Source organism: Gordionus sp. m RMFG-2023, chromosome 4, assembly GCF_954871325.1.
Source record: "Gordionus sp. m RMFG-2023 chromosome 4, tfGorSpeb1-WG-v2, whole genome shotgun sequence".
Lineage (NCBI taxonomy): Eukaryota > Metazoa > Nematomorpha > Gordioida > Chordodea > Parachordodidae > Gordionus > Gordionus sp. m RMFG-2023.
The window spans coordinates 23,154,310-23,298,488 of record NC_088778.1 but is presented as its reverse complement, the minus strand read 5'-3'; the positions used below and the strand labels follow the sequence as shown (position 1 = coordinate 23,298,488).

The window sequence follows — 144,179 nt, the reverse complement described above, 5'->3', positions numbered from 1 at the left end:
TAATCAAATATCTTCCCATTTTTTCCTTATAAATGACTGCACAATTTCTAGATTGCCCATGTTCATTCCACAATTGAGGAAATATTTGAGTGGGTCACAATTTTATATAGTATAGACTTAGTACCCTTAATTTTCTTTCTTGGTGTAAAAAATGATTCATAGAAGACAGGGCTAATTAAATCATCTTTATCTAAAGAAATATGTACAATTTACCTAATAATCTATATAAAAATATATAATACAGAATTTGAATATATATATATATTAACATATCTTGATTGATATGAATTAAATTAATCATCTTGACTGAAATTTTTACAATGAAAATTTAAAATAAAAATGAAGGAATTTGGTGGATGATCTGACTTGAGAAGGCTTAAATTATTTATAAAATTTAATAATTTTTTAATATAATAAAATATATTTTTTCCACATTTTTTAAGAAAATTTTTAAGTCAAAATCGCTTTACATGTCGCTTAAGTGCAAATATTTTCAAATCGCCAGTTTGTTAAAATCTAAATGACATAATGTTAAAATATATTTTTAAAATGCAAATCGGTTAATTGCGAAATATCTATTAAATGCGAAAAATTTAGTTCCATTTATACGTTAAATCTATATTCATCGGAAATTGCCAAGTTGTAATTTTTGAATTGGAGATTAACACTAAATAATTTAAAAAATCATTTTTGAATTTATCAATCCCTTAAATTCTTGAATCTTATGGGTCTTTCTTTTATTTGAGGCTAGGCGCTTAATTATCACGTATGAGGTAATTATTATTTTATGCTTTAATTGTTATTAGAAAGTTTAATTTACAGAATCGAAATTATCACCTTATTAATAAACCACCAACAATTAAAAAATTAGCTTACCGAAAACAGAAGCAGCATTATTAATTTGGCTTGCACAGATACGGAGCATGAATTGCAGCCTGAATGGCCTTGTCATGCTAGAAAAAGATATAATTTATAGCATAACATTTGATGAGGTGTTCTAAATTTTACAAATATCTACAATTTTTTATAATTATAAGTGGCTGCAGAGATTTGGAAATAGACAAAATATTAATTTCACACAATCTGCAACGAAAGAGGGAGCACCGATTTTGGGAATTTTTTTTTTTTTATAAATAATAAGATTTATTTAATTTTCTAGAAAAACATGATAGGGAAGAAAGGGATTACTTGAATGTTATAAAAAAAATACCCTTACCTGATTATTTACCTAACAAAGGCAAAGCTATGAATGGATATGACATCTTTATCCAGTATGCTTATGCTAACTTGAAGGACCAAGAATCATTAAGAGGATGTCCTTAATGAATAACATTAATATCAAACCTTCGAATGAAATATTATCTTTATTAAAAAAATTTTTATTAAAATCTAACAATTATTTATATTATCAATATACCATTGATTTTCAATTAATTTAATAATCTCTTTCAGATTTACATCATTGCTCGTTTCACTTATGACTTTACTGTGAATGAAAGATAAATTTCTATTAAATTAATTTTATATTCTCTGATTTCATCTTCAAATTTTTTTGTAACCTCATTGATTTTTTCTCTCTCTACCCCCAAACGGGACAGAGCGTCGGCATATTTGTTATGATTACCAGGTCTTATGTCATAGTCGTAATTTAATAGCTTCGTCGCCCATTGTATTGAACGTTTATTTGCTATTTTATTTTGGTCTCTTTTATCTAAGATATATATTAAAGGTTTGCGATCCGTAACCAAAATAAAATGTCTTCCATAAATATATTGATAGAAATTCTCGATGAAGCCTCCCGATGGAACGTATTCTTTTCAGCCGACTAAAGTGTCCTCAATGCGTGAGTAATCAGTTTCTACCCAGTAAGAAATTGGCGTGAAATAACAGCTCCTAGACCATCTTCGGAAGCGTCACAAAAAATCACGGCAGGAAAATTGGCTAAATAAGGAATTATTGCATCCTCTTTTGATAATATATTTTTAACTTTAATAAATATTTCATTTTCTTAAGCCAAAATCATCCAACATTTTTTACTCATTAGTTAGTGTAAAGCGCACAAATAGAATTTATAATTTGTGTATACGACTCATGGTAATTCACTATCCCAAGGAACGAACGTAATTTTACATCTGACAGTCTTTTACAATTTTTTATGGCAATAATTTTATAATAACATAGGTTTTGCATAAAGCGTTGGAATATTTTCGGGGAGCGCTAATCAACCTAAAAGGGATTCTTGGATATCTATAGAAATTACTAAAAGGTCCCTACATTCTGGACTAACTCCGAATTGTAAAAATGCATCTCTCAAATCTAACGTCAAAAATATTTTACCACCTGCGATCCTAGTCGTCAGGTCGATGTTGGTAGTAAATTGTTAGCTATCGCTAAATATTAGTTGATTTTTAAATGAAAATTTCCGCATATCCGCACGTCACCGGGTTTTTTTAAGATATTATCCTTTGGCGTAGCCCAATTGATTAGAGTAGTTGTTGTATCCACCTTTTCGTAAACGCCTTTGTCTAAAAGTCTGTCCAACTCAGCTTCAACGGTTCAACGCAACGGAAATGGAATACTTCTTGCTGTTAAAGCTATCGGTAATGCGTTCAGTTACGCGGATAACTGTTATTGGAGTTTTATTTCTCCAAATTTTTTAAAAAACTTGAGGATATTTCGATGCAATAGTATTCATTCATATTTATATTATTTATCCCAACCTCTTCTGAAAGCTTTATATCGAATTCCCTAAGAAAAGGCATTCCAAAAATAAGGGAATTCTCTCCTTTAACTAACCAAATAAAAATAGTTTATACGGAGGCGATAGTGATGTTTGCCTATGCGTCTCCAGGTAATTTCATCCCACACTGCACGCAGCACCGGATCGAATTCCATTGTAACCCGCAAACCATTTATTTTCGAATCAATGGTAGCTTTATTAGGAAATGACAGGAGATGTCTGTAGTAGAATCATTTGTATGGCACGAGCTACAATCTTTAGCTATTTGGTTTGCCTCGCCGCATCGAAAATATATGACTTTTTTTTGTATGAAATATGGTTTAAAATTAGAGTTATAATTAATAGGAATATAATATTATGATAGAATTTGCTTTTATTACCATTATTATAACTATTATTCCTTGTTTTTGGAACCTTGCGACAGCTTATGTTTAATGATCTTGTTAACGTTTACCTGGGTTTCCTTTTACAAGAAAGATAGCGCGATTGCTAAACTCAAGGTATCTTCAAAAGTGATAATGCTTTCGGCATTCATTTACCAAGGCACTTTATCCAACTCATTCTACTCCTAAGATAAAAATATCTCTTAAAAGTTCATCAACAGGGATTTAAAATTACATAGTGAGCAAATATTTTTAATTTGATCGAAAAAAATATTTACTCCACCTCTTTTTTATAAACATTATATTTCGATTCAGGAAAATTCTAGAGATATTCTTAAATATTTTCTCCAAACTATCAAGTAAAGTTATGTAATTCTTTCTAAATTAATTGGGTAATGAAAATGTTTCATTTTAATTAAATTGTTAAATTTGTGAGAAGTATCTTTTAATAATTTCATACTTTGGTTATAGATATAATAATCGTAAAGTCCGTCTCGATATAAATATATTTATTTGAATTAAGTATTTTTATTTAGTAAATATATGAATTACATTTTTCTGCTGCTCTAATATTCAGTGTGAATTAAAATATATAAATTACATTTTATCTGTCCCTTCTTATTTTTTATCGCACTTTATATATCATCAAAAATATTTTTAAAAAACACAATCATTTTACAATGTTAATCATTTTTAGTTAGTGTTAATAAAAAAAACTATTAAGTTAATGTTAATTATAATAATGCAAGAAGAAAGAAACGATAATAAAATTTGTCCGTAAATAATACGTTTTAAAGATTTTTTTATATTATTATTTATTTTCGTTTTTATCAAAAACGTGATACTTTAACATAAATTATTCGTACCAATGTATGCTAGTAACAAATCTTTTTTTAAAATTATTATCGACAATATTTTTTACTTTAAAGATAAGTTCTAAATTATATATATAGTCCTGAATATTCACTTTCGATTTGAAAAATTCTGAAAGATGGAATTGACTAAATGTTGATGCTTCTGAGTTTTTCTTCAGAACTATCTTCGAGTCTTCGATATAATAATTTAATACATCTCTTTAAACTCAATCGTCGCCAATGTGGTGTTTAAGATATAAAAGGTTTTAGAATTAAATATAATTTTATATTTATCAAAATGAAAAGATCAAAAAGATAATTTAACTTTATCAATAATATGTTAATATATTGATCGAAAGTATATTTGCAATAAACCATACATTGTATTTAAACAAAATACGCTTTATTTAGAATTAATACATTACAGTTATGATTATTTACAAGAATGAATTTAAGACTATTTATTAAGTTATATATTTATTAAAAGTTTTTCTAAGATTTTTAATTGTGTAAAATTTGGAAAGAAATTACCAGGGAAAAAAACCCCCAAGAAAAAAAAACCCCAGAATTTTTTTTTCCCATATTTATAAAATTTACTTAATACCTAATAATATAGGTATATTTTTATTTGGATTATAATGCGATATGGTAATACCTTATCACTGTATCCTCTGTCAAACGTCGGTCAACTCCAAAGGCCGACACTCTCTACATTGCAAGCGCTGTAGAGGCAGATTCATTAGGCATTTAAAATGCAATGATACCATTGTCAGGGCCTTAAAATCCGCCGGCATTCCATCAACCCTCGAACCTACTGGCCTTTACAATTCCGATGGTAAGCGGCCCGATGGTTCGACTATGATTTCTTGGAAGAGGGGGGAATTCCTAACTTGGGATTTCTCATGCATCGATCCTTTTGCTTCTTCTAATATAAATAGAGATGCCATACTAGATGCCGAGGCGAATAAACTAGCTAAATATTTGCCATCTCTTCCCGCCAATTATACATTCCTACCATTAATCGCCACTACTCTAACTTCGTTCGGCTCCCATACCCTAGACTTCTTTAAAGAGCTGGGAAAACGGATCTCTGCTAGGACCGAGGATCCCAGCGAGGGATTCTACCTACGCCAACGATTAGCCATAAACATAGTAAAATACAATTATCTCAGCTTTATTTTTTCAATATCCGAAACCCCGTAATTGAACATCCTATGCATTGTATAGACTTTGGCCATTTTGTTGCCTATTATAATGTTAGCGCTAAAGGGGAACTTGAATCTCAATCAATAAAAAAATAGCAAGAATTAGTGACTTTATATAATTGTGATTTACTAATATTATATTTTTTTACTATTATTATAACTTACCTTGATATAAATTGTCGATATAACGAAATTATAATATTATTAAATTAACACGTGCAAATTTTAATCAATAAATTTTAAAATTAGTATTTTAGAAAAAATATTATAAAAATATAATATATTAATAAGCTAAATTTTTTACTTTACACTAGTTATAATACATTTTTCGAAAATTACAAAGTTATTTAATGTGCGCTTTCTCTCCATCATTTGATAAAAAAGAAGTTTTTCTGAAAAATATATGTTAAAAATGTTGTTTCGTCAAATCCATATAAATAAAATATTTTCTTACACATGTTCTCTTGTAAAATTTGGAAATAAATATTAAAGAAATATTTATATATATTTTTTTAAATTATGTGATCATTTGAATGATTAGAAATTAAAAATAAAAAAAATTTAAATTATAAAAATAAAGACACCATTTAGCGATAATAATACCATTTTTTTAAAACTTTTACAAATAAAATAATTAGGATTTTTAAATATTTTATACAATTATTAAAGCTGAAATATCTTATAATTGATTTTAGTCATTTATTTTCATTATAAAAAATATTTCATTCACAATTAATATTATGAAAGTGAAAACCCACGAAAATATGTTTAGAAATATAATATATAAATACGAGTATTTTATTTTATATAAGTTTTAATATATTTTTTTAACATATTTCTAAATTATATGATTATTTGCAATAGAAAATAAAAAATAAAGACGCCATCTAGCTATAAAATATTATATTTTTAAAACTTTTATAAATCAAATAAATATGATTTTATAAAATATTTTATACAATTAATAAAGCTAAAATATCTTATTAATAATATTTTATACCCTTCAAGCTTATTTTAATTAATAAATATTCAAAACTATTATTATGAAAGTGAAAACCCACTAAGATATGTTTTTTATATTATATTTTAAATACATTGGTTCAAAAGTTAAGTTAGTAAATAATCTTGATTATAAATTTTCAAGATATTTTGAAATCTTGTAAATAAATAAATATTCAGATATCGCTAACGCAATTTTTATTTTACTTGTAAGCAATACTCTTGGTGTTCCCTAATAAATGGCGTTGGTATTGGAACTTATATTTCAAACAAGATATTGCGTTGGGTATATTCATCAAAGAAATTCAATTGCTATTCATTGTTCTATATAGCAATGCAGGTAAACCGTTGTTATTTTTGTTTAGATAATCGAATATATTTTTTTATTTAATATACATATCTGTTTTATTATAAATTATATTCAAATTTGTAAAAGTAATTATGGAAATATTGTTATTCACCGACTATCAGGAGAGTTTTATATTATTCTTATGTAAATGATATTTTCAAAGATTATATGATTGACTTTTGCTTTTTACATTTTTTTTAGTTGTTCACTTTTATTTATTTCACTTTTACCTTTTAACTCATAATATTATTTTTTTTTATTTTTTCCTGATCAAATAAATAAAGAAGGTATTATTTTACATATATTTATTTCTATTTAATTTTATTTATTACAATCTTAACTTCTTTCCCAAATACAAACCAAATCTTACAGTTATTATCTAATTTAATTGTTTTATTTATATATATATGTCTATATCTTTATAATCTTAATTTGTTTTTTTATGACTGTTTTAAATTCATTTTTAGTAAATAAATATTTTTAAAAAACTAATTTTTACTATATTTTTAAAATATGACGACATGAAATATAGAATAAGGAAATTAATGGTAATAGGAAAAAAAACCCCAGGAAAATAAACCCCCAGGAAAAAAACCCCCAGGAAAAAAAACCCTTTGGTATTATTTTTATACACACTCATATTTAAGTATAATCTAGCAATAATTTATATTGAATTGGTATTTAGACAATTGCAAGTTAATAATTTGTTAAAAATATTATTGTTCAGCAACTAGTTAAATGAACAGATATTAATATTGTGATCATTAAGTTTTAAAATGTATTTTTAATCAAAATAATAAAAATTGTTTATCAATTAAAAACGCTATAATTGGTATTTATTTATAAAATTATACAATAATAATTTGGATCTTTATGCCGTATATAAAGACAAAAAAAAATTTTAATTTACAAAAATATTTTATTCATAAAATTTATATTTTATAAAAAAAAATTTAATGGATCTTATTCATCCTGGAAAGCTCATATTTGAAGGTTATTCTTATACCATACATAAAAAATGCTCAAACAAGATTAGATGGCGCTGCTCAAAGTATTCTTCTTTTAAATGCCGAGCAATACTTTTTTCAACACTCGATAATCAAGACCCTGTTCTTGATACAGCTCATAATCATCCATCAAATATTGATGGACTAGTAGCAATGAAATCCATTGCTAACATGAAGAAGCGATGTATTGTGGCTCCCAGAACTCAAAACGATTTTTATTATTTGATAATGGCCCACAAGCTGAAGAACGCATAATAATGTTCGCAACAGATGATTCCTTGAATCTAATATCTAATAGGACAGAGTGGTATATGGATGGTAATTTTGTCATGTCCCCAAAAAAATTTCTACAATTATATGTGATTAGAATAGCAATAAACAATATTTTTATCACAGCGGTTTATTGTGTACTCCAGAAAAAAACTCAAAGTACTTATGAAATAATATTTCAAACAATAATGTCTAAATGTCAGGAAAGGGATTTATTTCCTGATCCATTATATATATACATGGATTTCGAAAAGTCTGCTATGACCGCGGTTAAGAGTATCATTGGTATGATTATTAATACGTTTAATACTTTATATTTATTTTTTCAATTAGGGGATCACATCGTAATTAGAGGATGTTTTTACCATTTGTGTCAAAGTACCCATGGAAAAATTCAGAAGCTGGGTCTGGAAAGCGAATACAGGACCGATGAAACTCTAAGTTTTTTTGTGGCATGATGGACGGCTTAGCATTTGTTCCGTTATGTGATATGGGCAATGCAATAACATTCCTGAGATCGGTCCGAGTGATAAGGTTATTCTTGATTATTTCGATAAAAATTATGTCAATGGAGTATCAAGGGAGGTCATAAGAAGCAATTCTCAATCCCAAACACGTCGAATTGAGCCTCGATTTCCTCCAGAAACCTGGAACGTGAATCAGAGCACTCTCTCAGATGAAGAACGAACAAATAATCAATGCGAAGGTTGGAATCATCGTTTTTCTAATCTGGTTGGGAATAAACACCCATCAATCTGGGTACTCATTAAAAAAATGAAATGCGAGGTGGCTGCCGATGAAACCAAACTTGAAAGATGGCGCGTAGGTAGTTGAACATCAAAAACAAAATAGCAGAGTTCTAACAACCAGATTAGGCTAAAGAAACTTTGCGAAGAATACCGTGATGGGGTGCGAAGCCTTCCAGATTTTATAAGAGCGATTTCCTTCAATATTCGATGTCGACCCATATAATTATTATTATAAAATTTGTATATACATAATCATGATTTACCAATAAAATAAACATTTCTTATTTCTAAGTTTTGTCAAATTTAGTCTATTTAATATCATATTTAAAGATGGTACTGTATTTTTACTATAGCAAAATTTTTTTACAATACATAGTTATTTTACTGAGGCATTTTTTCCCAGTACCAATTTAAACATCAGTTTTTCTTATTTAAGCATTTTTTATGGAGAGTAGGCCAAATAAAAATATACCTATATTATTAGGTCTTAAGTAAATTCTATAAAAATGAAAAAAAATCCGGGGGTTTATTTTCCGGGGGTTTTTTTCCTGAGGGTTTATTTTCCGGGATTCGAAATTAATACAAGAACACTTAAAAAAAATAAAGTTATATGATTATTAATTTTTTTTAAACAAAAATATGAAAAAAAGTTGCCAAGATTATGAAAATGTTTTCTTTGAAAATAAAATATCTTAAATGCAGCAGTATAAGTAGCATATTAAAAATGTCAAAAACTTTATTCAAGATACAAATGGATCTTGTATATTGGACACAAGTATTCGCAGTATTACTCACTTTTTTAGCCGAGCGATATTTAGTAATGATTATGTGCTTAGCAGAGCGTTACTAAGCATTAAGGCCGTATCCTGGGCATCAAATTTGTATCTTCATGAGAATTTTATCAGAATTCATATTTTTTCCTTCTTATGTTTTTAGATTTAAGATTCTGTGGTTAAAATATTTGAATTAGCGGACAATCTACACTATGTGCACTTAATTTTTTTTATTTGTGTAAAAAAGGTTTCATACCGAAGCCAGAGCAGTTAAATCACCTTCATCTAAAGAAATAAGTACTATTTACACAAGCCCAATTCTAGCTAAACTAAATAAGGGGGGGAGGGGCAGGTAAATTTTTTTTGGGGGAGGGGGGCAATTAAATAAATTTTTTTTAACACCATAGAAAGAATATTTAAATTATTTGAACACAAAATTAAAATATAAGATTTTATTTGAAAAATACCACATATAAAAATATATAATGATCAAATAAATTAGATGGAAGATGAGAATTGACTTTATATCTTGAAAGAAATAAGTTGATTTAATGATTTTACTAATATTATATAATAACGTTGATAGTTTAATTGCGCTTGCATAATACTTGTTAGGGAATCAATTATAAAATATATTTAATTTAGAAAAAAAAACTTATATTACTATTGGTTATGTCAATGATTGAGCAGTGCAAAACTAACAAAAATTAAATATTAACAATATATTTTGGTTGAGATATATTTTTAAATACCTTGAAAACATTTCCAAAATTAATCGGTTGTTTTTCCCATGTGCTAATAAAACCAAATTACCCTTTCTTTCACTACTAGTACGTTTATCTAATAATTCTCTTTAATGGTGAAATTGACTCACTTTATATGGATGATGAAAGTTGATATAAAATATTTGAAAACATTTATTGTTTTTGTATGATATAGAAATTTGACAAAATCTGATGTAACCAATCTTTATAATTTCTAAATTTTAACAAATAATTTTTTAACAATCTCAATTACTAATCCCTCTTCACAAATATTAGTTGCCAATAAAAATTTTAATTTTTTTTTATGTTTAGAAAATTAAAATGGCTATTTTTATTTAAATTTGCTAATTAGTTAATACAAAAAAATTGGAAAAATATTTTAGTCTTATGATCCTCTTCTTTTGTGTATTCTGCAATTATAATGTTTCTCAAGGCTTCTGTATACAACAACTTCCAGTTGATAAAACCCCTTCTAGCATAGATTTGATTCACCATTTTTTAAGTTATAGCTCTTTCAAGGAAATCAAAAAAATGCAACAGATAATTATTCAACCTATACGTATTTATAAAACTTTAAAGAAAATCATCTTTGATTATTATTAACAGTCTTTTACAAATATTGTTGTTTGTTCTCAAAAAGCCCGATAAGGGTTGAATTTTAAAAACGACCCGTAGCCAAAATAATATTATGTAAGCCTAGTCATTTGGCAAATAGATGTCCAAACCTTTCTGCCATCTATGAGCAAAATCTCCAAACAATATTATTTTGGTTATAATTTTGATCGGGCCGTTTTTTTAAATATACCCGAATCTGGCTTTTTACACCATTAAATGTTGGATTATTTGGTGATACCGTAAATCAGTTGTAAAATATTTCCAATAAGATTAACTTAAAAATCTAACTCATCCATTTTGTTTTTGCAAGTCGAGCTCATTTTCCTTATTCTGAATCTTGGCACCTTGATCATTATCATACTTTCATCAAATTAACTATATATACATTTTCTCCTTCACCAAATTAACTACATTTACATTTTCTCCTTCCTCATTAAAATCGGTGCGATAATGCTATTAAACCGATAGTGGTTTGAACAACCGTAATTTCTCTCCCATTACATTCTTATTATAAAAAAATTCATCAAAAAAATATAAAAAATATTAAGAACCAAGAAAAGAAAAAAAAGAATCTGTATTGACATATTCTTTATGAAATAAATTCTAAAATTAGATAATATAAATTAAGGTCAGTCTAGAATTGGAGTGCTCCATTTGCAAAATTGTTAAAACTAGGAAAACGAGTTTAAAGTTTAGATTCAAATATAAGAAAATCTTATAGAATAATATAAGTAAAAAATTGAGAGATAATTTATAATATTATTTCCAAGATAGCCTAAAAAAATTTTGTGAGTAAGCAAAACAAATATTCTATAAATTATATTTTTGTTCAAAATGCCCCATTTCAACTTTGAGAATTTATTAAATAAAAGCAAAATTAACAGTTAACTACTATAAATTTTCAAATTATATCAATCATATAATAGACACAATCTTCATTTAAATTCTATTTAATTCATAATAATAATTTAGCTGAATAAAAAAAGCCAATATTTAACCAATAATTTTTCCCATTAATATTTGATGGTAATTCTTTTTTATAAAATTCAAAAAAGATGCACAGCAGGTTATTATAAAATATAATATCATAGATAGTGCATTATATATAACAAAAATTATGAAAATTGCCCAAAATTGACAGTGTTCTAACTTGGCCAAAAATTAATATTTTTAAACCTAATTTTTTCTACTCCTAACTCAAAATATTAAAAATGTCATAAGGAGCACTCCAATTCTAGAATGACTTGACTGATACAATATTAATTAGATTAACAAGACTTTAAAAATTCAAAAAAAATATAATAAATAAAATTAAAGAACTTTGGTGGTTGATCTGAATTAAAAATTCGACATAAATTTTTTAATAAAATAAACATTTTTTACATATTTTTTAAGGAAAAATTTTAAGTAATGTTTCTGTTACCTTTACTTAAAAAAACCCGTTATACAAGTAACGAATGGCCTTCCTCATCTTCCTCAAAAAAGTAGCAATGCTATTACTTAGCACTAATTATAATATATTCTTTTTATTATATATAGGGGAAAATATTAATAAAAAGAAAATTTATATACAATGTATAGTATTTTATGTAACGTGTTCCTTTTTCCACAAGGTAGCGAGAATGTTGGGTAGTAGCTAAATGTCAGATAATTAGGCAATATCTTTAGCCATTTGCAGGAGAAAATTTTCTAACAATAAGGCGTTTTTTATATTAGCTTCTGACAAATTTATTTTAAGAAAAACTATAAGGCCAAAGTGATAGTTTTCAGCTAAAATCTTTGAATGTCTTAAATTGCTAAAAATATAGTAATTACCCAACTATAGTAACGAGTAACACATTACTTTTTTCAAACATAACAAGTTTCTTTTTTGATGTAATGTTTACAGCACTAATTTTTACTAATAATCTTAAAAATTTGATCAAATATAATAAAATTATTTGATGAATATAATATATTTCTCATATCTGTATTCAATAATTGAATAATTTGTTCTTGGTATACCCATAACTCTTATTTATCAGATGACAGTTAGTAAAAGTAAAGACTTTATAAATAAATTAGAACAAATATATAAAACTGCTAAAAAAGTAAATAAATTGAAATCAATTTTCTTCCATACCGAATACTGTAAATCTTTAATATTAATATCATTACAGGTTTTAATGGAAAAATTAGGTTAGTCAGAAATGACCTAATTAGCCACTCAGGCTCATTTTTTGGCCAAAAAATATTCTAATCCACCCTAATCAAATATTAAGTAAAATTAATTATAAAAAAGGTTAATATAAAAACAAAATAAGTAAAGGAATAGGATAAGATTTGTAAACTAAAAAAATTAAGAAGTTCTTTGGAAGGAGACTACATATGAAGCTTATAAGGTTGAACGTAATAATATTCTTAATCCTTTATTTCAAATATTATTCCTTCCTGAATAGACAGTTCTCTAACAAGCTATACCAGTTAGCATTACATAATATTTTTTTTATAGAAGATAGATAAACATAACAGAGCATATTATAATTAAGTTTGAATATAATATTTTACTCAATCAATTAACATGCATATGACCACTTGTTTCATAAATAATTTTAAAAATTTTATTTAAATACAAATCTTACATATTATTTAGAAAATATATTCAATGTTTAGGCCTAGATTGTGTGTTCTTTTGACCACCTCTAGGGGCATTATGACCCCCTCTTTGGGCATTAGGTGGGCCACCTCTTCCTATAAAATAATTATTTCATATAAGATCAAATTATAAAATAATTTACCTTTGTTTTTAAAGCCACCACCTCTAGCAAATGTTTTTGGTCCTGATCGTGTTAATTGTTTAGGGTTAGCACTGACTGTTTCCTCTTTAACCATGTCAATAACTTCATCAGGAATTCTCATATATTTTATATTAATGCCTTTAATGTAGCATTCAGACATCTTCCAAAATCTATCTCCTTCCTATTTTAAATATTTAAAATCATCCATTTTTGATCAAACCTTAGAAGTGCAAATAACTTCCCTTAAAATAATATTCATCCATGTATCACAGCTTACTAAATGTCCATTATATGTTTCGCCATTTTTTAATTCCACTAACTATATTCTATTATATAAAATATATAAATATTTTACCATAGGGTGGTTTTGAACAGCTTTAAGTAATGATAAAGGAAGCTAAAAAAAATAACATTTAGAAAATATATCAATTTGAAAATTACCATTTTAAAATGAATGAAGGTATAAAAATGAGCTTACCGCATGTGGCCTCTTATTCAATAAATTGGGAGAATTTCATTAACTGTGGTCTCTATAAATAAATATTACTTAATAAAATGGATTGCTAAAGATAAATATTACTTAGTTCTCCTTCCTTTTTGCAAACTAAAAATAATGGTTGAGGATTGTTTTTATACCATTCATTCATTGGACGCAGCGGGGGGGGGGGCAAATCCCCCCTAAAGCCAAAAAATGTAGGATATATTATTCAAAAATATTTTTGTTTATAATAATTTATATTTGTTAATATTTATTCCTATCTCATATATATATTTAATTACATTTATTTATCACATTCATCTACTAAGTTATTTTATCAATTAATTTCGATTTCAAGTTTTCCTTGGTATAATTTACCTATTATTTTTAAATTTTAGTGGCGTATTATTTACTAATTTTCTAGTCAAATAATAATTATTTCTGAAATTGTCCAACAGGGAGAAAGAGATTGCAACCTTGTCCAACGAGATAGAGTATCCGCCATCAAGCAGTAACAGCTTTTATTGAGTTAGAAGAGCCGATTATTTATTCTATTACTGAAATATCACAATGACCTGAAAGATATATTTCCTCAGAAGCAAGAAAATTATTCAATGCTTATTCCAAATTTTATTTCTCATTAGAATGCATTATTTAATTATACAACTATTTTAAGTATTACTTTTCAAAAACATGACATTGATTTGATTAAGAAGATGAGAATAGCTGAGAGCATTTCATCAGAACTCAAGGAGATTAGGGCTAAAGTTGATGAAGAATTTCATATTTTATTGTTGAGTCAAAAGCAGAGCTATACGTGTTTAATATTTGTCTCCCTCGACTTATAGCAAGGCAAGCTCATCGTTAAAACATTAATATAGGATCAGTAGAAGAGTATATCTTAAATACAGATACATATATAACCCAAATAAATGATTTTTAATTCAACATGCAGCACTTACTAATCTGCAAATATTACTTCCACAAAAGCCTATCCAACCTTTTTCAGATGGTGATGGAAAAAAAAATATTTGCTTGATTTTTATTATGAAGATGTTAAAGTATCTTATGATGCCTTACTAGCTAAATAACTATGTTTATAAGATTAACTATGGTTGATATAGTCCCAAAATGCTATGGATGCTCTGCATTATTTCAAACACATTTTAGATTAAATTCCCAATGTAATAAAAGGGTTTATAAACTCTTCCCATTGGTAAACTAATGAGAGAACATTTTCTTTTTTAAGAAGAATAACAGAGGTCTGCAGAAGTACCATTTGCAGGGCATGGCCCGGATTTTTTTTAAAGATTTTTTACGGCCTGGCCTGGGTTTTTTTTTATAAATTATCAGGCCCGGCCCTGCTTTTTTTAAATAAAATTTTCAGGCCCCGGATTTTTTTAAAATAAATTTTATTTATTTTTGATTTTTATAGCTAATAATAACGATTTCAAATATAGGCTGTTTTAAAAAATACAGCCCGGATTGAGTGTTTTTTTTAAATAATTCAGGCCCGGCTTGGGTGTTTTTTTAAAAATTTCGGGCCCAGCCTGGGTATATTTAAAAAAATTAAAATACTGTCCAGCCCGGGGGCCTGGCCTACAGGTCTCTGAAAAACATACCAAGAAGTACAACATCTGAAAGTAGATGGAAAGGTTTGGATCTTTTGAATATTCGTAGGCATTTGACGACAAGCAAGGATGAGATAATTGAAAAATTAGCTCAATCACAACTAAGATTGGATTTTACATTGTAAATATATTACATACAAAATGCAATTATTCCTAAGAAATTTTTTGTGTAAAGACTCAAAAAAATCAAATTTCTATTTATGGTCATTTAAGTGATTCTTTACATATAATTTTTTTATAATTCACATAAATTTAAAATTGTGTATTAGAAATAGTTATTAGTTCTAATAAATTTATGCTTGATATTTTTAAAAAACAATAATATTTCTTAAAAAAATTTATTACCCCCCCCCCCCCCCAGACCAAATTCCTGCGTACGCGCCTGCATTCATTAGGTCTAGAATACAGGATTTTTCTATTAGATGAACAGTTATATTAAAATATAAATATTTCTCTCTTCAAATTCTAAGTTTGGGACAGCACATCAAAGGCATGACAGTTTAAATCCATTCTGATACTTATTTAAAATTATAAATAGTTTTCGATTATTACGATTTACAAAGCCTATAGTTCCTTTATGTTCTTTTGATTTTTTTTTACAAGTTTCAAATTTTTTTAAATCATCATAGATATTATTTTTTTGACACCTAACATTCTAATAAAAAATGTTTTTAAAAAACCAAACAAAAATTAACAAAAATATTTTAAATTTCTCTATTTTATTATAAAACATGAACGAGAAATAACAAATTAGACAATATACTTTTAACCGAGTTTAAATGTACACGAATTTGTTTTTAAAACTTTTCAAAAATTTCTTAAAACAGTTACATTAGGAAATTATAACAGTATATTTCGGTTTTGCGGTTAAGTTCATTTCACCACTATGTTTTGGATCGAATAAATTAAATTTATCTAGCGCTATTTAGGTCTTTTAGACAGTTACATATGTATCTTACACATAATATTAAAAACATATTTAAAATAATCGTAAATTTCAGTGACGAAGGGTCCATAGAAGCAAGGGAAGCATTGCTTCCCTTGAAATTTTTTTTATAAAATTTTTAAATAAACTTAATATAATCTTTGTACTATGCTAAATAAACTAAATTGACTTCGTTAAAAAAATTAATATAATTTTTATAACGTAAAAAAGATTAATAAAATTTTTTTAACGTTAAAAAATTATTATCATTTTGCTATATTATATTAAGAAATACTATTATTTTTACTACGTTAAAAAAGTTACTATTATTTTTACTACGTTAAAAAATTAACCATTATTTTTACTACGTTAAAAAAAATATACCTGAGGGAAGCAAATTTAATATTGCTTATTTTTTTAATAAATAAAAAGAAAATCATGCCATGGTATTGTGTAATTTTACCATTAAAAAATAAGCATTGGGGAAGTAATTAAAAAAATGCTTATTTTTTTAATAATTAAAGAGAAATAAATTTTTTTATATAATATTTTTTTCCTTACTTTTTGAAAATAAAAAATTTTTCGTTTTTAAAATCCTTTATTAATGTTTAATAATTCTAATTGCATTATTGAAAATTTATTAACATTATCATTTAGCTCAAGAAATTTTGATGCTAAAAAATTGATTATTGAAAAAGGAAGACCAAAACCAATTTTACAAAACTTAAAAAAAGAAATAAAGACTTGCATAAGTAATTTTTCTATCGATAAATATAAATGGCTCACTGGCAGGGTTGCCAGGTCAAAATTTTCAAATTGAGGGAGAAATTTGGCATTTTTCTGGAGAAATATTAAAATTGCGGGAGAAATATGAAAATTTCGGTAGAAATAAAAAATTTGCTAAAAAAGGTCCGCAAAATCCCGGCCGGGCCATTGAATTGACTTAATTATCCGCCTATTATTTTTTATAATTTTTCAAAATAAAAAACATCTTGATTTATTAAAATATATTAATTTATAATAAAGAATGTAAACAAGATAAAATTTTATAAAAAAACAAACGATTTTAATTTTACAATGTAAAAATATATTTTATGCGAATGTCCCGCAAAACATCCGCAATTGGAAATGTACCTTGTGTGTGTGTATAAAATTATAGGTATAGGCGCTTAATTATCACTCACGTATCACGTTTAAATATATAATAAGGTAATCTTGTACTCATTTCAATGATAATTATTTTATTTATTATTGTTCAATCACATTATTATAATCATAGCAGGAGAGTGTATCTACATACATTGCAAAACAAAAATATTCTCCAAAAATAAGAAATAATACAGATGCAACTACGGTTGCAGCAATTGTAATCACTTATCTTGTAGTACAACATTCACAGAGCTACTTATCATTACAATGTAGATAGAATCTTTCCCCATAATATTTAACGACTCCAAGATAAATGAAAATTTTATTTGTAGAACAAAAATGACCAAGGATATCATCAATGTTTTAGAACCTGAATTCAGGGGGTCAATTCTTGATGATTTGAAAGAGGGGCATACATATGCAATTCTAACAGATGCATCTAAGGGAAATATTAAAATATTTTATTTGATCCTTCGCTATTTCAACAAAATTAAGGACTTTTCAAGATAACTATTAATATTTTTCCCCTCAAATAGTGAAAAATACAAAGACATAGCTAACCATATAATGGTAAATATAGCAGATTCGGGATTATCAATAAATTACATGTCAACTTTCTGATCTGATAATGCTTTAGTGAATTTGGGAAAAACCAGAGTGTATTTACAGAATTGAGTCAGCATTATGTTGGTTGCAATATGTTCCTAATATCCGCCATCTATAGAATTTTAAAATTTTATAAACCTTTAAATATTTCTTAAATAAAGATTATAAAAGCTGTCCTAACATTTTGAAAATTTTTTTCAGTAATGAATGGCAGAGGTATATTTAGGAATGATTTCACATGTAGGTAATCACTACATACTGTTAATGTGCAGTTGCAATCAGAAGAATCTTAAAAAAGATTCACAAAATTATGTTGCAGATGTGTTAATCTTTACAGTTAAAAATTGACAATAAATTTTATGGCGCCATTGCTAAAACTATTAAAATGTTTAAATATTTTAAAAATATCGATAGATATTGATGTCTTGTTTGAAGATATTGTAATGCTTTCTATTTTTGATTTACAATGTAAAAAATATATTTATTTTATGCGAATGTATAAATAAAAAAATATGAAAAATTAAATATAATGTTAATTATATATTATTTTAGATGTAAATAATGGAACTAAACGTTTACTGTCGTTATTGAGATATTAATAAAATTCCTGGATGACATATTATAAATTTGTTTAACCATTAGCTCGGCCTCTTATGTTGTTAAAGCAATCCTTAGGCATTCCTTAGGCATTCCTCAGCCAAAAATGCGTTCGGATTAGGCATTAGAATGAAATAAAGAAGACATACTCGCAATTTTTTTCCAAGCATGGGGATTGTTATTACGAAAATTTCTACCAGTTTCTCCTCTGCTTTTAGACAATCTAACTTTAAGTATTCTGGCGAATCATAAAAATAGAGAGAATTACAATCTCCTCAAACAAGACATCAATGTTCGGTATTTTCAATATATTTATTAAATTACAAAAACCTCAATTGATGGTTTCTGTTCCAAGGTCATAATATTTATACATTTGTAAATAGAGTTATTAAAATCAAATTTTGATTGTAAATATTTTAAAATTGTCTTAGTAAGAATATCTGCTTCATTTAAATGTGTATTAATAAGAGTATTATTTGAACATTTTAATATAATATTTTTAGCAATAGCGCCATAAAATTTATTATCAATTTTTAACTGTAGAGATGAACAGAGCTGTAGGATAATTTTGTGAGCCTTTATTAATAAAGAATATTTTGATTGCAACAGAATATTAACAGCATGAAGTAGATTTCCTACATGTGGAACTAATCCCAAATATGCTTCTGCCATACTCGAAAAAATTTTTCAAAATTTTTGGACAGCTTTTACAATTTTTATTTAAGAAGTATTTTTTTTAAAGGTTTGTAGAATTTTAAAATTCTATCGATGGCAGGTATTATGATAACTACTTGATAGGTACATATCGCAACAACTCACACCATTCCAAGTCAGACCACTCCACCAACTCTTTTAATTCATTAACTCTTTTAGTAGATGAATTAAATTCGCTAAAACATCTCATCATAATTATTTCAACATCCACATGCCGCCTCAATTCGGTAAATACACTTTGGTTTTTGCCAAAATTTACAGAGGCATTATCAGCGCATAAAGCTGACATGCAATTCATTGATAACCCTGAATCAGCTATATTTACATTATGTGGTTAGCTACATCTTTAGATTTTTCACTATCCGAGGGAAAAAAAATTAACAGTTTTATTGAAATGTTCTTATTCTTGTTGAAATAGCGAAAGATCAGCGGAAATATTTTAATATTTCCCTTAAGATGCATCTGTCAGATTTGCATATGGTTGTCCATCTTTCAAATCGTCCAGAATTGACCTATATGATTCAGGTACTAAAACACTTGTGATAGCCTTACTCATTTTTGTTCTACCACAAGTAAGGTTTGCACTTATATTGGAGTCGTTAAATATCATGGGAAAAAGATTCGACCCACATTGTGATGATATAGCTCTGTGAATGTTGAACTACATGATCGATATCTGCAACTGTTTGCATCTGTATTATTTATTATTTTGGAGAATATTTTTGCATTGCAATCGATGTTGATATACTCCCCTGTACTGATGAATGAAATGATGTTGATTTCTTATTGGATAAAAATAAAACAGGATAGAAAGAAATTTACAAACTAGACATGTTTTTCGAATAAATATTTAAAAACTATTTTAAAAATATAAAAATAATCAATTACTGTCTCTCAAAATTATTATTTATATATTAAAAACGTTAAAAACTTTTTTTTTTAAATGCGGGAGAAATTAAAAAATTGCGGTAAATTTTTGCGGGAGATTTCCAATTGCGGTAGTTTTGCGGGAAAGAGATGTCTACGTGTAAACTAAAAAATTGCGAGAGTCTCCTGCTGATGAGGAGAGACATGGCAACCCTGCTCACTGGATGTGAATTTTCTAATTCTCTATATTGTTGGTCATGCCTATTATTCCCAAAGGGAAAATATGTTTGGTATGATAAAAGATTTTCGGATATGAATAATTTTTCAAAGCAGTTAAATGGCATGAAGAATCAACCGCTCATTTGCAGTCGATGATTCAATTTAAAACATTTGGCAAAATCATATTGAAAATATGATAGATTCGATGCGTAAAATATCTATCGAACAGCGTAATTCTAAAGTCAAATTAAATAGAGAAATATTGAAAATATTGATCAAATCTATATGTTTTCTTGGAATCCAGGAGCTCGTATTCCGTGGTGATGATGAATCTTCTAATTCAGTAAATAAAGGAAATTATATTTTTAAACTATAAACTACACATTAGAATCTAAACAGTATCATAAACGATAATATAAACAGTACTATTAATAGGTAAACACATAACCAATAACTGAAATCTTCATAATCTCCTCCATTCTTTGTTCTTAACTAGCTGGCATCACGTGATCTCCATTCTCCCTTCTTCTATCAAGGAAAATTAATTGTTCATGTCAGAAAATGACTGACATTTAGTATATTATATTATATTAAATTTATTTCTTCTTTTTTCTAACTGCTATAACAATATTGAATTAATTTATTTGCTCGAGGAAGAAAATTTACTATTGATACATCATTTAGAAATAGTGCAGTTTTTATTGGACATCAAGCGATATTCAAAATGATTTAATTAATTCTATTTCATATGTCATACACCAAATATTAAATTCGTCGAATTGTTAGATATTAGTAAATTCCAAATAATCAAATTTCCCAAAACATTTATGAGATAATTTAAACGACACTTATTCTCATTTTTTCGACTTACACATGGAAACCTAATTAAAGGTAGTGTATCGGGATGTTGAATTTAGAAAGAAAAAGAATGTTAATGAAATACTTGAATTTTAGTATGCACCGATTTGATGAAAAGTTTTAAAGAGTTTTTTTAAATTATGCAAATTCATCTTAACTTTGGCTTCAACAACACAATTGTCAGTTTTCTATGTTATGTTATATATAAAAAAAAATCCAAAAAGTTCAAAAATAACGATTATGGCAATTGTCACTTTCCTGTGGCATATCTTCACTGAAATTTTAATTTAACATATTAACAATATCTATTTTTACCAATTTGCTTTAAAAAATTTAAAAAAGTTTAATAATAAAGATATGACAATTGTCATTTTCCTCATGTTAACAATAAATATTTTTATCCATTTGCCTTAAAAAAATTCTAAAAAGTACAAACATAACGATTATGACAATTGTCACTTTCCTGTGGTGCATCTTCACTGAAATTTTAATTTAACATGTTAACAATAAATATTTTTATCCATTCGCCTTAAAAAAATTCAAAAAAGTACAAAAATAACGATTATGACAATTGTCACTTTCATGTGATACATCCAGCGTCCACATGACAGGATTTTCACTGGATGCAAAGCCTCTTCAAAAACCTGTGCCTACCCCCTCTATTATTATTTTCACCTTTTTAATTTATTGATACACTTTCCAGAGAATTAATAAAGGATAACTTAAATTAATCTATCTCTAACCAACTATCGATATTTTGTAAATATAAAGAATTTATTTTTTAGATAATAAATTCAATTAAAACCTCCATTATTTACAATGAATTAATTATTATGGCATTATGAGCTTGCTAAAATATATAAACCTTTTAAATTACATTACAAAGGATAGCAGAAAGTTTTATTTGGAAAACAATGTGTGTGATTGTTTGCAATATACAGATTTGGTCGATGAATTGTATTATAATAATTATATAATAAAAGTATTAATTTTTACAGCAATAAATTTTGTCCTATTTGATCTCAAAATTTAAAAGATAACCCCCCAAAATTTTTATCATACCCCCATTAAAGCAGCCTACCCCCTCAAAAAAATAGGATGCAAACTGTTCCTACCCCTCCCGCTCATGTAGACATACATCTTCACTGAAATTTTAATTTAACATGTTAACAATATCTATTTTTACCCATTTGCTTTAAAAAAATTCAAAAAGGTTCAAAAATAACGATTATGACAATTGTCACTTTCCTGTAGTACATCTTCACTGAAATTTTAATTTAACATGTTAACAATATATATCCCATTTGCTTTAAAAATAATCAAAAATGTTCAAAAATAACGATTATGAAAATTGTAACTTTCCTGTAGCACATCTTCACTAAAATTTTAATTTAACGTGTTAACAAGATCTATTTTTACCCATTTGCTTTAAAAAAATTCAAAAAGGTTCAAAAATAACGATTATGACAATTGTCACTTTCCTGTGGTACATCTTCACTGAAATTTTAATTTAACATATTAACAATATCTATTTTTACCCATTTGCTTTAAAAAAATTAAAAAAGTTCAATAAAAACGATTATGACAATTGTCACTTTCCTGTGGATCATCTTCACTGAAATTTTAATTTAACATATTAACAATATCTATTTTTACCCATTTGCTTTAAAAAAATTTAAAAAAGTACAAAAATAACGATTATGACATGAAATTTTAATTTAACATGTTAACAATATATATCCCATTTGCTTTAAAAAAATTCAAAAATGTTCAAAAATAACGATTATGAAAATTGTCACTTTCCTGTAGCACATCTTCACTGAAATTTTAATTTAACGTGTTAACAAGATCTATTTTTACCCATTTGCTTTAAAAAAATTCAAAAAGGTTCAAAAATAACGATTATGACAATTGTCACTTTCCTGTGTACATCTTCACTGAAATTTTAATTTAACATATTAACAATATCTATTTTTACCCATTTGCTTTAAAAAAAATTAAAAAAGTTCAATAATACCGATTATGACAATTGTCACTTTCCTGTGGTTCATCTTCACTGAAATTTTAATTTAACATATTAACAATATCTATTTTTACCCATTTGCTTTAAAAAAATTCAAAAAAGTTCAATAATAACGATTATGACAATTGTCACTTTCCTGTGGTTCATCTTCACTGAAATTTTAATTTAACATATTAACAATATCTATTTTTACCCATTTATTTTAAAAATATTCAAAAAAGTACAAAAATAACGATTATGACAATTGTCACTTTCCTGTAGTACATCTCCACTGAAATTTTAATTTAACATGTTAACAATATTAATTTTTACCCATTTGCCTTAAAAAAAATCAAAAAAGTTCAAAAATAACGATTATGACAAATGTCACTTTCCTGTGCATCTTCACTTCAGCTTCATGCAAATTTGACGCAATATACATAGCCTCTGGTTTGCATGAGCATCAAAATGAAATCCATTTATTTAAAAAGCTTAGAACTCACCAGGTTCTAGAAGATATTGTTGCCGAAAATCCTCTAGAAACCAGGCATAATATTTACGAAAAAGCTCTAAACAAAAGATTCTTAGAAACTCCGAATATATATATGTATCCGGAGGTGATGCCCTCATATATTTCGATAAAAAGCAAAATAGATAGACTATTACAAAAAAATCGGCCTTCTTTGCCGCAATCAATCGATGAAATTGTTCTATCGCCCGAATATATCATCACAAATAGGGGGATATATTTTTAATTAATGATGATAATAATAATAATATATTGGTATTTGGTACATGTAGCATGCTAAAACCTATTGAAACATGTGATAATGATAGGATATATATGGATGGTACATTTTATGTTGTACCACGACTTTATTATCAGTTATATACGATTCATGTCTTATATCAGCAAACTATGCTACCTTTAGCATATGCACTCCTTCCTGATAAGTCCAGAGCCATGTATATAGAATTATTTCAAATAATTCTAAGATACTGTGGAGAATTTATTTAATCCCAGATACGGGCAGACTGATTATGAGGCCGCCGCAATATCTGCCCTAAGATTTGTTTTCCCTATCGTCATTAAAGGTTTATTTATTACATATATTTATTATAAGTTTTTATAAGCTGATTCTTCCATTTTTCCCAAGCCATATGGCGAATGTCAGGCTTTAGGGTTAACAACAGAATATAGAAAATCTACTGTTCACAAAGTAGTCAGACGTATGACTACTTTGCCCTTTTGTCATGAGGAAGATATCTCTCAAGTTAGAGCCTCGTGTCTTGCTATGTCGCAAGAAAATCCTTTGTTAATTAATTTTATGCAATATATGGATTTGACATGGCTTTCCGTTAATGCTTTATTTCCTTATAGCATATGGACTAGGTATTAAAAAGTGTAATGTATATATACTAAATATATTTATAATTTAGATATCAAGTTAATGGTCCTATAACGAATAATCATTTAGAGGGCTATCATTATAGCTAAAAACGATAAACACTTTGCGCGTATCCTAATATATACTCTTTAATAAATATTTTAAAAAGACATCAACATGCGAGTAAAATATATTCAAATTAATAGTGGGTTGAATGTAAATAGAAAAAATCGTAAATATATTCAACTTAATATTTTAATAGATAATTTATATTTCCTTTATGGATGTATTTCGTTTTTTAGATAATATATCTTATTTAATCAAATTTCAATCTTAACTCGCGTTTATTTACATTCATTCATTTTATAATTTTATAAATCTTTTATAATATATTGTATATTTTATTTGCATAACCTTTTGTTTTATATTATGTTATTATAAATAAATTTACAAATAATAGTTTTCGCGCATATTATATACTTCACTAATAAAGTAGTTGTTTCAATTGACCCAAAAATAATACACGTTAAAGTGGTTTATATATATTTTAAAATTAGGTAAAATTTTACTCTTAATAATTTATTTTACAATAGAAATAAATAAGTGATTTTATACATAACTAATGATATTCAATTTATTTTTCTATTTAATTTTAAATATAATTTTTTATATATTTTTGAGAAGTGAACATTGTATTAATTAGTTTTCTTTTTTAATAAATTATATTTTCTTTTTTATTAGCGTCTACATGAGAAAAAATACTCCCTACCTCTTATTAAAAATATTTTTTACTCCCTATCCCTAAAAGATATTTGAGATCATCCACGCTATAATATATTCGATGATCACGAAAAACAAAAATAAAGGATTTCTCAGAGAAAGGAATGCTATAAATATTAAAGAAATCTTTTTTTAATATTAATTTAATTTAAATAAGAGTTATAATAAATTTAAATAATAAATTATATAATAATTATAAAATATAATATAACATAAATTATAATATAATTTAAAATAAATTTTAATATTTATCAATTGAAATAATTTATGATATATTATAATAATTATTATAATGGTATGACCATTTCGCGATTTATTTTATTATTTTTACTTGTTTTATTTTTATAATAACATTAAAAGAATCAAATTCTTAAGTTTCAGTATAAATATATATTTATAATTATATAATTTAGAAGTAATTTAAATATTGTCGTGTGTCACTATGTGAAATACAAAGAACTGGAACTGAAATACAAAATACATAACACGGTCGTCGTAAAAATTTTCATTAACTTCAATATTCGCGAATTTTTAAGTTTTTCGAAAAAATTCAAAAAAAAAATATAATGATATTTATTAAGATAATTAATATTTTTTGAGAAAAAATAATTATTTTATTTACAAAATATAAACGACAAAAATATATATCAAAAACAAAAACAAAACTTTGAATATATATAAAAATTATATGTATTTTTTAATAAAATACAGTTACCTCATCTCTAAGGATAATTTACTAGCCCGGCCCCATTTTCTCCGTCATTATTTCTTAACGTTAACAACAATATTACTGTATAATATTATAGGTGAAAGAGATAAATTTTGTATGCTTAATATATATTTATCATTATATAATAGTAGTTTTATAATATTAAAATGATTTATATAGTAATAATTCACAAAACACTATAATATTAATATATAAATTATATGTGTTATATATATTGAAAATGATAGATTTATAATATAAAAAAATTTACATATTAATAATTTATAAAATCCTATAATATTAATATATAAAAATTATTTTACTTTGTTATTGTTTTAAAAAAAATTAATTAAAATGGGTAAAATATTAGATTAATTTTTAATATTTAATTATAATTTTATATAGGAAAATATTGTAGTTCAATTATTTTTCATTTTTCTAATAAATTATGTTTTGCTCCTTATCAGCGTCTATATGAGAGAAAAAATACGTCGTACCTCTCAATCCAAAATTATTACTTACTTACATGTAACTACTGCTTCCTCACCAAATATAATATGGAAATATTTTAAATAAAATTGTTATTTACATCTATATAAAGTAATAACTATAAAATTAATATATTAAAGTTATAGTTATAATTTATAAAAGATATAATAATATCAGATAGTATTATAATAAAATGATATATCTTCATAATTTATATATTATATTTTAGCCTTTTTAAGTTTTTCATTCATTTAATATCTCGCTATTTAGAGGTGGAACTTATATTAATCTTTGATGATTGATATATTGTAATTTAATAGTATTTAGCGCATTTATGGCATGCCCCTTAGGATGCCTTAATTATTTCCACTTGAAGACCTTATTCAAATTATCAAGATGCTATTTAAAAACTGTAGCTCTCAAAAGTCAATACACACAAGCAGAACGAGACATTTATAAACTAAGGAATATTGGTTTGATTATTCTTTATATATAAAATAAATTAGATATTTCCAAAAATAAATTATATTTCTTTAAAGAATTATATTGGATTGTAATATTAACCAATTTGATTTAAAATTTTAGGTATTTTAGCACATGTGGATGCTGGCAAGACTACCACGACAGAAAAAATCTTACATGTGGCTGGTATTGTAAATTCTATTGGTACAGTGGATGATGGAAATACAGTTTAATAATCATTTTTGAATAAAATTAAATATTTCTTGTTCACATGATCTAGGCCTATGTGTATTCAATTTGAAAATTATGAGATAAATTATTTATAATTCATGCTTATATAATTTGATTTAGTGTTTGTATGTTTAATTAAAAAATTTTTTTACAATCTAAAGCTAAAAATTTAATTATAGAATAAATATATATGTTATCATCCCAAAAAACATGCATAGCAAGGGTGAATAACAGGTAATTCCTAACTCCCTTTGCAAATTCCCAAGTTTCAGAATCATTTTAGATTAATAAAATTATCCTCCTTTCTCATTCTCATAAAAAATATTCTTTCTAAATGTCACCTGGCCAAAGGCCTAAAATTTGAGCTTAATTCCCTTATTTTTTTTTATGAGAACCCCCTATCCCCTTAGGTACTACATCCCTGAGGTTTGTTCCACTTTTCTGATATCAAGTTAATATCTGCTAACCAATTTTTAAGATATAGACAAAAGTGTCTTTTTAGAGAATAGAATAAAATATGGATGAAAAAAAAAACCGCATAAAACTAATTGAGTAAAAAAAGTGTTTATTGGACTAAATAGTCAATTTTTTTTATAAAACTGATTTTTTTTTATTAAAGTATCAAATCAAATTATAAATGATTAGTTTTAGAGGAATAAAGGGAACCTTAGAATTTAATATGAGGAAAATGATGTTCGGGATCTGGAACATTTACATTTTTAAAGAACCAGAAAAATACAATAAGATCTTATTATTTTCAAAAAAATTATCTATAAACTAAAACGCATTATGGAATCTAGCACTAATGAGCAATTTTTTAGTTATCAAATTTTTTTTTATTATATTTAAATAATATTCACCTGAAAAAAATAATATAGTAAATAGAGGTCTGCAATGGAGGTGTTTTTAGCTCACTTGCCCATGCCTGCCCATATAAGTAAGCAGATGGGTGGGGTGAAAATTTTTAAAGAATGGGCAGGCAAGTTAAAACAATTTGGTTAAAAAATTTTAAACAATGGCCAGATGGGTAATAAATTTAACTTTGATTTGTTATTTAAATTCATTTAAGTAAACTTAAAAAAAATATATGCTCCATAAAATTTAAACATTTTTAATACCAAAGTTCCAAAACTCAGGATATTGTTGTCAAAAGAAATTAATGAAGTAAAAAAATATATCGAAAACATTGGATTTGATTTGCATGAAAGAATATAACATCCTGGATGGAAATCAAATTTACCCGTTTTCATAAAATCAGAATTTAATTAAAGGGTATTAAATTATAATGCCATATTTGAAATAGATAACATCCATGAAACGATGGAATGTCCTTGATTCCTTGGTCAAGGGTTCAGCTCCTGGTTTGGGACTTCACCTTCATTGATCCAAATGCACCATAAACACAACATCGATGCCCTTGCCCTCACAGAATTCCGGAAAATTATCAAATAGAGTTCCATAGACCCTTTCTTTCTTATTTATACCCATCGCCTGCTCAATTCTCACCACCTACGGTAGCAAAGCTCAGTGTTTTTTTAAAGAATTAGGCAAAGGATTCATAAATCGGCCAACCTAAAGGATTTCTTTTCTTATGACAAAGACTTGCTATCTCTATTATTTGCTCTAACTATCTAAGTTCTCTTTCATCAAATAATCTTCCATATCTATTTTCTTTCTTCCCTTCTCTTTCCTAGTTTTCATTTTTTATTATCCCATATCCTTATCCTTTTCCTATTTCTTTTTTATATTTTTCACCTTTATTAATTTTATCTTAGAAAAAATTAATTATATGCTCTTACCTTTTGATAACATATTATATCTGTTACTATTCAAATAAAGTAACTAATTAAAAAAAATTTTAAAAAATTTGTATTATATATTGAAAGTTAGAGAATTATTACTTAAAAAACAGGGCAGGCAATCAACCTTACGTCAAAATTAAACTGAACATGATAAATTTACTGGAGTCATTTTACAATGAGTTATTTCTGAACAGATTATCTTAGTGAAATGGTGGTTTTCATATTTGAAGAAATACATAATTTGGAAAAATTAAATTGTCCTTATTTCATATACTAGCATAATATATAGTAAATATTAATACATCTCTCTAGATTTATTACTAAAAAAAATGTAGAAGTACCTGTAAAAATTACTAGTTAATTTATTTATCTTATTTAATTAACTGGATAGTTGTTTAATCTTATTAGTAACAGTGTTTGAAGCCAAATTCTGGAACTTTTGTAGGACAAATCAAAAAATCAGGACCTAGAACCCCCCTTTTAAAAAACTTCTAACAAAAGTGCAAGCATCTTATTGCTTTAACAGATTTGAAACCCTTGGTACTACAACAAATCTAAGAACCAGAATTTAGAACCCATTTTAAAAGGACCGGTTCTAGAAAAAGTGCAAGTATCTTATTGTTTTGACAGAGTTTGTAATTCTTGGAACGGCGACAAATCTAAGAACCAGAATTTATAATCTATTTTTTTAAAAAAATATTTAGAACCCTTTTTAGTCTAGGTTCCTAACTTTGATTAGCATCAATAATGTTTATTTATTCCTTATTTAATCAAATTAGTCATTTATATTATCGTCTGCCTCTTTATTTCATTTATTATATTTTAAAAATGTCATCGATATATTTAAAAATAATTATAATGTGATTGGAGAATAAAATAATAATTGCAAGAAAAAATAATCTTTAATGTCATTTCTAAATTATTCCATTTTTAAGAGATAAATTTTTATATTTTATTACTTTTTATGTAATATTTAATTTATAAAAAATAAAACAACTGGGAAAGAATTTTTAGTCCCTCTTATTATTCTACTGTTTAACAAAGTTTTATCGACTTGCAAAAAAAAGCCGGCGTGATTATGCGAGGAGGGTCCTTTCTTAATTCACGTGCATTCTATTCAGGACAGTCGTACGACATGCTGAATGAATTAGTCATTTCTTATTTGTATACACTTTGTAATTGTCTTATCTGGTTATTTTTTTGAGAATTTGTTTCCAGAACCGGTTCCTAAGTTTTACATTTATCCTAATTTATTTAATAGAATTTTAGGTATTAAAATTTTTATATTGAAAATAGCAAAAAAATACATTTATATCGGCCAATATTATTATATAAAAATAAAATGTATAAAATCGACTCGTTAAATTTTTATTTATTCTTTATTATAATTTATTTAAACATTTGCTTCATCAATAAGTTGATATTTTGAATACCATTTTAAAGTTTGACCTATCTTAGACCTTGCCTTTATTAGATAAATTTTGATTTCTTAAAATCAAATTCTCAAAACCGTTTCTAAAATGGGAGCCATTCATTTTACACGTTCATCATCGCGATTCCGTTCTGTAATGACTCTCAGCTGACGTTGTGCATAGTTTTAAGTCTTTTCAATATATATATCATTAAAACCTAAAAAATTTAAAAGAACATTTATGAATTTTTTTATATAGAAAAAAACAACAGAAATAGTTGTTCTTAGTAATCTCATCAGCAAAATTAATATCAATAAACTTTTAATAAATTTTAAGGTTACAGACTTTATGATCCAAGAGAGAGAACGTGGCATAACAATTGCAAGTGCTGTTGTCGCCTTCAATTGGCGAGGTCACACCATAAATCTTATAGACACACCCGGCCACGTAGATTTTTGTATCGAGGTCGAGAGGTGTTTGAGGGTCATTGATGGAGCCATTTTGATACTCGATGCTTCTGCTGGTAATCTTAGATTATTTAACACACTCATATGACGAATTACATGAATTAAGAATATTAAGCAAATGTGTCGTATTTAGAGGTGGGCGCTAACCCAATTTTTTATTCATGACTCATGTTGGCACTAAAAAAAATCACGCCCACAAATATTATTAATTCTTGCTTTCTTTTTTTTCACAATTCTACATATATAACAAAAACAACAACAAAATAGTCTAATTTTTGTAAGTATTCTAAGAATTCAGTAATATCACATTTATAAAATAAAAAATATTATTTTAAAAAAATGCAGATTTCCAATATTTTTTTTATATTTTAGCTGTGTTGGCCTTTCTCTAATAAACCATTATTGCCTATAGAAAATAATTTACTGACTAGAAAGAATAATGAAGTTTGACAAAATTTACTGGTTAATTTCCCGAAGAAAAAATAGGGATTTAAAATCGACGATATTTGATTTTTTCTAAAAATAAGAACATGTGTTCAAATCATATGTTTATGAAGCTTTAAAAAATTCTAATAATAGCTTATTCAAAAATTCTTGAAATTTGAATTTTAAAAAATCAAATTTTTTGTGATTTGTAAAATTTTTAAGGAGATGTTTAATTTTCATTTATATAACTTTTTCTAAAATGATTTAATTTTAAAATCAGGGTTGTGTATTTGACCGGTTAAATACATAGCGGTCAATTGACCGATATTTAACCGGTTAAATATGGTCAAATTCAAAAAATGTTTTTTAAGTCAATATACTATTTTTAATATAATAGTAAAATGAATATGAATATATAAAATTAATTTTATAATATTTTTTTTTTCATTGTCATTCAATAATTGATGTTTAGCTATATGGCAGAATCTTCTTCTAAATCATATTCAATATTATCATTTTCTTTAATATTTTTAATCAATTTTCCTATTGTCGAGATTTTCAATCGATTTCTATTTTAATAGGAGATTAATTCAAATCCAATTTCTTTCTGAAGAAGAAGTAGAAATAGGAATCATAAATAAAATGCCACTTTACTTAATGGGCATGGTGAGCAAAGCTCATTCCACTAACTTGAGTCCAGAGTCTGATGTTTCTTATAAAAGTTACTGCTTTCCATATAATTTGCTACATGTCGCTTTTACTTCTGAAATTTATAATATCATTAAGTATTTTGGCCATCACCACCTTGTAAAATTACTAATTATATTATATATATCACATACTTCAATAAATTCACTACTAGTAAGATGCTCCCTTGATATTGGGGACCCAATAAATAAGCAGCATTGTGATCAATTTATATCTGGTTTTCTTTTTTAAAACATATTTTTAATATTTTAGAGTATTTGACCAGGGCAAATACTTTTCCTGTCAATTGACTGAATTTGACCGTTGACCCTATATATTATAATTATGATATGAAAAGGCTATATTCCTAAAAATTAATTTTAATAATTAAATTATCCGTGATTCATGCAAAATTTTTCTTCGCTCAATCAACTCCCCCCCGGTGATTTTTTAAAACGCTCATTCACCGTCGATTTAAAATTCATTCACACACATAATCTGACTTATCGGGTGACGATTTTCACGGCCCGCTCCCACTTCTAATATTGCTTATCAATTTGAATCGAGTAATAATGGTCAATTATGATAATTAATCTTAGCTTTTGCGAGCAATCAGTAATGTTTGTACATTTAAATTTATCATTTTTTTTAAAAAAAATAAAGTTTTTATTATTACATTAATCAAACAATTAAGGCGTAGAGGCTCAAACTGTTAAATTATGGCATCAACTGCGTAGGTTTAAAATTCCGACTATATGCTACCTCAACAAGATGGATAAAGACACTAGCTCGATCAAATTATGCCTAAATTCTCTTGAGCATAGGCTAGGGGCTAAGCCCTTACTAATCCAATTTCCTATCTACCGTTACAATTTACCGACTGAGACTACGAATGTACCACCACTTACTAAGATAGACCTTAAAGGGTTGAATGGCCCAAGATTTTGTGGAGTTTTAGATTTGTTAGACAATGATGTAGAAAAGAATAAAAAGATCAGCGAAAATGATAAAGGTGAATTTCCGTTTTATCAGTACTACAAAATACATAAGGTCGGCACGAGCTGGTCTGAACCGGTCCTAGAAATTTGAAAAGGTTTTCCAGCCTGGCCTGTAAATTATTTTGCCCGAACCCGACCTCCATCTATATGTAATATTATTTTTTTTATTGTGAAGATAAAAATTTGAACACGTAATTTACATTTATTTTTTAAATTAAATTATGATTTTTGAGATTAAAAAGTATTTAATAACTCTAAACCTCAATTACACATTCATTACAATTTTCACAATGCACCCTCTCTCCCCCACTCTATCCCCTGCATATCATTTATCTTTTTCTAATAAACTACCAGCTCTATTTTCACTCAAAAGGTGTCAACTCATAGAAACTCTAGCAGACCTAGATAGCGATATCATGGACAGATTGCTCACATGTGAAGATCATAACTTAATTGCCAACTCTTCCCTACGTAATTCTATTCGTAGACTCACGTATAATAGTTCGATTCTCCCGATATTGTTAGGCTGTCGCTCTCAAGGGCAGGGTTATATCGAACACTTACTCGACGCCGTTACCTCATATTTGCCGAATCCTATGTTCGTTGGAAACGAAACGGTTGGTTTTGACGAGAAAACTAGTTAGAGTTTTAATATTTATACATTACTATACCTGATTTGATTTATAGCTTTTTTTAGTCACATGATGTTGTTTTTCAATACTAACTAAACTAGACTATGAATTCTTTTGAAAAGGGGCACATTATGATGAGTCTTTTCCTGCATATTTTTAATTTAGAGAGCACTATTTTAAATAGCAGGTGGATATTTCACATGTGTTTGGAATGCTGCTTTATGAGGTAAGATCCAGAAGTAAAATCGATCCAATATCAGCCGGTTCAGAATTATTTATGATTGTTTGGTTCACTCTTTTCATATTAGCCTAAACTATGCCTGCGCCGGGTCCAATATCCTATATATTCTGCGTCTTCATGAGCAGGAGGGGGTGGGGTCAGGGTTGCCATGTCTCCCCCCATCAGCAGGAGACTCCCGCAAATTTTTAGTTTACACGCAGACCTCTCTCTCCCGCAAAACTACCGCAATTAGAAATCTCTCGCAAAGATCTACCGCAATTATTTTTTTTAGTATTTTAACGTTTTTAATATATAAATAATAATTTTGAGACATTAATTGATTATTTTTATATTTTTTAAATAAATTTTAAATATTTATTCGAAAAACATGCCTAGTTTGTAAATTTCTTTCTATCCTGTTTTATTTTTATCCAATAATAATTCAACATCATTTCATTCATATAAGTCAGTACAGGGGAGTATATCAACATCGATTGCTATACAAAAATTTTCTCAAAAATAATAAATAATACAGATGCAACTACATTTGTGGAAATCGTATACATCTATCATGTAGTTCAACATTCACAGAGCTATATCATCACAATGTGGGTCGAATTTATTTCTCATGATATTTAACGACTCCAATATAAGTGCAAACCTTACTTGTGGCAGAATAAAAATGGCACCTGAAACCTGAAGTCAATTTTAGACGATTTGTTGGGCATCCATATGCAATTCTAACAGATGCAATAAGGGAATATTAAAACATTTCCCTCGATCCTTCGCTATTTCAACAAGAATAAGAACATTTCAATAAAACTGTTAAAATTTTTTCCTCGGATAGTGAAAAATCCAACAATGTAGCTAGCCACATAATGGTAAATATAGCTGATTCAGGGTTATCAATGATTTGCCTGTCAACTTTCTGCTCTGATAATGCCTCTGTAAATTAAACCAAAGTTACCGTGAGGCAGCACAATAATGAATTAATACCAATTGGCTGTATATGCCATATACTACATAATTCTTGCAAGAAGGCAATGAATGTACTATCTATGGATGTGGAAATAATTGTGATGAAATGTTTTAACGAATGTTCATCAACTAAAAGAGTTAATGAATTAAAAGAGTTGGTGAAGTAGTCTGACTTGGAAAGGTGTGAGTTGTTGCGATATATACCTATCAGGTGGTTGTCATTAATACCTGCCATCGATAGAATTATAAAATTTTACAAACCCTTAAAAAAATACTTCTTAAATAGAGATTTTAAAAGCTGTCCTAAAATTTTGAAAAATTTTTTCGAGTATGAAATGGCAGAAACTTATTTGGGATTCGTTTCACATGTAGGAAATCTACTACATGCAGTTAATATTTAGTTGCAATCAGAATATTCTTTATTAAAAAAGATTCACAAAATCATGCTATAGCTCTGTTCATCTCTACAGTTAAAAATTGATAATAAATTTTATGGCGCTATTGCTAAAAGTATTATATTAAAATGTTCAAATAATACTCTAATTAATACATTTTTAAATGAAGCAGTTATTTTTATTAAGACAATTTTAGAATATTTACAATGAAAATTTTATTTTAATAACTCTATTTACAAATGTATAAATATTATGACCTTGGAACAGAAACCATCAATTGATGGTTTTTATAATTTAATAAATATATTAAAAATCAGAGTTGTTAACGCTATTTTTTAAAAGCAGCTAGCTCCAGCTCCCGCTACTACATTTTTAAAAAGAGCTAGCTCCCGCTCCAAGTAATGGAGTGCCACTCCATAATCGCTCCTTTGATTTTCATTTTTTTAGAAGGTACACGAAACAAAATCATATTTTTTTTTCAAAAAGTTTTATTGATATTAAATGATCTCTCAAAATATTTATAATCTTTTACTAGCCTTTAAAAGTAATACATTTTTTAAATTAGAATCTTACAAACATCCACACCTCTCCCCTAAGAGATTTTTTGTAATACTAAATAAGCGCTCCACAGGAGCACTAGAGGGAAGCGGGGTTTTGTATTTTATAAAGATATTTTTAGTTCAGGTATAAAAAAGGAGGTCTAACAAGTAATGAGAAAATTAAAATAAATATTAAAAATATATTTAAAAAAGCATCATATCTAACAACCGCTCAACTATAATGAAATGCTCAAAAAAATAATTAACCATTTAAAAAAAAATTATTCCAAAATAAAAAAAAATATAGTTATCATTTCGTATTTAAAAGAAAGATTTTTTACTTTTAGATGCATTTATAGATTGGAGCTGCTCACTTTTAAAAATGAAATACTCTTAAACACAATTTATTTGATCATTTGGATCAACATCTTTTAGGAGTTCAAAATATTTTTTACATGATGGAAATGGAAATTCGATTTCTTCTTCTATGATCTCTAAATCCATAATACCGAAAACTATTTTTTATTATATATCTATAAAATAAATATTAATATGACTTAAAAGATTTTCCAAAAAATTTTCAATATAAAAATGAAAAACTTGATGTATAATATTTAGAATGTTTAGAAGAAAATAGAAATCTGCAAAAGTAGGCCCGGCCCGACCCGAGGGAGCTTCGAGTTGCTGGTCGGGTCTTAGAAATTTCTTAAAATATATCTAAATTTATCAATTTTATGTTGAATTTTTTATGTAAAATTAAAATAGCATATATCGTTTATTTTGAGTAATTATAAAAATTAATTTCTATATTTAAATAAATTCGGGCCTTGCCGGGTAGGCCCGATGCAGATCACTAGAAGAAAAACCAATATAAAACTCGGCTCAACATTTGATAATGGATAAATTTAAATAAAATAAATTTCATTTTTATCGAATTTTAATTAGTATCTCTGTGAATGTTGTATAACTAGATAAGTGATTACAATTGCCACAACTGTAGTTGCATCTGTATTATTTCTTATTTTGGAGTACCTTATTATGTATTTAAACGTGATACGTGATAATTAAGCGTCTATCCCTATAATGTTATACACACTAGAGACCTTCATGGGCCTAGATTTTAGGACCAAGCCCGGCCCAGGCCCATCGTAAAAAAAATTTTAAGCCCAGGCCCGGCCCGTTTTTAATATTTAAAAAAATTCCCAAGCCCGGCCCAAGCCCGCTATAATATTTAAAAATTTTCCTAAGCCCATAAAATTATTTTATGTATACTTAACTTATGCTGAAGTAATACTAATAGAAATATAATATTTTATTCAGTAATAATATATATATATAATATTAATAAATGATATAAACAAAATTTTAATTTATATTTTCAAATTATCATTTAAAAATAATATATTATCTACAATTTCGTTATTTAAATTTGTTGTTCTTTCTTCAATAACCTTTCCAATAGTACTGAAATTCCGTTCACTGGAAACATTAGATGCTGGAATTGCATGAATTTTTTTGAATTGGCAAGATTTTTTCATGCTTCTTCCACCAATCTAGGATGCAGTCATCATAGTTGATATCCTCTTCATTTAGCTGAATATCCATATATAAAAATCTCATCAGCATCCGTCTCATTATAAAGTATTGTATCATCCTCCCATGAAGACATATCCAATAATGAGGATGAAGCTAAAAATATTATATAGCTAAAAAGATTTATAAAGTATTGTATCATCCTCCCATGAAGACATATCCAATAATGAGGATGAAGCTAAAATATTATATAGCTAAAAAGATTTATAAAGAATAAATTACTCGTAGCTCTAGTAACCCTCGAAGTTTGGCCATCTTTGGGAACATTTTTGGGAATATTCCCTGATTTTCGCTGTTTCGTGCCCAGGCCGTTGTGCTAAGTTAAGTAAAATTATACCAATTTCCGATTTAAAAAATATATACTCTCCCAAGGTGTATAGGAAATTTGATAAATAACACTAATAAAATCAGAATGATTTGTTATATTTATCCTATTAAATATCCTTAAAATAAGCTAAATTTGAATTTAAAAATTTAGGCCCAAGCCCGGCCCAAGCCCTATTGCAAAAATTTTCAACGAACCCAAGCCCGGCCCAGCCCGCTAGAAAATTTATAATTAAGCCCAAGCCCGGCCCATGAAGGTCTCTAATACACACACGGTAGATTTCCAATTGCGGTCGTTTTGCGGGACATTCGCATAAAATATATTTTTAATTGTAAAATTAAAAGTTTTTTTCTATAAAATTTTATCTTGTTTACATTATTTTATATTTAAAAAAGATCGTTGGTTTTTTTTATAAATTAATATATTTTAATAAATCAAGATGTTATTTTTTTATGAATAATAGTTACCGACTTTGTATTTATAAACTAATTATAAAAAATAATAGGCGGATAATAAAGTCAATTCAAAACCCCGGCCCGGCCCGCAAAAATTTTTTTTTTAGCAATTTTTATATTTCTACTGCAATTTTCATATTTCTCCTGCATAATATCAAATTTCTCCCGCAATTTGAAAATTTTGACCTGGCAACCCTGGATGGGGTATGTGCAGTTTACTTCCAATTTTCTTTAAGGGGAGGCATTTCGAGGGTATGCTAGAGGCATGATAAATTTATTGGGGGATTATCTATTAAATTTTAGATGAAATAAGGCAAAATATATTGATGTAAAAATTTATTTAATACTTTTATTGTAGACCTATTATAATATACATATATTACTTTACATGACCAAATCTAAATATAATCATAGTTATAATTTTTCAAATAAAACTTAATATCTTGATAATTTTCTGCTATCTTTTTTAATATAATTTAAAAGCGTTACACCTTCTATCAGCAAACTCATTATTCACGCCAAACAATTTACTATAATAATGCTTTCATTATAATTGAGGGAATTTTTAAGTTAATTTATATTCTAATAAATAACTTTTACATTCACATTATTTGATAGTAGAATATTGATAATTTAATATTCTTTTTAAAATAATGATGGGATGGTGGTACGGCACGATTATAATTAAAAACGTGCAATTCATGACGTGGTAATATCGCCGCCTAGCTGTATATTTTTAAAGTGAGTAGGTGTAAGTTTTGGAGGAGGGGCGGATTTACTTTCAATGAATAACCTAAAAAAGAAACTAACAAATGAATATATATATATTTATTAACGCTGGGTACATCTCTAGTTAGATGTGTTTAAAAAAATTCTTCCCTCCAATAAATTATTTCTGTTTTTAACCCATAACCAGTTCCAATACAAATAATAAATTTAGCTTGTTAGCATTTTTAAATTATTTACATATTTATTAATATGAACTCTTTAGAAAGCCTTAAGAGCCACCTTAACTACAACAATAATGATAAATACTCCCGATTTAACGATACTAAAACCGATCTTTTTAGCTACGATGAGTCACTTATTATCAAGGAGAACTTGCCCTCTTCTATCGGGCGCGCAAATGATTTTGATGTATTTTTTTAACAATATTATTATTATTTGTTGAGTTTTTTTTAATATGCAGTTAGAAAAAATAGAGATAATTTCAGGTTTTTTTGAAGATTTTGATTCACTAATTCAGGTAGCTTAAATCGAAATCGCCAAGAATAGAAGTTGGAGCCCAACCGACCCTTAATTTTTTGAAACCGTCCCTTAATATTTTTGTATATGAAAGAAAATTTTCCTAATTTCAAGCCTTGAAAACTTGCAACGGCCCGGATATTAAAAATATTTTGCACAGGTGTGACTGCCCCCCCCCCCCCCTAACAAGTCAAAAAAGATTATTTAATTAAATTTCCTACTTTATCTTTATTGATTTTTTTTTAAAAAAATCCTAAATCAGAGCCGTTTATTTTTTGCTGATATCAAATTATTTAGCCCTCGAAAAATTATAATTAAATATTCCAGTTTTAAATAATTTATTCATTTTTTCGGAATATTATTTATTTTTTTTAATTACATTTTTTTCAACGAAAAATATTATATATTTTTCGTCTAAAAAAACTAATCACAATCCGAAGAGAAGAAATTTAAATCTCGAATTCTTAATTTATATTTTTGTCTCATTATTGGTTTCGTTCGTTACATTTTTGATAAAATATCCTTCTAATTTCTCTTTTTTAAAAATTAAAATAAGTTTTAAGAAATAATTTAAACCAATATTTCAAAATTTGTGAAAAAAAAAACCAATCAATATAATTATTAACGGGTCAGTATATATAAATTCTCAACTTTGGCACCATTGGCAAGATGATACTAATTAACGCCATTAACTATCACGATGTCGGAACAAATATTCAATGCGAGTTGCAACATTGATAGTAGAAGAAAATTTCTAGATAAATATTGAGAAACAAATTTTTTATTTTAAAAATATTCCGATTTTAAAATATGATATAATTACTGTTAAGGTTTTTTTCCAATATTTTTACATAAGTATTGGTTATATCTCTCCTATATCAAGCACTGGTATCCGCAGAAAATAATATCTTGACATATCTGCCATTATCTTGAATGCAGTAAAACGCTCCAGTTTTTTATTCAAACATTTAAAAAATAATTTTTTAAAGTGGTCCCATCCCGACATGACTTACCTAACGGTTTTCAAGCTAGTCAATCATCGAGAACACGGACTGTTAGCTTTGGTAAGACTCTACACTGGTTCCTTAACCAGGGGCCAATCGTTGGTTAGATTGGAAAATAATTGTAAAGTTCCTCCTTGCAATACATCATTGAATGGGGGGAAAGAATTTGATCACGGTCGAGATACGATGGTAAATAAAGCTGGAGATGAAACAATCGATTCAGATGATGCAGTAAACAGTTTTTCGCAAACAAATAGCACTAGCCAATATAACGATAATAATAATAACAACCTAAATGATTATATCAACCCCTCATCCTTACATGTCAATATCGATTTTAATGCAAGCTCCAAACCCTGTAAAATAGGCGACATATGGAATATCCAAGGCGAAAACCTAACGCTCGTATCCGGTTCTGTTTCGGCTGGACATTATACTGTAGTGCGCGGACTTGTAGCCAAAACTGGAGATACGTTTGTTGCGCCGCAATTATCTAAAAAGTTGGAGACAAGATTGGCAAAAATGTCTATCAATACTTCTGAATTTGGGGATGGCGCAAAAGAAAAACACATAATGGATGAGTACATAGGTTAGGGCTTGATAAATTATTTTTTTTACTCTACTTATAAAAAAATTATTGTTGATTATAGGTAGAAGGTTGTACAGCTATTATGCTCTAAAGCTTAAACCAGAGGCAGCAACTTATGAATTTTTTTTCTTAACATTTTAATTACGATCTCCTTATTATCTTCTGTTTATATCAGACTAAAAGCTTAATCTTGTTTTAACAAAATTTATAATTTTATCATTTGAATATCATTTTTTTACACCTCAATATATATTATAACTGTTTTGTTTGTAATATTTAGCCATTATCTGCGATTAAACTCAATCGAATCATTAACATTAAAATCGATAATTTAACCAATATAAATATTATCCATGAGATGGTACTTGAAATTGGACTAATTTTGCTTATTTAAAAACTGAAGGTCAATTTTGAACTAAGATAGTTTCTTTTAAAGAGGAATCTTTGGGAAAATTCATTTAAGATTCACTATATATAACCTTGTACTTTCAGAATGTTTATCCTATATTACATGGAAATTTGAAAGCTGGAAAATTTCATTTGATAACCTTCCTTTCTTTCGTCATTATTCGTTAACACATGATTAACAAATTTATTTTATGGAGTTATATTTTTAATAATTTCAATTGTGCTTGTCAATGCTTTCAATTATTTTTTCCGTTTTCCTTTCCCTCAGGATTGTGTGTCCTCATTATAGGTCAGCGTGATTTATTTTTTTTAAACAAACCATTTTGCAGCTCGTTAAATATTTCTTTAAGTTAGATCAAGAGAACTGAGTTTCGATAATATTAAATTAATTATTTTTGAACGTTTTTAATAATATCTATTTTTTCTGAAAAGTTCGAACTTCCTTAGCCCATAACACTTACAAGTCTCTCGAGGTGCCAGAACCCATGTTTTTCTGTACAGTCGAATCAGAAAATCCTAGAACTCAAAGATCTTTGGAGAATGCTCTGGAAATTCTTAGCATGGAAGATCCCACTCTTAGAATCCATACTTCAACGTCTATCTTTGGTGGAGGTTCGAAGAGATCTAAAAATGACCAATGCTCGGAAAGTTCAAAATTGGATGATGACATTAGAAAAAATAGTCATGGTAGAACTGTCATAAGTGGTTTGGGAGAGCTACATATTCAGGTGGTTAAGGATCGAATCCGAACAGAGTTCAGTGGACTTAAGGCTTACTTGGGGCCCCTCACGGTAAGTTTGCTGAATTTAATGAGTGTTTTCTTTGTCAAATTTTAACAATTGTATGAAAATTAATTTGGCTAACGTAATAAGATTTTTTTAAAAATAGTTATCATTTAAAGACATATATACTAAAAAAATTTACAGGTAGCTTATAAAGAAACTCTTAAAGAACAAATATATGTGTCAAAGCACTTGACTAAAATAATAAACGACAAAAAATTGACTTTAAGCTTGTCTCTGACTTTTGTTCCACTAAAGAGTCAGGAGGATCGGAGCACGGAATTTAAATCGTTAAAAATCCTTTATACTAAAGAGAATCAACTGACTCGCGTACATTTACTTGTTATATATTATTTATAGACATAAAATATTATATTTACCCAATTTTTAACAGTTATTCGCATAAAAGTTATTTTACGAATGATTCACGTTATTAATTATTTTACGCCAATAGCACATTATTGGTCGATACCCAAGGCGAGCTATAGGCTTGATCAATGACATAAAAAACACACACATATACTGACTATTAATTTATTGGAGTGGCACGCCATTTTAAATTTGGTTTTTAAACACTTGACCCAAAAATAAAAATATCCAGCCCTGTTTGGTTTTTTATTATGGATGATATCCTAAAACGAAATAAATTATAATATAAAGCGGTTATCAGTGATTATTATTGTATATTTAAAACTTAAATTATTTTAGGGTCGTCTCTTTATTCAAAAAAATTGGCAACTTTTCACTTTACATTTTTTTTATAAAAATAAAATTTGTTATACATTATAAGGAGAAAATGCAATCGAATAAGTTTAGATGATAATATAATTGACCTCCAAATTAATTAATCAGTAATTTTAGCTGATACCAACGATAATAATATTGTAAATAGTATAATTATTGAGGAAAAAATTCAATAGGAAAATAAAAATTAACAGCACTTTCTTTTTTTATCGATTTAAAATTTTATATTAGGCGAGGCGATAATTTTATGGGTTTTAGTATTACCTTTTTGTTATTTTTTCAACTTTAAATAATTTATTGAGCTCGTTTTTTTAATTTAAGCACTCTTATTTTATCGAAAATTACCTTTACTTTCTTTATAAATTTCAGGAAATTTTATAATGAACTTTTGATGAAATTACAAATTATATTAAAATTTAAGGGTAGGAATATTCTACCCATGTTGTAATACATTTCCATCATAATCAGATTTTTTTGAAAATATTATAACGTACTCCCAAATATAATTTAAAGTATGGAAATTAATTATCATTTTTGAGTATCGGATAAAATTTAAGTATCGATCGATATTTTTCATTCTTATCTAGCTCCCTAAACAGCTATTAACCGCACTGGATCATAGCTTAACCGTAGCATTATCTAACGCGGGTCCCCTCAAGGGCTCTCCTTTGGTAGGGATAGCGATTCATTTGCACAACATCTCTTGTTTGGCTCATTCGGATCATCAAGTACATGCTTGGATTATGGAAACATTAAAAAAACTTTCATTAATATCTTTTTGTCGATATGATATATAATTATTTACTATGCAAATTACGATGTTCTCTCATATATAGATCAATATATACACTTATGAAAATAAATAACAATCAACAGTTGTCATTTGATAAGCAGCAGGTGGTGGCTAAAAATGAGGAGGAAAATGGGTTATATAATGCAAGTCGAAATTACCTCACGCCTCAACTGATTCATTCTCGGCATTTTCGGGACTTAGTTTGCAGTCTGGTAGTACCGGGTTTGACCCAGCTTTGCGTATCTAGTGCTGTTAGTCCACTTTCGAATCAATATTTTTTGAATTCAATTGAAGAGGTAAAATTTCAGAAAATATAAAGGATTTTGTAAATATTATGAGATTTTAAAAAGTTGTGAGAGGTATTAAATCTCTTTAAACTTATTTTATCTATATAGGAATGTAAATAAAATTAGGTATAATAATAAAAATATATTAGTTATTACAATTATTTTTTTTACTAATCCACACCGTTATTATTTTTCATATTGTTTGCGTGAAACGATTACATTAAAATTGTAATTTAAGTAGCTGATTATGGATGTTATATTTAGCAATAAATGTTTACAATCATATTACCTAAGGACAAAAAATCATCAATCAATGCCATATTGTTAGAGCCAATTGTAGATGTAATTATAGATGGAGTTCCTTCACATCACCTTTCCATTTTAAAAAACGATTTAAACCGTAGAAGGGTTAGGAATATTGAAGTTTCACATTCGAAAAGTAAAGATCACATATAATTTTCTGATATTTGTTTAAGATCAATTTTCTCTTTTTAAATTTTACAAAATACTAAATAATCACTAATTTCACAAATAGATGAATCTAAATAAAAGTTATTCATAAATTTTAAAATATATTTATATAATCTCTTTATTTTTAGCCTTTGGAAATGCAACCGAAAATATCTCATACGACGTTAAGGCCTCTATTCCTCTGATAAACATGGCAGATTTCGCCGGAAAATTGCGAATGATAACATCTGGTGCTGCCTCTTTTCATATGTTTTTATCTTCATATGAACCAATCAATGAATATTAGCATTATTTATATTTCGATTATTACAATATCTCAATATTTAACAGTCTAAGATTCCATTATTAACTAAAAATATTACACATACATTGAAGCCTCCAAAAATAGCTATTCAAGATCAAGCAAAAATACTTATAAATCAGCTAAATTAATTATATAAAAAATATCTACAATGTATGCTTACCCACGTTACCCTGAATAAAAGTCATAAAACACCCTCTTTGTTTATTTAAATTTATATAAAGACCTGCAGACCTAGCCAGAACCCGATACGAAACGAACCGAAAGTTTGGGCTAGGTTTAAATATTTATATCAGTAGGAAAATGATGGAAAAATCCTATAATAGAGCAGTTAATATTCATTTACTACTTATTTTTTCGATTTTCATATAATATAATTTGCAAATACAGCCAAATTTTTATAAAATTGCAAATTTGGACCTGACTAAAAATTTTTAATGAATTCTGGGCCGGGCCTAAAATGTTGACTCTGATTTATGTAATATGTATAATTTTTTATTGCAATTCATTTCTATTCTAAGTTTATAAAAATTGTCAAAAAGGCATGATTTACACTATTTTGTTTAGTGGGGAGGGGGGCAAAAACTTTTCGAAGGCTGGGCCCGCCCCTCCCGATAGTTGCTGTACTAGGTATTAATAATGCCGTTTGATAATTTCCCATCTGCTAGGAAAGGATTTAGCATCGATGGAAATCCAGCTCTACATCTGCCAGGGCATGGTAAATTATTTGCCAATGAGAGAGAGAATTTTATGGAAGTTATGACCAACAGTGTTTACATGAATAGGGGGGAGGGGGTATTGTATACTAGAGGATAGTAAGCCTCTAATGGGGCAAGAATTACAAATATTAGGTGAAAGGGGAGGGGGGAGGGGTAAATTCAAGTGGTGACCTGAGATTATTACAAACTCATATAGATGCTGGTGTTGAATATACAAGTATCTAGAATGTTTCCTACCTGCCTAATATGTTATCATTATAGATGTATCCTGGATGGTAAAAATTTTAAATAAAAACTAAAATATTTAAAAACTAACCTAAACAGATAATTATATTGCTAGATATAACAGCATTTAGACTATAATATAAATACAAGTGCAATCAGAATGTTAGGATTGGTTATGATTATGACCTTTCTCAAACCAATCATGGTCACATTTTATAAACGACTTGGAGTTTTCTATCAATTAAACAAACGGATAACTTGACTGCTATAATTTTGATCCAATCTCATACCGCCCAAAGTGTTATTTAAAAAGTTAGTGTATAAAATTATCTTTTCGGTATCGCCTTTTTAAACCATTTTCACTAAATTTTTGGCAGACAATTTTTTTATATTAGAATTTTTTAATATCAAATTATTTAATTACAATTGCGATATATGTAATATAGTAAGAAACAAAAATTTATATTAATCATTAATAATTTCCCCTCTTCTACTTTTTGGAATATAAGTTTCCATATTTTTAAAATAATTTTTTGCATTCTCGTATATTCCTCTCTCCTCTAGAATTAATTCTTTGTTACTAGGATTTTGATTTCTGACGAAATTCTTCCGTTGAAAAAACACATTTTCAATGGGATTAATATAAAGACTGTAAGTATTTCAATATATGCCCTCTTCTCTCTCGATTCCTTAATTGTATGATTATTGAAATGAAACATTATTCATCACAAAAATCATACATCAGTCACCTTCAATATGATTTAAATTTCATTTACAAAGTTGCTAAAGTATATAGCGCTGCAGAGGCCATCAAGAACTTAAATCTGAATATTCTTGCAAGTGAGAGCAGCAATGATAATATAATTCATTGTCTTTATCCCTTGAAAATTTTTAATAGCAATTTTATTTATTTGTGAATATCAATATAACCACCTCATTGATATTGAAACCCCGCTCTCATTGATAAATATAAATTTTTCTCACATATAAGCTGCATCTACACAATTCGCGTATTCTTTGCGAATCTCGATATTTGATTCGGTATTTTCTCTAACTGAACGTAGTGATACTCTTAAAGCTATACCTAAATCCTGAGAGTAATCTTGATACCGTATTTTTTGATATTCCACACCATATCTTTCTTTAATCATTTCACATAACCTTTTTAAGGATAAAGTGCAATCCAAATTTATACAATTTAATATATATTCTTCCAGTTCTTGATTTAATTTCTTGTGTGTACATGAACCTCCTTTGGGAAAACTATATTTTATTCCATTTTTGAGATGGGAATATTTAAAATTTGCCACTGTCTTATAGCTTGCTCTAAAACAGGATGCTATATTTTTGATTCTATTCTTTTTTAACGCGTTAATAGAGCCTTTGTTTCACTATTAATATTTTTCCCCCGTGTTACCATATCTTTTTATTTTTTACAAAACAAAAATTACATACGTGATATATAGCACTTTTGCCCTCTAGCTTTGAAGGTTCAACAGAGCTACGCTATTCTCATTTCATTTGGAACTAAATTAATTTGGGTATAAAAGTAAAAATATTAAGAGCCCTCTACACGTTTGTGGGCAAGCCGCACGTACTTGTAGGCGCAACATCCCGAAAAATATTGCTTAAACCTATTAAAGAGGAGTGGGGCAAAAAAAGAGCCTATACCCGTGAACTACCGCATAATTTAATTACTTTAAGGTTGGGTGGTGGCTGATTTTAAGTTTCAATTCTTTAGTGTAAGTTTTAATGATTACTATCAATATTAAGATTTAATGTTCATAGAATTTTGTAAATAAATATATGATTAAATAAAAAATTTGCCTGATCAATTTGATATAGTATTATTTTTTATAAATGATTCATCTCATACAATACAGTACTATAACTTATTCTTCCAAAATTTTCCAATTTGGCAAATAAAAACAATTTCTATTAACTTGAATGATGAAATTTATACATCAATCTTTAACAAAAACATTGCAAATGCTTTATAAAAAAATTGAATGATGACTATACATAACAAGAGAAAAATATTAAAATATATACAATTTTAAATAATAATAGTAATATATATTATATAAAAGAAAAAAAACCATGAATCACTGGCGCCTGAAAAATAAAATGTAAAACAATTAAACAATGGAAAAAAAATTTTCCATAATTTTTCTTTTTAAAATATTTAGTTAATAAAGAAGGAATAATAAAAAAGACTAAAATCCTTTAGATTATAACATTTACCTCATTTTACGCTTAATTATTCATAAAGAATATAGTTTTATAAATAAAATATTAACTTGTTCAAAAATATTGAATGCATCTTGCATAAATATAACAATTTTAAAAAATTTAAAAATGATTATATTTTTAAGATATCAGTTCAAACTTATTTAATTTTAAAAAGGTACATTATAAACAAACGATTAATTTAATTTAGCCATTGTAATTAAATTATTTGATATGTAAAAAATTCGAATATAAAAAAATTTCCTACTGAAAATTTAGTGAAAATTAAATATAATTTCTAAAAAGAATTATCAAAAATGAGAAGAAAGAAAATTGAGAAAAGATCAAAAAAATAAAGATTAAAAATGACTTAAAGAGATTGAAAAGGTTAGAAATGTATGTAAAACAATATAAGGAGAAAAAAATCATAAAAATGTATGATGAAAAAAAGTAAAGAATTGTTAAAAAAAATGGCTCAGAGAAGTGAAGAAAAATAACGAAAAATTATAAATTATTTTTAAAAAGACAAAAGAATTATTAAAAATGAATTTAGAAAAGATATAGTAAGAAAAATAAAATAAAGAAATCGCTACAAGTTAGGAATTAAATAAGTAGGAATAATAAGATTTAAGAAAATTAACATGAAATAATATTATGATTTTCATTTTTTAAATGTGAATTTTTCTTTTCTGTATTACATTTTTCCTTTTTTCATTGAAATCTTTTTTTTTTTGATGGGACCATTTCCTTTTTGGATTGGACTTTTCCTTTTTTAATTGAACCTTTTCTTTTGTTTGACATATATCCTTTTTTGATGGATACTTTTCCTTTTTTTTGAATGGGGAACCCTGTAAGTTGATTTGTAATACCAAACGATATGTAAATTAATAAAAATTTAATCATTTTTAAAATCTTATTTTTAATATTTATGCAAGAAGCATTCATAATTTTTAAGAAAGTAAATAATGTAATTATTTTTAAAACTATATTATTTGATTTATGAATAATTAAACCTAACATGAGGTAAATGTTATAATCTAAAGGATTTTAGTCTTTTTTCTCATTCCTTCCATTTGTTGAGTATATATTTTAAATATGTTTTAAAAATAAAATTATGAAGATATGGTAAAAACAAGGGGAAAGAACATTAATACTGAAACAAACGCTCTAATAATTGACGAGTTAAAAAAGGATAGTATCAAATAGTATTATGTTTAAAGTAAGCTATAAGACAGTGAAAAATATTAAATACCCTATCTCAAAATAGAATAAAACATAGTTTGCCCACACAAGGTTCACGTGCAAGCAAGATAAATCAGAATATATATTAAATTGTATAAATTAGATCGGAATTGAAACCAATTTAATTTTGGTTTATCCTAGAAGTTAGGATTGTTTATTTAGTTTAACCTATAGATTTTAACACTTTTTCTTATTTAAACCCTGAAATAGGTTAATATTTAATTAGCATCTAGATTAAAGCATTTTTTATTAATTTTTAGTTTAACCTCGGGCTTGAAGTTAATTTATTATATATTTTAAAAATCTCTTACATCTTTGATTCCTTTTTTTTTATCTATCCATTTTTTCTTCTCCTTCTTTGCTCTCCTATATTCCACCTTCACATGGCGAGGAACGTACAGCAATGCTGACTAACGGGAGCCCTGGTGTTCAGATAAGGTTATAGTTAGGCATTTAAAAACGCATATCACGACAAAAGAATACAAGAAACAGCTGATTTATACAAAATGTTTATAATTGTACATTTAAAAACAATCTGCGAGCAACATTTATACAGAGCCCTAAATTATCTACCTTAATTTTCTTAATGGTAATACAGCTTGAAATAACAATAAAAATATACTTACCATAGGCCTCATTAATTCTATCTTTATCCAAAAAATTTATTACGTTAATCTATTATTTTTTTAAAAAATGACTGATACAGGTAGATAATTGCTCTCATTACTGAGGTTTAAAGGAATAGACATCTGGGTTTTATATAAATCTATATCTAATAATATTTAATGAATTATCTTCAATATCAAAAAATAAATATTATAAAATTACAATATCTTATTTAAATTTACATTTAGTAGCTTTACATAAAAAAAGGGACATATATATATAATAAAACTTTATTTTATATTTAAATTGAGATTTAAAAGTAAATTGAATAACTGATAATCTACAATAATAAAATTTAAGATATATTTGTTTAATAAAAATAAATAAATTAAAAAGATTAAGTCGATACTTACAAATAAAATGAAAACAATTTAAGTTAAATTATGTTTCTGAAGTATCTCCTAGAATAATTGTTAACGTTCAAATAATTAAACGATGATTAGAAAACAATTAAATTTTAATAAATCCCGATCATTAAAAAAAGTTCCTCTTTATATACATATGGGATTTTAAAATAAGATGAGATAATAAAAATTAATATTAAAAATAAGTTATGCAAAAATAAAATGTTAATTTTTTGATTGGTAAAAAGTAACACATTAAAAAAAATAATATTAAGGTAAAATACAAAAAATAATAATTTTGCCCTAAATATTAAATTAATGAGTTTATCTTGAGTTTATGTCCAAGGTATAAGATATCTGCAGTAAAATTTGATTCCATTGAAATGCCTTATTAATATAAACCAAATTTTAATCTCATTATTATAATAATTTATTAATTTTTAAATTAACATATGTAAACTTGAAAGTAACAGGTGTTACTCACATAAGAGTATGATGATTTTGGTAAAATTGAATAGTTAACAAATCATGTCGTGATGATATGAAAAGTTACATATATATTTTTGCTTAATTTTCATCTAATTATAGTTGAGGTTATATTTATGCCTGTTGGTGATGCCCCTATTATGAAGAAAAAGAAATGGTCAGTCGATACAGACAAAACAATGGCCTGGGTGTTAAATTTTCTAAAAAATTATCTTAGTTGTAAACCAGATGAAACTATGGTAAATAAACATTATAATGCAGCTTATATAAGTTTAGTTTATTTACGTTGCTCAAGCCTTTTGTCCTTCATTAGATCAAAAGATTGAAAATGTTTATCATGTAAAAAAATATTTATTATTACCATTACTACAAGACCAGTAAATTTTTTTTAAATGTTCAAGAGAAACACATTTTTTTTGAAATAAATTCTATTTTAATATTAAAATTTTATGTTATAAAAGAAATGTGTTTCTAATAATTATTATGAAGTTTTTCTTGGTCTTCTGAGTGTGCCTCTATTTTTTTGATAAAATGTGGTTTTGATTGATCTTTATACCCTAATGTGAATTTTATTTTTAATTAGTATAATTCAATGGATCCGATGCAACATAATTTTATAGCTGATCAATCTTAAAAACTTTCTATGAGATCAATTTTTTTATTAATACTATTTTTAATTCTCTTCATAATAATGATCTAAGAATTAATTATTTTCATTATAATTTACATTCTTGGCAGATGAATTATAAACCTATATTGATTTTAACTTAAAAAAATTATTATTAATGTAAATAAATGATTATATTATTTTAGGAAATAACATTTTTAGATATTTTGTTAAATAGTTTAAAAATTTATTTAAATTTTGCAGACATTTGGCAATGATGGAAAGCTAATTTTACATTATTGTAAAACACAAGCCTGGGGTTAATGGATAGACCAAGGATGGAAATTATATTGTTTTTTTAATTTGTATAGTACTTACATATCACATGAGCATTTTATAATATTTATTAATAAATTTTCATTAAAGGTATAGTCATGTTAAAATTATAATTCTCACTTAATTTAATTTAAGATTATTTTGAAAAATCTACATTAACTCATTTAAGATGCAGTATATTGGTATCATCTACTAATTTGACTCTTTTGATTATGGCAGTGCTAATATAAAACCACCTTTATATTTTTTAAAGGAGTTCGTCATATAAAATGAAGGTACCGTAAATATATATTAAAATATTTTCATATGTGTGTTGATATTTTTTAATTTTTTTCATACATTTTTTAATGTTGAATTTAAAATTCAGATTTTAATTATAAGTATGTATATTATCAAATATTTAAAAAATATATATTCTAGAAAAGTGGCAATGGTTATTGTAATATACCACATTAAAAAGTTCAAAATAATATAGAAATATTATTTATTTGAGCAAAAATAAATCTTAGGAAGATAAATAAAATAGTTATGAAAATATTTTTTTAAATATTTGATAAATTTTGTCAACTTATTTCACAATAATTTTAATATTATATATGTAAAATATATATAGATCATTATCTGGATATTCCATCTGAAGGTTCTTATTAGACAACTAATTCAGAAGACGACATGAACCCAACACACATTACAAAATCAAAAGTAATGATTATGAATCAGATATTATGAAATTGAAAATGATGATTATGAATAAGAAAAATATGATCAAATTGAAAGTGATGACAATGATAGCTTAGAACAAGATGTTTTTGATATGCTACAAACCATAATAATCTTATCTGATCCAAAAAATATTCTTTACCAACAATTAGAATTAAATCTTGGATCAAATATCATCTTTTAACACTAGCCCATTATATCTCAGATTTATTAAAAAATATATTATGTTCTCAAATAAATACATTTACATTCAATATCAATTTATAAGCCCAATAAAAAAAATCTTAAATATTAACCAACAATTCCTATATAAGTAAGAAAATTTTTATGTCTTCATATACTTTTTTAGAATTAAATTATGTTGAATTATATCCAGAATTCCATGACAATTTCACTTCATCCATAATGAAAGTAAAACGTTTTTGACTTATAAGCCACATCCAATCACAATATCTTAAAGGGAAATGATAAAAATTATGATAAATTATACAAAATAAGGCTTTTATGATAATATCCTTTTTTACTTGTAATACCTTCAGCCTCATCGTGGCGGGGGAGTGGCAACGTCTTTTGGCGGCAAATGGAGGTCTAAAAGGTTCCCTGTGATCTGGGTCTAGAATAGGATCACCGTCTCCTCGACGGGGTGTAAAAACCACTTATAGAGCTTGATGTCAGGAAGGGCATCCGATTGTAAAAACCATGCTACAAAAATTTCCCTATGGTTACAACAAAGCATGGGCGGGGTACAGCCCATAGTACCCCGTGGGCCTCCTCATCCGCCTACGACAAAAAGAAGGATGGGAAACCTGGTGGAACCACTATTCATGAAAATGAAACCTATGACGGCCATAAACGACCTAATAAAAAGTGGAGAAACCAGTTTACGGGTGATCGAGTTAGGGTCGCGACATGGAATGTTGGGAGTATGACGGGAAGAGCGGGAGAAGTCGTCGATGTATTGCACAGAAGACATATAGATGTGTGCTGCATACAGGAGACTAGATGGAAAGGAAATGGGACCAGAATGATTGGCAAGACTAGCGAAAAGTATAAATTCTTTTGGCAAGGAGGTAATGATGGTAAGGCTGGAGTTGGGGTATTGGTTGCGGAGAAATTGGTAGACAAAGTAGTCGAAGTGAGAAGGCTAGACAACCAGATAATGGTTATCAAGATGATTATTGGTAGAAAGCTATATAATATGATCTCGGCATATGTTCCTCAGGTTGGAAGAAGTGAAGAAGAGAAAGATGTATTTTGGGACAGTTTATTGGGGGTGATATCGAGACTGGCAAATGAAGAGGGGATTATCCTGGCTGGCGATCTGAATGGACATGTGGGAGCGAGTAGTGAGGGTTATGAAGGAGTACATGGAGGGTTCAGTTACGGCATGAGAAATTTGGAAGGAGAGAGGATTTTAGAATTTAGTGATGCTATGGATATGATTGTTTGTAATACAATGTTTAAGAAAGAATCAGAGAAGCTGGTGACTTATAAGTCGGGTAGTACCAAAAGTGTTGTGGATTACTTGTTATTAAGGAGATGTGATCGATGTATAATAAAAAATGTGAAAGTGATACCGGGAGAGGAATGTATAAATCAGCATCGACTAGTTGTAGGAGATCTCACTCTTAAAGGTGCCAGGATCACTAAAAGAAAGTTTGTCCCAAGGCTGAAGGTTTGAAAATTGAAGGAGGAGAATGCTAGACGTCAATTCAATATGGCATTGGCGATTAGGGAGGCGGAGGTGGCACAAGCATCTGGGGTGAATGACAAGTGGGAAGCCATGAAGAAAGCTTGGGTAATGACAACTGAGGAGGTATGTGGATGGACAAAAGGGCCGCCTAGACATAAGGAGACTTGATGGTGGAGCCCAGAGGTAGCGAAAGCCGTGGATGAGAAACGGAGGTGTTTCAAAGTATGGTATAATAGCAAAGAAAATAGTGATAATGATATTTACAAGATGGCTAAAAGAAATGCTAAGAAATTAATAGCGAAGGCTCAAGAAGAAAAAAGACACGAGTTTGCTAAAGAAATGAAATGCGCTGATGGAATTGGAAATATGGTTAGAATGGCAAAACAGATGTCAAAAAAGAGGCAGGATGTGATAGGTGTAAAGTGTTTGAAAAATATGGAAGGAAAAATGACGATTGATAGTAGTGGTATTAAGAACACCTGTAAGATTTACATGAAAGGACTTGTGAATGAAGAAAATGAATGGAATAATAATATTAGTTGTGCAAAGGTAGAAGGTCCAGGGTGTAAATTTGGCAAGGACGAGATAAGGAGAGCAGTGAAAAAGATGAAGAAAGGAAAGGCATCAGGTTTAACGATGGTGGTATCAGAGATGTTTAAAGGTTCTGATGATTTAGGGATTGAATGGTTAATGAATTTAGCAAATCAGATTGTCACAGAAGGTACTATTCCCGAGGACTGGCGAAGAAGTATAATTATCCCAGTATACAAGGGGAAAGGTGATCCTTTAGATTGTGGGTCTTACAGAGCTATTAAACTCTTGGAACATGCAATGAAAGTATTTGAGAGAGTGTTAGAAAAGCGGATAAGGGAACAAATCAAAATTGATGAAATGCAGTTTGGTTTTACATCGGGAAAAGGCACGACAGATGCAATTTTTGTGGTGAGACAAATTCAGGAGAAGTATCTTGCGAAGGAAAAGAAACTCTATTATGCGTTTGTTGATTTGGAGAAAGCATTTGATAGGGTGCCGCGTGAGATTACAAGATGGGCCTTGAGAAAATCCGGTGTGGAGGAATGGTTAGTTACCGCAGTGATGGCAATGTATGTTGGAGCACAAACAGCAGTACGGACGGATCATGGTGATAGTGACAGCTTTGAGGTGAAGGTAGGACTTCATCAAGGATCCGTGCTGAGTCCATTATTATTTATCTTAGTAATGGATGTGGTGGCTAGAGAAATGCGTGAAGGACTTCCCTGGGAGATATTATATGCAGATGACCTTGTATTAATGGCAAACAGTGAGGGAGAATTGAGGGATAAAGTTAGTAAATGGAAGATGACTATGGAAGCAAAGGGCCTGAAAATGAATGCATCAAAAACAAAGGTGATGATTGGTGGGGAAAATCTAAAGATAGAAGAATCAGGTAAGTGGCCTTGTGGTGTATGTGGGAAAGGAGTTGCTAGAAATTCTATCCAATGCACCAGATGCCAGAAATGGGTACATAAAAGATGTAGTGGGAAAAAAGGCAGTTTGATGTTAGAAAGAATGACATTTATTTGTAAAACATGCATGAAAGGGATACATAATAATGATAACCTAAAAAATGGTGGTCTGGATATTGGCAATGGGTTAACCCTAGAAAAAGTGGATAAGTTTTGTTATTTAGGTGATATGCTAAACGCAGATGGTGGTGTAGATTCTGCTGTTGTTGCAAGGATCAGACAAGCTTGGAAGAAGTTCAGAGAGATGTCATCTATTCTTACAAATAAAAAAGTTTCTCTGAAGTTAAAGGGGAAAGTTTACGTAAGCTGCGTGAGGAGTTGTTTAGTTTATGGCGGTGAAACATGGGCAATGAAAGCAATTCACGAAGCCAAATTAGAAAGAACAGAGATGAGGATGGTTAGATGGATGTGTATGGTATCTCTGAGGGAGAGAAAAACTAGCAAGGAATTGCGAGCAAGATTAGGTATAGAAATGATTGGTATGGTAATGCGACGAAATAGACTAAGATGGTTTGGGCATGTGGAACGTATGACAAGAGATGACTGGGTAAAGAGATGCACAATGATGGAAGTAGGAGGATCAAGACCTAGAGGAAGACCCAAGATGACGTGGACAAATGTGATAGCGGCGGATATGAGAAGCTTGAATCTTACAAGTATTGATGCTCAGGACCGTCAAAAATGGAAAAGAAAAATCAGAGGGAAAACTGGCCTACCCGGGTAAACCTGGAAATCGCCATAAAACGGAGAAGAAGAAAATACAAAATAAGGCTTTTATGATAATATCCTTTTTTACTTGTAATATTTTCTTCCCTCGTAATAGCAAGCAATTGACTGATTAGGTACATAAGCCATATAGGTTTTAGACAATACATGCTTAATAAATTCACTAAATTCTGTTTCAAGGTAATGTAGGATTTAGTGTTGTTAAACAGCTGATTTTGAGCCTATTTTTAGAAACGGCTAACTCAATATTTCATTCAGAAAAATATTACACAAGACTGAAGATTTTGCTCATAGATGGAACAAAGGTTTGGAAATCTGTTGGAGAAAATCTTGAGGTTTAGGCAATATTTATCTGGCTAAAATATTGAATTAGCCGTTTAAAAAATCGTCTCAAAACGAGCCGTTTAAGTTTAACAACACTAGTAGGATTTTGCCATTATTATTTTTTTTATTAAAATGTTTTTAGATTTGGATGAAATGCGATGAGTCCTACCCCCACTTCCTGACCCCCAAAAATGTTTACTTATATCTTAAACAATAATTTGAAAGAAAGAATGTAAAAGTTGATATTTTTTTAAACTAAAACGATTTCATAATTTATACATTTTTGGAAAAAAGCATTTGTATATAAAAAAAGTGGACCAAAAATGTTTTTTAAGAAATGGAATATAATCCAAAGATAAGTAAGACAAAAGTGAAATGTATTATAATTATTAATAATATACAAGAACTGTGCGCCGCCGGTATTTTTATTCACGCCGGAAAAGCCGCCGATTTTTATTATGGTGGCGGCACGGCGTGTATAATTTTTAGAAAGCATATTAATTATAATCATATATTCAATTATTACTATTTTAATTTGAATACTAACATTAATAAAATTAAAATATGTATTGTATTCTATTGCTATATATAATAGATTAGTGTATATCATTTACATACATCATATTTTATTTCCATAAACAATTCATATTAATTATTTTTATGGATTTACACGTTTTAAACCACCCTATATACAATTATATAAATAACAACTCTCTACTAATCATAAATCAAATTATGCCAGGAGGTATTTTGGAAATCTTATTTTGAAGAATGAAAATAAGAAAAGCACAATAATGCCTGATTATATTTATTGTGAACCTTGCTGGCGAAAAAAGATGAGGAAGATTCGAATAAACATAATTCATTTTCACGGTAATTTATTTTTATTTTAGACTTATATTTTTATATATTTTATATTTTAGTTATGAAATAAAATGTTTTAGTAAAAATATAAGTACAAGTAATCTATCTCGGCATTTAATTAATTATCACAAACTAACAGAAAAAATGAATAATAATAAATCCATTCAAAGTCTAAAAATGTTTTAAAGCCAACACCAAAATGTAGCAACAATATATAAGATAAAAAATGGCTCTTTGGTTAGTAATATTGTTTATTATTATTCATTTAAAATTTTTAACTGGTTTGTTAAATTAATTTTATTAAGCCTTATTTTGAAAGTTCAAAACAACTAAATTTTTAGTTTATTTATTGCCACTTTTTGAGATCATTTTAATATATAAACTTTATATATAATTTATTAAATTAATTATATAAAACTTTTATATATATATTTAATTAATGCATAATAATAAACAAAAAAAAATAATTTTTTCTAATTTAAAAATAGCCATTTTTTTATAATATATCACAAGAATGAATGCGCAAAAAAATCAAAAAATATTAATCACAAATAAAAATTAAAAGAATGAATGCGCAAACAAAATCAAAAAATATATTAATCACAGAATAAAAAAATGACTCCACGATACACATAACACGCCCCCCACTAATTGATAATTCAACTTCACCTTTCATCTCACCCGGCATATTTATCGTCCCTTTATGGTGTTTTCACGAATTTATACGGCGGTTAGTTTCTTAAGTTTCCTCCCTTTATATGTCGCTATTGTCGATTTCCCGTAGAAATTATCTTAGTTCGACCTGGCTTCATTTATCATTTGTACCATCCATTAACTATTTTGCACCATCAACCATGGTTGATTCCCTTATTATTATCAATCACCCCGCTATTTTTATTATTATTATCAATCACCTTAGTACTGAGCTACCACACCTCTGGTTTCACTGTCCCCTTTAATTTTTCCCGGATATATTGCACACCATACTAAATGAATATTTTTCCACCCTGAATTTTTGATCAAGTATATCCCCCTATTCATACTCCGGATCGTAACCAGGTTCCACTCCCCTCTTCAATTGATCCCGATACCGTACTCCCTCTCTTCCGTCTGTGAATTTCACTCGATTTAATTTTCGTACAGTCAAAACCGTTTAATTGCATATCGCTTAAGTGCAAAAACTTTTAAATGCGAAAAAACCCCGCGATTTTGATAATAATTACTATGGTATAATGTTAAATTACATTTATAATTGCGAATCGGTTAATTTCGAAATATCGGATAATTGCAAAATTTTTCAGGTCCCATTTATATAACAATAACGTTAATTTAATCGGATAAGTGAAAAAATAAAAAAAATTTATCGAAAAAAATTATTCATCATTTTTTTATTTAACCTTTTTCCATTCATTCATTCATTCATTACCACGCCAGAAATTAATATAAAAATGGTAAAAAAATCATTCCAAACATTAACCCTGAAGCATAAAAAAGAAATAATTAATAAATTAAACACTACATCAAAAACACAATTAGCATCAAATTACAATTGCCACGTCTCGACAATCTACCGTTTAATAGCGAATAAAGAAAATCTATGCTCACAATTTCTAAGGAATAAACCTCCTACAACTAAAGGAGTTAGAATGAGTTGTTACCCAAAGACAGAAGCAGCTTTATTGGTTTGGTTTACCCAAATGCGAAGTATAAATTGCAGTCTAAATGGGCCAGTGATGTTAGAAAAAGCTATGTTTTTTAGCCAAACATTCAATGAAGGTAATTATAAGTTTTTATAATATATATATATATAAATTATAGGCATTCCTACTAGCAGCTGGTTGCAGAGATTTAGGAAAAGACAGAATATAAATTTTCATAATGTTTGCAATGAAAAGGGGAGTGCAGATATTATTAATGCAAATGAATGGAGCAGAAATACACTCCCATCTCTGATTAAAGATTATCAAAGGAGTCATATTTACAATTGTGATGAGACAGGACTATACTACCTAGCATTACCAAAGGGCACAATGGAATTTAGTGGAACTCAACCACTGGGCTTCAAACCAGACAAGAAAAAGGTCACAGTTCTATTTATCATAAATGGGGATGGATCTGATAAAAAGTTATATGTTGTAGGGAAATTTAAAAACCCTAGGTGCTTTAAAAATAAAAAATTACCAGTTAAATACTACTCCAATAAAAGCAGCTGGATGACAACCTCAACTTTTGAAGATATTCTTAAAGAATGAGATTCCTCATTAAAGAAGAAAATTTTATTGTTTTGTGACAATGCTTCTTGTCACAAAACAAAATTAACATTTAACAATATAAAATTAATTTTTTTACCAGCAAATACAACATCATTAATTCAACCTTTGGACATGGGTGCAATTAGATCCTTTAAATGTCATTATAGAAAGGGTATCATGAGAAAAATGATAACATTGATGGAAGGAAATGACACCACCTCTTTTTATAAAAGATTTACACTTTATGATAGCCTCTATCTTATAAAATTTGCATGGGGTGAGGTGACAAGTACCACAATCATAAAGTGTTTTATTGAAGCTAAATTTTTTGATAAGTCTATGGCATTTGATTGGGAATCGGAGGATGATATAGCATTAACTGACAACAAAGAAGATGAATTTGATCCCATATTTGAAGAATATGCGTTACACGATGATGATGCTAGCTGCCATGGAATTTTAGATGATCAGGATATTTGTAATCAGATAAGATTAGAGTTGGAAGGTTTAATTACTTAAAATTTTAATTAATCTTATTTTTTATAGAAGGTTATGAAAGCTCCGAGAATGATGAAGGGAACCTAGAGATATCTGATCATTTAATTACAAAAAATCAGGCTCTTAATGGTTATTATACTTTTCTTGAATATGCTCATGAACATCTAAGGGTTCAAGATTCACTAAGAAAGCTAGAGAATATAGTGGAAAAAGAATTATTTACTCCAGAGTCTAGCCAAACTCTTATCACAAAATATTTTTATTAAATCTTATATTACTTTATAATAATTGTGATACATGTATAATAAAATTAGTTCAAATAAAATCTTATGTTATAAAGCATTAATAAACTTTCATTCCAGCATGGTCTGTTAATACATTTACATTTATAATATTAGAATTTATAAGATTTGAATAGGCATAGGATTTTATATCAAATATCATGTGAATGAAAACAAAACACTTAATAAACTTAAATTCTTTTATATTAATCTTATTGTTTCCAGTTTTTTAGGCAAAATATTTTAAAATTTGGCTTTAATAATAAATTAGAATTTAAAAAGTGATAATATATTTGTGTAAAATTATATTTCAGTAAATTTAATGAAGGTAAAATGACAAAAGTAGTTAAAATTAATGGAAATAAATATAAGGGTATTGTAAAGGAAAAAATGTTATTATCTTTCACAAAAGCTTTTTTTGCTTTAATTCTTACATATCTTAAATAAAAAATGAGATAAAATCAAGTAAACAAATTTAATTATAATTTTATTCAATAAAAAATAATTTATCAACAACGCTAATACATAAATAATTACAATCTTTTTATAATTAAGTCTTGTTTTCTTTGTTCCTTTCTGTCTATAATCATGTCTAGATCTAGAGAAAATATAAATATATATATCAAAATATATCACATTACTTTCAAGTGCTTCAGATATTTTAATATTATTTGATTGATCTAAATTAATTGAATACTTTTTTAAAATAATAACTTGATGAATTGACGATAAAAATATAGGATTATTGGTGGGAAGAAAAAAAAGCTATGATCATATGTTTCAACAAATAAGATAAATTTTTAAAATTTAGTTTTTGTATTCGTTACATAACTTATTCAAATTAAAATAAATAGTTGGTTACATTAATTAAAAATTGTATTTATTGCAAAGTTTGATGGCTTATATGATTAAAATATATATAGATGATAAATATCTTTATAAAAAACACAAACTGATTTTTAATAAATAAATTGTTGAATTTTAATCGTATAATTGCGAAAAATCGGATAATTGCGAAATTTTTAAATATTTTGGTCCCAAGCTTTCGCAATTAAACGGTTTTGACTGTACCATGTTCTCCACGATCACTCCGGATTCCCATTACTTATTACTTCCAAATATCCTAGCCCATACTATCTGCCCTACCTTAAATTCCGCTTCATTCCCGGCCTCAGACAGCTTCTTTTCCTGTCTTGTCGGTTTCAACGAATCCAACCAAATTCTAGTTCTCCATCCTAAAAACCTCTCCGCCGCGATGGCTCCTCTCCTTTTCTACTGTTGTTATAATACGCCACTGCCACCCACATCTCTCCACTCCCATCCTTTGACTTTCTCAACCAATTCTTGAGCACACCTACCATCCTTTCTGCTTGTCCGTTAGAACTCGGATGATAAGGAGGCGCCAAAATATGTTTCGCTCCCGTTTCTACGCAAGAGGCTCTGAACTGCTTACTAATAAAAGCAGGACCCCCATCCGAGACTACAGTCATCGCGACTCCAAATTTGGCCCATAGATTTTTCAACACTTTAATCACAATTTGAGTAGTTAATCTTTTCACTTCCTCATACTCTACCCATTTCGAAAAAGCATCTACCACCAATATATATATTTTATTCTCGAAGTCAAAGAAATTCAAATGGATGTGCTCCCAGGGCTGCGTTGCCTTCTGCCATTCACTTTCATTATCTTTTCGAGTCATCGGGGCCCAAGTAATTACATCTAACACATGCTCGACTAATATTTTCAATGTCTTTGTTCATTCCTGGCCACCAAACATACTCTCGCCCCCATTTCATTCTTTCCATTCCTTGATGTCCCGCATGAATCATGGCCATTACTGCTTCCCTTAATCTTTCAGGTATAACACTTCTATTTCCTCGCACCAAACATTCATCAATTATGGCCAATTCCTTTTGTATATATTTATAGGTCTTATCCCCTCTTGCCACATTTTATGTCCCTTAAGACACTCTTTGATCCGCCTCAATTCTCGATCTTTTAAAGTCACCCTTTTAATTTCCTCCTACGTTACCGGCCCGCCTCTAGATATTCCAACCATATTCCTAATCAATCCTTGCTCCCTTTTTTCTTCCTTTCCTCCCACTCTTTTTCCTCTAAATCTTCCCCCGCTCCGCATCTGGATAAAACATCTGGAAAATAATTTTCTCTCCCTCTGCGATATTTCACTTGGACATCAAAACTTCCCACTAGCAGTAACCATCTTTGTAATCGGGGGGATAGCATTAATTCTTTATTGTCCTTTTTGAAAAGATGTACTAGCGGTTTATGGTCCGTGTAAATAACAAATCTGCGTCTAATTAAATACTCACGACACTTAGTTAGGCCGAAAATAACGGCCAATGCTTCTTGCTCAATCACTGAATATCTCGTCTCTGCTTCCCTAAATATCCTCGAGAAAAATAACACAGGCCTTTTAACTTCATCACATAATGCAACAATGCTCTCCCTACACCTTTATTAGAAGCATCCACCGCTAATATGACTTCCAATTCATTATTAAAACATACCAATACAGGTTATTTTCATATTCTACACTTCAATTCTTTGAATGACTCCTCTTGTTCACCCATCCACCCAAATTTTTTCCCTTTCTTTAACAAGTGATATAACGGCGCTGCATTTGGGCAAAGCCTTCCACGAACCTATGATAAATAATTTATCATTCCCAAAAAGGCCTGTACCTCAGATTTATTACTAGGTCTTATCATATTATTAATTCCTGTCATATATCGGTCCAAAGGCCGTACCTCCTTTCCCGTGATCTTATGCCCCAAATATGTTACTTCAGTAACCCCCAATACACTTTTCTCCGCGCTTGCTCTCAATCCTTTCTCTTTGATTCGACTAAATACTTCATCCAATCTCCTCTCATGTTGTTCGGGCGTCTTACCCGTCACCAACACATCATTCATATAATAAAACAGCCCGTCCATTCCCTAGAACACGGCAGCCATGGTACGCTGAAAAATAGGAGCCGAAACACCAAGTCCAAATGGTAATCTACAGAATGCGAACAATCCCTTAAGCGTGGTAATAGTTAATAATTTTTTAATCTCCGGTCTTACACGTAATTGTAGATAAACATTCGAAAAATCGACCTTTGAAAAATAAACGCTTCCCTTTAAATTGGCTAATATTTCTTCAATCCTTGGCAACGGATATTTCACCTCCACAACCCATGGATTTAACCTGACTCGAAAATCTGCTCATAAACTAAGTTTTACATTGGCTTTCTTCACAGGCACCAGTGAAGTTGCCCACTCACTGTATTCCACAGGACAAACAATTCCTCTTTGTACCCATTGATCCAATTCCAGTTCCACGTCCTTTCTCCACTCAAACGGTATTCGTCGTAAACGCACAAAACTTTAGAATACAACCATTCTTTAACTTAATGTCTATTATAATCTCTGAGGCATCCTAAGTTTTAGTAAAAAATTTCCTATTTTGCACTAATCTCCGAACTCCTTCTTGCACTTGGATCATAGCCAATTTTCTTCCCTCCTCCCCATTAGTTATCAAGTCTTCTTCACTGGGCCGTGCCCTGTCCTCCATTACTTTCCGATTTTATGACATCTTCGCAGGCACCACTCTCTGCTTTTCTTGCTGCCATCCTACCTACCCTTTCCCAATATCTCCTTCTTCCTCCCTTCTCTAATATCATGACCCTCCTTAACAGGTCCAATTTGCCCTGTTTCGCTCCTAGAATTGTTTCTTCTTATTTCGCTCCTCAATTTATCGCTCCTTGAATTATGTCGATTTATTTAGCTCCCTAAATTATCGCTCCTTACATTATCACTCCTTGTTTCGCTCCTTAAATTATCGTTCCTGGTATTATCACTCCTCGTTTCGCTCCTAAAGTTATTCCTTCTTATCCCGCTCCTTGGATTATTTTGATCTGTTTCGCTCCTGGAATTGATTTTCATTATTTCTTGAATTATTTCCTCTAGTTCCCACATTAAACATGGTCTCAATTCCCGGCGATATATTCTCTCTCAACGTCACAACAGCGTATTCCTCACTCGTTATTAGTACAAATATACCCCACATTGAAAATACTCCCCAAAAACTATACCATGGACCAATTCTAGTTATCCAATTCCATCCTAAAACCGCTTCTATATTCCGATTGATAATCCATAAATCTTATATTTCAACCCTTCCCTCCAATGTTGCGACAATCTCTACTCTACCCATCGCCGCCAACAAGGTCCCATCGAATTGTCTTATCCTCAACCCCTCATTCTCTATCGCTTCACCTGGCCAAATACTTGATATTCGTTATATCCAATTATTGAAATAGCTGCTCAAATATCGAACAACATGGGAACCATTCTCCCTCCTAAATTTATTTTCACTCTTGGACATGGATCATGTACTAGACCCTCTTGTAACATATTTACACATCCCTCCTTCTCCTTCGTTTCTTTCGACCCTCTCGCCTCGACCTGACTCGGAGATTTTTTGCTATAATATAGTTATAAATTTTTACAGTACATCGCCAAATGTCCTTCTTCACGACATCGAAAACATTCCACCCTTCTCTCCCCTCCTTTTTGAATATTTACGGTTAGAACTCCTTCCCCTTTCTCTCATTCAATAGTCCTTACATTCGAAGCATTCATACCCATTTCTCCTCTATTTGTGTACTAAATCGCTCGAATTTGCTCTGATGCAAACCTGCCCTTATGGCCTTTGATTAATCCTGGAATTTGCTCTGATGTAAACCTGCCCTTCTGGCCTTTGATTAATCCTGGAATTTGCGCTAATGCAAACCTGCCCTTACGGCCTTTGATTAATCCTGGAATTTACTCTAATGCAAACCTGCCCTTACGGCCTTTGATTAATCCCTGGAATTTGCTCTAATGCAAACCTGCCCTTACGGCTTTGATTAATCCTGGAATTTGCTCTAATGCAAACCTGCCCTTACGGCTTTGATTAATCCTGGAATTTACTCTAATGCAAACCTGCCCTTACGGCCTTTGATAAATCCCTGGAATTTGCTCTAATGCAAACCTGCCCTTACGGCTTTGACTAATCCTGAAATTTGCTCTAATGCAAACCTGCCCTTACGGCCTTTGATTATTCCTGGAATTTGCTCTAATGCAAACCTGCCCTTACGGTCTTTGATTATTCCTGTTAGCTCTAATGCAAACCTGCCCTTACGGCCTTTGATTAATTTTGGAATTTTCTCTAATGCAAACCTGCCCTTACGGCTTTGATTAATCCTGGAATTTGCTCTAATGCAAACCTGCCCTTACGGCCTTTGATTATTCCTGGAATTCGCTCTAATGCAAACCTGCCCTTACGGCCTTTGATTATTCCTGGAATTAGCTCTAATGCAAACCTGCCCTTACGGCCTTTGATTAATCCTGGAATTTTCTTTAATGCAAACCTGCCCTTACGGCCTTTGATTAATCCTGGAATTTACTCTAATGCAAACCTGCCCTTACGGCCTTTGATTAATTCCTGGAATTCGCTCTAATGCAAACCTGCCCTTACGGCCTTTGATTATTCCTGGAATTAGCTCTAATGCAAACCTGCCCTTACGGCCTTTGATTAATCCTGGAATTTTCTTTAATGCAAACCTGCCCTTACGGCCTTTGATTAATCCTGGAATTTACTCTAATGCAAACCTGCCCTTACGGCCTTTGATTAATCCCTGGAATTTGCTCTAATGCAAACCTGCCCTTACGGCCTTTGATTAATCCCTGGAATTTGCTCTAATGCAAACCTGCCCTTACGGCTTTGATTAATCCTGAAATTAGCTCTAATGCAAACCTGCCCTTACGGCCTTTGATTAATTTTGGAATTTTCTCTAATGCAAACCTGCCCTTACGGCTTTGATTAATCCTGGAATTTGCTCTAATGCAAACCTGCCCTTACGGCCTATGATTATTCCTGGAATTCGCTCTAATGCAAACCTGCCCTTACGGCCTTTGATTATTCCTGGAATTAGCTCTAATGCAAACCTGCCCTTACGGCCTTTGATTAATCCTGGAATTTTCTCTAATGCAAACCTGCCCTTACGGCCTTTGATTAATCCCTGGAACAAAAACCTGATATATCGCGAGCTGCTGATAACAGTCCGAAGGTTGCAAATGTCGAGTAATTGTTTTATGCCACCAACTAACAAGTTTATCCTTGTATTTTTAATTTTCCTTTAACTTATATTTTTTCTTTATTTCAAAATCAAGTTTCTTTTTTTTTCTTTTATTTTATATATATCATAAGAATAATATTAAACGCAAATAATAATTTTTATTTCTTTTTTTTTCTTAAAAATATAAAATCGTAATAATAATTTTCATTTCTTTTAAAACAATATTTTTTGATTTTTCTTTTTCTTTAAAAAATTATTTAAAACGCAATAATCATTTTTTTTATTTCTTACTATATATAAGATATCTATTTAATTAATGCATAATAATAAACAAAAAAATATTAATTTTTTCTAATTTAAAAATAGCAATTTTTTTTATTATATATCACAAGAATGAATCCGAAAAAAAAATCAAAAAATATTAATCACAAATAAAAATTAAAAGAATGAATGCGCAAACAAAATCAAAAAAAATATTAATCACAGAATAAAATGCTTATTATACAAAATGACTCCATCTAACACGATACACATAACAAAACTCAAATCGTAACAAAAAGTAAATTAATTATTGATATAAAAAAAGTAAATTATCAATTAAAACAGTTTATATGAAGGTCAATTGGTATGTAACAAAGTTACCCTTTTCTTGTTAAAAAAAATATATAAATATAATATCCGAAAAGCTTTATTTTAAATATAATAAAAGAAAATATAAACAACATGCATCGGTTTGAATGAAATAAAACGCAAAAATAATTACTAGACTATTTCCAGACAGAGATATTTTCAAAGCGGTTTTTGGGTAATGTTCTCAGCAATTTTTTTAAATATTTATTTCCAAAAAAAGGATACTAACGGCAAATTAATTTTCTTATATAATATAATATTTAAAAAAAAAATCCAGATTCCCATTTTCTTAATCGTAAATAGAAAGCAAACTTGTTTGATTTAATTAACGATTAAATGGCGTCTTGAAATGGGGATCCGGAGTTATATATTAAAATATAATATTATATATAAAAAATTGTCAAGTTAGTATCCTTTTTTTGGAAATAAAAAAAAAGATTGCTGGAAACATTACTCAAAAACCGCTTTGAAAAAACGTTACATGAAAATGGTCTTAAAGTTGAAAATATGATGAGATTCATAATTGTAAGCAGTGGAATATTGAGATTTATAAAGATTACATTACTATAACAATAAATAATATACTAATAATTCGAAAAGGGGAGGGCAGTAGAGTCTATATAGTTTTCCAGCTTTCTTTAATTTTTAAAACTATAAATTACAATATATGGGGCTTATTAAATTTATAATTGTAATAATAATTCACAATAATATATTAACTTAAAAAATTACATTACAACTGGACATATTAATCTATAATCTCCTATAAAAGATTAAAATTATATATTATATTTTAATAATTTTGATTATATTGTTATATTTATTGTAAAAATTACAAAAAAAATCAAAAGCACGAATTTTTGAATGGAAAATAACTGATTTAGATTATAATAAGATCTCTTTTTATACAAAAGTAAATTAATTATTGATATATAAAAAGTCAATTATAGATATAAAATAATTAATAAGTTTTAATGTTGATATGAAATTAAATTGATATATAACAAAGTTATTCTTTACTTGTTAAATAAATATTATAGCTACAATATCTGATAGGCTAAATTTTAAATATGATATATGAAAATCATTGATATATTTATTTTCATAATTTTTATATGAATTTTTTGGTCGCCGCTCCTTCTGCTTTATTTAAAGTATAGAGTGAGTTTCACAAACAACAAGTAGGGGTGATAAATAACTCCATAAAACAGGGTTTGAGTCAACTCTCTAAATCAAATTTTTAACCCTTCAATATTCTGGTGGGGTATATGAAACCCCAGGCACGCTAGAAATGATATTACATAAAAACGGTTAAATATTATGATCTGGATTCTTCAGTAGATTTATCAAATATATCTTAGAATCTATATTCCAAATTTCATATATTTCGGTTGAGTAGTTTTTAAGATATAAGCATTTTGTGACTGATTGGGGTTTGTGAGATCCCACTAGAGTAAATTTGTATGTTCTATATTTTTTTTATATTTGAATATATTAGTGTAATTTTTTTTATATTGAAGAATAAAGATCCATATTATGAATTATTATGATTATATGATGGATAAGTTATTTTTTTAATTTTATATTTGAAATCTAAAAAAATAAGCTTTTTTAAAAAAAATTTGGCACAAATTATAATTCTCCTCATCATCTTTAATCCAGGCTTAAGAAATTTAAATATTTTATCAAGCTTAATGTTAGATCTATCTTATATCCAAATATCAAATGAAAATAATGAATATTACTGGAGATGTATACATTTGAAATTGGGGTCTATTAAACCCCACACGAGTACTAACGTCATTTTTTTCACCGGAGTATTGAAGAGTTAAGCATAAACTATCATTTTAGTATATATCGAGGTTTAAATTTAAAGGATGGCTTAATCTTAAAAAAAATTAACTTGTACCTACTTAGCAAATTTTTACGGGTGTTAGGATTAAATTAATTTACCAACACTATAGGCAAAAATATTCCAATTTTAACAATTATTTTTTAAATTTTTAGATAGGAATTTGATATTTCAAATAGGTAAGTTTACTTTGAAAGAAATAATAAATCTAAATATTTTTTTTAATTGATTGATGGATATCTAAAAAAATTAAATCATCAAGATATTCCTTTTATAAGTTTAAAATAATCCTTACCTCTGTATATACTATATCCTTTATACTACAATGCCATCGGGTGTAAAATGGGCGTTCATCTTATGAATTTGATTATGGTAAATAATCGAGTGTATTTAAGAGTAAATAATTTGCCAACTTTAATATATTAATAGTCCTTTGTTATCAGGGTTGATTCTAAATCCATATATTGAAAAAAGAAAAAGGTGTTATCACAGGGCAATTTTAATCCTTAAAATAATACAACTAAAAATAATTGAAGGATGCACGGAAAATTTTCTGACTAAAATATAATAGCACCCACTCTACCTCCTCCATCTCCAGCCAAATTTTTACAATACACCACTATTAATAATATATTTAAAATTTAACTGTATATAAATTGTAAATCTATTCATATATTTTATTTATAAATAAGATATAAACTATTTTAAAAATAACTTAAAAGAAACATAATTATTAAAAAAGAGGAATATAAAAAAATTAAAATACTTAGGCGTTTTTGATATCAGATGAAATTAGACATTTCTATTTGATATAAGCTTTAAAGATATATTTCTATATTAATAATCCATAAATGCAAAAAAAAGGCATTCGGGAAATTGCTACAACACATTTTTGTTGTGAGAGTGGTGAGTTGTGATGTTATCTCTCCCTATTGACAGCTGTTATGAAATACTATATTTTATTCAATTCGCCGATTTTGAACTAAAATCATGGTGATAAAATTGAAAGATACATTTTCATCTGAGTTCATTTTTGAAGATGTTGATTATGATTATAGTAACAAAACCTTGACTAGTCATAAAGTAAATATTATAGTATATCAATTATCTAATTTTTTTCATAGCCAACTTTAAATAATGCAGAAAGCTTAAATAGAGAAAAAACAAAAATTCCGGATATTTTTAAAGTTTTAAATTATATAATGCATTTTATCAATTTAATTCAGGCAATTGATGTACCAAAACCAGTTCAAAAGGAATTGCTGAAACAAAATGTTTTGAAAAAGAAATCTTTATCATTTCTAGATCTTAATTTATCAAGACCCTTATTAAAAGTATTTAAAATGTTTTATAACTACAATATGTGTTAATCATGTTCTAAGGCTATAGCTACTTTGAATTATAAAAAACCTACTCCTATACAATCATCAGCAATTCCAATTGCTCTGAAGGGAAATGATATATGTGCTTGTGCATCAACAGGAACTGGCAAAACAGCTGCATTTATTTTGCCAATTCTTGAGAGATTAATGTTTAAACCAAAATATGCCCTTAACATGACAAGAGTTCTTATTTTGGTTCCAACTAGGGAATTAGGTCTTCAAGTTTACCAAGTAATGTATTATTTTTGTCATTATTAAATATTATTTTATATTAATTAAATTAAGTATTTTTTGATGCGTCATCTTTAGTGTTTGCAACGGTCCGGTCCGGTCCAGTCCGGTCTTATTAGACTTTTCGGTCCTATGGGACGGTCCCGTCCAACAACACGGTCCCACGGTCCGGTCCGGTCCGACCGAAGACCGATTAAAGAATATAAAAGTTTACTATAAATTGCTTTATAGTTAATGTGTATGTACATGAACATATAAAATATGATTATTTAATGCCTAACACTATATAATATCTAATTCATCGTTTACTTTTTATATTCTTCCGTTTCATTAAATTCAATATTCATAGTTTACTTTTTATATTCTTCTTTGATTAGGCATTTGTGTATAATATAATAAAAATGAATTGATGATATAATTGAAATATTAATAGGGTAATTTAACTATTCATTTTTAATAAATTTAAATGCAGAATAAAACTTTTGTAGCTTTATAAAAAAATTTTTTTTAGGTGGGACCGGACCGCCTGGACCGGACCGACGGTCCCACGGTCCGGTCTCATTTGACTTAACGGTCCATCGGTCCGGTCCCATTTTAGAAAAAAAAGACCGGACCGGACCGGACCATTGCAAACACTAGTCATCTTCAAACATTTTATTTACCTTGGAAGTAGCTAAGCTACACTATGCTGGGAGCTTGTTGTATTTTGATATTCAACAACATATATTTGGTTTGGGCCTTGTATTTTTAAAAAAAATTAAATACCAGATGACATTATTAAAAATTATAACTGAGCTGGGCCAGGTGACATTAATTAAATTCCTACCCAGGCTAGGCCTGAAAATTTCCATTTTAAGACCGGTGTAAATAAACATGTGCTAATACACATTCTCCACTACCTACCAGTGATATGTCACATAAAAATGTTGGCATTCATTACACCACTTTCAATGTAAAAATTAAGTGGCATGGTGATGTGATAAAAAAGGATATTTTTATTTGTTATAAATGGGATATATTTTGTTCTTCTAATGAGTCATTTAGAAACTATGGTTTTATTTTAATTGTTTCATGGCATAATAACTGAAAATTATAAAGCAATATATTGAGTTATATTTTTTTCAAATATATACTTAAAAGCAATTCAACATTAACTTGTTAATTATGTTTCCACTTAAAAAAATATCCTTCCGATACATTTTTGTATTTCATTTCCTATCCTATAATTAGATTCATACCACCTTAGAGGTAGGTGTGGGCTGTATAATTATGCATGACATGGTGGATCATGGTTAGTTTTGTTAAATAGCTTCATTTGAGCCGATTTTTAAAAATGACTAACTCAATATTAAATCCAGATGAATATTACGCAAGTCTGAAGATTTTTCTCATAGATGGCCCGAAAGTCTAAACATCTAATAGCCAAATCTTGAAACTTAGGCAATATTTTTATGGCTAAATTATTGAGTTAGTTGTTTATAAAAATTGGCTCAAAATGAGCTGTTTATAGCATGAGTATAAATAAATTTTAAATTATTTGGCATGACAGGTCTCAAAATTTTTGCCAGGCGTGATTGTGTGAACATAAATTTCCCATGAATCACAGAATTTTTTTAAATAAATTTGCAATTTTATATTTCTAATTTATTTAGTTCTTTTTGAAAAATGAACAATTTTTGTCACATTTTATTAATAACATTTTCCCCTAAAATTTCAATTGAATGAAAAATAATAAATCTCTCAATTCATTCAGATGAAAATTTGGTAATTTTTATTTTCATTTATCTTTACTAAAAAAATTATTAATATTTAAAGAATGCTTGGATAATCTGAACACAGATTTTCATCTCACAATATTTGAAATTAATCTATGAAAACAAAAATTATTAATGTAAAAAGGTCATACAATAATAATTTTCTTTTAAAGGAAATATTTATTATGCAGCCACTACATAAGGTAGGCTTCATTTTAGATCCTAATTTCAAAAGTCTTAAGTTTTTAATAAAAAAAGAAAATGATATATATAAAATAACCTTAAAAATGAAAAGTGATAAGCTAACTAACATTTATTACTTTTCTAATTCATTCTACACACATAAAAAACTGTATATTCTAAATAAAACATAGAGAATTTCTAGATAATTTGAATTAAGCATCAGCATCTACCAATGAAAGTTAACTGAATGAACTTAAAGGATTCATCACTCATAAGAAACATTGACAATATTTTGAAGTTGAGGAAGCAGGAAAATTTTTTTCCTTTTTTGAGAAAATTAGCTAGTGAAATTTTGTCAACCTGCAAGTTTAGTTTCTAGTGGAAGGTTATTTTCTATAGCCAATTGCTTATTAGAGGAAAGGCAAATGAACATTCTTCTGTTTCTAAATAAAATTGATATATAAATTGTAATTATTTTGTGTTATTAATATGGGATTAGAGAAATAAAAACTAAAAGTGTAAAAGTACAGCAATAAGGTTTTGAAAAATTTTAAAACACCCTGAATCTTTGGGCATGACAGAAATAATTAAAATATTGTCCTTGAGTGAGCAGGTTGGGTCAAAATTTTGTTGGTAGTAAACCTAAAAGGGCATGAATTTTTTTATTGCCACTGTGAGCAGGCAAGTTGTAAATAGGCCCGCATCCACCTCTAATAGCAATAAATAAGATGTTTAGATCACATTAAAGAAATATTTTCTTAATATAATTGATATAAAAATAGTTTTATCCAAATTACAAAGCCATAGCCATGTTTTTAAACTTAGAAAAACTGGATATAAATTATTTAACTCTAAAATATATTTGATGGAAGAACTTATAAATTTTCTTAAGACCTTCCAGAAGACCTTTTAATTTATATCCATTTAAACCTGGTATACTGTAGATGTATTCATATTATTTCAAAATAAAATTAATCATTTGATATTAGAAGGAAATTATAATTCAGCAATATATATTTATGCAATAGTAAAAAGAAACTAAAATTTTTTTTTATTAGACACTTTTTTCAGGTTTTTTGAAAAAATAAATACAATAACAAATGATTCGGCTAACACAATATAATAATAAAAAATATAATGTGAATAATAAAATATGGCGGGCCAAGCAGGACACTACTATTTAAAAAAACAAAATATATTTAGGACATCTGAATATGACATAGTTGACTAGAATTCTTAAAAGACTTTATTTATGAAAAATGGCTAACCCAATATTTTAGCTAAAAAATTTTATGCAAGCCTGGAGATTTTGCTCATATTATAGATTGCAGAAGTGTTTAGACATCAAATAACAAAATCTAGAGACTTGTGTAATATTGTTTTGGCTAAAATCTTAATTTTTAATCTTTTAAATCGATTCCTTTAACAACACTATAGTTGACTTATGATAAAATATTCTTAAGATTATATAATTATTATTAAAAACCAAAAGAGACATCATTTTATATATATTTTTTAAACAAATAAAATCATAAAATTGAAATCACCCAAATATTGCTATTTTTATACATAGTATCCTATATCCAAAAGGCAAAAGAATATGTTGTATAGTAATATAATAAGATGATTATATTATAAATATATACAAGAAATCAAAAAATTACTTAATTTGCATATTACAATAAAGCTGATATGTCAAAATATAAAATGATAAATGAATATTTATTTTTATTATATAAAGATAGGCAAGAAAAAAAAAATTAATGAAAGATTCCGGGAAAAAAAATGTTGTATCTTAGATTCAGATACTCAAAAATAAATTATAACATACCAAAATTATTACCTCTCCAAAGTAAATACTTAATTGAGAAACATTTAAAAGATGCAAAATATATTTCTTAGAACGATTAATCGCTGTATAGCCCAATTTTGACATAAAATAAAAAAAATGGTATAGGTAAGAAAAAAACGGGAACATGGTCTGCTAAAATTGTAAAGGTCAACCAGAACCGATGCCCTCAAAATTATTTTAAAAAAAGGGGTCAACTGCATTAAAATCGATTATGGAAACAAAATGAAATCCTGTTATTTTATCAGCCAAAATTCATATCTACAACTCCTAGTTGACCGCCATTAGTGTGGAATACCATTTATTTTACCACGCCCTATTTTAATATTTTTTTACAAAAATGCATCAGGTCACTAAAGATTTATCCCAATTCATCACCTCTCATACTCCTGATAAGGATAAATTAAGTAGTCAAGACATCTCTCTCCAATTTACAAATGGAATATCCATTGCTCTTTGTGTAGGAGGTCTCGATATTAAAAATCAAGAGGCAGCAATTAGAAGAAGGCCAGATATAATAATTGCTACACCTGGGAGACTTATAGATCACTTACAAAATGCGCCTTCCTTTGATCTACAAAGTGTCGAAATACTGGTTCTTGATGAGGCTGATAGGTAGAATTTAATATTTTTTAAATTTATTTGTTAAATTTAACTCTTTTTAAAAATTTTTGAAATTATTTATAAATTGAAAAATATATGAAAAACATTTTTATAAAATATAACAAATATTTAATTGCTAGTTCTAATCCTGGAGAAATTATAATAATTTAAGCAATTAATTTTTTTCCTCTAAAATTGGGGTATTTTTATTTACTTCCTTTTTGTCCTCAACATTTATCAAAGATTCGATTATTAATATTTTATTTTTAAAAGAAAGATTTTTGGAGTTAAGCAATATATATAGGCTCAAGGCCGTAGTTTAAGGAAAGGTACTAACTAAATGCTATTAAATTATTATTAGTTATTACATATAATCTATTTTCATAATTTTTGATTATATTCCTAACTCATTAACATATTTTCAAAAGAATGTTAGACGAATTTTTTGCTCAACAAATGACAGAGATCATATCAAACTGTTCGGCCAAACGCCAAACCATGTTATTTTCCGCCACCATGACGGAAAAGGTTAAAGATTTAGCCCGTGTTAGTCTAAATAATCCATCCAAATTGTTTGTAGACTCCAACCTTTCCGTCCCTAAAAATTTGAGACAAGAATTTGTCAGAATCAGGGAGCAAAGGGAAAGTGATCGAGAAGCTATACTTGCCGGTATAAACTATTAATATATATCAGAGACTTACCGGCCCTGCTCTAACTTGGAGCTTGAAATCAAGACTGGGCCGATTTTAATTGTATCAATTACCATTGGGAAATCATAATGGAGTGTTTAATATTTATTTGCTATTCATGTTTTCAATTTCCTTTTGAAACAATTTTCAAAATAACGGAATTTTAAGAATCCCGTGGCTGGGCCGAAAGATTATCCAAAAATAAAAATTTTGGTTAAATTTTTTTTAAAAAAAATCCCTAGCTTTTCAAATTCGGGCTGGGTTCAAAATTTAGACTTCTGCAATTTACTTGTTACATACAACTAACTTTCGTTTATAAAAAATTTTGTAATTCTCTTTCAGATTTTTTTAGTAAAATTTTATAGATTTATTCTAATTATTGCTAGAAGTATTTCTATAATTCTTTTCAAATTTATTGTTCAAGCACTACTCGCTAGATCATTTCATTACGGAGTTATAGTGTTTGTTCAGACAAAGCTGCAAACTCACAGACTCAGTGTCCAGCTTAATTTATTGGGGTTGAAAGTTGGCGAACTTCACGGAAATTTGAATCAAAATGAGGTTTTTTAGATTTACTTTTACCTTCATACATATATATATATACACTATAGCCCTTAAAAGTTAAAGGGTTGGGTTTGATATTTAACTCCGCATTTACTAATGCTTAAGGATGACCTATATTGTGAAGTAGCATGGTGGACGTTATTCAATTTGTTGCATTCCTAATATAAACGAAAAATATAAAAATAAATTTTTTTTTTATCTAACAGAGAATAGAATCCTTGAAAAAGTTTAAAGAAGGTCAGATCGGAATCCTAATATGTACGGACCTCGCGTCACGTGGTTTAGATATCGAGGGTGTAAAAACAATTATAAATTTTACTCTGCCTAATAGCTATCAACATTACGTACATAGAGTTGGTAGGACTGCTAGAGCCGGAAACAAAGGAAGGTTTTAAAAATAATTATACATTTTTTGACTTTCAGGGTTGATGCTTTTTTAATAATTTATAATTCTCGGTATAATTATAAATTATTTTTAAGTATTTTTTTTTAACCAAATTTCTAAAAAATCAGGGTTGATAACTCGAACCCTTGAAATTTTAATGAATCGGAACTCAAACCCTTTTTTAAAATGTAGTTTTCAAGAATAGTTCTTTTATTTATTCTTTCTATGATGATATTTTAGTGGTATGATAATTTGCTTAAATGAAATTTATACAAATATATTAGTTTTTTAAAATCCTATTGTATTATTATAATTATAATATACTATTTTTATCGTGAATGTTAAATATAATAAAATAAATTATAAAAAACTGATGTTTCTGTTATTTTAGCTAAAAAAAATTCTGGACTCCGAATTATACCTACAAAAAATAAGAATCAAATATCTATTATTCCTATTTTTGCATTGAATATTTGTATTATTCTATTCACATTGAGTTATTCTTGTTTCATACAAACGATAAAATCGATAATAATAGCGAAAACAAATTATAAAAATTTTTGATGGGAAAATTTTCAAATTCACTTCGAGAATATCATTCTTCAAAGGATCTTGATATATATTTTTGTTTATTAATACCTTATTTTGCAAAATGATTTGGTTTTACTATACATAATGTGGTTGTAGACATAGAGATGAAAACCTTATTTGGAGGTTAACATCAAATAAAGAGCACCGCCATTCTACCAATTTATCAGATTTTTATATTCAAAATTTTGCAAAAGAATAAAATTAAAATTTGATCTATAGAAAGTGCACGAAAACACTTGTTGTATTCGAAGAAATTGGATATTGACAGTATTTAGAAAAATGCATAAAATGTCATGTATATTTTCCTTTAAAGTTATCCAATCGCACCAATTAAATTTTCATCCTTTTTAAATTGATAAATTATAACTTTACTTATGTAGTATTTGAAAATATAAATGCAACAGGCGATTATTAACTATGATTTAGATCTAGAATCTGGATCTGGAAAATAGATATATACAATCAGTGCAAACAAAATTGCAGAACGAAAAGATGCAAATGCAAGGCATCTAACATGTCATGCAATTCTGATTGACACCCAATAAATAATAATTGTCAAAATGAATGATAATTTTATTATTATATATTTATTTTGAATTATTATTTTTTTTAGTTACAAGTTTTTTATATTGTCAAAAGATAAAATCTTACAAGATCTTATAGGGAAGGTTAAATAGTTCTAATTTTAATTGTTCGACATAAATAATAATATGTAATTCTATTCTTAATATATAAATGAAATGGACATAATGTCTATTAATTGCTTTTTAAAAGAACTAATTCGAATTTCTGCAACTCAAAATTTTGCTACCAGACTTTCTGTTTGTAATATGGCGTGAAATGTAAATTACTTAAACATAAATTTATAGCCACAAAATGAATTAGTATATATTTTCTAGGGTACAATTAGGAGGATAAGTAGAAATCCCCACCTCTTTTACCAAATTTGCTTGGTTTGGTAAATATTATTACAAATTCCCCTAATAAATTACTAAAAATGCGTATATGATGTGCCAGTGCCATAGCTCCATTCAAAAAATTTTTTGGCCTTCAAACCTGGCCCCCTGAAAAAATTTTTGCCCAATAAAATGGCCGCCATAATTTTTCCGGCCCCTAATTTAAAAAAATATAATATAAATATTGGTAAAAAAAATAAATATAATTTTTCCAGTTTTCTTGAAAAATCATAATTTTTCCTCAATCCGATATTTTTTTATCTTTCAAACATATTAACTAAGAGATCGGATCATACCCAATTTTTTTTTAAAAATAGATCCGATGCAAGGCTCTAATTTATACTGTATTATATTTGTTGTTTAATTTGTTAAATATTTTATCATCAATCGCATTACCCCATATTTAATATTTTTATTACATAAGAGCTATATCATTAGTCGGTGACCAAGAAAGGAACGTCTTTAGAGAAATTATCAAGAACGCAGTAACATTCAGTCTTGCAGCCACCCCCAATTCTAAAGAAGAAGGCAAAGTTCTTTACAGAAAAATAGACCCTCTCGTTATAACTGACTTCAAGTTGAAATTGGAGCAACTCGAAACTAAGCTTCAAGAAAATTTGAAGGATGAGAAGATGAATAAAGACATAAGGGTTGCTCAATTGAGGGTTTTCAAGGCCGAAAAGTTAATAGAACACAGGGAAGAAATCATGTCTAGACCTAAAAGGATTTGGTTTCAGACGCACGGCGAGAGAATGAGAGACCAAAGTTTATATTATTCTTTTGAAATTATCTTTAATAACTTTTTTTTATGTTCCGAGTCGGTATTTTAAAAGAGTAAAATCATATATATCGTATTCTAGATATTTAATGAATAAGTATATTTTTTGAAGTATTATCATCATATTAATGTATCTATTATTCCAGAGTATGCAACATGGGCCTTCCTATTCTTAAATTTGACATGGGGAGTTTCATGTTCTAAACTCTCTTAAGGCAATCAAAATTTTTTTAATAAATTACTCGTACTTTCGTTATAACTGGTTTCTATAGTTATTTAAAAGTATTTTAAAAGAATCTCTCAGGTTAGATCCTACCGAAAGAAAGAAAAGGGTCGCTATAAAATCTAACAGGTCCGACGATGACGAGGTTAATGCAAAACCAACGAATAACAAAAAGAAATGGGGGAAGAATAAGTTGGAAAAGATTAAAGCGAAAGATATGTCGACCGAGGAAAGAATAAATCATGAAATAACCAAAGCTAAACAATATGCTTTAAAATGCTTGGAGCTTTCTGACGTTTCCCGAAATGATAATAAGGGTCATCGATCAACTAATGGTAATTATGATCCCTATTTTTCAGAGTTTGAAATGTTCTTAAAAGCAGATTTTATTTTTGACCAAATTTTACATAAATTTTATAAAAAAAATTATTTTTAAAATAAATCTTTTATAATTTTTAGGCATAAGAAATCTTACATGATTAAAATCGCAATTTTTTTAAAAAAAGATACCACATTTGTTATTAAAAATAAATAAAAATTAGGTTAGAAAAATAATACACAAAAAATAAAAATTTAGTGATCCATTCATTCATAATATTTTTACTGTAGATAAAATTGCAATCGTATTGTTTTTTCTATAATTTTTATCTTTATTCATTTTAAGATAAGTCTACTAAAGGTACCAAAAGAAAATCGTTTACCAAACAATTAACCGATACCGATAAAAAACGCAAGTATATACTTAAAAACGAAAACGAAGGATTCAAAAATAAGCGCAATCGTAATAATGTTACACGGAAAAAATAAATAAACGATATTTATTTGAAAAAAATGTAATATATGTTTATAGATAATAAAAAAAATAAGATTTAGTCAATTTTTATTTGAAATCATCTTCACCTTTTAGCTTAGATGGATAGGAGAAATTCTATCTCATTGTAATTTGGTTTGAATCCTAGTTGGTATAAATTAGGATTACATTGGTGTATAAATATATTTTATATCATTTTATATACAGTATCTTATATTGTAGATAATAAAATATCAATATATTATAAATTTTACAATAAAATGAATATGCAGAATTCAAAATATGAATTTTTTTTGCTATATTTAAATATTATAAGGTTTAGTATAAAAAAAATATAATATCTATGATTAGTTTTTTTTAAATTGCTAATTATTTTCTTTAAAGCTATTATATATATATATATATGTATATTATAAATTAAAGTATAAGATTTGAAAAAGCTATTTACTCGGGAAGTTGTTAATCAATTTTTCTTTTTAAATAAAAATTGATTTAAATCAATCATGATAAACAAAATTTCAATAGTAAAATAAGTAGTAGCTTTTTAAAATAATTTAATAATCTCTGAAATTTATAATATACTTTTATATGATGAACACCGTATAAAATGATTATTTAAAAAAATATAATTTAATAATATATAGTAATTAATTATCTTATAGATTTCACAATTATTGAATTACATGGCAAAAGAGTCTCTTATACAATAATTTTTTTTATAAAAAAATTAAAGCCTTCTATACCAATATTTTAATTTAAGGAGGTGTAGATTACAGTTTCAATATGTTTAAAGTAACTTTAAAAAATTATAATATAAAATGAAGTGTTTGTCTGCAAAAATATTGACAAAAAAACAAGATCCATATTTTTAAAAAAAAATTAATTGAGAATTATAAATTTTTTTATAATAAATTTTAGAGATTTGAGAATGTGAGAAATTTACCATAATTGTATATCACATTTAATAATCTGCAAATTAATCGGAATATATTTCAAAAACAATAATTTTATCGCGCTAGAGTAACTATCAAATCGGCGCACATTTCGAAAAATTCTAAAATTTGATGATTTTTAGGCTTTTGAGTGACGCTATAAACATTCATGTTAATCTCTTTTTCGGCAAAGGCGGAAGAATCGTCAGCGTCTAAGCTGTCATTTTTCTAAAATAAAAAGTTAAAGGTTTTTTATTAATAAATTATTAGTTTAATGAGATATTTAAAAATTTCGAATCAAAAAATTACATATATTCTATTTCTAATACTTTGTGGTTTATTTCTTATTTTTCACTATAAATTACAATGGATTGACAAATTTTTTTTAAATAATATCACCTGGAAAAAGTTATTAATTGAATATATTATATATATTTTATTATATCAAAACATTAATTTTTCCTATAGATATATAAGCAATATAGTATTAACTTAAATACTATAATCATATATAATTATCAATATTTAATTTTTTTTTTACTAATTTTATTAACCTAAATATATAGTTGATAATTTAAAAAAAAATTATAATGTAATATATTAAAATGATTTTTAAAATTAAAAATCTGTGTTTTTCGTAAAATTCATTCGAAATTAGGGAGTAGCTTTTCATATTAGTATTTAAGGGAAGAGTTGATTCTATGTTACATCTCTATATGTAAATCAAATTTAGTCAAAAGAGGATATGTTATTTGGATTCAGATAAATTTGTTCTTAAGAACAGTTTTGGTTTTATTATTCAAATATTTTGCAAGATAGTTTTTTTTATGAAGAAATAATTTTTTGTCCAATTTTTGTTGTCAAAATAATTATTATTATGTAAATAGTTTGCCAAATAGTTTTTTAAATATTATTTTATAAGTTTAAAAAGTCAGACAAGAAGTTTAATTTTTTATTATAATTTTAAAAGTATTATGTAAATGATATAAAAAGAAATTGTTATAAAAGGAGATAAAAAGTTATATCATTTTTTAATGTTTAAAATTTAATAAAGTATTGAAATCTATATAAGGTTGCTTAATTTTTGAAAAATTATAATCTTAAATCATTTTGCAAAAAAAATTCAAAATTTTCCTTAAAATTATTTTATAACTAAAAATAAAATTTAAGCTTTCCAAAGTGAGATATTCATAAGTAATCATTGATTTTAATCATTAACCTATATCAACATACGAATACTAAAAATAAAACCTTAAAAAGAGATATTTAATTTTCTTATTACGATTGTCTATTTATATTCCTTACTTTCTCGTGAAGTGATAAAAAAAAATTAAAATACAAACTTTAGGAAAATCATCTTCCCCTTCACTCTCCAAATCAGTTAAAGAATATATCTTATTATCGTCTTCAGCTTGTACAAAAACATGGTCATCAAGCTGAGATTCTTTTTTTTTCTGAATATTATTATAAGTAAATATTGCAAATTTCTGGTATTGGAATAATTACAAATCATTTTTATAACTTACCCATACAAATTTCATCTTAGTTGTGAACAACCGAACCTAGTTCAGACCGCTACGAGCCCGAATAAATCGGCCAAACCTTAAGTCATTTTAAATAAAGTCACTAGATTTGGGTTATATACTGACTACTTTCTAGGGAATTTTTTTCAGCTTGTAAAGGTTTGAACGGGTTTAATTGACCTTTAACTAAGTTGTAGTAAATACTAAGTTATAGCACAAAATCGATTATTTTTTAAAAGTCAGAAATGGTGATTCCCAAAACCACTTAAATTAATTTTAAAATATTCTTCAAATATCAGTGAGGATGATACGCGTATATATATTTGCCTTAAAAAATTACCTCGTTCGGGCCCTTCTCGTCGACGTCAGCATTTTTTTCATCATTCTTAATTTCATCTTTGTTTGCTATAGAATCACTTTCAGCACTATTTTCATCCTTTTTGAGCGATTTTAAATCCCCCGAAATCAAACTAGCGGAATTATTAAGAACATTATCGGCAGATTTACTTCTTTGGAGGTCTTTTTCTGAAAAAAACACAAGTTAATATGCATTTTAAAATTTTTTGATTAGAGCAAAATGCTTTATGTCTAAATGATAAAGACTAAAAAGCTTCCAAATGTTACTGAATTCTAATATTAATCACCTGGCTTCTTACACGTTAACAAAGTAGGATAGTAATTTGTCAAATTAATTTTTTTTTCTAAAAAACTCGTATGACACTCAGTTACTCATAAAAATTAGCCACCATTAAATAGATGGTAAAAATCAAAATCTTGTTAAAGAATAGCAATAAGGATGGCAAATTTATATTATATTCAACAAATTGTCCTTTGGTTTAGAAATTTAAAAAAAAATTGCTGAGAATGAGAAGACACTAATTTTTTTATTTTAACTAGTTGTTGATAAACTGCTCATTTTGAGTCGATTTTTTAAAATGGCTAACTCAATATTATAGCCAGAATAATATTGCATAGCCTTGAGATTTCGCTAATAGATGTCTAGACCTTTGTGCCATCTATGAGCAAAATCTTTAGACTTTAATATTTTTTTGAACAAAAATTGAGTTAAGCGTTTTTTAAAAATCGACTCACCTCGAGCCGTTTAACAACACTAATTTTTTTACATAGGTAAATAAGTATTGATAGACTGGTTCATTTTACTAGACATTTTCATTGATTATTCAAAGTTTTGCCAGCTTATTTATTAATATCCCCCCATCCCGTGATGTTTTTAAAAAGAATCGAAAAATAGTTTTTAAGATATCTGTAAAAATTAAAAGTATGCCAATAAGGATCTATGATCTATTTTATGCTCCCTGCATCTAATCTATTGTTCAGGTCCAGTTGGACCGATAAAATATTAGCATAACTGATCGGATTTCCAAATAGTCTAAGTCGGACCAGTATAACATTTATAGGTAAATCTATTTTAGAATGTATCGCAATCATTTTAACATTGATAACTCAATGTAGAAATGAATTTTATATTAATATATATAAAATCAAAAGATAAATGTGAGTAAACTGCAAATTATTATCGATTATAACGTTTCCTCTCTAACCTCTTGATCTTACCTGCCAAGCTATGTATTTTAAAATAAATCTATTTTAGAATGGCTGAGATTCATTCAAAAATAGCCCAAACTAATATTTTAATGTCTGGCACAATTTTCTTTGGTAAAGAAATTATTAAAATATCCGCGACCGCCAAAAGAAAATGATTTTCAGGTAGGAGATAGATAGGCTTCATATTTTTTTAATATATATTTAAAATTACTATTTTCGACAAGGATAGTTTGATTTGGATTCAAACTCTTGAAATCTAATAAAAAACATTTTTGATCGACTTGGTAAAGTTGAAGACATAGGTATATCTATAATTTTAAAAATAAATTTTTTTAAAAAATATTTTAAAAAAATGGCTAAAATTTTTTAATAAGAAATGATTTTTAAAAAAATAATTTTTTTTAATATTAATGGGGGCAAGGAGAGAAAAATTATAAGGCTCCTATTTAATGGCTCAGAAAGAAATACTGAATGCTCATAATCATTTCTTAATGCTATGATATTAAAAAATTTAATAACCCAGAAAAAATATTAATCACTCAAATATATATGAAACGCTCAAAAAATCGTCTTAGATTTTAGGAAAAATAACTGTAAAATTAGGTAAAAATTCTATGCAATTATAATTAGTAGAATGATTATTAGGTTTTAAAAAAAAATTATACAATTTTTTAAAATATCAAAACTAAACCCAATTTCCATCGTGTTTATTCTTCCGACGGACGTAAAGGTGAAATGGATTGACGATCTTCCATTCCTTAAAATAACGAAATATAAAAATTATGTTATAAATAATTTTTTTGGGCTAACTTAAATTATTAAAAGCAGAATAATCGCAAAATTTTAAAGATATGATTGTGGTATAGAAAGAAAAAATATTGATCAGGAATTTAATCGGAAAATTTGGCATGCCCGAAAATTTAATATCGTTTATTTTGATATTTATCGGAGGGCCGGACGATGATATTTTTTTTTATCGAACCCTGCTAGAATTATTTTTGGCACCGATTTTTAATCATTTTGATTGTATTTTGTAAATTGTTTCAAATACGCTCCAAATAATATTCCAACTCTGAAAAAAAAAATTTCTTAGGTCCAGTCCGAGCTATTTTTAAAATTTACATCCCGGTCATAAACCCGTTACGAGTTTGGATACGGGCCTTAATTTTGAGATATTAATAATTCTGCGGGGGGGGGGGGGGGTGATAGCAACCATTCATATAATCATAAACGTAATAGCGGTGGCAGCTAATTAATTATAAATCACTTTTTAAAAAACAATACAAGATTTTTCATATACTACTTATCAACACCCTTTTAAAGCTTAAAATAACACATTATTTAGATATTTTCATAAATGTATAAATTTATTTCATATGGGAAGTTATATTTATTTTTAGGTAAGTTAAATTTTGTCAAAATTAAACAAATATAAAGTTTTAAATTTACAAAATCCAAGCTTTTCATGGCCTTGAACACCTCGTTCATAATATCGTGTGGCTTGCTTTGAGACCGTATACCTAGGTGCCATTTGGCCCTCCTGACTTCTCGCATGGTATTCGTTTTACGAGGAGCTTTTTTCAAATATGTAAAATGATTAAATATCATTTTATTATTTTACAGCCATTTGGATGTATTTATTCGACAAATTTTTATGAGAAGCGAACAATTTATCAAAAAAATATCTATTGGCAAAATCATAATATGCTTGACCTTTTTCCGCCACGATAAAAAAAAGTGGAATCCAGAAAATTAAATTTAAATTCGTATAACATATATTTTTCAAATATAAGCGAATTCATAATAGTTAATCGATAATATCGAATTAAACGGATCCGAAAATTTATAAAAAAAACGAATAGGGTCATTTCTATATTTGTAGCCGTTTTTTGAAAATATACAGCTCAACTCTGAAGAAAGCAAAAATAAATTAACTAGCCCCTTTGGCATGTGTCTATAGAGATTAAGTCAAAATAGCCGATTTTTAGCCATTACCCAACTAAATCTAAAAGCAAGGCCCCCTGCAATGCATATTTGAAGCATGATATTGGAAGGGATTAATATGCATGTCGACATAAGGGGAACGCCATATCTTTTAGTTTAACTTTTCATAATTCGTGTGACCAGTACTTGATTTGGTTCACTTTGGTCTAACGAAACTTCGGTTCGAAATCATTTTTAAAAATAATAATCCATTATAAACCGATTTTTAATATTTTATGAAAATTTTTCAAGATAAATTGTAAATTTAAATGACACAAATTTGGGAAAAAAAATATTTTAAAATGATGCAATTTTTTTTTACAAGGTTTGTCATTTTTATCTGTAATGACGGATGGACTGTGATTTTTATCTTCTGGATTTTCGTCAGAGTTGTTGATGGAATGAGATTTATTGGGAATCAATTCCTTGAGGGCTTAAAATTTTTTTAAGAGGTAGGTTTAAAAAAAATAGCCTATAATCTCTTAAAATATAGGAATAATAACAAAAAAACCAAATCTTTTTATAAGATTTGCAAAATATATAATATTAGTAAGTAGAGATAAGACGATGTTGTTCTCAATTCGATCTCATTTTTCCGATATCTAGGTATATATCGGCCAAATGCGGAAATTGGCGGATTCAAATAGCACCAATATAATTTTATTTTAAGTGAATATTTTTTAACACTATAATTATATCTATCTACTTTAAAGTTAGTTAAGTGATACAAATCATTTTAAATCTAGCCGTTTAACAACACAATAATCACCAATATAGTTTGCCTCAATTGATCCAAAATCATTCAAAATTGCTAACAAAGCTTCCTATTTTTATTGGCTTTTAAAAAACTTTATAAATAAATAATTCAACCCAATAGAAATAGGAAATTTCTTCGGTCTCATTTGATGCTATATTATATACGATAACCGATTTTATTTTTATCTTTAAAAAGGGAATAAGTTTTAAACAATACTTAAAGAGAGAAAATTTATAAAATTGTATATTTAAATTACGAGGCATTCGTTCGGGGTGAATTTTTGAGGATTGAGAAGGACCACCCTAAATTTTGATAAAATAATAAATATTCTAATTAATAGGTTCGAAAACATAACAAAATAAAATTTATGGAATAATTTATATCAAACCCTTGAGAAATAGAATTTTTTTTTAAAAAAAGGTTAAATTAATTACAAAACACAAAAAAGTTTCTATAATTAGATGGTTAAATAAAACTACGAAATAACCATAATTATTGCGAATTAAAAATCGAATAAATTTTATTTAACTATTAGTATAAATAAATCTTTTCAACATGAATTATATATATATATTTTTTAAAAAACCATCCAGTCTCCAAAATACGTTTATATCTTAAATTATTATTCAATAAAAATGCATAAAAATTTACACAAATAAGGTTTATGGAATAGAAAGCTAAAACAAGGTAAAAACATTTAAGTCTCTGAGGGTGGGGGAACTAAAGTGGATTCCACTTACATCTCGAGGGTTAATATAGTAAAAATTTTAAATATATATATTTTCCATCTTTTTTTTTACTAAAAAAAAATATGTAAAACGGGTAGCTCACATAAGACATGGAACTGGATGGGCACGTGTTGGAAGCCACGAAAAAGTCTTGTATGCTATCTTTCCCGGCGGCGTCATCGGCGATCCGCTTGTTGTCGACAGCAAGATTGTAAGCTATGAGCAAATTGTCCGTGGGATCGTTACAAAGTATCGCTTTATGAACCGCTCCCGGATTTACCTTGAATTTCTATTTAACAATAAATTAACGGTAAAACTATGAAATCTATCCTAATTTATATAATCCCTCTTTCTTTTTATTTTATTTCAGTGTCCATTTTTTGTGAAGGAGATGAATGTGAAATTTGTTGTTCTCGTTGAGATAACCCTTGTTGTATCAGACCTTCCACATTTCCCATTCTTTGCACCTCACCAATGGTCCCCTTCCCATCGGCCTTGAAATTGTCATAATCCTTCTTGAAGGACCACCGGACTGCCATTATACTTGACTATTTGAGGCCTACATTTGGGAACCAAGACCATTAGAAATCTTATTTTGCGGAATAATTTGAGTACCATAACGATTAGAAAACCAATGTTGCGGAATACTTGCACCATTTGGGTACATTGGCTCAGAGATGGGACCGTTGGAATATGACACCCATTCTCTGGCTATTTCTCCGTCTTGCTGCTGTTCGTGCCACTTATCAGCCAATTGATTCTCATATTTATTGAGTTAATTTGTATCATGCTGTTAGATGACTTGATATAGAATGTCTCCATTGACCACAATTATGATTCAAGGCCGATGGGAAGGGGGGGCCTTGATGAGGTACAGAGAAGTGGAAATGGTGAAAGGGCTGATAAAACAAGGGTTGTCTCAACAAGAACAACATAATCCACGACAAGAACAGTAATATTTACAACAGGGAAGAAAATCTCCGGAGTGGAGGCAACAATACCGAGGACAACAATCCGAGCAACAAACGTCAACGAGAACAACAAATCCCACGATAGGAATGACAATCTCTACAACAGGGATGACAATCTCTGGAGCGGGGGCAACAATACAGAAGATCAGGGGTGACCAGTTTGGCACCTGGTGGGATGATGGGCATAAACGATGGGAATTTGCCAGTAACGGGGGAGATACAAAGCCAAATACAGAACCACATGGAAGAAATGTTGTTGAGCATTTTTTTGTGTCATATTTTAATCCAGTGGTAGTTTTTACTATAGTTGCCACATTAAAATTGTAGTTTTTCTATATTAATGGAAATTAAACTGTAAAGGAAGTCTCAGGGAAAGGGGAAGCTGTTATAGTGGGATATACATATATTGGTGTTTTGTAATTATGTATTGATTTTTTGGGGATCAATTTATAGTATAATAATGTATTTATTATTTTATAAAAAAGAAGGATATTTTCTCTTAGATTTTAAAAAATTGTTATATTTCTTAAAAAAATTATTTATTGGAAATACAATAAAAAAAATTAAGAAAAAAAACCAGTGTCCTGTGTCTTATTTAGCTATTATATGAGTAAGGTATAAATAATTTTTTATCACAATTTTTTAAAATTTAAGAGAAAAAAAAACAATAATGAATCTCACTTTTTTTATCTTTCTTTTTTATTAAAATAATCCCCTAAAAAATCAATACATAATTAAAAAACACCAATATATGTATATTATATCCCACTAAAACAATGGGTATTTTGCAAAAGTAGGAAAATTGTGATCTATCTTAAAATGTATAAAAATATAATTTATACCATTTAGCACAAAAAAATTAAGTTTGGTCGGAGTCTTTATATGTAGATGGGAGTATGATAGATGGCAAAAAATACAAGGAAATCTAAACTAGAGTAGAAATATTTGACCGAAATGAGAATTAACGGATAAATTAAAATGATTAAACAGAGTGTATGATGGAGGATGGATATAATTAACTAAAGTGAGGTATTGAAAGAGACAATAGAAAAATATGCGTTCATACATAAAAAAAATTGAACCTTTTTTTTACTCGATATTATTCGAAATTCTTTACCAATTCTCGTTTTTTCTTATTATAATTTCAAATATGACGTACCCTTAGCTTATAAAAAAATCATTAATTGGTCGGTGGAATAGAGGTACACAAAATAGGTCAGAATTTTTTTAATTTTTACAAAGATTAAACAGATTTGTTTTTGTCATTTAAAATATTATATCCCCATCGTCTACATCACAGAAAATTCATTGATAGGGGGGGGGGGGCAAATTTTTCTGCAAAATTTACCCCTACTTCCCTGAAAAAAATTTCGCGGCCGTCACTCATTATATACTATAACAATGAGCAACCTTTTTATAACCTTACCTTCTTAATATAATTCTAACTAAGATTCTTCTCCTCATGCTTTAGGCTAGGAGTAACAAATAAACATTTGTTGGTGTTTTAACTAGTTATTATTAAACGTATTCTAAATATTAGCCATGAGCGTGTATAAATTCAAACTGTACTATAATGTTATCAGTGAATGGATATTTAAAATTTAATTAACCATTAAAATCGAAATATAAATATAATTAATAAATTCGAAATTCTTTTTTATCAGTTATTTTAATCATTGTGTTTATTTTTAGTTTACCTTTACCCCCTACCCCCATTCGAAAAAATGGAGGCAAATTGCTCCTACCCACCCCCCTTCATGTAGATGCTGTCTATATCTTTAAGTTACACAGTTTATATGATCTTTTATTGGTCTCCCAAAAATCAATACAATTTGTTAATAAATTCAAAAAATTTTAAAAAAGTATTTAAAAAATTTTCAAAGTAATTTTATTAGGACTCTCTATAAATGAAAATAAGGAAAAAAACATTCAGAATTTTTTTAAGATTTTCTGGATTGATATCAGATCCTGTAAAGTTTTAAAATTTGTGAAACATAACCTAGCAAAGAAAAAAAAATAATTTGTGTAAAAAAGATAACTTCGCAAATTTCGTTTACAGCCTCCTTATCGATCAAACATGATTCTTGGTCACTAGCGGGAGGGAATAAATAGGCGGGTAAATCTTTTTTGAACCATGTGTGCTGTCTATATTTTTGTTATAATATATAAAATAAATATGGTGTTGATAAAAACCCTGATTTAGCCGATTTAAAAGGCCTAAACCGAAAAATAAACTAAATTAAGGTTTTTTTGTCCTCTTTTTCCTCAAGGTTTAGCAGCAAAAATTTTGAGTTGAGCAATTTTCGGATGGCTCAAAATTTGCTAAATTTTTAACAAATCATCGTCAACACTGTTTAGTTGTTAGCAAAATCTTTTCTTTATAGTGTTTACCACAACTTTACATATAAAGAAAGAAGTAAAATATGCTAGACTCTGTGAAAAACCATTTTAAAAAAATTCGCAATTTAAAAATTTTAATGAGATAGTATGTTAAATTTTTGAAATTTATAAAAAATTCATAGAATTTTGCACATGTTTTCATTTTTATATTAAAAATAGCTTATTTATTTATTTATTTTCATAATAGTTTCGAAAATTTGTTAATTTAATTTTTTGATGTTTTTGACACAGCCTTATGGAATTAAAACGATATTATTATAAAGTTAACCAGGTTGATTTATTTTCCTTATAATCGCTATCCTGTATAAGAAGAAAGAAAGTTAGAACTCTATAATTGGCAATAAAATACTTTGCATATAATAACTATCAAATAAAAAATAATAAAGTCAATCCCATATAAAATAATTTTGATAAATTTTTAATTCCTTCTATTAATTTAATTTTACTAAATGTCTTCTCCTCAAGATTTGGTTTGACTAATATAAAAGATTCAAGTTTATTATTCAATATTCTTGATTATAATATATTTCAACACTCGATACATTTTTATCCTAGTTAGTTTTTCTTTTAGGTTAGATATATTCTTCTTCTTTTAATTTATGTTTGACATCCTTTTTCTTGATTTATATTTCAACCCCCCTTTATTAATTTAATTAGAGATCTCAATTTGCAGATTAATATCTTTTGTATTTTTTTCCTTTTTATATAACAAAATATCTAAATCCGTCAGGGTTCACGCAACATTTTCCAAGTATCATCATCTGTTCATCTGTCTCTGCTATGCCTGGCAACCGCTCTTGAGAGCCTCTGGTATTAACGATTGGCACCGGATTCCCAACCCTGGGTCCCGGGTTCTCCAATTAAAATATTCGGCGATACTGTAAATTTTGTAATTATTTACTTTACACTCATCATTTGAATGTCCATATCGCTCACATCATGTGCACCTCTTTTATTCTCCTCTTTTATTCTCACTCCGACAAAACGAGCTCTTGGCCGAGCTATCCGCATTATATACATTTGTCTTAACATTCTCGGTTATGTGACCCTGTCAAGTTTATAACACTTTATCTCTCTTCCCCCTTAGAGAACTAAAATTGCCATGACGGACCCGCCCAATAGAGATACCAAGCTATAGTACCCCGATCGTCATCCCGGGAGAAATTGAAGAGGCGGAGCATAGCAGATTTGGTGTGGGCTCTAATTTGAATTATAAATTTCTGATGCCGTTTAAATAGGCTGAAAAGAGACATTTTTAGATCGCTTCATTTTCATTTCCAAAAAAATAACGATAGAAAATAAAAAATTTTATATTAAAAAAATGACTTGATATCTTCGATAGTGGCTCTTTTGATAGGATCGATCCTTAACATCACACTAATCAAGTCCCTCACTTCAAAACTAGGGTACAATGGATTGGGGTAATGGTATATGCCAGCTTATATTATATTAAAGTTTTTTTTAAAAAAAAATGTATTTACACAATAATTTCACTTGTAAATATAAATTTGATTTTTATAATTTTTAGTTTATAAAATATAAACTATATAACTCAAAATACATTTAAATTATTATTATAAATTTGTTATTAGCGTTAAAAAAAATCCAGAAATTATATAAAATAATATATTAGAACGAAGAATATATAAAATTAAAATTACATTTGATTTTACGGAAAAGTGTTGGAACGTGTTCATCGTCGAACGGAAGCTAGGTTTTTACAAAATTAATAAAAATATATTTAATGAAATGACAACTAATTCATTATTTTGATCTGGAAAATGTGCTATTTTTCAACTTTAAATCATTTTTTGAGTACGTTTTTTTAATTTTAAAAATCTGATTTTACCGGAAATACATTCCAGCAGGTTTATAACACCAATTTTATCAATTGTAGGCAATTTTTCCGTATAACTTTGAGTCATTTTAAATTTATATTAAAAAAGATATGTAAAAATGAATATAAATTATATTAAGTTCAAAATAACATAGCAAAATTATCTAAAATTTATAGGTTAGGTATTTCAAACATGATGGATATATTTTAGGTAAAATCAGATTTTAAATTAAAAAAAATGCTCTGCTGGGAAAAACACATTGACGCTAACATTGATATCAATTTTTATAAAAACTAGATCTCAAAGCCACCCAAATAATTGATTATGGATTTAAATCCTCGATTATGGTATCATCAGTAAATCGTGTTTTCTTTATACTTTCAAAACTATGGCGATGGTGAAACGAATAATAAATATTAGATGGTGTAAATTCTTTGAGGATACAATTTTGAGTTTAATTGAAATTGCGACTAAAGGTAGAGTTAGAACCAGGCTCGGTTGGTAAATTCCAAAATTAAAAGGTTTTGATAAGAAGGTTTTCAAATATTAAAATCGGGAAGTAAGGGAAATTAATATGATAATTCTTAAAAGAATTTGAACGAATACCAAAAATAGGCAAACTAAACGTTTTTTTAATTTTTAAAAGAACTGTAAAAGAGCAGAACAGAAGAGAGGAGAAAATGTTCATTGTTTCAGGCCAGTGGTTAGACAGAACCACTAATCAAGTGCTGAATTATTTAAATATTTACCGAACCGCATAACAAGGCGTAAAGGATAACTCCGCAACTCCATATATCGACCTCTGCTCCGGCGTATAATCTATAAATAAATACATTTAAAGGATATAAGATATAGGGAAATTTTTTTTATTTTAGATATGTTTCAAAAAATATAAAAATTTTCTTATCTTTTTTTTTAAAAAAATAAATATTATTGACTTTTTAAAAAATTGTATTTCTAAGATTCCTATTTTAATTTTTCCGGTTTGACTTAGTACTTCTTTTTTCTTTTCTTTTCTTTCTTTCCTTCTTTCTTTCTTTTTAAAAATGATTTCAATAGAGTGAGAAATAATTTTCAGATTTTTTTCTAATCCATCTAAACGAATGAATACTTAACATAAAAATTAAAAGGATTAAGCAAGAAATTATTTCCATTCAATATAATGTATAACCAGCTTATTATTTTTTTTAAATAATTACTTTCCAGAAATAACCTCTGGCGCGGCATAATTAGGAGAACCACAACTGGTCCTTAGAAATTCCCCATCCATCATCATATTCGACAAACCTTTTAATTTTTTTTTTATAAACAATTTCAAAATTATTTTTTGTCATAAGTGTTTAATCATTGTCAGAATAAGGATAATAAAACTTAATTTTGAAGATAAGTAAATAATTTAAAAAAAATATAATTATACGCAATTTGTATTAATCACAAAATAAATACAATTATTTATTAATATAACATCTACCTCTAAAATCCTTATATATACAACCCTGTTTTTTGATCCAAAAATAACTAATATAATTATAAATTTATTAATAATATAAAAAGTAAATATTTATGTAAAATTTAGTGTGCATATAACCGAAGTCAGCTATTTTAACGTTGAGATTAGCGTCGAGCAACAAATTTTCGGGCTTTAAATCCCTATGCACCACCATGTGTCTATGGCAATAGTCTAACCCGGATAATATCTGTTGAAAGAAACGCCTGGCTTCACTTTCTTTCAGCTATATAAAAGGAGTTTTAAATGATTGGCATAAAAAAATTATAAATTTCCTTTTTTTCCTCTCCTTCTTTATTATTCAAAGAGTTCTATTGTTTTATTTACTCTTTCTTTTCTTTCTTGTGCTAAATCTGTAAAAAGAATTATATATAACAACGGAGAAAACCTTTCCATGCTTAACGATGTAATCGAAAAGTTCTCCGCCAGGAACGTATTCCATAACCATGAATATGTCGGTAGGCGTGCTAATGACTTGATATCTTATTTTACAAAAATAAAATTAGAATAGTTAAATTTAGGTCTATCAATATTACTAGAAACAAAAAAATACAAATGTAATTTCTAAAGGGAGAGGAATTGATGTTTGAATAAATTAAATAAAAAGACAAAAATATTTTTAAAAAAACTATAACTAATGACTAAATAATTGTTCTGACCCTCTTATTTTTGAAATTTATTATGGTTAAGAACCACTCTATTCAGATTTTAAATTAGGACACACCATTCCGTTTTGCGTTAACTGTGTACCAAATATACAATAGCCCCATTTCTATTTATTCTGTTTAGGGGAACTATTTTATTAATAAAACAAGTCAAGACATGGCCTGTATTTTTGGATCACTATACCATCTAAATGCATTAAGTTATAATTCACTAGTGTTGTAAAGGGCTCGTTATGAGCCTTTTAAAAAAAGCTAAAATATTTTAGCCAAAAAAAGTATAGCCTAAGCCTCGAGATTTCGCTAACAGATATATAGACCTTTGTGCTATCTATCAAAATCTTCAGGTTGGCGTTATATTTTTCTGAATAAAATATTGAGTTCGTCATTTTTAAAATCGGCTCAAATCGAACTGTTTAACACTAGTTCATTCCATAAAATCAACTTCGTAAATTAAAAATAACATTTAAATTATTTTATATTTTTACAATTTGATGATGTGAGGATGTCTAAAGTTTTTGAGGTTTTGTATTTCTCTACGAATCTTTCCCACCACGTCCAAAGATTTTATCTTGTTACGATTGAGTATTTTGATAGCGACCCGGTGGCCTGTCAGATCATGCTTGCCGACTTAATTTCAAAGTGAAAATAAACATTGAATGGAATTAGTTATATGTTTTATTTTCTTTCTTCCTTTCTTTCTTTCATTCATTCTATCTTTCTTCTCCTTCCAAAGATTTTTTTAATAAAATATAAAAAAGAAAAATGGCAAGTGATCTTAGTTGTAGCTTTACTAAGAATCTATATAAAATATTTTCTTTTCGCTTTAAAAAGAAAAAAATTTATATATCAAAACTCTAACTTATCCATGAATGTAGGAGAGGGAAGTGGATGGGGCTCGGGACATTTTTTTTTGAAAATTTGTTTTTTCTATACAAAATTTCAGACTAACAATGCGAGACTACTTGAGATTAAATCTTTGCCCGAAACGGATTTATCAAGCCTAATTCAAATTATAAAATTTTGGTTGTAGTAAATTTTTTAAAGAAAAATTTAAAAATATAAACATAATTGCTACTAGATTTTATTTCACAATTTTAAATAAAAATGGCGTCATCGGATGTTTTGAATGCCAGGGATGTATTGACAGGAAGGGGGAGGGGGTGTAACCTAAATTTAGCCAAAAGAAATCATGCTGATCAGCATCAAATATTCACGTTAAACATAATCTTAGCACTATTGGAAGGGTTACTGAAAAGCAAAGGACAAATTTAAACAGCAAAATTGTTGATAATATATTTTTTAAATGATAATTTTAAAATTATAGAATAAAATTTTGTTTATATCATAATTAATATTAAAATAATTATTAAATAAAATATTATATTTACATTATAATTATTTTAACATGATTATATATAAAATGATTGGACTTGAGCAGATTTTTTGAAAACTTATTGAGGGCAGCTTGGGAAACATTTTTTTAAATATTGAATGAGGGCCTGGCCAACAAATTTTTTTTACTGCGGGCCTCCAGGCTGAATTAAAAATCGCGCCTCATGAAGATCTCAGGTCCATTAACCACACGAACATCTGATGATCAAACACCCCTACTAACTCTTCCAAGGTACGTTTAAATTCTAAAATGGACAGTTATCCCTCTTTTTTTAAAAAAAGTGCCTTTTATCCTTTTTATTTAGATATTCTCAAAAGGAGTATGATTTTGAAAAATGGTGCTAAACTATATATGAGTTCTTATGTGACTCCTTTCCAGAGTTTTAAAAAATATGATTTTTTTTTGACCAAATTTTACCTAAAAATGCCAAAATCTATTATAAGTAAATCCTTTGTAATTCTATTACATTTAAAATCTTTAAAGATAAAATCGAAAATTTATTTTTTTTCAAACTCTGATTCCCTCTATTGAATGATCTTTTTCCCCAAATCTCCCCCCCCCCCCACACACTTACCCAAAAAACAACTTTCTAATCGATATTGAACGATATTCTAATATATAGTATACAGTTGAATTTTCGATATTTGTTGTTTCAATTTTATTCTTGCAAATAATTGTATAAAATGTCGTTTGTTTTGTCAAAAAAAAAATAGAGAGAAAAAAAAGGAGGGAAGAAATATATTATATATTTTTTTTAAAAGAAATCAATATTCAAGTTTAAATTAGATTATTTTTATGATAAAATTTTGCATATGAGATTGTAAAAATTTTGCATTTGAGATTGTAAAAATTTTGTATAATATGAAAGAATAGGCGACATTTTCTTTTATTATTTAATTTTTAGGGGGGAGCAAAGTGTAATATTTTATTTATATAAAAAAAAATAAAAAGTAAAACATATTTTATATTAAAAAAATTTAACCCAAGACATTGAGCACACGCTTATGAAATACATATTTTGACCAGCGATACCAGAATTGAAGGTCACATAAAAGAATACATTTTTTATTAAAAACTGGTTTTTGTTCAAATGTAAGAAATAGGGAGAAAACAAAACAAATTAATTTTTACAAAATCTCTAAGGGATAATAAAAATATTTCAATAAAATATTGGTAGGTTTATTTAAGATGTTTGTGAGCGGTGGTGATAATGAAAAATTTGTAATAAAATATTGTTAGATTATATTTTCCATAAGGATTATTTTAATTAGTACCAATCAGTGCTCTAAACATTTCCAAAAAAATCACGTTGGCGTTCAAAGTACATTGACAAAAAAAATAGAACGCGTTCACGTTCAACTTCAAAAAAGAAACACGTTCACATTCATGAACGCGCTCGCGTTCGTTCAAAACTTTACGAATAAATTTGTTTTTTAAATTAAATTTAATATAAATACCCTATATTTTTTAACACATATACATGTTAAAAATAAAAGTTTTAATAATTTAATATATTTTATTTTCAAATAATTAAAAATAAGAAAATTTTCTAAATTTGAACGAATGCCTTCGTCAAAAAAAAGAATGTTCACGTTCAAAGTTTGTCAAAAATAAAAGGAAGCGTTGTTCATCATTTTTTTCAAAAAAAACTTCGTTTACAATATCACTACCAAAAAATAATTAAATATTTCCATCTTTATAATAGATATCTTTGATTATTGAGGAGGATTTGTTAATGTTGAGGCTGCTGGAAAAAAATTATGATCTTGGAACTTTTTAATATGAAAACGAAAATGTAGATTTCGATTTCTCGTTAAACCGTTACCAAAAAATAGGGTGTTAGTTTCATAAGGAAATAATTTTAATTATCGATTTACTTCTTATATTTCGTATTTTAGAGAATTTTTTATTTTTTAAAATGTTGGCATAAATTTATAAAATATTAAGAATGTAAATTTAATATTATATTTTTCTAAATAAGTAATATTTATTTTAATTAAATGCTGTGCGTAATGCTATGATTTTAAAAAAAAGTTTACAAACCGAGGCGGGAAAAAAATAAAATAACCAATCGTGTGACGGGACAAGAACATGACTACCCAGCTAATTCGAGATGTTTGGTCACTTTTTTTAAAGAAACGAATTTACCTTTCAAAAATAATTAAAATAATATTTTTTTTTTAATATTTAAAAAACAATAAATTAATTTAAAAATAGATATTATTGGCAAGGAGTAGGATTATTTGTAAATCATCTTATCTTTATTTTCTTTCATTAAAAATGGCATGTCTTAGGAAAAAAATAAATAAAATAAAAATAATCACTCAAATTCAATTGTTATTTATTCCTGTTAAACTAGAAGTGAAGGAGAATAATAAGTTTAAATTAAAATGTTATAAAGAAAAGCAAATTAACAAAGGTATATATACATTATATTTCATATAATTTTGTTCCTTTTTTCTTTTTAGAAATAGAAGTCTGAATAGAATGTGATTTTCACATTTAAAAAAAAAAATAAGAATACGTACACTCCTATTGTTAAAATGTTCAAAACTAGCGACTCCATGCTCGAGCAAGGTCGTATAAACTCGACTACTTGACAATATCACAAACTACTTACAATATTAAACCTAATCCAAAATATAGAGTTTACTCGGTGGGGTTTGATAGTTAGTCGTCTGGACTGTTCAGTATAGATCGATGCATCAAAATTGTACAAGATATCTTATGGGCCGGGTCCAAATTTTTTGAAAATGCTTTTTTGTCATAACCAATTATTATGAGTTTTCCGGGCTGGATCGATTAAAATAATTGTAAAAACCTGATAAACCAGAACCAGGTTTTCTGCTAAATTTACCCTTTTGAAGCATTTCAACAAGACTATAATGTACGCCTTTAAGCATATATTATAAAAGTATCCATCACCTAATGAAAAATTTTACAATACATATTAAGAACAAAAATTAAGACGAATTAGTAAGGACACAGCCTCACACTTGGCGATAAAAGCAATAAAAAATGTTAGAAATAAATGCAGATACGTTTTTATAGATTACACTAAACGAGTCAAAAAAAATATATTCAAGAAAATTTTTTTTAGAGAAATCTGCAATACAAAAATCAGGCTTTAAAAAAATGGCAAACCCGGACTAGTTTTTATTTTAAAAATCACAAAGCCAGAATCAATGCCTGGCTAGTATATTGACTTCCGGTAGGCCCATTAAAGAAAATAAATAGACAAATTAAAATTTATGAAAAAAACTGTTTGTGGTGTGATCAAGGCCTCGTTTATAGTAAACGCGGATCTCTGGGTATTATTTTTTAAGCAAACAAATTATAATTCATATTTAAAATAACTGAGCGATGCGATGAATATGGATTTATTTGCTTACTTTTTAAAAATATCCAGTAATGTGGACTTACTATAAACGATACTTAATTCTGCATTCACAGTTAGCGCGAATTCGCGGCGAAGTATACAAAGATAAATGTAAAATTATTATATTTATATCATAATTTTGTATATTTAGCCGCAAATTCACACTAATTGTGAACGCAGAATAAGTTGTTGGTCAAAAAGTTTTTTTAAAAAAATCATGGGTAAAATTGAAATATATGTGTATTGTTCCTTTTTAAATTAGTGGAGTGCTCTTATTTTTTTTTTAAATTATCAGCTGATTTACTTTTCGTAAGAAATAATGAATTAAGATATAACTGAACAACAACAAAAAAACTTGGTAGAAGTTGCAACATCTTAATTACATTATTGCTTAAACAAACTTTTGACAATTTTATTAACGATTAAATGTTGCCTGAGAACACCGTCACGTACGTTTATTTAAAAATATTATATTATAAAACAAAACTAATTCGGCAAACTCTTATTGGTAATAAAAAAAAATACTGGAAACATGCTTAGGAAACCTTTTGAAAAACGTCCTGCCTGGAATAGTCTTAGATGTAAAGTTTAAAATACAGTATAATCTACTTATATAAATATTTATAATTTTAAAGTAGTAGAGTATAAATAATGTCTATATAAAAACAAAAATTGTGTATCTTCAACTGTCTGATTCAATTATTTAACTGATTGCTACTTTGTTTATCCATTTTCCTTCCTTGCATAAATCTATTGAATGATTTACAAAATTGATTGTCATTTTAAGAGTATGTTAAATCTGGAATATTTTAAAATGCAAAGTTCTTTATAAAATATTTAATGGGACATGCTGGGGATTTTAAAAAAATATAATGAGCTGGGCAGGAAGTATATTAAAATAAGTTATTGGTTTCAGATGGGCTAGAAAAACCTTTAATAATGGATTAGACTAGACAAATAGTGCAAAAAATCTTAAGGGGTGGAGGACTGGGCCTAGCAGATTTCTGCTTTAACATTACAACAAAAATAATGTTTAATTGTCAACTAAGAAATATATAAAACCATACTATGTGACATTGGTGTTACTGAGGACAGGCTAGAGAGTGTATGGCAGATCATAATTTTATAATAGCATACTTAAAATTCAGAAAGCTTTTTCAAACATGTTGACATTTTAGGGTGTATGATTGAGCTAGTAACACAGATAAAGAAGATTGAATAGAGCTTTTAATTATTAAACATGAAAGAAAATTTTTTTGCCAACACTTATTTTTATAAACTATATTTAAAGGATATATTTATTTTATGCATGGACATGATTTTATAGGAAAATAATAATGGATAGGATGAATAAAGGGTAGAAAGAGGAGACATATTTATAAAAAAATTATTATTTTAGTTTTAAACCCTAGCTTAATCAATACTTATTAAATATAAAATAGGGATTTTTAAAAAAAATATTTAAATATAAACCAATTTAGGCATTGTTCGTTTCATGATTAAATTTAAATGTGAAAATAATTAAAATAATATAAATAACCTTGAGCCATTTTTAAACAAAAAATAATAATTTATTAGGTTATACAAAGAAATTAACGCTTCAAACGAAATCTATTATATTATTAATTACAAGTTTACTAAACTAATAATCTAGTGTTATATCATTATATAACATGTAACTTTTAATATTAATGTAAAATTCAACAAAATTAATAAATAATTTTACTATATTTATATTATAAATATCAAAAAAATTAAGTGCAAATTATTTGAAAATATATAAGTATACTTCTAACTGCTAGCAGATATAAATAAGAGTTTATAGGATCATTAAGATTGATAAACATTCTCATTGCATACTAAAGAGTAGCAATATAATATAAAAAAACTGTATAAGATATTTATATACTTATAAAAAACTTGGAAAAATAAAAAAATTTAATTTAATGATACTATAATCCTATTTTTTAAATAATGATTCATTAAATTTAATTATAATATAAGATCCTATTTTTTAAATAATGACTCATTAAGTTTAATCATAATATAAGTGAATGATAACTATAATCAATATACTAATCTATTCCAGAATTTTATTCAATTATATATAATTATTAAGGAAACTATTTTTAAAAATAAGATTTTGTAATTATTTACTTTTAACTTTTCCAAAAGTTCCTACTCCCAAAGTAGGACCCAATATATAATGGCCAATTTTAATTTTATTATGATTTTTGCTATCTAACATTTTAGAAAAATTGCTCAGCTGTAAAATGACAAAATTTTATATCCTCGAAATACATTTTATTGATAAATTATAGTAAATTGTTTCTTAAATTTAAAGATATTTTAAATATATCCTTATTATTATATATTAAAGGAGCTTAATAATAATTTAAATGTTGATATGGTTTTAATATATGCAATAATTACTTACCTTTTTCTTTTAAAAGTGAAAATCTTCAAACAAATTCAAAAAGCTATGAACTCACAATTACTTCAAATGAATTAATTTAAAGTACTATACATTCCTTTCTTTCTATTCCTATTTCATCATATATTGATAAAAAAAACAAAATAGCACAAGGTACAATAAAATGAACTATTACGGACATTATGTATTATGAATTATAGGTCCTAGCATTATGTGGCCATTTGGATTCAGGAAGCTTGAATTTTGATAATTATAATAAAAATAATTTTTAAGGAGGTCTTGTAAAATTTTAAGCACTTGAGGATTCTGCATTAATTCAGACCCTTAATAGCAGCAATAAAAATGCGACATATATTAGCCGCATTATTCATAATAAATTAATTGACCTCCAAAAATTCAAAGTATTAATTAATTTCCAGATAAATTACTTATTTGATAGTTGATTATAAATTTGATACGTTGGCAAGAGTAAAATGGAGCTCCTGCAATGAATGGCAATGGGTAATTCAATAGGCTTCAGGTATTTATAAAGAGAAATTCAACACTATATATGTCTACTATGCTGAATTGCCAACTTGGCAATTTTAATTTATTTTCTTTACAATTGATATCAAATTGCTAAAGTATAATTTTATTTATTTTCGATTAAATTTTTTTATTTTTATAGGGCTTAATATCTAGTATCAATTATATGTTTAGATATCCCAAGCGACATAATATTTTGAACAAAATTGTCTGAAAGTCTTTGTCCAGCAAAGAGAATGGAATAAAAAGTGTGTCCAACAAGATGGAGCCTTAGCCATACCAGCTTTTATGGAGTTAAAACTTAGAAGAACCTATTATTAATGCTCCAATTGAAATATTATAATGGCCTAAAAGAAATATTTCCTTAGAAGCAAGAAAAATACCGATTTTTTTATTTTGTAATACTTTTCAAAAACATGACATTGTGATTGAGACAATGAGAATATTGGAGAGCATTGTATTAGAACTCAAGGAAATTAGGATGTAAATTTCATATTCTATATATTATTGTTGAGTCAAAAGTAGATCTTTAAGAGTTTCTTGCAATAAGGCAAGACATTAATATAGGGTCAGTAGAAAAGTATTATAAAATAAATGTCCTTATCCCTCTTAGATTCATTTATAACCCAAATGAATAAAAATTCATCAGACAGCACTTAGCAATCTGCAGATATTACTTTCACAAATGCCTTCTGATTTCAGAACTTGATAGGATAAAAATTAATATTTGGCAGATTTTTATCATGAGGATGTTAAAGTATCCCATGATACTTTATTAGACGAATGCCAACTATGGTATAGAAGTAATTATGGTTGATATAGTCCCAAAAAATGTTATAAATGCTTTACATTATTGCAAGCATGTGTTAAACTATTTTCCCAATGTATTAAAATTATAGCTATTCGCTACTCTTCTCATTAGTAAATGAGAGAACATTCTTTTCTATAAGAATAAAACATATACAAAATAAAAAGTAGATTGAATGGTTTTACCCTTTTGAATATACATAGGAATTTGACGCCAAGCACGGGTAAGTTAAATGAAAAATTAACTCAATCCCAACGGTATATTACAAATTTTTAAAATGTTTCTTAATCATATTTTCTATCCATTTTATTTTTAATGCATTATATATTTTTTTTTATCAATTATTAATTTATATTTCCAGCATTTAAAATCTTTAAATATATATCAAAAAATTTTAAATCTCTATTTTGGATCATTTATATTATAGTGATTCATATACTGGTTATTTATTTAATATTTTATAACATTTATTTCGTTTTTCATATGCCGCCAGTTATAACGGTTTGACATTTTATATTCGCATTTATTTATAATTTTTCATGTTTAATTTATATAATTCACATTAGTTTTAAATTGTGTATTAGAAAATTATCATTGGTTCTAATAAATGAAACTTAAATTAGTTTTGAGAAGTAAACTGAAGTGGTTCGGGCATATCAAGCCAAATATGATTGGGTGAAGAGATGTACGTTGATGGATGTATACGGACCAAGGCCTCGAGGAAGACCCAAGACCTGGATAAAAATTATAAGGGATGATATGAAAAAAATGAATTCAACAAATAGTAATAAGTAGTGATCTGCATCTGACCTAATTTTTCAAGCCCAACCCGTCCCTAAAGCCCGACCAGAAATAAAAATAGAAATTTGTCCGCCCGGTCCGAATTTATTTAAAAAAATAATATCACCTTGTTTCTTGCAAGAAGATTAAAATATATCGATTTGTTTTACAAAATTTAATATCTTATTTAAAATTTTAAGTCTAACTAATCCCGATTTTTCTTAAAATATATTAGGCCCGACCCAGCTCGAATCGAAATTATTTTTTAGATAGTGGCCGTGATTTAACATTATCTAATGCTCAGTGTTATATATATCGTTTTTTTATGTAAAGTGTAGTCATTTTTATGATAAATTGCAAAGTCTTTTTTTGTTTGTGAAAAATTTTTTTTTTAAATTTATTTTGCGCAGTCATTCTTTTAATATATTATTAAAAAGGATTTATATAAAAATTGCTATATTTAGATTAATTATATTATTAATCAATTTATATTTATTTTGCAGTAGATATGTATATATAGATAAAAAAAACTAAATAAAAGTCAGTTGACATTTTTTCCATAGTTTCTTTATCATTTGAATATTGTTGTCTTCCATATTTTAGAAATTTATTTTGGTTGCGTTCAGAAGAGGAGAAAAATATATTTTTGTTCTAAAGAAAAGAAGAAGAAAAAAAAATTATTACAAGTAAGAAAAAATTATTATATTTATTTCGTTAAAAAATAAAGTGTCCCAAAAGGGGAGTAACCGATTCCCATTTTCCTCACTACCGATACCTGGTATAAACATTAAAGTGATGGCCAAGACAGTTTGAATAAGCAATTTACCCGTGGGGCAGAAGTTTAATTGGAATAATTAATTACCTGTGGAGCGGACGTTTACGGTGATATATTTGTCAAGTTGAGGCTTTGGCTTACCGGGTGATCGGAAGTTTTAATTAAAGTATCAGTTACATGGAAGTGCCCAAACTTTTCCGAATATAAACCTGATATAAATTCGCTCTTTTTATAAATAAGCCAGTTACGCGGAAGTGCTGCCCAAATTTTTGTAATTATAAACTTGTTACAAAAATCTTTTATACAGATTTTGTATAATTTTAAACTAATAAGTGTGAATGTATATGTGCATCATTGGCTTATTTACGTTACTTATAATATCTTACTTGTTGGCACCTTAAATAACCAAGATTTTTATTTTGAAATTGATCGTAAATTTTTTCTAACGCATGAAAAGTTTAAAATTTGTTTAATACCGGGAGGTTCAGTATAATATTTTTGGAGCGGTGGTTATACTATTTGGACATGAGTTTAGTTTGGGGCAGGAGAATAAAAAGGAGTCGCAGCGTAAGAATTAAAGGACAAACTTTGACCATTGGGGGGCATAATGGAGAGGAGGATATGATGGGTAGAGTTACTTGGTTACCGGTTCAGGAGTTAATTAAAGGGTAGACGGATAGCGATATAAACAGTAATATATATAGCTCTGATAAACAAAATATTGGAAATAATATAGAGAGCCCAGAGAAAACTCTCGGGGAAGGAGAGTAGAAATTAGACAAAATTTTGAATTTCGGGGAAGAGGTATAATGAGTTGTTATAATTGCGGTAAGCCAGGTCATATGCTCAGAGATTGCCGGGATGCGAAGTGTTTCGGTTGTGGAAAACTAGGACATATAGCCCCTTATTGTCCGGGAAAACAAGAGAGGTTAAGATGTGCTGGTTGTGGTAGATTTGGGCATAATAAGGAGGAATGTAATATGAACAATTACAATAACAAAAGTGGTTTTCTACAGATAGGGATGAGTCCTAATGCTTTAAATGTGAGGACTATTGAGCGGGAGAGAATGGAAGAGGGGCGAGCAGTTAATGTCAGAGAGTTAGAGGAGAAAAATATGGAATGTTTTCGATGCCGAAAGAGTGGGCATGTGGCGAGGGATTGTGAGAATTTGTGACTATATGATAGGGACGGAAAAAGGATTTAATCAGCGAAAAACGAATAAAGAGGGATGCGTAAATATGTTACAAGAGGGGATAGTAAATATGCTACAAGAGGGGATAGTCCATGATCCTTGTCCTAGAGTCATGATAAATTTGGGGGGAAGAATGGTTCCTATGGTATTTGATACAGGAGCTGTCATTTCTATAATTGGTAAAATGGATATCAAAGTATTTGGCCTGGGGAAATGATAGAGAATGAAGGGTTAAGAATAAGACAATTCAATGGGACCCTGTTGGCTGCGATGGGTAGGGTGGAGATTGTAGCAACATTGGAGGAAAGAATTGAAATATTAGATTTATGGGTTATCAATCGGAATATATAAGCGGTGTTGGGATGGGATTGGATAACTAGGATTGGTCCATGGTACAGTTTTTGGGGAGTATTTTCCTGGTGGGGTATATTCGCAGCGTCTACATGGCAGAAAATTTGATGGAGGCAACCCCCATCCCAAATCTACCCCTACCCCCCTAAAAAAATTTCGCGGCCTTCGGCCGCGATATTTGCCTTAATCAAGAAAATCTTATATTAAGTCACTATTTATACCCTTACAAACATTCAGACCTGCTTTGGAAAAAAAAATTTACAAACTGATAACTATTGTTACTATCCGTTTTCAATTAACTTATATTTAAGTAGGTAGTGCAATCTTTTCATAATTTGATTGATAATCACAATTTATTTTCATAAAAATTAATATAATAGTATTAAATGAGATAACATATTTACATTACTATAAAAAAATATCAAAAATTTAGTAAAAAAATATAAGATGAGTAATTTTAAAGAGGTATAGCTTGATTCTATAATTACTAATACCTTTATATTAAGTAAAAAAAAACAAAATGAGTAATTTTAAAGAGGTATAGCTTGATTCTATAAATACTAATGCCTTTATATTAATTAAAAACATTCATATAGATATAACTATTATATAAAAAAAATTTTTATGTAAATATAACTTTTATATAAAATATTAGAATAAAGAATATAGTATATTTTGCACAAGAATTATAAAAACATTTATGTAAATATAACTATTATATAAAATATAAAATGAATAGAGTATATTTTGCACTGGAAATATAAATTTTTTTATGTAAATATAACTTTTATATAAAATATGAGAAAAAAATGAATATAGTTGCACTGGAATTATAAAAACATCTATGTAAATATAAGTTTTATATAAAAATATTAAAATAAAATGAATATAATATATTTTGCACTGGAATTATAAAAACATTTATGTAAATATAACTATTATAAAATATTTAAATAAAATGAATATAGTATTATATTATGCACCGGACTAGAATGATATAAAAAACTATTAAATTAAATTTACATTATTAAAAAGGCGTATATAATTAGCTGTGAAAAAGATATAACTTATTTTATTAATAATTTAGTTAATCTTTTAGACGTAGATGCAAATCGCGTTATAATGTCGTCTATTTTAAATCTTTCAAAAACATCAATTTCGCTGGATATTAGAAGTAAATTTTCTAAAAAGGGGTCAGAAATTTTATTCCGCATTCTAGTTTTATTTATTTTGACTTTGCTCATCACTCTTTCGGCTGAACAAGAAGTAGTTGGTAGAGTCAATAAATATTTATATAATAAATATAAATTAGAATAAGAATTTAATTTATTTAAAAGACGATATGGTAGTATAAATGAATATTTTATCCATTTTTTTGTATTAATTATGATGTTATCGTTATTGATATCTTCCTCGGTTTCATCGTTTACAATACCTTTAATTATATATAATTTTAAATAAAATATCAATAAATTACTTTCATCAATATATAACCCATCATTCTTTTTTATTTTCAAAAGATCCTTGCAATAAATGATTGCTTGTGAATCCAAATATAAAGATCGAAAATCATTATATTCACGAGCAATATCTTGAGCATTTAATTGGTAAGTATGACAAATTTGAGATATTTGCCACCCTTCTATTCTATCATTGGCTATAATTCCAGCTGGTGTAAAAAGAGATATTTGAGATAAAAAATTTAAACAATCATAATTAAATCTTTCATTTAAATCATTAATGATTGTATCAAGCACAGGGAAAAATATTTCCCTTTTATATCTATAATGCTAAATAATAATTTTAAATCTTTTTTTATTCAACTTGTTTTTTTTTTGTTTAACATAATTATTGAATGCTGTTTGATCAAATTTGAATATTGATTTTATATTATGCAATTCCGTTGTAAACATTATTCTTTTTCAAATAACTGTTAGATAAGGAATGCAATTTTAAAAAAATATTATCCCCATTAGCTACATTTTAAAATTATTTATAGAAATCGTAACTAATTTTAACCTCTTAGTCTTTGTAATTTATTTTTTGTGTGTTGTATTAATTTAGTTACCATAGCCAAATCATTACCAACTGCCTGCATTTCAATACAAGCCTCATGTGTGCATTTCAATATTTCTTTCAAAATAAATAGACTTAATATGAAATCTTCATCCTTAATTCTTGTTAATAATCCATCGGCAATAGAAGAGGTGCTTGGGTCATTAGAATCTTTTAATTCATTTAATGATGCTATAATATGTTCATAAACATCTAAAAAAATTTCTACAGCTTTATAAGATGATGACCAATTTCTAAAAAAAGATAAGTTACATTAAAAATATTATATTTACCTTGTTGTATTTTTTATTCTTTTAAGAGATTTTTTAGACTTTGTCATTTGATATTTAACAAACACTCCTTGACGTCTTACCCCCCCATTCATGAAATTATATAACTCATCCAATATTCCCATTACCTTTTTCATTTCTATTTTGCATCCACAAACATGAGCAACTACTAAATTGAGCCTATGTGCATGGCACCAAATATATATGGCTTTTGGAGCCTCTTTCAATATTAAAGCCTGCATTCCTTTGTATACTCCTCTCATATTCCCTGCACCATCCATACTTTGCCCAACCATATAATCAAGAGGAAGACCAAGATCTTTGAACTTAGAAAAAACATGTTTCTTTATATTTTCCCCGGTGGTTTCTGATGTTGTAAAAACATGGATGATCCTTTCTACAGGATGTGGATGCGGATCATCTTCTATATATCTTACAAGTAAAGCAATGCATTCTTTTTTAGACACATCATATGTTCCATCTAATATGATGCTATAGGCACAATTCTCTTTAATTTTTTGAATAATACATTTTATTATTTTTATCTTAATGACTTCAATAATTTTTTTCACATGGCCATATGACAATAAATTTATATAAGGTCTTGTGAAATTTTATCTGATTTTTTTCTCCTCAATTTTTCGTTGTTATCAATGTATGCCCGTAAAGTTGGAACCGTTTTTGCCATTAATTTTATGAGGCACATAAAATTACCTTCATTCGAATTAGTGCCCCAAAAGGCTATGTTACATTTTATAAGGTATATAATGGCATCAATAATATTATGAACTATATTACGATTTTCCATTATTATATCAAGCCTATTTGATAGAAAATGATCTTGAATACGCTTATTTGCAAGCCAAGTCATGTTGGTGTATTCACAATCCTTATGAATAGAAGATGACTCATGTCTCTCTAAGTCACGCTTAAAATTTTTCCAATTATTTACTCCAAGTTGAGTCCAAAAAGTATTGGATTTAGGGCCACCAAACATAAGACAATAAAGACAAAAGACTTTGTCTAAAGTGGTGCTATAGGATAACCAATTTCTTGGTTTGAGGGAACCATCAATATTAACCTTTTTATAATAGGATATATTCATGCTCCTATTTAAAAGTAGAAATAATGGATGCGTAAAAATTAATAAAAATTAAATTTTTTAAAAACCTTTTGTGAGTAACAGGATATTGAAATATATTTGAACATGGCTGACATGGGCCTATGGAAATTATGAAATTAATCAAGATATTTGTCATTCTAAAGAATATGAAATGAAAAGGGTCATTAGGCTCCTTTTTTTTATATAATTGAATAATATTTGGGCCTTTAATGTTTGAAATATTTTGGCTTGCATTGGGATTGATAATTGGATGAAAAAAAGATATAATTGGGGAATTTTCAATAACTTTGTGTGTTTGCTAATTATTATTAAAGAGTGTATAGTTTTATTTAAATTAAATACCTCATCATTCAAAATCAGCAGATCACTGGAACTGGGCATTGTATGAGAAGATAATATAATTTGGGAATCTTCAGTAAAAGATTTGTGCTAATTATTAAATAAAGAATAATTAAAATTTGTTTATTCATGAAAATATCTGAATATCCTCATTTATTCCCTTCAAAATTATAAAAGAAATCTTTCTTATTTAAATTAAGTACCTCATTATTCAAAATCAGCAGATCACTGGAACTGGGCATTGTATGAGAAGATAATATAATTTGGGAATCTTCAATAAAAGATTCATGCTAATTATTAAATAAAGAGTGGTTAAAATTTGTTTACTTATGAAAATCTTAATTTTAATAAAAATTTTATTCTTAATTAAGATATAGAAAAGTGGAAAATATTTCATAATTTATTCACTTCAGAATTATCAAACAAATCTTATTTAAATTAAGTACCTCATCATTCAAAATCACCAGATCACTGGAACTGGGCATTGTATGAGATAATATAATTTGGGAATCTTCAGTAAAAGATTTGTGCTACTTATTAAATAAAGAATAATTAAAATTTGTTTATTCATGAAAATATCTGAATATCCTCATTTATTCCCTTCAAAATTATAAAAGAAATCTTATTTAAATTAAGTACCTCATTATTCAAAATCAGCAGATCACTGGAACTGGGCATTGTATGAGAAGATAATATAATTTGGGAAATCTTCAATAAAAGATTCATGCTAATTATTAAATAAAGAGTGGTTAAAATTTGTTTACTTATGAAAATCTTAATTTTAATAAAAATTTTATTCTTAATTAAGATATAGAAAAGTGGAAAATATTTCATAATTTATTCACTTCAGAATTATCAAACAAATCTTATTTAAATTAAGTACCTCATCATTCAAAATCACCAGATCACTGGAACTGGGCATTGTATGAGATAATATAATTTGGGAATCTTCAATAAAAGATTTGTGCTAATTATTAAATAAAGAGTAGTGAAAATTTTAGGCAAATGACTTATTTTATTCTTAATTATAATATATAAATTTTTTTTTAACAAAAGTTGAAATATTTAAATATTCTTATAATTTATTTCCTTCAAAATTGATAAAGGGCATAATAAAAATGTACCTATATATTAAAAATCTTATCTTTAATAAAAATTAAAAGTATTATGCTCAAATTATAGATGAAGAATTGGTTTCTACTAATTCACAAAATTTAAGGTTATTTTTTACTTATATTTATTGTCATGAATTAAAATAATATATATAAAAAATTACTTTTTGGAAGTAAGATGTTATTGATTTTTTTTGTAACTTGGTTTCAACCCCATTTGTGATATTGAATGGAATATCTTTATTTAAGGATACCCAATTATTATCCTTTTTGATAGCTATCTTTGTAAATTTGATATCAGATAACTTGACATGAGGATGTTTATGTTTATAATGGTTATTTATTTTGTCACTTCTTATTTTAGAAGTTTTACAATTAATATAGTCACATTTGACTTTATATATTGTTTTGTTACTTGGCATCTAGAATAAAAATGAAATAAATATTTAGATAATATTTTTTTACTCACTGATGGCCATCAAGAATGATGGAGAATCATAATTTTATCCTTTATTTGACGGTGGATGGCTGAATCTTAAAATTCTCCTATCTTATGAGGTGTGATTCAGAAATTAAATTTATATTTGTTTAAATGAGGGTGTAATTTTAAAATTTTCCAGTGGTTTTACAAAAAATATATTAAAGAAATATATATTTAGATATTTTAATATATGTGCACAATAAATTTTTATTCATTTGTATTATATTTTTAATCTAAAAAATATATTAAAATCTTTTAAAATAAATTCTTATTCATTTGTATTTGTAATTTATAATCAAAAAAATATATTCTAGACCCTTATTGTTTTTAAATTAAAATTCATAAATATACACTCTATTAACATATTTTATAAAAATAATGAAAAATTTACTGATTCAATCATCATCATATAAAGGAAATTTATTATGCACCCATCATTGAATAAAGAAGAAAATTCTGATTACCAGTCATTCATAATGGACTATCAGCTATTAACTTATATTTTTGATAATGTTTTCTTAAAAGATTCCTATTATATTATATGTAAGCTTAATGCATGGTCACAAAAAATATAATATTTTTTGTTATTTATGCCAAAACAATCATGGATCAATATTTCCTCCATTATACACTTCACAATTGATTTCTTTATTTCTTAGTGTCCAACAATTTTTTTAGAAATGTATGATGCTTTGAAATCATAGTTTCTTTAAATTAACAATCCTAATAAATTTTGCAAATAATTGAAAACAGGCATATTTGTGATTTGCCCATTCATTTATCTTCAAATAAAGTCTGAGAAATGATATATTTTAATCATTGAAATTAGAGACCTTCACTGGCATTGATTTCTTCATCCAGCCTAGGTCATAAGTAAAAATAATTTTCAGGCCCAGTTCATGTTTAATGGAAATCCAAACCCAAACCACATCATAGGTTTCAAAGATTATTCCCAAGCCATATCCAAAAATTTAATTTATTGTTAACAAAAATAAACAATATTTCAGTATATGGAATCACTTTGTCAATTCATTTAATTGAAATCTTTTCTTAAATCAATAATCAAATGAGAGGAATAGATTATCTGTTCATTCTCCCAAGATTTCTATAAATATTTAGAAAAAAGGCCAAATATATTATGGAAAATTTGATGTTATATAAAATTTATCTAATAATGAAATAAAAAATTTTATCAATTCTTTTAACAAATTTTTTATCACACAATGGTTTTCACCTCTCACTTATAATTTTGTATATAATTTACACTTACCTCAAAGAATCATTTATCATAAATAGAAATCAATTATGGGTCCAACCTGATTGCCTCACAAAAATGTGGTAATATTTACCCCATTGAAAATGATTATTTAAAAAATTATTAGCAAAAATAATTGCCATGGTTCAAAACCCAGATAACTTATTAAGTATACATATTAAGATTAAATAAAAATAGCTTCATTCTTTATTATATTTATTTATCTATCATCAAATTAAGGAAAATGCAATTATATGCTTAAAAAATTACCTTTTTAAAATCCAAAAATGTTTCTTTATATTGTTAATTGAGTAGGATTATCTTATCATAAAAGGGATTCTTTATTCAAAAGGTCCTTATTATAAAAAAATATATATTGATAATTTAAAATTGATACTGTGAAAATCTAAATCCCATTATGTAAATGAATTTTCTAAAAATTTAAAAAAATAAATATATAGTGTATAATATTTATAAATTGACAGATATCTTTTCTTTAATTGACATTTTTCAGAAAATCAACGATAATCATATCGATTATTGGATTTAAAAATATCATAATACAAGTCAAAAATTACCCTCCAAAAATCAATACCTACCCCCCAAAAACAAATGCCTACCCCCCAAAAATCAATATCTACCCCCCAAAATTAATACCTACCCCCCAAAATGCCAATATTTTTTGGAGGCATTTGTCTCCTACCCCCCCCCGGCCATGTAGACACTGTATATTCGTACCAATAACGAGTGAGGAATATGCTGTTATGACATTGAGAGAGAATGTGTTGCCGGGAATTGAGACCATGTTTAATGAGGGAACCAGAGAAGATAATTCAAGGAGCGAAATAGGGAAAAACAATTATAGGAGCGAAACCAATCAAAATAATGCAAGGAGCGATAATGTAAGTAGCGAAACAAATCAAGATAATTCAAGGAGTGATAATTTAAGGGAGATAATTCGAGAAATCAAACGGAGAGAAGCAATTATAGGAAGGAAGTAGGGGAAAGGAATTCTAGAAGAGAAATAAAGGAGAATAAAGGTAAAGAGAAAATAGACAAAAATTACCCGGGGCACGTTGGATCTGTTAAGGAGGGTTATGATATTAAGAGAAAGGAGGAGGTGAGAGGTGGGAAAAGGGAGGTAAACGGCAACAAGAAAATCAAAAAGTGATGAATGCGAAGACGTCAGAAAATTGGGAAGTAATGAAGGACAGGACACTGCCCAGTGAAGAAGAGTTGATAACTGAGGAGAAAGAGGGAAGAAAATTGGCTATGACTCAAGTGCAAGAAAGAGTTCGGAGATTGGTACAAAGTTATCAGGAAATTTTCAACTAAGACGTAGGATGCCTCAGAGATTATGAAGTAGATATTAAGTTAAAGGATGGTTGTGTTCCAAAATTCTGTGCGTTACGACGGATACCGTTTGAATGGAGGAAGGAAGTGGAACCGGAGTTGGATCAATGGGTACAAAGAAGAATTGTGTGTCCTGTGGAATACAGTGAGTGGGCAACTCCGCTAGTGCCTGTGAAGATAGCCAATGGAAAACTCCGTTTATGTGCCGATTTTCGAGTCACGTTAAATCCATGGGTTGTGGAGGTCAAATATCCGTTGCCAAGGATTGAAGAAATACTGGCTAGTTTAAAAGGAAGCGTTTATTTTTCAAAAGTGGATTTCTCTAATGCATATCTGCAACTACGGGTAAGACCGGAGGTAAAGAAGTTATTAACTATTACTACGCATAAGGGATTGTTCGCGTTTTGTAGATTACAGTTCGGGATTAGGGTATCCGCTCCTATTTTTCAACTTACAATGGCTACTGTTTTCCAGGGGATGGAGGTAGTTTTCTACTATATGAATGATGTGTTGGTGACTGGAAGAACTCCCGAACAACATGAGCGGAGAGGAAGTGTTTCGAAGAATCAAAGAAAAAGGGTTGAGCCAGCGCGGAGAAGAGTGTATTGGAATTATCGGAGGTGGTGTATCTAGATCACAAGATTAATGGGAGAGAGGTGAGACCGCTGGATAAAAATATGGCCGGAATAACTATTATGGTGAGACCGAATAATAAAGTGGAAGTGCAGGCTTTTATAGGGATGATGAATTATTATCATCGGTTTGTGGAAGGTTTTGCTCAGATAGCGGCGCCATTGCATAAATTACTGAAAAAGGGAGAGCGATTTGAATGGGAAAGGGAACAGGAAGTAGCGTTTGAAGAACTAAAATGTCGAATTGGAAAGAACCCATTCTAGTATGCTTTAATAACGATTTGGAGGTAATTTTAGCCGTGGATGCTTCTAATAAAGGTGTGGGAGGAGCATTACATTTTATAGACGGTCTGGAGAGACCTGTTTTGTTTTTCTCAAGAATTTTTAGGACGGCGGAACCTAGATATTCGGTTATCGAGCAAGAAGCTTTGGCCGTTATTTTTAGATTGACAAAATGTCGGGTGTACTTAATAGAGGGTAGATTCATGGTATATACAGACCACAAACCACTGGTGCATCTTTTTAAGAAGGATAATAAAAAGTTAATGTTATCGCCTATACAGAGATGGCTATTACTGGTGGGCAGTTTTGACGTACAATTAAAATATAGGCGGGGGAAGAGAGAATTATTTACCGGATATTCTTTCTAGATGTAGAGCGGGAGAGAATGTTGAAGATAGTGGGTCGAAGGATATGGAGGAGGAGGATGAACATGGATTGATTAGGGCTATGGCAGGAATATCTAAAGGAGGACCGGTAACGTGGGAACAATTCAAAAAGGCCACATTAAAAGATCGCGAATTAACACGTATCAAGACATGCATAAAGGGGCGGAAGACATGGCGAGATGAAGATAAAACTTACAAATATATAGAAAAAGATTTGGCCATAGTAGATGAATGGGTACGAGGGAATAGAGGTGTAGTGCCGCTCAAATTAAGGGATGCTGTGTTGACAATGATCCATGCGGGGCATCAAGGAGTGTATAAGATGAAACAAGGGGGCAGAGAATATGTATGGTGGCCGGGAATGAATGAAGATATAGAAAATATTAGTAGAAGTTGTTTGATGTGTAATACGTGGGCCAAAATGCCCCATAAGAACAGGAAGAGTGTTTGGCCAAAAGTGACTCAGCCGTGGGAGAGTATACAAGTTGACTTCTTTGACTTTGAAAATAAGATTTATATACTCGTGGTAGATGCTTACTCAAAGTGGGTGGAGTACGAGGAAGTAATGGGGCTAACGACGCAAGTGGTAGTGAAAACGTTGAAAAATCTATGGGCTAGGTTTCGAATGATAGTAGTATCTGACGGAGGTCCAGCTTTCATCAGTGAACTGTTTAAGATGTGTTGCCTAGAAACCGGGGTATTTTAGCGTCGCCATATCATCCCAGTTCAAATAATCAGGCGGAGAGGATGGTGTCGATTGTCAAGAACTGGTTAAGAAAATCAAAGTATGGAGGTGGGGAAATTTGGATAGCGGTGGCATATTACAACAATAGTCGAAAGGGAGAAGAACAGTCTTTAGCGGAGAAGTTTTTAGGGCGGCGAACCAGGATATTATTGGATTTATTAAAGCCGAAACCACATCAAGAGGTGGAGAGGGAGATAGCGGAGAAACCTGAGTTTGTAGTAGGACAAACCGTGTGGGCAAGAATATATGGAGGTACAAGAAGGTGGGAATCTGGGGTGATGATGGAAAACATGGGCAAATTAAATCGAGTGATATTCATCGACGAAAAAGAGGGAGTACGGCATCGAGATCAATTGAAAAGGGGCGTGGAACCTGGGAGGTTACGATCGGGAACGTATGAATGGTAAGATATACTTGATCGAAAATTCATGGTTGATAAATATTCATATTAGTACGGTGCGCAAAATATCCGAGGAAATTTAAAGGGGGTAGTTAAACCATAGGTATGCTAACTCATTACCGGGGTGATTGATAATAATAATAAAAAGAGAGTTAGACATATAGTGGTTAAGGGGACAAAATAGTTAATGGAAGGTGCAAATGATTAAGACGTGATTTCTACAAGGAATCGACAATAACGGCACACAAAGGGAGGAGACTCGATGAGCTAACCACCGTTTAAATTCGTCAAAATACCATAAAGGGACGATACATTTGATTATTATTGTTATCTTCCATATTTTCGAAATTTATTTTGGTTGCGTTCAGAAGAGGAGAAAAATATATTTTTGTTCAAAAGAAAAGAAGAAAAAAAAATTATTACAAGAAAAAATTATTATATTTATTTCGTTAAAAAATATAGTGTCACAAAAGGGGAGTAACCGATTCCCATTTTCCTCACTACCGATACCTGGTATTAACATTAAACTCAGGACAGCAAAAATGGAGAGGAAAAATTAGAGGGAAACTGGCTTACCCGTCTAAACGTAGAGCCAACTGGAAAAGGAAAAATATATGGAAACAATTTATTATATATAAATAAATAAAGTTAATTTAAATATAAATAATATTTACTGGATAATCTCTTAAAATTGCCTTTAGTCATGTCTAATCATTAAACAAATAAAATAAGTTTGAATTCCCATACTAATTTATGAATAAGGTTGAGAAGATATTCTATAATTTAATTTTGAGCACACATTTTGATTAAAAACTGTTAAATTTTAATTAAAAACGAATGCTTTAATCTTTTTATTAAAAAAACAGTGTAATATTAAATAAAAATGATAGCAAATTTTATTTCAAAAAATTAACTTGCTACTCGTTACGTTTGCAAAAAAAGGAACTCATTGCCCGCTATTTAAAAAAGTAACGCGTTACTAAAAAGTACTAAGCTTTCTATAGAAGTTTTCTTTTTTTATTCCCCATAGATAATAAAAAGAAAATTACACAAAATTTTTATTTTATTTATTCTTAACAATTGATTTTCAAAATTTTGATCATAAACAAGATCGTTTAATGCTCAACACAGCTTTCAGCTAAACACAAGTTCAAATAGCTCAGAAGATAGGAGGGTTGTATTATAAATGAATAAATCATTAATTTTATTTAATGGAATTTATTAAAAATATTTAAAGAATGATCTTTATTTTTAAAAATCTTATTAAACCTTCTTCACAAGAATCTTCATTCATTAATATTATTTTATAATTCATATTTTTATTTACATGAGGTCGAAATATTTAAACTAGGGCCCAATCTTACAAAGTGTGGACTAAATGCCCTTAATTTTCTTTAATGTGTAATGTTTCATGGGACCAGGGGAGAGTAATTTGCCTACAACATTGGAAGATGGTAAAATTTTAGGAAGCTGGTAATATATTTTTATGAAAGTGAAAGAATTTTATTGATTTGGGGTCATTGTGAAACTCAAATCTTTGTGTATCTTTTCATGCAACTCTTTTTGATTTTTTTACCATCTAAAAAAGTGGGTGCCTACATCTCTTACTCGGTGGTCACCAAAAGAAACAATTATTATATTTTACTACGCAACTTTATTCTTTAAAAAAAAATTAATAAATTAAAAATGATATAATTTAATTTATTGTCATGTAATATATTATGTGTGAATAAATAATTTAAAAATTAATTAGATTTCTCAGGGTATATATCCCGAAATATTATAATAAAGTTATTGGCAGTTTATGTGTATAAAAAAAGTACTAATAATCTAAATTATAATAATTTAATAAATTGATATAAAATTTTAAGGGGCAGAAAAAAACATAGTTTGGATTATAATTTTGTACTTATTGATTTGCTAAAATAAAATATATTATTTCACAATAACTTAGGCATCTTTTTGATCCTATCCACATCCAAAATATAACTTCCGTCATTAAAATGATCATTATATTTTCCTTTGTAACGATCCTTGTCATTGTAGTTCAAATCGCATTTATTAGACTTAATAGCGGCGCCTTTTGATTCAAATCCCAACACCAAACCATGTTTATCGAGGTATGCCTTGGTATGAATAGTTAAATCAGTGGAGCATCCCATTCCATATAAGGTGAAATCAGTGTGAGTTTTGGTGTTATGATTGTGATGATTTCCTTGTGGAGGAATATTTAAACCTATAAAGGAGTTATTATGAATGGTTTAATAAAAAGTGATTGTTATTTTTTAGTACAATTATTGGGATTAAAATCAAGGATGGGGCCACGAAACTCACGGTGGTATTTCTAAATCTATAAAAAAAAGGATAATTTTTATCCTATCCTATCCTATCATAACTAAATTATTAATTTATAAATTGATTTTTAAACAAATTTTTTTTGTCCTTATATATGAAATGAACTATTAGTTTATTAAATGAAATCTGGTTATAAGTAATAATAAACAAGTTATAAAGGATTCTTAATTTTTTTTTAAAAAAATTTTAAATAATAAAAACAAGCGAGTTTGACCAACTATGTATTAAAGATATAAGTTTGAATAACGAGACACACTTTTCCTAGCCCTACGGTTATCCAGGTTACAGCAGCAATCCACTTTAGTGTTAGTTTGCAAGCTTTGACTTTCCTCAATATTTTGATCGCCGTAATTATCTTTCAAATATTTACTGGTTATCGAATCAATTTTATCTTTAATCAATTTTGAACTTTCATTGACGGCATGTTGGTGACAGTTTCTTGAACATTTGCTGATTAACAATTACATTTATTTTAAAATTCAAAATAATGATATCATATAAGATTTAAAAATTAAAATCGATAGCTGTTAACATTTAAGTGTGAAAAAAAATCATATGCCCGCAATGCCCAAATTAAAAAAAATGGGTTGCCAAGCACATTTAGGTCCCACATTGCATTCGTGTCACAAAAAATTTATGTTTTATTTATTTATAAGGCCAGGATAGCAGAAAAGGGACTATAATATAAGCTCAAAAGGATTGTTAACTTCCAATTTTTTGTGGAGAGATGGTCAATAGATAAAGAGGCTTTTCCAAAAATATTTTTTAAGAAGTTTATCAAGATTTCTTTTAAAATATATTTGGTTTATTTAAAAAATTAATCAAAGGCTCAATAAAAACAATTTATTTAAATTAAAAGGTTAATTTTTTAAAAAATGAATAATAATATATAAGTTAGCGGCAATGTGTTTCTTCTGCAATTTGTTATTTTTTCAACTTTAAATTAATTTTTGAGCGCGTTTTTTAATTTTTAAAAATCTGACTTTTCTGGAAATATATTCCAGCAAGTTTAGAATACCTATCTTATGAATTGTAGACAATTTTGCTGTTAATCTTCGAGTCAATTAAAATTTATAGAAAAAAATCTATAAAAAAATAATATAAATTAATTTGAAAAGTTTATGACATTGTCTGAAATTCATAAGGTAGGTATTCCAAACATGATGGAATGCATTTCTGGTCAAATCAAATTCTTGGATTTTAAAAAACGGGCTCAAAAATGATTCAAAGTTAAAAAAAATAAAACATTGCCGCTAACATATAACATGTATGAAAATGGCAAACTTTTGTGGGGATGATGATGTAATAGTATATTCTACATAATTTTCGCGTGATCTTAATATGGATCTTTTGGGTGTTATATCTTGACTGTTTGATGTAAAGTAATTTTCTTGCTCCTTCTTGTAAACTCTTATACATTCCTCTCATTTCATATATATATATATAAATATATAAATAATAGCGTGAAAAAAAATAATTGGATATTCATTTATAAATATTTTTCAAAAAAAAAATAAACTATCTACATTTTCTAGTTTCGATTGACTTATTAGCTCTAATAACATTTTCAGCCTAAAATAATTTGAAAAATATTGGCTATTTTGTAAATGGAATGAAATTGTTAATAGGAGAAGAGAATAAAATTTTAATTTTTCAAATGAGCAATAAATATTAAAAAATTTTTTTAATCTTCCTAAGTCCGAGGTTTGTAAATTAGGTCGAGCTTACGGTCCCTATCTAAGCCAGGGCGGCAGATCTCTATTTTTTAGCATCTAGCAAAATAGATCCAAAAATAAACAATATATGGAAGTTAACTGATAGATATCTTAAAATACATGAAACAATTAGATCCATATAATTTTCTAGAATTGGGACTGGCCGGTATTCTGGAGAAAACAGAGGAGGGAAGCTTAGAAAGTTTAAAAAAATTAATATGATAAATAATTATAATAAAAATATTGACTCCCAATATCATATGATATTATTTGGTTTTATATATAATTTTTATTGGCAGTTATTACTATATTTATAATGAAATATAAAATATAATCAAGATATTTTTAATGATTTAAATCATATCTTATAATAAAATAAAAATCATTTTAAAAAATATATCTTGGAGGAAAATAACACGTGAAGTAAGGTTATTAGTGGAACGTTTACTCATTTTATTACATTAAATCTGTTTTGACTGTAAAAATTATGATTAAATAATAAAATATTTGTCAGCATATTATTAAACATTTATTTTGTGGGTTATTTTTTCCTTGGTGTTATCACGTTTATCTCCTGCAATAATGATGCTCACTAAAATTCAATAGAATTTTTAAAGGATTCTCTAAAGGAAGAAGGCAAGAAAATTTTATGACTATTTATTTTTTTTATATTTAATTAAACCTAACCATATTCAACTTTATAGTTGATTTGAACATAATTTACACACCCGATAAAAGATTGAAATTTTTTTAAATATGAGAAGGATGAGTTATAATTATTTAGATTCTTTCTTTTTTTTCTTAAAAATAAAAGCCATCTCTAGCTAAGTTACATGCTTATTAATGATATTTTAAAATCATTATGATTGTTTTCTAATTTACTTCCTGATTTTCTAGGGCATCTTTGAATTTGACCCTCCTGCTGCACGAGCAAAGAGTTCGAGTCTTGCTTATCAAGGGCGATTGAAAAAATGAGTCATTTTCATTTGCATAGTCAGATTTTTCTTGTTTCCGTGCGTTGTTTAAAACCATTGAATCATCAATTGTTTCTATCCCAGTGTCGCATTTTTTTGACGTTTGAACATTTATTTGGCACGGATCTTTACTATTAAACTCAACTATCTTTTGATTATTTAAGGCATCACTGTTTTTTCTGCTTCCAACATCATTGACATCTTCATTGACGTGTTTCGTAATTTTCACGGAAGGATTTAAATTAAATTTACAACTAGGCCCGTTTGATGAATATAAAGATGCCCCAGTATTGACACCTTTTTCATCTGTTTTGGTAATTGCATCACATTTAGAATTAGTATCCTTGTCTTCGACATTATCAACATTACAATTCTTATCTGTTTTACCCGTTTTATCTATTTTAGACTGTTGAACGTCGATTTCTTTAGTTTTATAAACAGGCACAGGGATGTTTAACGATTTAAATTCTTCTTGGATCAACCCCATGCTCTCAAGTTTGTGTCTAAGGCTCTCTATTTCTCGCTGCTGATATTTTATGGTGGTGAATATGAGTGATTGGATATCGTTGACAGGAAAAATGTCATCTGAAATTTGTGGCATCGTAATTGGAGTTTCTGTTGAGATCTTCTTATTGAATTCATTTAATATAATATTATTTGAGTTATTATTATTACTTGGGATTTTATAAAAATTGCTAGGGGATTTATCCGTTTTATTTATATCCTTTTCATCCAATTTCGCATTCAACTCGTTAGAGAAGGTCAATGGAATTTGTGAAGTGTTCATTGATGGTTGTTGTTTAACGATAAATGACTTTGCCTGTCTTATAACGGCGTTTATATTTTCCTCGTTTAAGGACATATCGATCTCGTTCAAATTTATCAATTTCTTCTCCGGATTATTTGATGACATTTTATCAATGTTTTTATTTGCTTCAACTTTACATTTTCCATTTTCGAGATCATTTCTCATAATGGTATCATTCCCCGTTTTATGAACAGATAATTTTTCGGGAAAAATAGTAGAGTTTATATTATTACGATTGTAATGTAAGTTAATAAGTTCCTCTTTTATCTCATTTGGTATTACGTGTTTATTTGTCTGCCATTTTGAACCATCTGTTTTAGAGTATTTTATTCCCATATCCTGACATTTATTAGTTGTATTCTTATTCTGAGAGTCATCGCTATTAGAGCAATATTTATATTCGGATATATCTGACACGAAGGACTGAAGCAAGGATATTTTTTTTTAAAAAAAAGATATATTTAATTTATAACTTTTATAACCTTATTATATAAATCTTTTCTCGCATTCCTTCTCCCCACTATTTAAAATTTTTTTACTTATGGAATTCATTATCACTCGCAGAACTTAGAAGTAATCACGAATTCCCGTCTTTATAATAATATTATATTATTTCATAGTCTATGTTTTAATCGGAAAACCTGGACAAAAGGTTAAAGTTGAAAATATTTATTAAAAAAATTGATCCTGATTCCGCTTCCTAAAAATTTGGATGAGGAGAGTTCCGGTTCTACGTTATTCCCTATGAGCAGTTCTATTAATTTTTCGTCCAGGTTCTAAAAATGTGATAGATATAACCGATTTTCCAAAAATTGTATATGATTTTATGTATGATGTATTTTAATTTTTTGTTTAGAAATATTAAAGTATATTTTACAGTAATATGATTAATGATATTACAATGTAATTCATATAATTTACGGAATTCATTGTATAAAATTAAGTTAGTTAAATCTTAATCAATAAAATTTATAAATTTTGGATAATCAATAAGAATTCAAAAAAATTATAATAAATTTTAAATTTTTATAGAATAAACAAATTAAAAATTAAAATAATTAATTATAGCGTTCCATGTAGTTGGTAAATGATAACCATCATCTTTGTTATAAGGCCATAATTAAGTAAATTGTTAAACAATCAAATTTTTTTATTTAATCGAATTTAACAATATATTATTTAAAGTTTGTTCAGATAGTTTATTTCTCAGTAGGGATAAATCTAAGATTATCGAAGGGAATGAACTTTCAATGCTGACTTTAAGTAGTAGGAGGGAATGACCAAAGTTATTTGGCCAATACAAATAATTCTAGGTGAATATGTTTTTGGTAATCCGAATATTTAAGGCGTTGGTAATTTAATTTTCAAATTTATGGCCGTGATCGCTAATATGATCACAATTATCATTATTATTTTTTTTATTACGTATGGAGGGTTAATAATTGTAAGATCATCTTCTGAAGACGAATTTATATTTAGGTTACAATTTTCTGGTTGCTTAATCTCCATAATTTCGTCGGAATTTTGATTCTGTTAAAAAGTTTGTGGCAAAGTTACCTCAAATTTACAGTGTAGGGTAGTCTAATGCTGAAATACTTTTCCAGACAAACCAGAATTCTGAAATTTAAAAATCTCTTTTAAAGTTGTGAAATTACAAATGGCCATAGAATTCATATTACAATATGAAATATATAGTACAATATAACCCGTGTATAAATTAACTTCTAGGAACCCATACATTTATGTCTTAATATTTAAATTATTTATACTTTTACCTAAAAAAAATCGTATTCCATCCCATTAATTATAAATTTACCGAAAAATTAGAATTCAAAGGTATTTTAACAGAATCGTCTATGGTTACGCGACTCGTAGCCTTCTCAGGGTTGCATACACTAAGATTTAATCTCTCCAAGGCTTCTTCAAACTTACCGACACGAAAATACGATTCTGGCTCTATGTGTTTTAGCTTCTCCATTTCATTGCGATCGTCAGAATCGATTACCTTGATTTAAAGGTTATCATATTATAAAGTCGAGACTATTACATAATAGGAATAGTGGTAAATAACTGAAAAAGGTTACTTTTAAAATGTTATTTCTTTCTTATTTTTATAATAAGACTTAGATTCGTAAAATTAAGGGGTCTAATTTTTTTCAAGGTAGGAGAAAAAGATAATGGCGAGTCCCGGATTAATCCTATACCTCAAGCCTTTCCTATTTGGTGGGAATAACGAGCCGATGCCATTTATAAGGCTTTTAATAACATTTATTTACTATTACATATATACAACAAACCTGTAAAGCACAATTAACGATTTGAGGTCTTATTTTACTGGCAATCTTTGAATATTCGTGTGCATTTACACTGATCATGATCTTGTAGGTACTCATAGCTCCTATATCCCTGATGTTGCATATGTAAAATTGTGGGTTCATACTCTTGTAAGGCAGTAGTAAAACCATGAAAGCTACATTTTTCCTGGTGGTGATAAAGGTTCAAAATATATAAAATATGGCTATATTTGCAAATTATGAATTTAAATCAAAACATTTGATAATAAATTATAAATAGTGTTGTCATTACTTTTAGGAAATAATTTTATTCCTTAATAAAAAAAATTAACATTTATATGTAAAAAAATATTACTAAATGGTTTTAAAATATTGATCAATTACCCATTGTTAAGGTGTTTGTTGGCCACAAAAAAATTGGAAAGAGACCAAACGTAAGGATGTTTCATGTCTTCCACATTGTAGACCCATAAACCGAGTATTTTATGCTTGTTTTTATCGTAGGTGTCGGGCAGAAAAGCTATTTTTGAGTAGTTATTCAGATACAAGAACCCGAATTTGATGTCCCCTTTATCTAGATTGAATTCTTTTGAGTTATTATTGCCATGATTGTTATTAGAACCTGTCTCGTAGACTTGATATCTTAGAGAAGAAGTGCAGCATGGAATGGGTTGAAAATTATTTATGGTGTAACTAGTATTGCGAAATACAGCCTCGGCCCTAATCTAATAACGAGAAAATAAAAAATAATATTTTTAAAAGAGCGTAAAATATATCTTTTTTTAAAGATGATTTGATTTCATTGTCTTTGAACTAGGAGATATTAATAAAATCTGAAGTCCAACTGACACAAAAAGTCCAAAATAGTTCTTAGAGAAATTAGGCAATTTTGACAAATAAAATAAATTTGATAATATAATAATAAAGATGTTAGAAATAAGATAGCGTAAGTAATGAGTAGACGGTACCTTTGAAGCCATCTAACAGGCCACAATTTAATTTTATTTATTACTAGGGGTGTACCGATACTACTTTTTGGAGGCAGATCCGATATTCCCGATATAAATTGATATCGGCCGATTATCAATCCGATATCATATCTAATTTTGTATTCTGTAAAGATACCAATGGTTTTAATTTTTAATATACTTTTTATTAGTATAACATTTATAATCTAACTATACCATAACTTATATCATTTAAATATATTATATAATCAGTTATAGTTTATATTCAATTCAATTGCAATTCTAAAAGTTTATAATTCATTATTATTATTAAAAAAATAAACATAAAAATTGATTTCGATTTTATTTATAAAAATAAATGATTTTAGATATAACTTTTTTTTAAAAATTTATAACATTTTATTTTTGTTAAAAATGCCATTTTTTTATGGGATCGGATCAAAAAATTTTATAATATTGGCCGATAACCGATATTTTAAAATGGATGAAATATCGGTCCGATCCGATCTGATAAAAAATATTGGTACATCCCTATTTATTACATTGTTGATTTTTTTACACAAGGCGAAAGCTGTGTTGATCAATAAGCGCTCTTGTTTATCTTCAAAATTTTGAGAATTATTATATATTATTTTTGTCTAATTTTATACATATTATATGGGGAAAAAAATAAAGAGAAAATTTATATAAAATGTTTAGCATTTTTCAAGTAATGAGTAATGCGTTCCTTTTTTGAATAAAGAGTAACGCTTTTATTTACAAGATAAGGAATGATGGGAAAGCGTTACATTTATTCAAAGTAAAAGAAAATAGTAACAAGTTTATTTTTAAAATAACTTTAACAGCAGTATATTATTGTCATTTTATTTCTCAATTTTCTTAATATTTTTTCTCTTTTTTTTATTATTCATTTTTCCTGTCATTTCTCTATTTATTCATTTTTAACAGATTCATTTTCCCTTTTTTAAATTTTTTGACACTGGCAAAATCTGATTCCAATAAAAAATGTGTTTTTAGAATGGAAAAGTTTTGTCAGAATTCCAAATCCAAGTAATGAGAAAGAATTTATTATACTTTTATAGAGCTTGAAGAGAGAACATTAACACAAGAAAATTCCAGTCCTCCTATGCAGCTGGAATGATCTTCCTTCTGGAGCTGATGTATAGTTAGTGAAGAGCCTTATGCCCTAAACCCCCATAAGCAAAACGGGCCATAGACATAAATACACTACTGTTTGCTGCAATTCTGGTCTATGTTGATGCCGGACGCGGGGTACATTATAATTTAAACCTATTTGTGCAGCTGGCAGGCATCGTTGGTTCCGCTAGCGATCTAGTAGGAATCCACTAATGGATCAATCGCTACTGTATTCACCTGAATAAGTGAGGTACTTATCTTGATATAATAAGTATCCATTAATTTTAATTCGAAGTTAATGCTTTTTTCATATAGGGGCATTTTTTCAATAGCATTAGCAACAACTATTTTTTTAATTTAATATATTTTCAATACCAATAATTATTTATTCTAAATATTACAATTTTAAAAACGATGTATTATATAACTCGCAAATAATTTTAAACGTTAAAAAAATGTCTTATTAAATTCAATTGTTCATATATAGTGGCCATCTACACGTTTTTCATATTATTCAATATTTATTTAAATAATTACCCAGCCATGCTAATTTTTGACGAAATTGTTTAAAAAAAATAGCAAATGAATAAAAAAAAAATTGAAAAAATGAAGAATTATTTTCAAATATTAATTTAATTTTCTACTGGACATAAGATGACTATTTTTTTAAAAAAATTAACTCGATATTTCCTCCTTAATAATCAATTATTGACTTAGTTTTTATTAATATTGGATTAAATATTCGTAATTTAGTTTTTAATTTAAAACTAATTATTTCAGTAAGTGGTTAAAAAAGCCCAAATTTTTGTACCTTAGATTCCCGTTATCTTAGGCAAAATATTGCCTACAATTTTTTATCGAAACTAAAAGGGGTGGGCCAAGAGGTGTTTGATTTGAGATGGATATTATCTATTATTTAAATATTTTATAGAATAAAGTACACATGATTAAAGCAGTGTTAAAATTTCAGTATCATAGCTAAAGGATCAAAGTATGAAAATTGACCTATATCCTAATCGATTATCATTCAATTAAAGCTTCACTAAAAACTATAAAATTCTAAGTAATGATTAATCCCAAAATAAAGTTTTTATAGTCTATATTTTTAAATATTTTTTTGTAATTGTGGCTGTCCATATAACCACATTGTAAGGTTTAAAATCCTTGTAGAAAATAGATTCCCTAGATATTTAAAATTTTAGCCAAGTTTCGTCTATATCTGTACATAATAATTGGATATGGTGAAATGGACAAAAAAACTTAACAAATAATTTTTTTATTCTTTCTCATAACATGTAATTAATTGTATATATTTAAAATCTTTTTATATATTTTTAAAATAATTTATAACAAATATCAATGCAATATTTTAATTTTTATTGGTAGGAAAATATTTGAAAATAATAAATAAAATGCTTATACCATATTGGATAAAGAATATTTTTCAACCATCCAGTCAGAATAATTTAAGTTTTTGTAAAATTTTGCATAAATATGTTGTATTTTGTTTACTATTAAAAAAAATGATAATTTTAAATAATATTAAAACAAAGAGATTAAGCTATCTATTAAACAAAAAAATACTTAGCTTTTGATGTTTTTATTGATTTTCCCAGGAAAGCAAAAATTTGGCATTCCAGTTTTTTAATATAGATTTGTCTTAGTGATATTTGCTCCAAATTTTTAAAAATCAGAGAAACTCATTAATTTTTTACAAGGATATTAAATGCTAGAGAGTTTAAATGGACTGCTAAATTCAAAAAAATGAAAATATTTTAAAATGTATAAACTTATTTTATAGAATAAAGTACACATGATTAAAGCAGTGTTCAAATTTCAGTATCATAGCTAAAGGATCAAAGTATGAAAATTGACCTATATCCTAATCGATTATCATTCAATTAAGGCTTCACTAAAAACTATAAAATTCTAAGTAATGATTAATCCCAAAATAAAGTTTTTATAGTCTATATTTTTAAATATTTTTTTGTAATTGTGGCTGTCCATATAACCACATTGTAAGGTTTAAAATCCTTGTAGAAAATAGATTCCCTAGATATTTAAAATTTTAGCCAAGTTTTGTCCATATCTGTACATAAATAATTGACATGGTGAAATGGACAAAAAAACTTAACAAATAATTTTTTTTTCTTTCTCATAACATGTAATTAATTGTATATATTTAAAATCTTTTTATATATTTTTAAAATAATTTATAACAAATATCAATGCAATATTTTAATTTTTATTGGTAGGAAAATATTTAAAAATAATAAATAAAATGCTTATACCATATTGGATAAAGATAATTTTTCAACCATCCAGTCTCAGAATAATTTAAGTTTTTGTAAAATTTTGCATAAATATGTTGTATTTTGTTTACTATTAAAAAATATGATAATTTTAAATAATATTAAAACAAAGAGATAAGCTATCCATTAAAAAAAAATACCTAGCTTTTGATGTTTTTATTGATTTTCCCAGGAAAGCAAAAATTTGGCATTCCAATTTTTTAATATAGATTTGTCTTAGTGATATTTGCTCCAAATTTTTAAAAATCAGAGAAATTCATTAATTTTTTACAAGGATATTAAATGCTAGAGTTTAAATGGACTGCTAAATTCAAAAAAATGAAAATATTTTAAAATGTATAACTTTATTTTGGTACATTATATAAAATTCTTTAGTTTATAGTAAACTTAATTGAATGACAATCAATAAGTGTAAAAGTTGACCATTTTTCATGATTTTTATTGATATATCCAAAATATAAAAATAAAATAGGATGAAAAAATTTGAAGGACCAAAAAAAATTGATTTTCAGGTTTCCAATTAAGACTAACAAAATTTTTTAATTTCTATTTAATAATTGCTACATGAACTTTTATATAATAACTGGTTTAACAATATCTTTCATTCTCATTATGTCAACTATTGCTTACAAACTTGACTTTTTTGGTTAGCTAGCTTTTCAAATGCTATCAATCTTAAATTATTAATTCATATAAAAAATGAATATTTAATATGGAATGGATTATTGATTATAAAAAGTGGATATAATAACTAGTTTTATTAATAAGTGATTATATTATTGGTATTTTTCATTTATTTAATCTTATAGTATGCACAAATTGAACATTTCAACACAGCATTTCAAAATGCCAATAATGCTTAAATGCATTTGTTTAAATTGGACAGTATTTTTTTTAAATAAAAATTAACAATTTAATTTAAGTTTTTTATTTGTGTTTTAAAACACTGCATTGAAATGTTCAATTTGTGTGCAATATTATGTTTATTTCCAGATTCTCACATTTCTAAATAAGAGTAAAATTAACATAGCCAACATAACTCTTCTATATAAAAACTTTTATTTAATTTGGCATGTACATTTTTTTTATCTCTTTTCCATTTCCCATGGGAGTGGTGTTCTTGCATGCACAGATAACTGAGGCCTGACCTAAAAAGGTGAGTGGTCCTTCCCTTAATTATTTCCTTTTATCATAGTTTGATGGGGTTCTTCTGAGAGAACCAAGTGTTGCTCTGCTATATATATAACTGTTATGAATATAACACAGGACTAAGAACTTAAATAACACATATCATGCAAGTGCTATTTAATGTTAATCATAATCAGGATTTCCTCTACAGCTTAATTTAGTTAGGAATTGCCTAAGGGTGCATAAAAAGTGCAATAAATCAATAATTATCATTTAAAAAATTGATCAATGTATAAAATTGGATTGAGATGATAGAAATATGCTTTTAATTTAAAACAGTCTCATTTCCTCCCTAAAAGTGGCAAACAGTGGTATATTCAAGATTTGATTTTGAAACACATTCAAAAAAAATTAGCAAATAAGAGAAATCTGATTTAAAATTAACAAAAAAAAAGAAATACAAATCTAAATTATAATACACTTCAGGTGGCAAATATTGTAATTGATAATAGTATATAGTACTTTGTCTGATTTTTTTTTAATATTAAGCTAAGTTAATTATATTTTAATGGAAACATAATATAATATAAAATTTCAATTAAAATTTTAACAAAATATATTAACAAAGTAAACAAACTATCACTTTTATATAAATTAATTACTAAATATGCTTTTAATAACTCATTACTATAAATTCCTTAATTTTGGCTTAATATGATTAAAATTAAATATAAATTTTTAAAACCTTTATTCTAATCTTTTTCCCAAGTATGTATCCTACTGATAAATGAAACACTATATCATTTTGAAGAAATTGTGGGTTTTTTTTGTTTTCAAGAGTTTTAATTTGATTTATATAGAAGTTAAGGTTATCAAATGAATCTTTATTTTGAATAGCATAAAATATGGCAGACACAGGTAAATTGTATACGGAATTATTTGTTTTACATAATTTGAGATGTATGGTGTTGTCTATATTTTGTTAAAGTAGATGTATTTAATAAAGAAAATAACCTTTATTGTAAAAAACGTTTGAATTCAGTGTTGTGTGGTAACGAAATGAATTATTTTTGTTAGTAAAAGTTATATTATCTCTTAATAAATTTTCATCGACTATAAGTGATATAGATACGGAATTTATGTCAATAACAGAAGGCTTTCCATTTATGGTTAAATTTATCATGTAGTTTAAATGTAGCGGGTAATTATAAAAATCGTTCAAAATCGATGCTCATAAAAAAAAATTGTGGATTAAAAACACATTGATTGACGTTAATATTTTCATTATTTCATTTTTAGTTTGCTTTGATGTTATTTTTAAATAAATGAAGGCTTAATACATAAGAAGTATCATGTGTATAAGAAAGAGTTAATTTATATTTTTATATATCATATTTTTTTATATTAGCATTTTTATGGTGTTACGTTATTATATTCTAATTTTTAATCTTATTATTACTTTTTATAATCTAATTTTATAACTTTACTTTTTATATTTCGTACTTACTTTTTATATTTTATAATATTTTACTTTTTGTTTTTCGTTTTTTTAATATTGTATTCTAATTTTTGATTTGTAAAAAATGTATATATACCTTAAGAAAAGAAAAAGAAAGATATATAATAAAGTTAATAAAAAATAAAATATATTTTTATATACTGGCACGTTTATCATGATTCTTTTCATTGTGCTCCATAATAGCTATAAGAAACTCACCTTATGGAAATTAAATTTTTTTTTAAAAAATAAATTTTTTTTTGGTATAAATGATTAATAAAAAAAATTATTATTAGTTCTATATAAAGGGAGAATTTATAAGATAAAATCATTGTGATATTTTTTTTATATCATGTTCGCTTTCAAATTAATTAATATTCCCCATGATATTTCAATTTATGACATTTTGTTTGACTTAACCTACAACTGTGATGTAAATTATTCTAGAATAAGTGGAACGGAAGATGTTCTGTTTGAATTCATTAACTTAAGAGATATGATTGGTAGCTTTGAATTGTTAAATGGGAAGCATTATATATATAATGATAATGAATTTATCGAATTAATTTGCATATTCATCAAAATATAAATTGCTAAAATATTAAATGTTATAATTTCTTACATATATGTCTTACCAATAAAAAATGAAAAAAAACAAGAGTTTATACATAAGATTCCTAAGTTTACTGAAATTTATTTAGATAGAATATTAAATTATTTTTCGACCAGTACATTATCGGACTCTATTAATATAAATACTTTGCTTAATAATTTATCAGACGAAGTTTTTGACAATATTAAATCAATTTGTTCTGATACCGACATTTTAGATCTTAAAATTGTGATTAAAAAGTTAACTTACCTTTTACCTGTGCAAGATAAAAACATTTTAATTAATAAGTTTAATCTGCTTCAACAAAACTCATCAGAGAGTTTTATGCTGTGGTACATAAGAGTATCGAAACTTCATAAAAAATGTAATTTTTTGGACGACAGTAGATTAAAAGAAAAATTACGTACTTCTACTTCAAATGATAAGATAAAATATAAATTCTCTAAAAACATTAACTTGACACTTAACGGGATGATCGAATTAGGGGTGAAACTGGACTGTATTAGCATTAAGTCAGATGATAATAATATAAGTTATATAAATAATGATAAAAAGTCCGATAAAGATAAAAATTTTTACAATAAAAATAGAAACGACAACAATAATTATTTTAGACCTGATAATAATTTTAGAAATAATTTTAGAAATAATTATGATAATAGAAATAGAAATGGGAATTACAATAATAATTTTAGATACAATTACGGTAATAATAATTCGAGATACCACGATAATTATAACAACTATAACTACAACAACTATCGCTATAACAATAATAATCAATCTAATTATGGTAGAAATAAAACATGGTACGATAACAATCAAAGAAAACAAATCCAATACAGGGACGGAAATCGTAACAATTACCGATCCTATTACAACAATTCAAATAATTATAGAGGTAATGACAATAATCAGAGAAAACAAATACAATATAACAATAACTCAAATAACTCAAATAATTATAGTGGTAGCGACAACAATTATAGAAAGCAAATACAATACAACAATGATTATAATATGAATATTGAAGAAATTATTGAAGAGAAAGTTGACTCTACAAAGAACAAAGATGATAATAATTTTAATGTTAACAACTTATCTGGTGACATGCTTAATGATAAAGATAACGCATTTATGACAACCTTAAAAGTGAACGATATTGTTACATGTATGCAAGTGGATACGGGCTCTAAACACACTATTATACCTCATGGTCTGGCTAAAAAACTTGGTATTAGAGATCTTAAGAAATCCTAGCTAAAACTCACCGCATATGACGGAAATTTAATCAAGATCATCGGCACTACTCAAGTCAAAGTGACTTATGAAGGTATCTCAAAATGTTTACAAGCGGTAGTCGTCGGATCAAGTAAAAATGCCATGTTGGGACGGACATGGATCAATGCTTTCAAAAATATTTTAAATAAATTTATAGCAAATGTTGACACTAATTACGAAGATGAAATAAAAAAATTGATTAAAGAATGTGAATCTAAATTGACTAATGGGCCAATCAACAAAGCAAGTGTAAGTTACATTTAAGAAGAGATGCCCAACCTAAAATTTTACCGCCTAGACGTATTCCTTATTCAAAGATTGATTGTTAGCAATGAACTTAAAAAATGGATACAAGATAAAATAATTGAGCCGGTGAATGATGTCCGTTGGGCAAGTCCTGTTACCGCTGTCTACAAAGATGATGGGAGCATTAGGCTTTGTGCTGATTTTAAGGACACTGTGAACCCAGCTCTAGATCAGATACCCTCTACCACGAATCAATGATCTAATAGCTAAACTTTCAGAAGGAAAGAAATTTACGAAGATTGACTTTAAAAATGCTTTCTTACAGATACCAATTGATAAAAGTTGCAAAAATATTTTAACCATATCTACGCACAAGGGATATTACCAATTTACTAGACTTCCTTTTGGGCTTAAGACCTCATCTGCAATTTTTAAACAGATTATGGATCAAATCTTTGGTGACATGGATGATGTCATATTTTACATTGATGATTTACTTATAACTGGAAAAAACGATGAAGCCCACCTTAACAACATAAAAAAAGTGTTTGATAGAATATCATCGTTTGGGCTAATACCTAACTTTAATAAAAGTGTGTTCTTTAAAAACGTAGTGAGGTTCCTGGGTCATGATATTGACGCTAAGGGGATTCATGCTAATCACGACAAAATTGAAGCAATAATTAATATCCCAGAACCAAAATCAGCTGCTGAATTATCAACATTTCTGGGAATGGCTGGCTACTATAGAAAATTTTTGAACAATTTTGCAGAAATTGCCGATCCTCTATATAAGATTGTCAACAAAGAAAAATGGGCTTGGAACCTTGAACACTCTAAAAGTTTTAATGATCTTAAGAAGTTGATTAGTCTTCCACCTGCTTTGACATATTTTAACCCTGAATTACCTATAGGGATAGCCACTGACGCATCAAAATGTGGTTTAGGAGCTGTACTATTTCATATTGAAAAAGACGATAAAGAAAAACCTATAGATTTCGCGTCGAGAACTTTATTGAAATCCGAAATGAACTATACCAATATTGAGCGTGAGGCTCTCGCCATTATGTTCGCTATAAAAAGGTTCCAGGAATATTTAATCGGCACAAAATTTACAATTATTACTGACCATAAGCCTCTAGTTCACATCTTTACCAAGGGTCTTAAGGATAATAGCACCATGTCCTAAAGACTCCAGAAGTGAAATATTACATTAGGAGGATATGATTTTAATATAAAGTATAAAGCCGGTAAATATAACGTTGTTCCTGATTGTCTTTCGAGATTCCACAAGAATATCATGATGAAACTATTGAAAATATCACTATAATAAATGAATATGGGGATTTACCTATTAATTTTAATCAAATTCGAGATGAAACTTTGAAAGATGTTAAATTAAAACAAGTTATAAATGAAACAACAGGCCTATAATGAATAATATTTATAAAAACATTGAATTGGAATTAAGTATAATTAAGGATTGTCTTTACAAAAGCAACAGAATCATTTCCGTCTTCTATGAGAAAAAATATACTACAGACATTACATGAAGGTCACTTGGGAGCAGGAAAAATTAAATCCTTAGCCAAAGATTACATGTGGTGGCCTGGTATAAATAATGACATAGTGATGGAAGTGAAAAGTTGTAATGATTGTAATATATATCATGATAATCCTATAAAGATACAAAAACCATGGATTTCGGCAACCAAACCGTTTGAAAGGATACACATAGATTATGCGGGTCCGTTTTTTATAAAAAATTGGTTGATAATAGTCGATGCCTACAGCAAATTTCCAATTATTAATCCTGTTAAAAATATTACGACTGATGTTACTTTAATAGAAATCTTTAAAACTATTTCGCTATATGAAATACCTGAAACTATAGTTACTGATAACGGCACTAACTTTACGAGTAACGATTTTGAAAAATTTTGCAACAATTTTGGTATTAAACATGTGCTCACGTCTGCGTATCACCAGCAATTCAATGGCCAGGTAGAACGCATGGTGAGAACGTTCAAAACACATATGAAAAGGAATATTAAAATTGACCTAGATATCGCACTTGGCAAATTTTTATTTAATTACAGAAATACGCGTAATGATACTACAGGTGTTACACCTTCTCAGAGAATGTTTAATCGAGATATTAGAATTAAATGGGACTTATTAAAACCGTTGGAGGAGAAGGAGAATAAGATTTTACCACGTAATAGAACTTTTAATGTAGGAGATTTTGTTTGGTATAAAGTACAAGGTGATGATAAATGGTGCAAAGGTATGATCACACATAAAGAAAGTGATATGATGTTCCAAATTAAGACAGAGAAAGGTATTTTGAGGAGACATTTAGATCAAATAAGAGTTAGAAACTGTTTTAACACAATTATTAACTATGACTCTAAGGATTCTTTTAAGGAGGGAAGTGTAAACAAAAATATAAAAATTACTGAGAATAACGATATAACACCTATTTCTAGACCTGTGCGAATTAAACAAAAACCTGTTTATTTAAAAGACTACATAACTTAAAATATAAATATTAAATTGCATAAAGTAAATTAAATATTAAAACGCTTATATTAAAACGCTTATATTAAAACGCAAAAAAATTCAAACGCTGAAAATATTATATAACTATCTTGTTGATTTATCATTCTTCGATTATTCTTATATCCAATATGATGAATCATTATTTCTTATTCGATGATAATAACAATTATGAAAAATGATAATAATAACAACTGAGTACTACCAAGCAAGCTATGATTAATGGAGACAACTTACGATAAGGATATCAAGCTTGCGATTTAAACAAACCAACGTGCAAAATCGATTTAAACAAACCAACGATTGGGACAAGCCAACGATATGATGATTTGTGAAACAACTTGATTACTAAAACGATAAACTACTTCGACAACAAACTCTCTATGACTTCTCAAATGAATTTATGGGAAGGCTTTCAGAAGAGGGAGAATGTTACGTTATTATATTTTAATTTTTAATCTTACTATTACTTTTTATAAACTAATTTTATAACTTTACTTTTTATATTTCGTAACCTTACTTTTTATATTTTATAATATTTTACTTTTTGTTTTTCGTTTTTTTAATATTGTATTCTAATTTTGATTTGTAAAAAATGTATATGTACCTTAAGAAAAGAAAAAGAAAGATATATAATAAAGTTAATAAAAAATAAAATATATTTTTACATACTGGCACGTTTATCATGATTCTTTTCATATGGAATCATGTAATAATATGTTTTTCGACAATTTTTTTTTTATATAGCTTTGTATGTATTATAAATCATATTTTAATACAGTTTAATAAATATTTTTGAAATAAAGATCATTAATTCCCCCATAAAAACTTACTAAATTTAATACAACCCTCCTATCCATTTCACCGTTACATGTGTGTTTAATACAATGAAAGATGCGTCGAGCAATAAGCGAGCTTGTTTATCTGATTAAAATTTTTTAAATCAATTATTAAAAATAAATAAGATCTTATCTTATTCTATAATATATTATTTTAATATAATTTTATTTTTATTAACTGGTGGAAAAAAATAGTAAAATAAAAATTTTATATATAAAATGTTGAGAATTTTTTAAAACGTGAATAACATGTTTTTTTCACGGTAATTAGTATATTTCAGCTTAGCTTCCCGAGCCAATTTATTTTAGCTAAAATTAAGCCTGGGCTGATTTATTTTGGCTAAGGATAAACCTGGGCAATTTATTTTGGCTAAGACTAAGTCTGGGGCGATTCGATTATTTTCGCTAAGGCTAAGCCTGGCAGACATATTTTGGCTAACATTAAGAATGAGGCGATTTATTTTTGCGGCTCAGCCTATGCTGATTTTAATTGGCTATCTTTACTGTAAATTTAATAATAATTTAATTCCGAAAAGTGTGTCATGTTCGTTATTTAAAACTTTTCCAATGTTTTTTAATGAAACTATGTAAACAATGAATATTTTAAAACTTTTTTAGTGGAAATTCAAAAATTTTTTAATATTCATCATTATAAAACTTCTTCAATATTTATTTTTGAAAATAGATATAATAAACATGTAAAATCTGTTTTAGTGGAAATTCAATAATAATGTAATTCAGAAGAGTGACAATTGTCATATTTGTCATTTAAAAAATTTCAAATATTTTTTATTGAAATTTTTTTTATTAATAATAAAATTCATAATGGCAACAACTGTCATCTTCACTTACCGTGTTTCACAATATGTTTTTTATTTTAAAGAAAACCTCTTTGGGATATTTATAAATTAAATATATGCAACTCTTTGTTTTTTTCTTTTTTTACTTAATTGGACAATTAGACAAGTCCACTTCTAATATCAATTAAATTGAAAGGCACAATACTTCAAAATACAATAATATTTTAATTAAAAATAAATAATTTTATTTCCTTTTCTTTTCTTTTATACGATTCTTTTCATCTTAATAAATAAAGATTTATTAATAATTTAATACAAATATTACTCATACATCAAATCTAAATATGAATCCAAACATTTTAATTAACAAACATATATACAAGATATCAACATTAATAAGCGCATTTTATATAATATTTTAATCTCTAATAAATACAATATGTCAATATGAATAAGCACATTTGATATGGAAAATTAATTTCAGACACAATTATATCATTTTTTTATATATTCATGGATGTGAACCCGAACCCGGACCCTGAACCATCGTATTTTGGCTTAACCCGGACCCGGACCCTTTTTAAAAGTGGAGGGTCCAAGGGTTATAGGTTTCATAAAGATTTTTAAAAATAATATAAATTTTTTAAAATGTTATTAACTTTTTTTTGTGAAGTCATTTATTTTGTCGCGTTTTTCTTTCAATTTTCTTCCTGGACTTCCATTTTATTTAGAAATTGATATCATTATTGTAGGTAATAATATTTTATTATGTAAATTTTTTAATATGCTATGTTATAGAAATACGTTGATTATTTTTAAAGTGAATTGTGTAATAATATTTAAATTTAAATGATAATACACAACACGTTTGTCCTCAATTTATATGATGCTAGAACGATTATTAAGTTTGAAAGATTACTGTAATGATTTTATTATTGGAGCATGTGAAGTTATCTTGTCGGAAGATGATTGGTGCCAAATAAAGGACCTTACTAGTGTATTAGTGCCTTTAAAAATAACAATAATAAGATTACAATCAAAACAATTATGTTTATTTTATTTTTATGGCATATGGATTAGATGCCGATTAGATTTAGAAAAATTTACAGTCCTTTTTATACGAAATATTAGAAAACATGAAAATTCGAGAGCAACAATATTTGCAAAATAGTGTTGTATACGCTTCTATATATTTAGACCCTCGATATCAAGTTTTATTGAGTATTGAGCAAAAACAAATGGCTAAAGACCATCTTAAGGATTTATGGCATACGCAAAACTCCATTATTTACAATATATTGGAGACTACGACAATACCTACTGGTTGTAGTGATAATAATAATGATAGCAACATTGATGATCTTGAAATATTACTTTAAGATAGAGAAGAATAAATCAAATTATCATCAGATAGAAAGGAGGATCAAAAAATGCCTATTGCATCTTTAATAGTAAAGTTCTCAATAGTTAAGAGAATAAATAAGGATTTAAATATTTTAAAATTCTGGGAAGAAAAATCTTCAATATATCCAGAATTATATATCTTATCTAGAATCTTCATGGCTGTACCGGTGACACAAGTACAATAATTTTATAAAGATAGCTATTTATTTTAGGTAAGGGTAGAACTTGAATTTTCATCTTTGAAATATATATTGTCTACTTTACGTGGAAATCTCAAGGATGATATTTTAAAAGATAATTTGATTGTGCGATTGAATAAAACATTTAAAATATAAATTATTTTATTTTTAAATTTTTCATTTGTAAATTATGAATATTTATATATAGAAGTATAATAATAAATGAATGAAAAAAAATCCTATTTTGAGTCATTTTTTTTTTATGTTCCCTGAACCCACGACCCGAATCCTGGACCCGAGTCCTTTTTAAATTTTATTCCTATACCCGGCCTGGACCCTTTTTTTTGTCGAAGGGTTCACATCCCTACAGTAAACTTCATATATTAGCCTCAATTTACTTAATATCACTTTTGAATTATAGTAGACATGCCTCTATATAATTGGTATAATTAAATTATCTTATATTACAAGAAAAAACTCTGAGGATTTTTTTATATTATAACTTAATTAATTCTTTTTATATTGAAGTGCAATAAAAATTTATATAATATGGTTATATTTTTTTAATACTATCGTAAGCTTTACCTTAAGATGACAATTTTCACATTTGTGAACTTCATAATGCTTAAATTTTCACAAAAAAAATACAAAATATACATTTTTTCCTATTTTATAGATTTAAAAATCTTAAATATGACATGAATTACCCTTATTACTTACATTTAGTGTTGTTAAAACGCCGCGAGTCGCGACCCCGACCCAAAGCTCGGGTCGTTTTATTCGACTCCGACTCAATGTTTGGGTCGTTTTTTCGACTTCGACCCGAGTTCAAGCCGAAAAAAAATATGGGTCGTTTTTTTCGACTCCGACCCAAGTCCAAGCCGAAAAAAACGACCTCGACCCAAAATATGGGTCGTTTTTTACAACTCCGACTCAAAATTTGGGTTGTATTTTTTGACTCAAACTTGAAATTTGGGTTGTATTTTTCGACTCAAACTTGAAGTTTGGGTCGTATTTTTCGACTCAAACTTGAAGTTTGGGTCGTATTTTTCGACTCAAACTTGAAGTTTAGATCGTATTTTTCGACTCGAACTCAAAGTTTGGGTCGTTTTTCTGACTCAGACTCAAACATCGGGTCGTTTTATTCAATCCGACCCAAAATATGGATCTTTTTTTTTAAAGACGACTTAAAGTTAGGGTTGCTTTTTTTCACCCCTAACCCAATATCTAGATCATTTTTTTCGACCAAAAGTCAAATAACATTTAGTATATATTAATATTATAGGCGGGAAAGTTAGTTAAAGCTTCTTTAAATTATAATGCTCTGATTAACTATTCATCATAGTTATATTTTAAAATTTTTAAGTGAAGATGAACCATAGAAAAGTGCCATTTGTCATGATGGTTATTTTTGAACTTTTTTAAATGAAATAGATAAAAATATATATTGTAGACATGTTAAATCAAAATTTCAGTGATGATGTACCATAGATAAGTGGTAATTGTCATAATCGCTATTTTTGAACTTTTTTGAGTTTTTTTAAAGCAAATTGCTAAAAATATATATTCTAAACATGTTAAATTAAAAATTCAGTGAGGATGTATCATAGATAGGTGACAATTGTCATAATCGCTATTTTTGAACTTTTTCAAATTTTTTTAAAGGAAATATCTAAAAATATATATTCTAAACATGTTAAATTAAAAATTCAGTGAGGATGTATCATAGATAGGTGACAATTGTCATAATCGCTATTTTTGAACTTTTTCAAATTTTTTTAAAGGAAATATCTAAAAATATATATTCTAAACATGTTAAATTAAAAATTCTGTGAGGATGTATCATAGATAGGTGACAATTGTCATAATCGCTATTTTTGAACTTTTTCAAATTTTTTTAAAGGAAATATCTAAAAACATATATTCTAAACATGTTAAATTAAAAATTCAGTGAGGATGTATCATAGATAGGTGACAATTGTCATAATCGCTATTTTTGAACTTTTTCAAATTTTTTTAAAGGAAATAGCTAAAAATATATATTCTAAACATGTTAAATTAAAAATTCAGCGAGGATGTATCATAGATAGGTTACAATTGTCATAATCGCTATTTTTGAACTTTTTCAAATTTTTTTAAAGGAAATAGCTAAAAATATATATTCTAAACATGTTAAATTAAAAATTCAGCGAGGATGTATCATAGATAGGTTACAATTGTCATAATCGCTATTTTTGAACTTTTTCAAATTTTTTTAAAGGAAATAGCTAAAAATATATATTCTAAACATGTTAAATTAAAAATTCAGTGAGGATGTATCATAGATAGGTGATAATTGTCATATTCGCTATTTTTGAACTTTTTCAAATTTTTTTAAAGGAAATATCTAAAAATATATATTCTAAACATGTTAAATTAAAAATTCAGTGAGGATGTATCATAGATAGGTGACAATTGTCATAATCGCTATTTTTGAACTTTTTCAAATTTTTTTAAAGGAAATATCTAAAAATATATATTCTAAACATGTTAAATTAAAAATTCAGTGATATGTATCATAGATAGGTGACAATTGTCATAATCACTATTTTTGAACACTTTCAAATTTTTTTAAAGGAAATATCTAAAAATATATATTCTAAACATGTTAAATTGAAAATACAGTGAGGATGTATCATAGATAGGTGACAATTGTCATAATCGCTATTTTTGAACTTTTTCAAATTTTTTTAAAGGAAATAGCTAAAAATATATATTCTAAACATGTTAAATTAAAAATTCAGTGAGGATGTATCATAGATAGGTAACAATTGTAATAATCGCTATTTTTGAACTATTTTTTTCGACCAAAAGTCAAATAACATTTAGTATATATTAATATTATAGGCGGGAAAGTTATTTAAAGCTTCTTTAAATTATAATGCTCTGATTAACTATTTATCATAGTTATATTTTAAAATTTTTAAGTTAAGATGTACCATAGAAAAGTGCCATTTGTCATGATGGTTATTTTTGAACTTTTTTAAATGAAATAGATAAAAATATATATTGTAGATATGTTAAATCAAAATTTCAGTGATGATGTATCATAAATCACTGAATTTTTAATTTAACATGTTTAGAATATATATTTTTAGATATTTCCTTTAAAAAAATTTGAAAAAGTTCAAAAATAGCGATTATGACAATTGTCACCTATCTATGATACATCCTCACTGAATTTTTAATTTAACATGTTTAGAATATATATTTTTAGCTATTTCCTTTAAAAAAAATTGAAGAAGTTCAAAAATAGCGATTATGACAATTGTCACCTATCTATGATACATCCTTACTGAATTTTTAATTTAACATGTTTGGAATATATATTTTTAGCAATTTGCTTTAAAAAAACTCAAAAAAGTTCAAAAATAGCGATTATGACAATTGTCACCTATCTATGATACATCCTCACTGAATTTTTAATTTAACATTTTTAGAATATATATTTTTAGATATTTCCTTTAAAAATATTTGAAAAAGTTCAAAAATAGCGATTATGACAATTGTCACCTATATATGATACATCCTCACTGAATTTTTAATTTAACATGTTTAGAATATATATTTTTCGCTATTTGCTTTAAAAAAATTGAAAAAAG

At 27.5% G+C, this 144,179-nt stretch overlaps 9 protein-coding genes and 2 long non-coding RNA genes across 21 annotated transcripts; 5 read left to right on the top strand and 6 right to left on the bottom strand.

The window, feature by feature from the left end:
* Nucleotides 1–12,597: 12,597 nt before the first annotated feature.
* Nucleotides 12,598–13,969, bottom strand: LOC135928225 (U6 snRNA-associated Sm-like protein LSm4). Of its 3 annotated transcripts, none has more exons than XM_065464620.1 (6): nucleotides 13,927–13,969; nucleotides 13,841–13,882; nucleotides 13,706–13,804; nucleotides 13,486–13,666; nucleotides 13,330–13,438; nucleotides 12,598–12,616 (listed from the first exon to the last, which is right to left on the bottom strand). In XM_065464620.1, exons 1-5 carry the CDS (start codon nucleotides 13,927–13,929, stop codon nucleotides 13,350–13,352), a joined length of 414 nt encoding a protein of 137 aa, XP_065320692.1. In that variant the 5' UTR covers nucleotides 13,930–13,969; the 3' UTR covers nucleotides 12,598–12,616; nucleotides 13,330–13,349. The 3 variants fall into 3 exon arrangements, with proteins under 3 accessions (XP_065320692.1, XP_065320693.1, XP_065320691.1); XM_065464621.1 differs by lacking the exon at nucleotides 12,598–12,616 and adding an exon at nucleotides 13,139–13,162; XM_065464619.1 differs by lacking the exon at nucleotides 12,598–12,616 and having other exon boundaries at nucleotides 13,295–13,438.
* Nucleotides 13,970–27,147: 13,178 nt separating this feature from the next.
* Nucleotides 27,148–45,260, top strand: LOC135927755 (ribosome-releasing factor 2, mitochondrial-like). Of its 2 annotated transcripts, XM_065463920.1 has the most exons (14): nucleotides 27,148–27,169; nucleotides 27,218–27,370; nucleotides 27,483–27,586; nucleotides 31,141–31,327; nucleotides 33,079–33,396; nucleotides 33,737–34,021; nucleotides 39,511–39,656; nucleotides 40,754–41,357; nucleotides 42,198–42,556; nucleotides 42,692–42,877; nucleotides 43,879–44,019; nucleotides 44,168–44,380; nucleotides 44,666–44,810; nucleotides 44,971–45,260. In XM_065463920.1, the coding sequence occupies exons 2-14, from the start codon at nucleotides 27,232–27,234 to the stop codon at nucleotides 45,126–45,128; spliced, it is 2,985 nt and encodes a 994-aa protein (XP_065319992.1). In that variant the 5' UTR covers nucleotides 27,148–27,169; nucleotides 27,218–27,231; the 3' UTR covers nucleotides 45,129–45,260. The 2 variants fall into 2 exon arrangements, with proteins under 2 accessions (XP_065319992.1, XP_065319991.1); XM_065463919.1 differs by having other exon boundaries at nucleotides 27,159–27,370.
* A 6,903-nt stretch (nucleotides 45,261–52,163) lies between these two features.
* On the top strand, nucleotides 52,164–60,936 carry LOC135928073 (jerky protein homolog-like). 5 transcript variants are annotated; one of them, XM_065464407.1, is made up of 4 exons: nucleotides 52,164–52,272; nucleotides 59,366–59,605; nucleotides 59,648–60,586; nucleotides 60,628–60,936. In XM_065464407.1, the coding sequence occupies exons 3-4, from the start codon at nucleotides 60,214–60,216 to the stop codon at nucleotides 60,843–60,845; spliced, it is 591 nt and encodes a 196-aa protein (XP_065320479.1). In that variant the 5' UTR covers nucleotides 52,164–52,272; nucleotides 59,366–59,605; nucleotides 59,648–60,213; the 3' UTR covers nucleotides 60,846–60,936. The 5 variants fall into 4 exon arrangements, 3 of the variants coding, with proteins under 3 accessions (XP_065320479.1, XP_065320480.1, XP_065320478.1); XR_010572231.1 differs by lacking the exon at nucleotides 52,164–52,272 and having other exon boundaries at nucleotides 59,267–59,605; XR_010572232.1 differs by lacking the exon at nucleotides 52,164–52,272 and having other exon boundaries at nucleotides 59,267–59,605; nucleotides 60,631–60,936.
* On the top strand, nucleotides 53,742–54,398 carry LOC135928740 (craniofacial development protein 2-like). Its single transcript, XM_065465195.1, has one exon. It carries the CDS (start codon nucleotides 53,742–53,744, stop codon nucleotides 54,396–54,398), a length of 657 nt encoding a protein of 218 aa, XP_065321267.1.
* A 9,477-nt stretch (nucleotides 60,937–70,413) lies between the features above and the next one.
* Nucleotides 70,414–80,718, top strand: LOC135928910 (probable ATP-dependent RNA helicase DDX27). Its single transcript, XM_065465367.1, has 11 exons — nucleotides 70,414–70,550; nucleotides 70,592–70,654; nucleotides 70,694–70,801; nucleotides 70,850–71,080; nucleotides 75,216–75,481; nucleotides 75,898–76,139; nucleotides 76,584–76,720; nucleotides 76,930–77,111; nucleotides 79,080–79,420; nucleotides 79,728–79,991; nucleotides 80,321–80,718. Exons 1-11 carry the CDS (start codon nucleotides 70,458–70,460, stop codon nucleotides 80,461–80,463), a joined length of 2,070 nt encoding a protein of 689 aa, XP_065321439.1. The 5' UTR covers nucleotides 70,414–70,457; the 3' UTR covers nucleotides 80,464–80,718.
* A 275-nt stretch (nucleotides 80,719–80,993) lies between these two features.
* LOC135928911 (5'-AMP-activated protein kinase catalytic subunit alpha-2-like) lies at nucleotides 80,994–102,404 on the bottom strand. Its single transcript, XM_065465368.1, has 18 exons — nucleotides 102,267–102,404; nucleotides 95,823–95,964; nucleotides 95,061–95,154; nucleotides 94,754–94,898; nucleotides 94,365–94,452; nucleotides 93,915–93,984; nucleotides 92,989–93,037; nucleotides 92,654–92,765; nucleotides 90,967–91,072; nucleotides 88,060–88,245; nucleotides 87,485–87,530; nucleotides 86,794–86,904; nucleotides 85,938–86,062; nucleotides 85,180–85,245; nucleotides 84,700–84,796; nucleotides 83,263–83,447; nucleotides 82,743–82,853; nucleotides 80,994–81,627 (listed from the first exon to the last, which is right to left on the bottom strand). The coding sequence occupies exons 1-18, from the start codon at nucleotides 102,355–102,357 to the stop codon at nucleotides 81,475–81,477; spliced, it is 1,977 nt and encodes a 658-aa protein (XP_065321440.1). The 5' UTR covers nucleotides 102,358–102,404; the 3' UTR covers nucleotides 80,994–81,474.
* A 3,836-nt stretch (nucleotides 102,405–106,240) lies between these two features.
* On the top strand, nucleotides 106,241–106,606 carry LOC135928738 (CCHC-type zinc finger nucleic acid binding protein-like). Its single transcript, XM_065465193.1, has one exon. It carries the CDS (start codon nucleotides 106,241–106,243, stop codon nucleotides 106,604–106,606), a length of 366 nt encoding a protein of 121 aa, XP_065321265.1.
* Nucleotides 106,607–107,524: 918 nt separating this feature from the next.
* Nucleotides 107,525–108,884, bottom strand: LOC135928297 (uncharacterized). Its single transcript, XR_010572279.1, has 3 exons — nucleotides 108,800–108,884; nucleotides 108,453–108,757; nucleotides 107,525–108,410 (listed from the first exon to the last, which is right to left on the bottom strand). It is a non-coding gene; the product is annotated as an uncharacterized LOC135928297 (long non-coding RNA).
* A 565-nt stretch (nucleotides 108,885–109,449) lies between these two features.
* On the bottom strand, nucleotides 109,450–111,477 carry LOC135928296 (uncharacterized). The gene is made up of 6 exons (XM_065464737.1): nucleotides 111,422–111,477; nucleotides 111,229–111,312; nucleotides 110,986–111,072; nucleotides 110,786–110,872; nucleotides 110,491–110,741; nucleotides 109,450–110,429 (listed from the first exon to the last, which is right to left on the bottom strand). The coding sequence occupies exons 1-6, from the start codon at nucleotides 111,458–111,460 to the stop codon at nucleotides 109,913–109,915; spliced, it is 1,065 nt and encodes a 354-aa protein (XP_065320809.1). The 5' UTR covers nucleotides 111,461–111,477; the 3' UTR covers nucleotides 109,450–109,912.
* Nucleotides 111,478–111,684: 207 nt separating this feature from the next.
* LOC135928292 (uncharacterized) lies at nucleotides 111,685–114,091 on the bottom strand. Of its 4 annotated transcripts, XR_010572275.1 has the most exons (5): nucleotides 114,028–114,091; nucleotides 113,901–113,985; nucleotides 112,360–112,444; nucleotides 112,059–112,316; nucleotides 111,685–111,749 (listed from the first exon to the last, which is right to left on the bottom strand). It is a non-coding gene; the product is annotated as an uncharacterized LOC135928292 (long non-coding RNA). The 4 variants fall into 4 exon arrangements; XR_010572276.1 differs by lacking the exon at nucleotides 112,360–112,444; XR_010572273.1 differs by lacking the exons at nucleotides 113,901–113,985; nucleotides 114,028–114,091 and having other exon boundaries at nucleotides 112,360–112,531.
* Nucleotides 114,092–119,368: 5,277 nt separating this feature from the next.
* Nucleotides 119,369–132,302, bottom strand: LOC135928736 (putative uncharacterized protein DDB_G0282133). Its single transcript, XM_065465192.1, has 11 exons — nucleotides 132,134–132,302; nucleotides 131,865–132,091; nucleotides 127,085–127,180; nucleotides 125,959–126,299; nucleotides 125,578–125,761; nucleotides 125,097–125,285; nucleotides 124,706–124,810; nucleotides 122,381–123,703; nucleotides 121,068–121,204; nucleotides 120,040–120,233; nucleotides 119,369–119,664 (listed from the first exon to the last, which is right to left on the bottom strand). Exons 1-11 carry the CDS (start codon nucleotides 132,300–132,302, stop codon nucleotides 119,369–119,371), a joined length of 3,261 nt encoding a protein of 1,086 aa, XP_065321264.1.
* Between the last annotated feature and the right edge of the window lie 11,877 nt (nucleotides 132,303–144,179).

Bases quoted from the DNA above. Each gene is read 5' to 3' on its own strand.
- LOC135928225 (XM_065464620.1), bottom strand. The intron at 13,805-13,840 runs GTAAAATATTTA...AATAGAATATAG, and splicing joins CTGTTCAAAACCACCCTATG to TTAGTGGAATTAAAAAATGG. The intron at 13,439-13,485 runs GTAAATTATTTT...ATTATTTTATAG, and splicing joins TGGTGGCTTTAAAAACAAAG to GAAGAGGTGGCCCACCTAAT.
- LOC135927755 (XM_065463920.1), top strand. From the start codon at position 27,232: ATGGCATGCCCCTTAGGATGCCTTAATTATTTCCACTTGAAGACCTTA. The intron at 34,022-39,510 runs GTTAGAGTTTTA...TGAACTCTTTAG, and splicing joins TGGTTTTGACGAGAAAACTA to AAAGCCTTAAGAGCCACCTT. The intron at 39,657-40,753 runs GTATTTTTTTAA...AATTTTTTAAAG, and splicing joins GGCGCGCAAATGATTTTGAT to TGGTCCCATCCCGACATGAC.
- LOC135928740 (XM_065465195.1), top strand. From the start codon at position 53,742: ATGATTGGCAAGACTAGCGAAAAGTATAAATTCTTTTGGCAAGGAGGT.
- LOC135928073 (XM_065464407.1), top strand. From the start codon at position 60,214: ATGGGTGCAATTAGATCCTTTAAATGTCATTATAGAAAGGGTATCATG. The intron at 60,587-60,627 runs GTTTAATTACTT...TATTTTTTATAG, and splicing joins GATAAGATTAGAGTTGGAAG to AAGGTTATGAAAGCTCCGAG.
- LOC135928910 (XM_065465367.1), top strand. From the start codon at position 70,458: ATGGTGATAAAATTGAAAGATACATTTTCATCTGAGTTCATTTTTGAA. The intron at 70,655-70,693 runs GTTTTAAATTAT...AATTTAATTCAG, and splicing joins AAATTCCGGATATTTTTAAA to GCAATTGATGTACCAAAACC. The intron at 79,992-80,320 runs GTAATTATGATC...ATTCATTTTAAG, and splicing joins GGGTCATCGATCAACTAATG to ATAAGTCTACTAAAGGTACC.
- LOC135928911 (XM_065465368.1), bottom strand. From the start codon at position 102,357: ATGTTAGATAGCAAAAATCATAATAAAATTAAAATTGGCCATTATATA. The intron at 95,965-102,266 runs GTAAATAATTAC...TTTGAAATTAAG, and splicing joins AACTTTTGGAAAAGTTAAAA to TCGGCAAGCATGATCTGACA. The intron at 92,766-92,988 runs GTAATTTTAATT...ATATAATATAAG, and splicing joins ACTTTTCCGTAAAATCAAAT to CTGGCATATACCATTACCCC.
- LOC135928738 (XM_065465193.1), top strand. From the start codon at position 106,241: ATGAGTTGTTATAATTGCGGTAAGCCAGGTCATATGCTCAGAGATTGC.
- LOC135928296 (XM_065464737.1), bottom strand. From the start codon at position 111,460: ATGCCCAGTTCCAGTGATCTGCTGATTTTGAATAATGAG. The intron at 111,313-111,421 runs GTACTTAATTTA...TTTAATAAGTAG, and splicing joins TGCTGATTTTGAATAATGAG to CACAAATCTTTTACTGAAGA. The intron at 110,873-110,985 runs GTACTTAATTTA...TTTAATAATTAG, and splicing joins TGCTGATTTTGAATAATGAG to CACAAATCTTTTACTGAAGA.
- LOC135928736 (XM_065465192.1), bottom strand. From the start codon at position 132,302: ATGATAAATTTAACCATAAATGGAAAGCCTTCTGTTATTGACATAAAT. The intron at 125,762-125,958 runs GTAATTGATCAA...TATCACCACCAG, and splicing joins AACAAACACCTTAACAATGG to GAAAAATGTAGCTTTCATGG. The intron at 120,234-121,067 runs GTTTGCCATTTT...ATTGTTAATCAG, and splicing joins ACATCATCATCCCCACAAAA to CAAATGTTCAAGAAACTGTC.